Source organism: Buteo buteo, chromosome 2 (genome assembly GCF_964188355.1).
Source record: "Buteo buteo chromosome 2, bButBut1.hap1.1, whole genome shotgun sequence".
Lineage (NCBI taxonomy): Eukaryota > Metazoa > Chordata > Aves > Accipitriformes > Accipitridae > Buteo > Buteo buteo.
This window is the reverse complement of record NC_134172.1, coordinates 61,995,776-62,108,156: the sequence shown is the minus strand read 5'-3', so window position 1 is coordinate 62,108,156 and position 112,381 is coordinate 61,995,776. Positions and strand designations below refer to the sequence as shown.

At 42.6% G+C, this 112,381-nt stretch overlaps 5 protein-coding genes and 1 non-coding gene across 15 annotated transcripts; 5 read left to right on the top strand and 1 right to left on the bottom strand.

Moving 5' to 3' along the window:
* The first annotated feature begins 2,954 nt into the window (after nt 1–2,954).
* Nucleotides 2,955–3,026, top strand: TRNAE-UUC (transfer RNA glutamic acid (anticodon UUC)). Its single transcript has one exon. It is a non-coding gene; the product is annotated as a tRNA-Glu (tRNA).
* Nucleotides 3,027–5,985: 2,959 nt separating this feature from the next.
* RBM39 (RNA binding motif protein 39) lies at nt 5,986–39,426 on the top strand. 8 transcript variants are annotated; one of them, XM_075057546.1, is made up of 17 exons: nt 5,986–6,299; nt 9,713–9,775; nt 11,613–11,662; nt 14,936–15,130; nt 20,531–20,596; nt 20,706–20,756; nt 22,211–22,328; nt 22,959–23,111; nt 23,684–23,821; nt 26,012–26,077; nt 27,798–28,002; nt 28,195–28,272; nt 33,966–33,998; nt 35,157–35,232; nt 35,396–35,501; nt 38,258–38,336; nt 38,425–39,426. In XM_075057546.1, exons 2-17 carry the CDS (start codon nt 9,725–9,727, stop codon nt 38,523–38,525), a joined length of 1,566 nt encoding a protein of 521 aa, XP_074913647.1. In that variant the 5' UTR covers nt 5,986–6,299; nt 9,713–9,724; the 3' UTR covers nt 38,526–39,426. The 8 variants fall into 8 exon arrangements, 7 of the variants coding, with proteins under 7 accessions (XP_074913647.1, XP_074913636.1, XP_074913657.1 ...); XM_075057535.1 differs by having other exon boundaries at nt 5,987–6,299; nt 20,703–20,756; XM_075057576.1 differs by lacking the exon at nt 5,986–6,299 and adding an exon at nt 9,998–10,070 and having other exon boundaries at nt 20,703–20,756.
* A 2,166-nt stretch (nt 39,427–41,592) lies between these two features.
* ROMO1 (reactive oxygen species modulator 1) lies at nt 41,593–44,311 on the bottom strand. The gene is made up of 3 exons (XM_075057620.1): nt 44,202–44,311; nt 43,456–43,586; nt 41,593–41,781 (listed from the first exon to the last, which is right to left on the bottom strand). The coding sequence occupies exons 2-3, from the start codon at nt 43,584–43,586 to the stop codon at nt 41,673–41,675; spliced, it is 240 nt and encodes a 79-aa protein (XP_074913721.1). The 5' UTR covers nt 44,202–44,311; the 3' UTR covers nt 41,593–41,672.
* Nucleotides 44,276–57,381, top strand: NFS1 (NFS1 cysteine desulfurase). Its single transcript, XM_075057607.1, has 13 exons — nt 44,276–44,421; nt 44,603–44,670; nt 45,551–45,667; nt 46,264–46,347; nt 47,022–47,174; nt 48,138–48,231; nt 50,249–50,383; nt 51,729–51,886; nt 53,335–53,440; nt 53,621–53,702; nt 55,702–55,785; nt 55,912–56,001; nt 56,645–57,381. The coding sequence occupies exons 1-13, from the start codon at nt 44,325–44,327 to the stop codon at nt 56,706–56,708; spliced, it is 1,332 nt and encodes a 443-aa protein (XP_074913708.1). The 5' UTR covers nt 44,276–44,324; the 3' UTR covers nt 56,709–57,381.
* A 5,279-nt stretch (nt 57,382–62,660) lies between these two features.
* On the top strand, nt 62,661–74,842 carry RBM12 (RNA binding motif protein 12). 3 transcript variants are annotated; one of them, XM_075057438.1, is made up of 3 exons: nt 62,661–62,796; nt 65,690–65,772; nt 70,258–74,842. In XM_075057438.1, exon 3 carries the CDS (start codon nt 70,280–70,282, stop codon nt 72,920–72,922), a length of 2,643 nt encoding a protein of 880 aa, XP_074913539.1. In that variant the 5' UTR covers nt 62,661–62,796; nt 65,690–65,772; nt 70,258–70,279; the 3' UTR covers nt 72,923–74,842. The 3 variants fall into 3 exon arrangements, with proteins under 3 accessions (XP_074913539.1, XP_074913547.1, XP_074913557.1); XM_075057446.1 differs by having other exon boundaries at nt 62,673–62,796; nt 65,722–65,772; XM_075057456.1 differs by lacking the exon at nt 65,690–65,772 and having other exon boundaries at nt 62,697–62,796.
* CPNE1 (copine 1) lies at nt 62,730–111,070 on the top strand. The gene is given in 18 exon segments (XM_075057470.1): nt 62,730–62,796; nt 65,722–65,772; nt 89,973–90,101; nt 90,670–90,849; nt 91,595–91,669; nt 91,896–91,967; nt 92,636–92,719; nt 99,253–99,342; nt 103,126–103,224; nt 105,010–105,033; nt 105,036–105,098; nt 105,201–105,260; nt 105,707–105,840; nt 106,489–106,543; nt 106,619–106,670; nt 108,018–108,148; nt 109,917–110,153; nt 110,954–111,070. Coding segments are annotated over 16 exon segments (1,602 nt in total). The 5' UTR covers nt 62,730–62,796; nt 65,722–65,772.
* Nucleotides 111,071–112,381: the final 1,311 nt, after the last annotated feature.

The window sequence follows — 112,381 nt, the reverse complement described above, 5'->3', positions numbered from 1 at the left end:
AGGAGGCCACAGTCAGCCCCACCGTGCCGGAGCGCTCCTGCAGGGCAGCCCAGAGATCAGACTGTCAGGCAGCTTGTGGCTATGAGGCAGGTCTGAGGTCAACCTGGGTAGTCAGTCTGCAGGTTGGGGTCAGGATCAGGCCAGTGATGGTGACTGGGGTCAGACACAGCCTAGTGACAGCTGTGTGGGTCCATAGAGACAAGGCAGAGCTGAGGCCAGGCCAGGCAGTCATCCTGCAGGTCAGGGTCAGAGAGACCCAGGCTGGGCATGGCCATGGGCAGGGGCACGGGCACATCAGTGAGAGCACTGGAGACAAGTACATTTCCAACACAGCTCAGATGGGGACCGAGGGCCCAGGGCTGATCTGAACTGCAGCTCCTGGGCTGGGCTGGGGTGCAAGTCCCAGCTGAGGCTGGTCAGAGCTATAAGGGCTTGTTAGCGCTCTTGGGGCCCTGAGAACAACTTCATGGGCAGGTATGATAACAGCATGAGCATGGTCAGTCTACATTAAGCCAAAGGTCTGCCTCCCCCAGTGTCCTGATCTCCAGGAGTGGTCAATGAAGGGACACCTTCCCCCTTCTCTCACACGCAATTCCTGGGCAAACAGAGGTGGGGGGTTGTAGGTGCTGGCACTGCTGCTCCTTCTATTGACACTTCCTCAGAGCTTCTGGAAGGAGAAGGAGCATCATTCAGCACTTGAGACTACAAGAGAAGCTGAGGACAGGCAGGTTGATGCATGGGAGAAGCTCAAATCTTGCCACCAGTGGTGCCAAGACCTTGGGGATCAAATTGCCCCTCATCTCACAGAGACAGACTACGATCATCTCCTGCTAAAAAAGCAGGGACCTCTGACTGGCAGCCAGTCCCTCCACATGTCCTTAGCACAAACCACAGCAACTCTGTGCAGGCCAGTGGGCTGCAGCTGGGATCCATGCAAGGAAACATGATCTGCTCAAGTCTACCTTATGCAGTTACCATCAGACCCATTTGACACCTTGGAACCTACTCAGGATCTTTTCTGCTGGCATACTGACACAGTCTGCACCAGCTTCACATTTTGAAGGTTATTTTATTTTTAATTTAATATTTCAGTAGCTTTCTTTACTATGCTTTGTAGCCATATGTCCTGATTTCAGCTGGGATAGAGTTAACTGTCTCCCTAGTAGCTGGTACAGTGCTATGTTCTGAGTTCAGTATGTGAAGAATGTTGATAACACTGATGTTTTCAGTTGTTGCTCAGTAGTGTTTAGTCTAAAGTCAAGGATTTTTCATCTTGTCATGCCCAGCCAGCAAGAAAGCTGGAGGGGCACAAGAAGTTGGCACAGGACACAGCCAGGGCACCTGACCCAAACTGGCCAACAGGGTATTCCATACCATGGGACGTCCCATTTAGTATAGGAACTGGGAAGTGGGGGCAGGGAATTGCCGCTCGGGGACTGGCTGGGTGTCGGTCGGCGGGTGGTGAGCAATTGCGCTGTGCATCATTTGTACATTCCAATCCTTTTATTACTACTGTTGTCATTTTATTAGTGTTATCATTAACATTATTAGTTTCTTCTTCTCTGTTCTATTAAACTGTTCTTATCTCAACCCAGGAGTTTTACTTCTTTTTCCTGGTTTTCTCCCCCATCCCACTGGATGGGAGGGGAGCGAGTGAGCAGCTGCGTGGTGCTTTGTTGCTGGCTGGGGTTAAACCACAACACCATACCAGTCTATTTTTAGTCTTTTCCTCCTGGTGATATAAACTGTTCTGAGACATTTTAGCAATCTCCATGCTTCTTACAAGCATGTTATCCTTTTGGCTTATTCATTTTTTAATAAGCTCTTTTGGGAGGAATTTCTTTGCTGCTGTTGTTATTTTAATGACACTCGGTTGAATACATTGTGCTCACTCTTATACATAGCTTTTTTAATAGCATGGTTCTGAATGAAGCCCCTCACACATCTCAGCACTAAAGCCAGTTGCTTCTTTTATATTCTCCAACCAGCCGCTCCAAAAATCAAGCCTTTGTGGTGTCTAAAATGTAGCAACTGCTTCATATGCTGATGTGACATTTACTCACTCAATGTGGGGGTAATTGGAGACTTTTCATTCTGATGATGTTTTCTGTCTTGGCAGCCTCTCTGATCTCCTAAATGTATCACTGTCACCACCACTGGTTTTGAAGACTTCACTACAGTAGTCCTAATACTCCCCTTTGCCTGGTGTGAATTTTCTAACTATAGGGGTTCAGTGTTACATGTTGAAAGATTAAAATCGTTTAGGCACATTGACTCTGAGATTTCTTTGGCATCCAGCATCACCCCTCCACAAGCACAATTTAGTCTGTTCTTCCTGTATAATCTGTAGCCTGCTGTTGCCACATCCCACTGATTATCTGCCTTGCACCCATTTCAGATGAAGTTGTTCTCAGTCAAAACTGGGTGGTCCAGTTGTTCCACCTTATTTTTTGATTGCTAGAGTCTGGACAGAAGCACATTTGTGGCCGTTACCCAGTTTCTGTATCTTTTAGGCTAGACTTCATTCATTCATCCTCCCACTTGTCTTTTCCTTCTTCTTCAGTTCTTCATGTCAGCCTCCATCCCCATCTTTTAACTCCGAGAATTTTAACGACTTAGGGAAGTATGACCCTACATTTTGCGGGGTTTTGCACATCAGCCTTCTTCGCTTAGTGCAAAAACTGAAGCGTTGGCAGCCGGACCCCTTCGCTCGCAGCCTCTGTCAGTACTCCCACATCGCGCTCCCGGCCACCTGCCTGAGCTCTTGCCAGGGAGACAGACCCGGTCCCGCGGGTTCACGGCATCAGCCGGGCACGCCTGCACAGGGAAAGGCGTCCACGCACCGGGCGCGGCTGCCCGAGCCTGTGCAGAGGGCGGCGGGCGTCCCCCGCCTCTCCCCTCCCCAGCCGGCGGCGCAGGCAGCAGGCGGCGCGGCAAAACAACTGGCTATGCGGTCCCACATGGTCTAGCGGTTAGGATTCCTGGTTTTCACCCAGGCGGCCCGGGTTCGACTCCCGGTGTGGGAAAGCACAGATTATTTTGCTTGCGGTTTTTTTTTTTTTTTTTTCCGTTTGTTAATTCTGCGAGATCCCTTCCACCATCCGCAGCGCGGGGTAACACAAACGACTCCCACCCCCACTCCAGACCCTCTGCGTCTCCCCAGGAACGTCCGTTAAGCGAATGCCCTTGCGCTCGTAGCAGTCAGGGATGAGGAAGAAACACCAGTTGTGGCTGTCGTTCCCCCCACAGCACCACAGCAACAGCCAGGCTCTCCTACAGATGAAGCTATCCCACAACCGGGAAAACTTTTGTTAGGAAATGTGTTACTGAGAGCTTCCCCCGGCCTTCCCGTCAGCTCCAGAAGTGAATCCAGCCAAGCGTGCAGCGACAGCACCAACAGCCCCGCAGCGCTGAATGTCTGCGGCCAATCGGCCAGGGCAGCCCTATGGCACACCAGGGCTGGACATGGAGCTTGTGCAGCTGCTTGCCAGTTGAGGTCCCTCATTAGCCACCCCCACCCAGTCTTTAAGTACCCAGGCCCTTCGTGGGTGGGGTTCATCCTTCCTCCCACACCACCTGTCATCAGTCGAGGGCAAGGGGGGGTGTTAGTAGAATAGACAAAAAAAGGCAGGTCCGTGGCCTCTTTCCAGAGCCCGGCTCCACAGGCAAACAATGGGAGAGAAAACCCTCAGGGAAATCCACCAACAGGAGCCTAAGCACGCACTTAAGTCGCAAGGAGATGATGACGGAAGAGGAACAGGGAGCCGGGAGCCAGTTAGGCCTGACCTCAGGATGGCTGACTGGGGGCAGCACCAAGGAGCAGCAGGCAATGGCAGCGGCGTGAGGGACAGGCAGCCAGTGAGGTGCTACAAGAACCACCACAATCAACTTTATTTTGTCTGCAACAAAATTATTAATTTTTTTTACAACCAACCTGTACAAAAATGGTTAGGTTGGAATAGACCTATTACGGCTATGCTTTTTTTTTTGTTTTTTTAAACAGTTCATTTTTCCTAAATGTCCCAAACTCAACTAAGTTGACCAGTTATGCTGTGCAAGACCTTTAGGATCTTTTTAGGCTATTAACATTTCAGGAACTTTGTTAGAAATGACATTAAATGACATAGTAGTCTGGGAGTTTTGGGAAAACAGGTTTTCATTTGGAAATCTATGGGCCTGAGTTCTCACACCTTAATTGGTTTAAGTATTTCTATATGCAATAGCAAAATTGTCATTTCAGGAGGCAAAGTTTGTTTAAAACTTTTCTTTACATTCTTTCACATTCATAGGACAAAAAAGAAATAACCTAAACCCCCCAGCCATTATTGCTTATCTTGTGCTGACTTCAGCAGGAAACCCACTCAATGTTATCTGCACTATGTTGAACAATAGGCCAAAATTTACTTCAATTATTAAATTTAAATACAAGTGAGCCTTTCTGTGGGCTCCCGGGGAAATACTGAGTTAAACCATTCAGCTTCAAGGCTCCAGCAGTCTGCAGGGGCTTGGGACAAAAGCCACACCAGAACTCCAGGTCACTGACAATTTAAGTCATACTTGGGACTATTGTGGCTAAAGACCTGCCAGACAGTGCTGGCCCATTAAGGGGGATATAGCAGCTGGCACAAGGGTACAGCCACAACACCTTCAGATGCTGTTACTCTTAAGCTTATTGTATCCTGCCGAGCCCTCAGCCGAAGGAAGGAAGGTCAGACCACAGGCGCTGTTAAATCATCATGTCAGAAGAACCAGTCACGAAGGAACACAAACAATTTCACTCACCCTTGCCCAATCTATGACCTAATCTTCTCTATCCCTCTCTCCTACAATAAATAACAAGCTTGAAACAGCAAATCTTTAATGCTACCCCAGACCATCATCCATTTGGCCCATGACAAGATAAAAGTATTTCAACAAGGTGAGCATGTATGATGCTTCCTCCTGTGCTCTCAGGCTCCAGCATCAGCAGCTCAGTGACTTCCCAAGCTGGACATGACTTACACATGTTGTGTGTTTGTCATGACAGTTTTGTTCTTTCCACCTGTCGAAAAGGCAACAGGCTTCCCTCTGCTGGCATGAGATCCCCAACACGATTCTCACTTGGCTGTACCACCCAAGATGTTGTGCTTACGCTGGAAATGTTAGTGTTAAGGGTCAACTGGGATCTCAAGAGAGGTGTTAGTTTTCTTTTACAGCAAGCACAAAGTTATTTCATGTAACAGATGTGGGTAGAAATTTGGACACAGGTGTTAAATGGCCTGTCTACACAGGATACACTCCTGTGTAACTGTAACTATAGTACAGTAAGCATTTAAAGAACTAACACAGCTTTTGGAGCTAAGAGACTATAAACCCACTTATGGTTACATGGTGCTCAAGGAAGAGGAAAAAAAAACCCAAACGATTTCCCTTGCAAAAACACCTAAACTGGACAAGGCACCCATGTGTGGCCAGGAGAGGGACTTGGGGCGCACGGCAGAGTACAACCACAAGAAAGGAGGAATTGCGGCAAGTTTGCCAGAGGCAAGAGCCAGTGATGACGGGGCCCAGCGCTAGGGCTCCAGCCCCCAGGGAGGCCCCGACGGATCCAGGACACGGCTGTTCCCTAGCCAAAAAAGGAACGGAGGCTCCCAGCCCACAGGCCCGCACTGAGCTCTCGGACACAAGACGCACCAGCTGCAGGAGGGCGCCCGGGGTCCCGCACAGCTCGGCGGAGGCGCCCGGGGTGCAGGCCGCAGCACCCCAACCCTGCCCGGGACGCCGCTCACCTTTGACCCTCCCGCCGTGCCCCATGCGGGCGGGCGCGCGTGCTCTCGCGAGAGCATGAAGACGCGTGACGACCCCGCCCGTCCGCCCAGAGTCTCGCGAGAGCTTGAGCCGCCGCTTCCGGGCGCGTTGTCTCGCGAGAGGCGGCGGGCGCGGGTACGCGGGGCCTTGTCTGGGCCTGTGTCTCGCGAGAGCCCCTGCGCCGGGCGCTGGGCACCCCCGTGCCGTGCGCGGAGCCTGCGAGCAGCGAGACGCGGCGGGCGCCATTTCGGGGAGCAGCCGCCGGTGCTAGAGCCGGGGCCCAGCCCGGGTCCGGGGACTGCCCGCCACGGTTGCGCTGCCCCTCGCCGCCTGCCGCCCTGGGGCCGGCCGAGCGGCGCCGCCCATCTGAGGTTTAGACGCCTGGAGAGGGGCCCCTGAGTCCTCGGGCCCATCCCCCACCGTCAGCGCAGCCAGCGCCGGGACCGGGAGCCGCCGCTGCCGCCGCTGGATCTCGGGCGCCCGAGCGAGGACAGCACCCGCCCGCGGCGCAGGTAAACTGCCGGGCGGGGGGCCGGGCCCCGCTGCCGGGCGAGCCGCGGCCCGGCCCGCGGAGCGCTGCGGCTCTGGCCTGCGGGCGGCCCGCACCCCTCCCGCCGCCATGGTCGCCGCTCCCAGGCGGGGCGGCCTCGTCCTCGACGGCGACCGCCGCCGGCCTCCCCGCTGGCGGCCGCCTAAGTGCTTCTCCGGGGCCGGAGCGCCCGGTGGGCTGCCCCCGCCCCGAGGCCGCGGGCCGGCCGAGCAGGGTTGGGCCGTTCTGTGGCCACGTCGCGGGCGGGTCCGGCTGTCCCCGCCGCGGCGCTGTCCCTCCCGGGCTCCCCCCACGATGGCGCTGTGCGGAGTGACTGGCCCCCGCCGGCGCGGGGGTCCGGCCCTGCAGCCGCCGGCAGGGCCCAGGTGGAGCGGCGGGGACCGGCTCCGGGACTGTGTACGTTGGGAGGCGGGGCGGGGAATGAGGGGAGGGCGCCGGGCCACGGCGGGAGAGCGGCTCTCGGGGCTCGGCGGACGGCGCTTCGGGCGGGGCGCGCAGGGGCTGAAGGCCTCCGGAGGGCGCGGGTGAGGGGCGGTGCTGGGAACGGGTGGGGAGCCCCGGCGGAACGGGGTGGGTGGGTTCTGGCGCAGCGGTGTGTTGGAGAATCCGAGCTCACTACGTTCCGACCGCCTGGGGAGTGTGCGGAGGATTGCGGGTGGGAGGCCGCTGAGCAGAGGTGCTTCTGGCGCTGTGAGCTGAGCTCCCCTGTCGAAGTGTCGACGTTCTCCCTAAACGTTCCTGACGCTTTTCCAGAAGTCTGGTTGCAAAGCGAGAGTGGAGTTGTTTTTTCTTGGATTTTCCAAAGCAAATAATTTCCGGGAGAGGAACTCTTTAAACTCTTTTTATGTGGTATAATACAGCAAAAAGAGATGGAATCTGCCTTCACAATACTGGCTAGATCAGTAGCAGTAAATTTCATGTCCCTTTAGGTTTTCTGTGGACCCACAAAGTTTCAAGTGTAGTTCAGTCCTTGTTTGCCTTGTTTGTTTTGATGTTTTGGGTTTGGTGGTGGTGTGTTTTGTTCTCTACAGAGATGTCAGGCATAGACAGCTTTTTTTGAGCAGGCTGAAAGGCTTTTGGGAAAACTATTTTGAGCTTCTTCAGTGTTTAGTGCAAGATATTTGAGAATCTGTCATGATTTTCTACTCATTTGAAGTTAATAAGGACTTCTATTTGTGATTTTTTTTTTTAAAGAAGAATAACTTTATATGTAGCATTGTCATGCGTTACCTGAATTGCAAAGTCGGTAGTAGGTCTGTGTTATGTGAACAGAAGGTATTCTGATAAAAACATGGTATTATACCAATGAAATTGTTTTGTACAGAGTACAAAGGGCACAGGTTGCATGGGGTGAGACCGAAGGTCCATGTAACTCGGGATGTCACCTGTGATGGCGGCCAACAGTAAATGACTAAGAAACAGAGGGCAATCATACAGTGATTCTACTCTCTGTGTGCTCTTAGTTGTCAGCTAGCTGTGGTTCAGGGTCACAAGGCTCATCTTTGTTTAATGAAAAGCTTTTTCTGTAAACTTTCATGCTTATTTGTTTTGGGTTTTTTGAACGCTGCATGTGTTTTTTTCTTTGTTAGCATCCACAGGGCTCTGTAGTAGTGAATTCTATGGCTAAATGCTGTGTGAATAAGGACCTTTGTTTTGAACCGACTGGATGATAGTTCATTCACTCTTGTTATTTGGGTAAATGCAGTAATAGTCATTCCCTATTCACTTTTCCATGCCACTCATGATTTGGTGGTCTATTATGGTCCCCATTCACTCCCCCTTTGGCTGCCTCTCTTCAGGATGAAGAATTCCACCCCAGGTGTAGCTGGATATGTTAGCTAAATTACACACATGAAAATGTAATTGTGGGTGGGAGTTATCACTGGTGGGAGTTTTCTTGTAGAATCCTGGGTTTGACCTGGTGCTTTTTCATGGTCCTTAATAATACTGATCTACCAAAGGACCCAGGAGAGGCATGTAAAGAACACGCAACATTCAGTTCATAGCAAATACTGGTAGAGCAGTGATGAATTAAATCATATGTGTGTATGTAGATGACTTAAAAAGCTGAATGTAAATACTCTAGTAAAAAGTAAAATTGATCCATTACACATAAACTAAGGCTGATCATATTTGTAAGTGATAGCACTATAGCCCAAGAGTTACCACCTCTTGAAAATGAGGTTAGTGTGCCTTGGTTAAGTAGTTGAATATGCACTTCCAGTGCTTTGATATTGCTAAAGGATTGTATTAATGGGTGATGATCAGATATGGGTGGGGGAGTGACTTGATTCTTACATGTTATGCAGCTCTGGTATAATGTTCTTGGTTATGAATGAACAGCTTAAAGGATCTTGAAATGTTGGAGTGATTTCATTATGCTGGCCAAGTCTCTGGACAGCACAGTTCCTGCAGCAATGCCTGTAACCAAGGTGCAAGAATTAACCTTTATGATTAAAAATCCATTTTATGGCACACGTGCAGGAAAATCTTCACTCTTGGGCTATCTGTCTTGGATCTAGAGGTCTGTCCATTTTTGAGCTTAAGAAAGAAAAAGGAGGGAAACTTTTATGAAGAGACTTGAGCAGGTTGAGTCTCTAGACTTCAGTGCAGAGTGTCTTGAGAGGTTCTTAATAGCATACCTACATAGGGAAAGGAAATCAAATGTCAAAAGGAGTCAGTATAATAAACACAAAATTACATGAGGGGGTTGAAGTTGAAAAATAAGAGGCACAATTTAAAAAAAAAAAGTTTGTGGTGACTAGTGCTATGTGGCATGGTGGATCTTTTTTGTCTGAAACCTGAAGTTCCAGACTGGGTGGATCTTGTGTATGCTTTAGTAGCTCTTAATGCTTGATTGATAACTCTTTCTTCTGTGGCCCCCATTATGCAGGAGGCCACATTTCTGAAAGGACCATGGTGTTCACTTGTAAGTCTTCAGATTAGTAAATGTGATGGTAGCAAATGTAGGAAGCTGTGAACAGGTTTGCCTGAATGTTTGTTCTGTGTTCTTCACATGTCTCTCTGGGGTCCTTTGGTCAAGCTCTAGTACTTCTCAAGATGGCCACTAGACCTGTGTTTCTGTATCATAAATAATCTGTGCTCTTTGTTTTGAAAGAAATAGATGTAATACCTCTGGGGTTTCCACTGGCTAATTGTGTTCAGTAGCGTTTTGTTGTTCGCAGCTGTAGTTGCTTTGTGTCACATTATCATCTCACTCAGCAGAGCTTCATTCCAGTTCTTATTGGAAGTGTCTTCTGAGATGCTGATCTCTGAATTTGAGCAAATGCAGTGATGGCTTCTTGAGCAAAAGCCTTTGGAATATAAAGTCCAAGAATGTTTTCCATCTCAGGTGGATTTTGCTTCTTCTTTCAGGTGTCCTGAAAAATGGCTGATGATATTGATATTGAAGCAATGCTTGAAGCTCCTTACAAGAAGGTGAGAAAAATGTGCCAGTGAGGTCCTGTTTACCTTAATTTAGCATTATTCATGAAACTACTGCTGAACTGTAAACTAACATCCCTGGAGCCCTCATGATTTATCTTATTGGAGATGCATTACATGTAACTTACAAGTAAATATATACTGTTAATGTAATTATATTGTGCAGTAGTTTCACTTCAGCGTGATGAATAAATGCCCATCTATCTCTCTTTGTAGACTTGCCTAACGATATCTCACCTCTACTCCCATGAATTCACCTTTGATTCCAGTGTGAACTGTCAATCATAAGGTAGTAATTGAGTGACGTATCGCTGTACCGTGGTCCCCTAGGTTTAAAAAGAAAACAAACCAAAACCAAAACCCCAAAACCAACCAAACAAAAAAACCCAAAACAAACAAACAAAAAAAAAACAAAACCAAGAAACCAAAAACCTCTCCTAAAATTACCAGGTCCAGTTTGGTATAGCAACAAGGTGAATGCAGTGGTTTGGGAAAACAGCAGGGTTCCAAGAATAACCTTTTCACCAGTCCCATGGCAAGTAAATATTTGAACAGTCTGCTCAGTGCAAGAAGAGAGACTTGCTTTTAATGCAGAAGACTGGTGGTGGTTAATCTTTTAACAGGGCAGATGGAAATCTATTGCTGAGTGAACGAATTTACGGAAATTCTTGGATCCCTGAATAGAATGTTCTTAGCAAGTAAAAGACAGTATCACAGTCTGCACTGCCGTTCTAAAAGAAGCTCTTGTATTCGTCTGTCCTAGTTGTTTAATTAGGAAATGTCAATTTTTATGCAAAATTTTTATCAATTAGTGTAGTGATGTGTTTTACCTAAACTAGCAGCAAATGAATACTGTCTTTTTTTGGTTTTCACCAAATGGTGGTGAAGTGTTAACTTTATGCATGCTTTAGCACTGGTTTCACAAGAAATGTATATTAAGTTAAAGTTGCTTAGGAATTGTACTTTTGATGTAACTGATGTGATTAAACTGTAAAGCAAGTATATAAATTATATAGCAGCTATTGTTAGTCTATTCTGCAGTGTTTATTCCAACCATGTCATGAATTTTGGATGAGCACTTGTAAGTTTTAAGTGGTATATTTAGTTTATGTAATATTTAGCAGTTACATTAAAATCTTGAAGAGACATTTGTAAATTGTTATGTTAAAATTCTTGTGTCCTGGTTTAACATGGATATTTTCCATGTAAACAGGTATGGAAATAGGGAATGTTTAGGCTGGACTGGTGGATTATTGATGACTTTCTTGGGAGTCGACGTTACTAAAGCAGTGTGAATCCCTGTTTGCTTCAGGGCGAGATGTGTGACAGAGGTGACATCAAGCTCTTACAACCCTTCAACGAAAATGAGCGAAGATCTCGGGAATGGCATCGGTCACAGGAAATCGATAGTGGCTGGCTGCTAGCGTAGCCACTGGGGCTTAGGCAGAGATATAGCCTTGGTACTGATCAAAGGGGCACACAAACCTGAAACTTCCTCTTACATTTTATAGAAATAACATTTAACCACTTGAGTGCTGAATTCTGCAGGATAACTTGCTCTCTAAACCATGTAAGGAAGTATCTACAATTTAATATATACTTTTAAATGATCTAAGTCTTGTATTTTATAATTGTATGACTTAAATTTAAACAGCAAAGTGGTTAAACATGCTACCTAAATTTTCTAAAGCTTTCCACATTAAACTGTAAACAAGTAATTTAGTATTAAAATTTTTGTTTTGTATTTTCTTATTCCTATTCCCATTACCCTTTGACCACTTGAAATGTTTCCGCTTCGTCCTCACGATGTTCTTCTATCAACCCTGCTTAGGATGAGAACAAATTGAGCAGTGCCAATGGCCATGAAGAACGCAGCAAGAAGTAAGTATTTTCTCAATTCTCTACATTTGGGGGGAGGCTGCTGATTTTTGTAAAATTGTGAATGCATGTGAGTAGTGTTTAGGGAAATAAAATGGAAAAGCTTGATATTTGCAATTGCTGCAACTACAGCAATTATGAAATTTTCTTTAGTTTACAAATGTAGTTACGCCCTTGTTGCTGATGTCATCAAAGTTGTAGGGACATTTAATATTAGCATCGAATAAAAATACAGACTTGGTAGGTTCAGCATATTTAATTTCTTTTTTGTTGTTTCAGCAATGCAATGGATTTTTGCATTTTAAAAATGCATTTGGTGTAGAATTTTATGTGATTTGGAACAGTTCAAAGCATTTAAAGATACCAGGGCTTTTTTGAAAAGGTTTAGGGTGCTTCTACCCTCTGCGCTGCTTTGAAAATTTCTAAATTTTTTGTTTCTAATCTAAACTTTATACAATTATACTATAACAAAGAACTAAAGTAGGAGCCCGCCTTCTTCAGGAAGCATAATTCCAGGGAATAATAATAATTCCAAGAATAATTATGGATTTGATAGTTGAGTAAACAGTAACCAGTGTGTTTTTGTAATATACAGCTAACTTAAGAAGTCAGCATGTATGCTGTTGTCATCTGAAATCATACAGATGAAATGCTGAAGACATCCAAAGAATGTTTCTTTCCAGGTGTATAAATATTTGGGAAATTAGAAGTTCAGTTCCAGCATCAGACTTATATTGGAATCTAATAATCTAAAATTGATTACACCTTATATCTGCGTTCTAGACAATACTGTGAACATCGTTCTCATGCTTAATACTGAGACTTATAAAACCCCATCAAAAGCAGCTGCTCCCAATATTTTTAAGTTCTGAATTTTTATTGCTTTAAAATATATATACATGGCGTGTAAAACCCTACTTTTGTTTGGATGGCTAGTCTCAAAGTATAAACTGGGATCTGAAAGAGAAGTGGTGCTATTTACATTTTAGAATTGGTTCTGAACTTGGTTCATGGTAGAATGATGAGAATACTAGAATGTATTTCAGTTCATGTCCTTAGTTGCTGTAACGTCTTCAAGACTAAAGCAATAACATTTGTTATATTTCTGTCCATGGTCCCATTTTCAGGTTGGGCCTGTATGCTCTGAGTTTGTATTTCTAATTCAGAAGAACAGTAAACTAAGTTTAGAAGAAAAAAAATTGTATTATTGTAAAATAGAAGAAAGTCAAGGTGTTTGGCTGCTGTTGTTTTTGCAGTGTTGTTTGTTGTGTGGAGTTTCACCTCTTTTTCTGCATTCCTAATTGTACCCTCATGCCTGTTCAGAAATGTTGCTCCTGTGGTGTCTCCCCATTTCAGTTTTCGAGTTAGCAATTGCTAGAAGGTTAGTTATTCTTGTACTGCAGTTCTCTGATAGTATGTAGTTTTTGTCCCAGAATTTTGATTCCATACAGCTGTTGTTCACCTGTTTTGTATGTGATTTGTGACAGTGTACTTTGTTGCTGAAGACTGAGGTGTATATAGGCAAACATCAACAACTAAAAAATACTAGATTCTGTGTGCAGCTGGTTTAGCAATGGGAAGGATTAAGAATCTGCAGTTTTACTAGATGTCTGTACTGTATGTCCAGTTTAATCATGATTGGAAGGTGGAACGCAGATCTTGACTATGAGGAGTCTTTGCATACAAAGAGGGTTCAGCTCACAGTTGGATAGTGAATAGTTGCTATTTTTATTGAAGACTAGCTGCAGTTATTAGTTACTGGTACTGGCCAGTATATTGAGCTACAGGTAGTATTTTTCAGAGCTATTGCGATAGTGAATGTTTGAGGGTTTTAGCTTAAGGAAATATTGGTAAGTGATGGATCCTAGGTGGGAGAGACTATGTGTGCCCAGCTGTCACAGACTGCATTACAGTAGGATGTTAAGTGATGTTGGTGCAGATCATTCTGGATGGTGTCATCTTATCAGGGATTGTGAAGCTTCTGAAAATCAGGTTTTGACACAGCAGCTTCTCTGTCCATACAAAAATATTAGAGAAACTGATGGAGTATTGTAGATAAATAATAAAGTAAAAATGGAATATTCTAGTTTTTAGAACCAAATCACAAAATGTTTCTCTTGAGATAAATACTAAGATAGTTTTAATGCGTTTTCCTAGGTGGAGATTGGGGAGCAAAAGCTGCTAGTGATGATTAGACTCAGATGTGGTAGCTGAGAGATTTTTTACTTTAGTAATTGAAACTAACTAGAAGTCCTTGTTTACACATGGCTGTAGAAAGTAGCAGGGATGAACTTTTTTAAAAAGGGGTAGTGGCATACAAAGGTTTTAAATGTATGAGTGACCATTTTGAAAAAAAGATGGTGTATGTAATCAGAAGACCCAAAAGGAGGAGAGGAAAAATTCAATAGCAAAGGATGTTTTGAATTTTGAAAGTTTAGCAGCAAAGTTGGTTATTCACAAAATTTAGTTTGAGGTAAATTACTGACTGAAGTAATGGCTTGAGCATCTGCTTAACGTGTTATATACATATGTATATATTTAAAAAACTAGGAGACTAAGTTTTTATGGTCAAAGACTGAGATAGAGGGGAAAAAAATTTGCAAATAACCCAAAAGTAGCCTGCCAAGAATGGAACAGTGGCTCATTGGTTTTCAAATATGAGGTATAATTGACTTACAGATTTTAAAAGTTTACATTTTCTAAGTAAATGGTTAAAATTATGAAACTCTGCAGTGTGCCCCAAACCTGTAAGATCTGCAGACTTAAAGCAAGTGACTTATGAGTGGGAGTAGCAAGTAGGAAGCAAAACTCTTAGGCACTGTGTTATGACTGATGGCAGGGAGTAGCAAGAGAAAACCGCCTTCCTTTCCCTCAGACTTGCCTCTTCCTTTCTATTGTTGTTGTGTTTTGTTTTACTTTGCTGTAAAAATAAAATTTATTTTTGGCATCTTGATAGTGTATTTAAAGTATGTTTGAAAGAGACATTAAGTACTGCATTTAGTATATACTAGATCTAATGCAGGAAATATTTTTTCAGTCCTTTTAGTCTTCCTTGAAGCATTCCTTAGTGATTACAAAATTTAAAGTAAAAAAGTGCTTTGGAGCACTTTGTTGCCCATGATAAATTTTGAAAGATTGCTGACATGCTTAACCACCCATTTAACAAAGTAAATATGTATAAATACCAATGTCTTTGACATCAGGTTAGAGGAACTATGGAATGTGAGGTACATAACACTGAATGTGTGTAACAAAAGCTGTATTTTTCTTTCTCAGGAGAAAAAAGAGCAAGAGCCGAAGTCGAAGCCATGACAGGAAGAGGAGCAGAAGTAAGGAACGCAAACGGAGCCGAGATCGGGAAAGGAAAAAGAGCAGAAGCCGGGAAAGGAAACGGAGCAGAAGCAAAGAACGCAGACGCAGCCGTTCTAGAAGTAGAGACCGCAGATTCAGAGGCCGCTATAGAAGTCCCTAGTAGGTTATGTAGAGTTGCATGTGTGCTGCTTCAGTGTATGATGTGGAAGCTTAAAGTTTCACTCTCTGCTTTCTAAATTGGTCATTAATCATCTCAAAAAAAGGTGAGAGGTTAAGGTTGAAGAGTGTCAATAAATACGGAGTGAAAAAGAGGAGGACAGTAACATATCCAGTTCCTCCTAGTTTTCATTCTTACCCGAGCGCAGAAAAATGCAAAAGCAAGTGAAAGAATGTGTACAACTGACTGGAAAACAAAGTTTATCAGAAAGTTAAAATAACGAGCAAGTTTTCTGTGTGTCCCAACTGTCTTCAGTATATGAACCTGATGGTTTAACTGTCAAAAAATGAATAGTGGTCTATGACTTTGGTTACAGGCTCATACGGCCTTTTGCTTCTATTACTAAAGGTTTTTACTTGGTTGCTGCTCTTAAACACTTACAGCATAAACTCTTCCTGTGCTTATGCATCCAAACTGGAAGTGTCTTGTCTTAGTAATGCCCATGCATTGCGTATTTGCCCTGCTTTTTCTCAAACTTGTTTAGAGGCTGTGGAAGAATTCTTCGGTTCCTCTTGGATCTTTGGCTTGTTAAAACTTCTGCTATAGGTAGTTCCTGACATTGGTAAATCATTTCTCAAAAAGTATCTTTTTATAGATATTTATTCTATGTTTCTGCTGTTTTGTATTCCTGCCCTCCCCTTTGCTCGTCATCACCTCTTTTTGCCTTCAAAGAAGTGGAAAGACAGTGAGAACTGGGCTGTATGCTTGGCTTTCATTGATTACCCGAGGCTGCTGTTTGTACTGCTTTTGTCTGGGTCTCATCTCAACTGTTTGTCAAATCTCAGAATGCAAGATCATGTCAGAAGCAGGCATTTGAAAAGGATGTATTTTTTTAGTGTGACATGTAACGTCATCTGCAGTGGAGAAATCTCTCTCAAGATGTTTGGGAAGACAGTGTTTACCTTCTGATAAATTGCAGGCTTGTACAGTTTTCTGCACATGAATGTTTTTCTAGGTGGCTCGGTCCTAATCCAGGGAATGCATTCCTTTTGGTACTCTTGGAATGCAAACAAAAAATGCCTGAGGTCTCAGGGTCTCATTTTGCACTAAGTCACCTGGATGTTGGCATTTTCATAATGAAAACGTACTGCAACTCCTGGCTCTGCTAAGATGCAGTGGCATCCTGTGCTTCCATCAGTCCTGTGTACTTGGGGATCATAGAGCACATCAGCCCTGCTTTTATTTTGTCTCAAGTATCAGGCCTGTCAGAGCCTCTGTAAAGCTGCTCTGGGCTTCAGCTCTGAAGATTTCAGCTGTGCGCAGTTGGCATGTTTTCTACAGCTCTTTGGCACCTGTATCATTACAGTAGCTTGTTGGGTTGTGCCAGTGCCACTGTTGTGGCTGTAGGCTGCCTCATAAACAGAGGACCTTGATCAAGATCTTCAGCCTTCCATATGCAGAGCCTGCCAGTCTTCTCACCTCCAACGTGGTGGTGTGTGGAAAGGGTGTCCTTGATCTCATCACTTGGTTGGGAGTTGCTGCATTTTCCTAGCTGCTTCAGAGGGTTTTGTTTTTTGTTTTTCCTGTCATTGCTGGGTGAGGAGGTTCTTTACCTGGAGAAATTTGGGAGTCAGTGTTCTGGTCTTCCAAAATAATTTTCTCAAGTAGAGGTTGAAAATATGGCTGTTACTACAATAACCCATGCCTGTTTTAATGCATCCACAATATGTTGTGCCGGTAAGGTAAATGATTGCAAGGGGTCTTTTCGATTGTTCTGATACTCTTCCATAGGTGTTCTGGGCAATTTCTCTGGTATTGAGAGACAGGGAACAAAAAAGCGAGATAATCTAGTATCCCCTGAGGATACGAGGTTGTGCTTATTGGTTTGGAAGCATTGTGTTCTCTGCTTCAGTTGCTGAATTGTTGCTTTCATTTAACCAAGTAGAAGTTTAGTGTTTAAAATAGTTTAGTGGAAGACTGGTATAGAACAACTATGTACATCCCAGAGGCATTGGTACTGACTGCTCTGTAGCCAGTAGTTGACTGTCGTTCACTTGCGGCTCATGGATGATGCTGTTGAAGTGATACACATGCTAATGCGATTCCAAAATTCTAGTTTTGGCTCAGAAGTTGTGAAAGAGAAGGACCTCAGAAGATACGAGGGAGAAGAACTCTTCATTTCCTGTTCAGGACTCTTCAATGCAGATACTTGCCTTTAAAAGCTGCATAACAGGTGCTGACTTCCAGAGAAACACAAGTTCTGGAGGTGAAGCCCCCTGCATCACTGGACTCCTTTGGATCAGATACCTTTGGATCTTTCAAAAATGGTGCTTCCATATGAAGAAAGTGTCTGTAGCAGTGCCATCAGCTTAGTATTTCAAAAGTAACTACCTGAATGCTCTTCTTGGCTGGAGAATTTGAATCTGGAATCTCATCTTGTGGGACTGTTCAGACAGTTCTGAGTTGGTGTTACTGCAGGCAGGGTTGTAGCTGACTGCAATATCTAGTTTGAATGCTTTGTGGCTGTTTTTTTCTTTTCTTTTGTTTTTTTAAATTTGTGTCTCTGAAATACTGAGAAGTCAGTCTAGTGTGGGTAATTCTGAAGGAAAAGAAGTGTGCCACAGAGAACCTGAGGACTTTGAATTTGTCATACTTAAGCATAAGATAGTAATTCAATGGTTTGATTTTTTAAAATTGGGTGACTGGCTTGCATTGCTTAGTTTTCTCAGGGTTTTTTAATGTTACTTGTCTGGCATATCTTGCCCCTTAAGTGTTTTACAGTTTTTGGGTCTCTTAGGAGAAAGGACTTGACCAAGTATTCTTGCTTAGACATCTGTCTGACAAATCCCAACTACTGCTAATGCACAGTACAAGTCCCTTAGACTGTCCTGTTGCTATTCTGGAACCAAGAATTTGGGCAAAGCTGCTGGGAAAACAGGGTTATTCTGCGAGAACTGAAAGTTAGTTCATCGTGATTCTCCTGAACTTTGTTTGCTAAAGCTTGCCTTGTCTCAAACTCTTTTAGTGGAGTCTTAGATAGGACTGAGCAGGTGAAAGCTAGTATTTTACTGGCTATCTTCTGACCTGACTATTGTTCTTGGGCCATGTGGCATCATGTAGGTTTAGGACAACATGTACCTAGCTGTGCTCTGGCTATATACAGGACTTAGTGCATTTGGTTTATGAAGAAGGTAACCCCTAGACGTAAATTGCGTGTGACTTGGTGCTTCCATACGTGATAGCGGGAACTGGGCAACAGTTGCAAAGAGTTCTCAGGCAGTAGAAGGAAAGAAGAAAATCCCCCTGAGATCTACAGCTGTACAAGCAAGTCTTAGAAAAAATCCAAAGAAATGCATCACGCAAAATACTGTTGAAAAAGGATCTTAAGAAGGTAACTTTGGCCGTCATCTTGACCAGGCAGCTTTCTCCTCAGTCTGTTCCAGTGGTCTGTTATGGCTTTAGTTTGCTGGGGATTTTTAATGTTGCTCCCATGTAGTCATGTAAATAAGATACTACTAATTTGTCAAGAGTGAAAATGAAAAAGAGGTTTTTGGAGTTGTGTGGGGCGCTTTTTTTTTTCCCCTCTTGGAAGTTGTGCATGTATTTGAAAGCCGTTACTGTGTATTTTCTCAGTTTTTTTTATTAGGTTTAGACAAACACCTAAAACATTTCTTTCACCTTTTCCTTAAAAACTAATGGTCTTGATTTTTGACCATAACTTAGTTGGTCTGCATGTTAATATTTTGGAGTCACTGAAATTGGTTTGTCTTGCTGCATTTGAATTGAAATGGAGAACACAATGTTCTACATCAGGAGGTATGAAGACGCAAGGTAATCCCATCTCTGATAAGAAGCCAGTGTCTGGAATTGGTACCAACATTGCCAAATGCAGCTTTTGGCAGTATGTGTTGTAGACATTGTAGAACCTGAATGGATGCTCTCAGCAGTCATTTGTCTGAACTTGAGTAGGAAGTGGAGTAATTTATCCTAAGCAAAAAAATAAGTCTGTTTTTGATCAATAGTGATCTCATCTCTACATGTGCCTGTTTTTTATGTCTTGTTTTCTCTTAATAAGTAGTTATTTTTTCTTAATAAGTAGTTTCTAAATGATCTTTTTTCTTTATTTTTTTCCAGTGTTATACAGGGCCATATTTCCCTTGCTTTAACCTGGCCAGCACGGTTTTGGATCTTGTCCCACTACTTCCACCTGTGTCATGACATGTTTAAAAGCATCCTCCTCCTTGTTGTGGATGCTGAGTTTAACTATAAGCATTACTGCTCCACTGAGTAGCAAGAAGATGTTTATCAGACAAATTGGTTGGCTAAATGGATTTAGTGAAAGAGTACTTAATGTCTTCAGAATGCTGTGTCTTTCAGGGTGTTTTCACATCAATTTATAGCCACAGCAGAAAGAATCAATTCTGTGCAGATGGAAAGACAAACCCCCTAGCATTCAGTCTGTGCAGCAGTGCCTCTGCCGTTCGGTGGATATACAGGAAGAACGCTAACAGGTGTTGTTCTTTGCCTTGTATCTACAAGGAGATCAAGTTCAGGGAGAACATGATAGGATGAATCTTACTATTCACGTCACAGTCTGTTACCCTGTGCCACAATAAGTAGCAAGAGGACTGTCCTTAACATGGAAGTGATGGGCAGATTGCCATTTCCAGCAGCCTCTGTGAAGCCTGGAGAACTAAAATTAGATTCAGCCAAGAGACTGGATTCCTTCTGTGGTGGCATGTCTATATAAGGTTAACTGCTGGCTTAAATGGTTCTGTGTTTTGATGTCCATTGAGAACTTTACTTAAAGGAAACTGCATTTACATATTCGTAGCACTTTAGAGTGCTGAGACAACATTAGTGAATGTGCCCCTTGCAGATGTCTGCAGGGAGCTGCTTTGGTTTCCACTTGCACCTTTAATTTCATGAAACTTTCAGTTTAAAAATGTTAGACTTGAGCAAATAGTCCTGCCAGCACCACTTTGCTCAAAACTCTGAGGCTGAATTCCAGGCCATTAAGGTACTGCTTTGCAGTCATCAGTAGGTAGAATATGCATGTGGACAAAAAACACATCAAGAAGATTAAAGCAGTAGCTGTAGCTCAGAATATTTTGCCCATACAAATGTGCCGTGTCTGCTGGCTCATGATTCAGTTCTTCCTTGAAGTCCTGCATATTCTGGGATTCTGCAATGCAGATGAAACTGAGCAGGGAGCATATTCTGTGCCTTATGGTTTGGAGTGCTGCACGTAGCTTTTGCATGCTATGGGTGCTGCTAATGGAAAATGTTTACAAGTTCAGGTGCGAGGGTGGGTGACCACTTGCAATGTAATGTGAGTACAGACAGGGGATGTTGAATTCAGGTACTCTAGTGAGTAATGTCTGTCTTTGCTTTTGCCATAGTTCTGGTCCAAAATTCAACAGTGCCATCAGAGGGAAGATTGGTCTGCCTCACAGCATCAAGTTAAGGTTTCTGAGTTTTCTCTACTTCTTATTGCTCACTAATAGGTTTAATCTAAAATCAGACTGGTATATTTGAAGGCTTTCTTACCATCTTGTTGATCTCTCTTTATAGCAGACGACGCTCCAGAAGCAAAAGTCCCTTCAGAAAAGACAAGAGCCCTGTTAGGTAGGAATTTTTACATGTGTTTGTAGGGTTGGTTGTTGTTTGTTTTTTGTTTGGTTTTCTTTTTTCTGTCCAGTTGAAGTTGGAAAAGTAATGATGAAATAATGCATGGCTACTTGCTCTCCAGCTTATACTCACAAGTAATGCTGGAATTCATTTAGAGAGCCCGTGAGAGGAGAGCATTAAAAACATCTTGCTTTCTCCCCATGTCATAAACTATCTCTCCCTGCCCCCTCCAGCAGTGTACAATTGTAAATAATGTCAGTTTACAAAACTTGTATTGCTTTGCTTTTTGTGTTTCTGTATTCCCAATCTTTTTCCTGCTAATTGTGATTTAAATTAGCTAGCTTTTCTGCTAAATCTTACTTAATAATCTTAAGTATGGAATGGAACAGTACTGTACAAATACTTCTTTTTCCTATTCTTTATGTATTGGTGTTATTTGTAGAGAAGCCAGGTACCTTTGAAATCCAGGAGGTGCTTATCCATTCTGAGGCTTCTCATTTAAGGGAATTGGATTTAGATAGCTGCTAATGAGATTGGTTAAATTTAACTGCATTAATTTAGAGAATAATCTTGCTTTGTTTTTTTCATTAACAAACGCTTACTGAGATCATTTAACTTAAATTTTTCTTGTGTATTCCCAGTGATTTTTAAAAATATTTATAAAAATACAAATACATATTACTTGACTGGAAACTCAGTCCAGGATTCAGTGTGCTAATTCTGTCTTGTACTTAAGTACAAGTCAAATTTTTTTAGATTTGAAGCTTTAACACCTTAAAAGTGATGCATCTAATTTCAGCTAGTGATCAGTATTAAAATAAAATAAATCTAGTGCTTCTGGTGTCAAGGATGAGAGTAGTTATTCACTATTCATACTTTTTTATGGGTTAACAAGCTGAAACTATACAATGAGGCCTGGGAATTCTGTTTGTGTAGATGTCAGTATTGTTTATGCAATGGCTGTAGTGACTCTGAAGTGATTGGGTGGATGTAAGATTTTTAGTTTGCAAAGCTACCTAAAAAAGCTCATACTAGTCTGAGAGTTCAGACAGCTAGTTTGTGCTAATTAATCCCATTTTCCTTTGTTTTCCTGTCCTTTCATCTCAACCTTTTGACTGCAAGCTCCCTAGTGGTACTGTTACCTGTTCTGGAGAGTAACAAAATAGCATCTCTGTTTAGTTGGGGCTTCTGTACTTAAAATAAAATTTTCCAGTTATATTTAATGCTTACAGTTGAAATGGGATGTTTAGTAATGTTAAAGAAGTAAATTTATTATTATTATATTAATATTGGGTATTCCCTTCAGTTCTTGACCCTGCCTTTTTTAATATAGCAGGTGTTTTTCTGCCCCATCAGACTTTGAAGTACTGATTGTTTAAAGTTTCGTGCATGATCCAGAGATGAGTTATCTTAATTCAGATTATTTTTTAACTGAACTTTTCTCTTTCCAGAGAACCTATTGATAATCTTACCCCTGAAGAGAGGGATGCTCGAACAGTATTCTGCATGCAGCTTGCTGCAAGAATTCGACCGAGAGACCTGGAAGAGTTTTTCTCAACAGTAGGGAAGGTAATTAGTAGGGAGGTTAAAATGTTTCTGAATACTTCCTCAAGCTGTCCTAGTACAGGATTGATATTCTGCAGAATTGTAAGCAAGTGGCTTTCTGAAGCTTTCTAAACAGGTGAAAGTGGGGGGATGAGTGATGACCAACTAATTCTTAAAGGCTCTGAACATGAAAATGTAATTTATCAGGATTTCATTGTTAGTATGGGATGTGATGGAAAACATGGCAATGCAATTCTGATTTAAACAACTTCATTTTTCAGAAGTTTGTCTTCTGCAGATAGGTCTGCAAGTTACAGTGTGATTTAAAAATTCATTTAACTGAATTTTGAAAAACTTTAATTGTTCCATCAGCTGCAAGGTTCTGGCTTAAAGCATTACAGTGCTGCAAGTACTCTGTTGCCCCTGTTCCTGTAGCATACTACATTTGCCTATGAATGGCAGCTTTTAATGCTAGCTTTCTTCTGGGATACGTTTGTTAAGATAGCTTTATGCTACTCTAGATTTGCAGAATAATTGCAAAGCCATTGGCTTGGCAAATGATTGTCTGGTTATTTATACCTTTCTGAGAAATGGACTCCATTGAGTTTTTTTTTTTCCTTTATCTCTAACAGCATTTCTATACTTGCCTTTCAGGTTCGTGATGTGCGGATGATTTCGGATAGAAATTCCAGGCGTTCAAAAGGAATTGCTTACGTAGAATTTGTTGATGTTAGTTCAGTACCTCTGGCAATAGGACTAACTGGACAGAGAGTCTTGGGTGTACCAATTATAGTACAAGCATCACAGGTGAGGAGTTGAAAACCTCATTTTTGTTCATGTTGAGCAGTACCTCTTTTATCTTGCTGGAAAACTTGCTGTTTGAAAATTTGGTTGCCATTGAATGTTGGGAAAACCTTAACAAGAATGATTATTTAAGCTAATTATGCATGGACCTTTTGTTTCCCATAGTTGACAAGCAAATCAAAGCAATTCAAAGAGATATAAATGCATTTTGAAAATACAGTTGTTAGGAAAGTAGTAATAATGAAACTGCAATAGTGTCACAGAATTGTGGCATATATTAGGTATGCTTTCCAGCATATGTAAAATCTAAAGTGTTATTTTACTAGATACATGCCAGAATTCTGCATGAAGTTGTTCAATTTGAGGGCTTTGGAAAGTTGTGTCCCTATACTTGGTCATGGTCTTGGATTTTGTAGATTTTAAGTTAAAGTCCGATGGGTAGTGTGCAGATTATAAAACAGCTTGTATCTTTTGGTGAATCTGTTAGTTTTAATCTGGTAGATGTATACTGCTTATGTTAGGGTTTTTTATTACATTCTTGGAGAAGGTGAATTTTTCTTCTTTCCTTTTCTTAGGCAGAGAAAAATAGAGCAGCAGCAATGGCAAATAATCTGCAGAAGGGCAGTGCTGGTCCTATGAGGCTCTATGTGGGATCATTACACTTCAATATAACTGAAGATATGCTTCGAGGAATTTTTGAGCCATTTGGCAGGGTAAATTTTAATTTGACATGTGTTACTGTAGTTTATCTGAAAAACCTAGTTTAGTTGTAGAGCACTCACAGTTCTGGAGGTAATTCAACTTCACACCTGCAAAACATTTGTTTCTTTTTCTTGCTCTTCTGTGCCTGCACATCCACAAGGCTTTAGATACACAGTTAGTATTGGAGAAAAAATGGGAACCTTGATTTGTGATGTGATCCAGTGATTTTGAATGGCAGGTCTTATGAAGGAAAGCTGAGATTCAGTGAGTACCTAAAATTACAAAGCAAACAAACAAAAAACCAAACAAGAAATACCTACCTTATATCCTGCTCCTGCAGCTTGTAAATATCTTCCCCACCATGTGATTGTGAATGGGAGCCCCTTTCACAGGTTAAATCACAAAGTACAGAATCAGGTCTGAGTTCTGTTCACTGTGAATGTAGTACTTTCATCTGTTTCTGAGGATTTTTGCTTAAGTTTTAGCTCATGTTGCTACCATGAACTAGTGGTGTGTCCTGTACAGCTCTAACGCAGTCACCTTTTCACTCCTGATATTAGGCCCCACTTTCTGGCATGGTAATATGTTTTTGTGGGGTGTTGGGGAAGCAAGCAGATCGAATCTGAAATTTTTTCCAGTGTGTCGTGGTTTAACCCCAGCCAGCAACTAAGCACCATGCAGCTGCTCGCTCACTTCCCTCCCACCCAGTGGGATGGGGGAGAGAATTAGGGGGGGAAGTAAAACTTACGGGTTGAGGTAAGAATGGTTTAATAGGACGGAAGGGAAGAAAATAATATTGATATTGGTAACAATAATAAAATGACAATAATAAAAATTAGAACATACAAAACAAGTGATACACAATGCAATTGCTCACCACTTGCTGACTGATGCCCAGTTTCTGAGCAGCCATCCACCCCCCCGACAGGCCAACTCCCCCCAGTTTATATACTTGGCATGATGTCACATGGTATGGAATACCCCTTCGGCCACTTTGGGTCAGCTGTCCTAGCTGTGTCCCTTCCCAACTCCTTGTGCCCTTCCAGGCTTCTTGCTGGCTGTGCATGAGAAGCTGAAAAATGCTTGACTTCAGTCAAGACACTACTCACTACTCAGCAACACCTTAAAACACCAGTGTGTTATCAACATTCTTCTCATACTAAATCCAAAACATAACACTATACCAGCTACTAGAAAGAAAATTAACTCTATCCCAGCTGAAACCAGGACACAGTGGAGTCACAATAAATGTTAGCCCTACTGTGCTAACTAAGATATGGGTATATCATTATTAGGTAGGGAAAAAATTATATACTTAATATGCTGCTTAATGGAAAAAAAATAACCCCCAAATTATCAAGTGCATTGATATTTTTTTTTATACTGTCTTTGGAAATTAACCCTGCTCGTACATACTGTAAACAGTGCTTTTCAGATGCTTTATTCAGATTCAGTATGTGTATCCCTTTAATTCTGTTGTGCAAAAGCCTGGAAAATTGCAGCAATTTTTAAAATTTTAATCCGTGTGGCTGTTCTTGTTTTGTTTTCTCTTAAGGTCTGGCAGTAGGATTAATGTAGTTTAGAAGGCTTACATATAGAGCTGTGAAGGTTTTTTCCTTCTCCTCATTCCATATAGTCCAGTCTTAAACTCAGTTCTTCCTTCTGTGTTACTGTTTCTTCCCAACACTATTTTAAGGCTCATGGATGACTTACTAATACGTTTTAAATTCAGTAACTGTAAACTTCTAGGAGTTCCCATATGCCAATAATTATTTAAGATATGCACCTTTTTCTTAAAGCCCCTGGTCAAAGTCATGCAAACTGCTTTTCTTGCCTTGTAAAATGGAGTTTCTCAGCGTATGAGATGCCTTGACTATAATGTTCCAGTTAGTATTTGATGATGTCTGCACACTCATTGTCTGCTAGAATGTTGCATCAGGACCAAGCCTCTGCCTGTAGCTGGACTTAAAGCACATCACCCATATGTTTACCTGCTTCTGTTTTAGTATCAAAGTATCTATCTAGCTGCCTGTACACTAATTTTGACTTGAGGAAGGAATGAGGAACTGATTAAAAAAAATACATAGTGGTTTCACATTCATATATATATATATTTGGCAGGGTTGCATTCAGGTTTTGTTACGATATCTTGTGGTTTATTGCAAAATGTCTGATAATAAATAGCTTTGTTCTATTTTTAGATTGAAAGCATTCAGCTGATGATGGATAGTGAAACTGGACGCTCAAAAGGATATGGATTTATTACGGTATGACTAGAACTGCCAGACTTCTTGGACAATTTCTGGGTGTAACCGTCCCATGCAGTAGTATAGCTTACTCAGCAATCTGTTAAGTCTCATCTTAGAAATGTCGTGTTGCAGGACATGCAACAATGGCCTTTTTCTTTGTTTCTACCAGTTCTCTGTGGGTATTGTGGTTGAACAATGCACATGTTTAGAATGGAATAGTATACTCACTGGTCACTGCCTGGTAAAGCAATGCTGTTTTCTGCAGGCAAAGATAGTAGTAAAGACTGACATTTTCACAATGCTGTGCAAATGATTGGATTTGAGCTTTTTTGGGGAAATAAGGTTTTAGAGGCTAAAACTTTCAGTTGAAAACATATTTCCTCTTTACCCTTAGACACCTAATTTTGTGAACTTGGGTTTCTTGGCTGACCTGGCAATTTGTCATGGGGGAAAAAAAAGTCTTGACTGGGACCTCTGGCACTTGGAGACAAATGAAACCAAACTAACTATGTAGCTAGTATTTGATAGTTTTAACCCTGACAAAATATTGGTATATTTAATTTGATGTTACGCAGCATGAAGCAGAACATATGTTAGTAAGAGCCAGTAAATGCATGACAGAAGATTACAAAGGAAGTGATTGTCATTCTTGGAAAGTGCTGAAAGAGGACGGCAGCCATGACTTCTATTGATTGCAATATGTAGATGCTCTAGCTTCAACAATACATATTTAAATACATTCTTACTTAAATATGAGAAAGTAAATATCCGAACTTGTGTGTGTTTGGTTTAAATGGAGAATATGTAGCACATTTAAGTTTAGCTGGTAGCCAAGGCTAACTGTATGAGGTTCAACAAGACCAAGTGCTGGGTCCTGCACTTTGGTCACAACAACCCCATGCAGTGCTATAGGCTTGGGGAACAGTGGTTGGAAAGCTGCCTGGCAGAAAAAGACCTGGGCGTGCTGGTTGACAGCCGGCTGAATATGAGCCAGCAGTGTGCCCAGGTGGCCAAGAAGGCCAATGGCATCCTGGCCTGTATCAGAAATGGTGTGGCCAGCAGGAGCAGGGATGTGATCGTCCCCCTGTACTTGGCACTGGTGGGGCCGCCCCTCGAGTACTGTGCAGTTTTGGGCCCCTCACTACAAGAAAGACATTGAGGTGTTGGAGTGCAGAGAAGAGCAACCAAGTTGGTGAGTGGCCTGGAGCACAAGTCTTATGAGGAGCAGCTGAGGGAGCTGTGGTTGTTTAGCCTGGAGAAAAGGATGCTGATGGGAGACCTTATAGCTCTCTACAGCTACTTGAAAGGAGGTTGTAGCAAGGTGGGTACTGGTCTCTTCTATCAAGTAACTAGTGATAGGATGAGAGGAAATGGCCTCAAGTTGCACCAGGGGAGGTTTAGATTGGATATTAGAAAAAATTTTTTACTGAGAGGGTTGTCAGGCATTGGAACAGGCTGCCCAGGGAAGTGGTGGAGTCACCATCCCTGGAGGCGTTCAAAAAACACGTAGACTTGGCACTTCAGGACATGGTTTAGTGGCTGTGGTGGTGTTGGGTTGGTGGCTGGACTTAATGATCTTAGAGGTCTTTTCCAAACTTAATGATTCTAAATGTTCTAAAAATATTGTTATCTTAAATTTACTGCTTCTAATGTTTATGTAACTGGATATTACATACAGTAGAAGTGTTGCTGGATCCTGTAGGCAGCATTACTGAATTTATATTTTTCCAATCTACAGTTCTCAGACTCTGAGTGTGCCAAAAAGGCATTGGAACAACTGAATGGATTTGAGCTGGCTGGTAGGCCAATGAAAGTTGGACATGTAACTGAGCGCACTGATGCTTCCAGTGCTAGTTCTTTTTTGGACAGTGATGAGTTGGAACGGACTGGAATTGACTTGGGAACAACTGGTCGCCTTCAGTTGATGGCAAGACTTGCAGAAGGTATGTGTGATGATTAATAGGAATTGTGTGAAAATACAGAAGTTTGCAGAATTTTAATTAATACACCCCACAGAATATTATGCTAAATGCATGGAATGGTACTAAGCTTTCGAGAACAGTAAGATTTCCGATACTTCTATTACTGCTGAGTGAAAAATGCTTGCTACAACGTATGTTCGTATGCTGTTCTAGGTACTGGTTTGCAGATTCCCCCGGCTGCACAGCAGGCTCTGCAGATGAGTGGATCTTTGGCATTTGGAGCTGTGGCAGGTAAGAAACTGACCTATTTATTTTTAAAAAATACTTCATAAGTTTGAGACGAGGTACTTAACTACATTTTGTGATCTTTTAAAATTAAAACATAGGTATCATAGCATGTTTTACAAACTGTAAAACATTGCAAATCCATGAGCAAATAAACAGTGACAGTATATGACAGCTTTGGGCCTGATTCACTTTACATTATTTTTGGCAAATCTGTTATAGTTCACTTAATTCATCCCAAGCCTTCATCTCTGTATCTTTACTATTCCCTGTACTAATGGGGACTCCTGTGTTCTACTGCAGTGTAAATGTTGACTGTTAAAAATGGCAGGCTCATAACTGGAAGGGGATTGACCTTTCTGAAAAAAGAGCTGTACCAGGTCAAGGTTATTAGGACTTCATGGGGGACTCGGCAACTAACACTACAGCAGTGTTAGGTTTATACAGTGTATGTCCTGGTGAGGAAGGACACTGTATGTCAGGGAATTTGTGTGTTGCTTGGAATTGGCTATAGTTTGTGTGTTCTGCAAGTGGGTTTGTTGTAAGTGTTACTGAGACTTTATTTTGTTGTGAGAGGGAATGAGGCTGAGAACATGATTGCTGCTGCTAGTTCATAGCTGGTCTAAACAAGAAACTGCTCAAGGTGGCTTCATAACTAGAGCAGCGAGTAACCTGCAGGAGATTAGGAATTTACAGAGTGGAATTTCTTCTTCTTGTTATTTTTTATTAATAGAAGAACAAAGGGCATGAAGCTGTCATAGCAGTAGAAAAGACTTGAATGTCACAAATAATGAGATGCTGGAAATCAACAAAGAATAAGTGGCATTTTGTTTGTTTTCCAGCAGAGTTTGAGACAGAAGTGATTCAGAGTTAAGATACACCTGAAATCATGTTACTGAAGTTCAGGTGCAGTTTTGAGAAGAGCATACACATGAAACTGTAGACAGTTGCTGAAAGAACGTAATAGGGTCTTTTTGTAGATACATCCTTGGAAGGAAAAGGAACTGGCTAGTGAAAATGAAATGTGGGTTGAGGAATAAGGTTTTTTCCTATTTGAGAAGAAAAAGATGAATGGGACAGAGGGGCAAGGAAAACGCATATCTAGTCCAGAAAGAGAAGGAAAGGTAACAACTTTAAAATTAAATCACCTTTAATATAGGTGATAAAGTTGTGTGACAGTCTTGCTTGGAAACAAGTGTAGTTAATGAGAAATGAGAGAGATATCTTTAAAAAGCACTAATCCTTTCCCCACCCCCATATTTGAAACAAACAAGCCAAAGGAATCCAAACTCCCCAAATCAGGAACATGGCCAAGAATGTCTGATGCAGCTGAACTGTTACGATAGTGTGAAATCAGTATGAGACAACATGGCTGTGGAGGAATAAATAAGGCTGAATATAGGTTTTTGAAGAATGTGCATGTTTAGTAACTGTAGAAATAAAAGTGGTACAAGTTGCATTGTTTATTCCACTTGTATTGTACAAAAGGAATAATGCAGACATGTGCAACTTAAGTAACTTTGGAGAAAGATAAAGCATTTTACTACCAGAGTCATGAGCTATCCCCAAAGGAAGATTTGGTTATGGATTAAAGATCTCTTTACTCTTGTTAGAGAAAATTATTACCAGGAATTATGTCATTATGGGAGACTTTAACTTCCCTGATACAGATTGGAGAAGAATTGCTAGTAATAATGGTGGGGCCCAGATATTCCTGGATGTGATATCCGACAAATTTCTTCATCAAACACTCACTGACTCATGAAGAGGGGATGCTATTTTAAACTCAATTTGGTAAGTAATGAAGATGTTACGGATGAGAATAGAAATGACCATTGACTTGAGGGATCATGAGTTGCTCAAATTTAAATGGAAGGATAAACAAAACAGGTCTGTAACTAAGGCTTCTGATTTCAAAAGTGGTGATTGAAGAAACAAGGCAATAAATTCATGTGGTCTAAGCAGCTTGGGTGTTGGAACAGGCAGGATGTAAAAAGTTTCTTCAGTTCCAAATTGCTAATGCTATATTGGATCTGTATTCCACAGAAAGAAGAAACAGTCCTGTTAGAACCAGGCTCTACACCGAACTGGGTGATTAACTACCTCAAAAGAAATAAGGAATAAGCACACAACCTATGAAGAATAGGAAAAAGGATTGATAATAAAATAATATTCTTAATTTGGGAAATAGATAAAATGAGAATACCTGCCAACAGTCAGATTGAGTTAGACCTTGTAAGTGCCATGAAAGCATAGATGAAGATTTACCAACTCTTGAAGAGAAAAGTAAGCAGGGCTGAGGTTGAAGGAAAAAAATACTCCCAAGATGTTTCAAAAGAATCTCATTGCCTTAGTTTTTAGTGGGGACACTGGTCATAAAGGTTGGAATTTGAGGAAGGTAAGCTAGGAGTATGAGTTAAAAAAAAAAAAAAGCTAAAAGAGCTGAATGTATTCAGTTCAGAGTAGTAAGAAAACTCCCATCAAATTAGTGAGGGAATAGGTACATGAAATATGAGGTCTGATATCTGTTATGGTCAATAAATATTTTAAATCTGTGATACAATATATAGCTGGAACATGTAACTCTAAATTACCTACACTTGAAGGAAGAACAACATGATCTAGCTGGCTTCCAGTCCTGTTACTCTGACTTCACTTCTTCAAAAGTCATACTAAAGATGGGTAAACTGGAGAATATTGTTAAAGTATAGCATACTTTCAGAGAAGTTGCATTTAAAGACGTAACAATTCATGATAAAACTGACTTTCCTAGGCAGAGGAGCAGTAGTAGAACTCTTCTCTCTGAACTTTTGACTTGTGTCATTTGGAAGTTACTGAACTAGAAAAGTGAGTAGTACAGGAAGTACAAGATGTATAAAGAAGCTGGCCCAAAGAAAGAGGGATTTTTTTTTCAGGTGAAAGCTGGGAAGGTTAGAGGCTGTTGTTGAAGCCAAAATTCAGGTGTTGGGCTGATCTTGTTTAATATTTACATGAATAAAAATGGTCAACAAGAGTAGGAATGAAGTGAGTAAATAAAGAGTTGCTGTCAATAAGGAATTCTTGGGCTGTTTTACATTGTTCACCCGTTCAGGATTGAAACAAGTTCTAGTTATATATCCTGGGACCTTAGCAGTGGAAGGTGGCCAAGGAGAAGGAAAATATCTAAATACTCCAGTTTATCAGTGAGTGAATATGAACTGTCAGCATGATGCATTTTTGAAAGGGCAGCTGCGTTCCTAGAGGTAGCATACTTGAGCACCTGAGATATAATACACATTTGTGAACAGTTCTAGGCACCCATGTTCAAGATGGGTTGAATCAAACTAAAGTAGGGAAGCTAAAGAATTAGTTTTACAGGAGACCTGAGAACTTGGGTGTTATTCCTATGGAGAAAATTCCAGCAGGAAAAATAATTGAAACTAAACAGTTGTAGCTGTGTACTTTCTGTTCTCTAGTAAATTCTGTCTGAAAATCTGAAACTTAAAATAATCTATAGAATAGGCTATAGAACATTCTTCTAATGATCTGTGGGACCAAACCTTCCTTACTTTTCGGAAGGAACTATCTGTTTATGAAAAAGATTGAGATAGTGTGCTGCAATAGAGGGACGAATAGGTGGTGTCATCCAGGACCTCTATTTGATCTGCTGTTCTACTGTAAGTAATTACACAGAAAACTGGGGAATATTTGGCAGGCTTTTGTTTATTTAAAGCTAGCTATGTTTCAAAATAAATATGCAACTTCATTTTGTTTCAAGACACAAAATGCTTTGGTAGATATTTCTGTATTTCTGCTTTCTCTGTACTAAGTGTGTACTTCTTAGTCATGCTAAACTCGCTACTCTTATACATTATATATGCAGAATATACTGAAACTTGACAGATGTATTAATTTTAGTTTCCACATACTATTTAAAACTGCATGTAGGGAAGAGTAAGAGTTGACAGTGAAGAGTGACAATGTATTTCTTAAATTCTGAGTGAATTTAGAAGTGAGAGGAGAGAACCATTCTTCAATCATGAGCAACAAGAAAATTCAGTTAATGAAAGATTTGGTGGACAGGGGGTTATGTTTCAGAGGTTGTAGATAACCTATGAGACCTGTTGCCACAAGATAGTGTTAGCTCATCTTCCTGTGTTTAGAACAGATTTGACTCTTGGCCCTAGATAGAATTTGAACTGGTGATCTGTATAGGTTTGCCACATTTGGTGCAGGTGGCCTGGAGAATTTCGTTTGTAGAGCCCCAGGCTGACCGACATTTGGCGAGTTCAGCTGCACATGATGTATATGTGCAATTGTGTCAGAATTGCAGAGGGAGAAGTCTCTGTCCTCACTGAACTAGAGTAATTTAGGAGATTTAGGGGTTTATTTTTTTCCAAAACACATTTGTTTACAAAAAGGTTTGGGTAGTAATTAACTAGGTAATTAGTTACAGATTTGGCCAAATCCATGCAGTTTCTGCAGAGAATACTGACTAAAGACAGTCTTCCCCGTTATGATATTTCTCAGTCTATGGAGGGGAGGATTTCTTTGTGTTCAGATCCACGTGGAACACATGCTAAAAATAGCCAATTCTTGTTACAGCTTACCCTTCACACCTTGCTCTTTTCATCTCTTAGTTTTCAATATGGTTCCCAGTCTGTGGTGTTCCATGGAAGTCACTTGGGAAGGCACTTGAGGAAGACTTGTCTTTGGGGCTCTCACTGCCTAATACTTAGAGCAAAAAAAAATAAAAAATTACTCCTGTTGGTCCCCTGGTGTTGTGGAGGAGGGTTTATTAGAAAGGGAAGATGTATGTTGATACCTCATATTTTCAGGTATTTCCAAGTAAGTGTGGAAGCTTACTTGGAGTCCATCTCTTCACTGCTTTCTAAACAAGTGAATTAAGGTGATGATGGTTAGCTTGAGTCTTCTAACTCCTTGTATTTGTGTGAATTAAATTGGAATATAAGAGGCTTATGCTTACATTTCTTGCATTCTTAAGTTTTCTGTTGGCTTAAAGATGTCAAGTATTGGAGTCATATACCTGGAAATGGTTAGAAAGTCTGTATTTATCTGTTCCCATTACTTCAAATTGGGATAGCTCTATGTTATTAAACAAGTAATTAGTGTTTTCTTGGCACATTAAATGTTCTGAACACTTGAAAATGTTTTGAATTTGAAAAACACTGAAGTAATTTGTGTCGTTATGACATTTATATGAAAAGATAACAGGTGAAACATCACCTTATTCTACTTGAAATTAAATTTGATAACTGCTTTCAGAATGTCATATTTGGATAACTGTGTGCTTAAATGCTTTCTGTTAGAAAAGATGTCAAACTTCTAATGCCTGTAAGAATTGCTATAATTATTTTCTCATGGAATAAATAAAATGTTCTCATGGAACAAAGGGTTCAAGCACAGCAAAGGCAAGGTGGAAACAATGCATTGAATTAAAGACATGGTTATGTCTTTCCTTTTAAGGTATTGTTTCTCTTTGAAATATGTTTACCTTTGTGGTCATGGAATCTCTATCAAGTACAGAATATTCTAGCTGAGAAGCTGAAATTAGTGAAATTACTCACAACTAGAGAGTGGGTTAAAGAACTTGAACAAGCTCTTAACCACAAAAATGCAAGTTAAACAACCTGGCTGGCAAGTAAGGATACAATAATGCTAGCAAGCCTACTAATTAACTTCTGTGTATTTTTCTTTAGATTTGCAAACAAGACTATCTCAGCAGAATGAAGGTAAACTAGCATTTGATATAACTTGTCACCAGTAGGTTCTGTTGCAGATGTCTAAATGAAATGCTTCTGGTGTAGAGTTTGCCAACAGCCTGAGAAAGTGTATTGTATTAGTGTCTGTAGGAATCATACTATGTATTGATTATTGACTGAAAATAACAGAACATAGGTTGAACACTTCACCTTTTCTTTGTAGCATTTCCTCAGTGTTGGTAACATTCCCCCAGCCATATGTTAGTCCTAGAAAATGTGTGGGTTTCTGTCTTTGTGGGTTTAGGTGTGGTTGGGCGTGGGCTTTTTTCCTGCCTTACAGGTGGGGACTAGAGGGGTCATATGAGAATCAGGAGTTTGGGGTTATTGTCCTTAGATCACTTGTCATCTTCCTCCGACTATGCAGCTCTTAATGTCTGCATATGTAGAGAGAAGGTGCCTGTTATTTCAGCTAAATTAACAGAAGCTTGCAGCCTATGGAAACGGCAGGCTATAGGACAGTGCTTATCTTTAATAAGGTGTACTGTGATGATGGGCGCAACAAATGACAAGTAATAATTTCATAGTTACTGAGAAAGAGTATAGATGTTTTCTACAGTTAAAATGTTTTTAATTTTAATTGTCAAATATTTCCTACGTTATGCATTTCCAAGGGACAAAAGTACATATATACTTTTTTGAAGGATAATTCAATGTGCTTAAAATACATTTTGAGAAATCTCAAAGATGTCTGTCACTTCCTCTGAAGTCAGATGAGGTGGTGCCACTCCATCCTGAGCTGCTGCTTGGCTTCTTTAAGGAGAAAAAAATTAAAAGGTGCTGCTGGCATACAACTCGGGCAGAATTTTTGATGCATGTGAAGATGCATGTATCTACATTTAAATATTTAAATTGAAAATCTGCCAAAATCAATGTGCAGGGTTATCTTTTCACTTTTCAGCTTCAGCTGTAGTTCATCTGTGCTATTTTCTGTATTGATCAATTTAAAATTTCTCTATCATAGATAGTGTCTAGTTATGAGTTTTGCTTTCCTGCCTTCAATTTTTCTGTTTAGTTAGAACTGTTGCTATTATTGCTGAATGTTGGGATTTTAATGAATAGATAGAATTTAAATTGGAGCCATACGCAGTGGGTTCTTAGATTTGTTACTGTTTTTTTCCATTACAACAGTTCTGGCTGCAGCTGCTTCTGTACAACCACTTGCAACACAGTGTTTCCAGCTTTCCAACATGTTTAATCCTCAGACGTAAGTGATTTATCGTTGTCTGTTTGTTTGGCATTTGTTGATGACTTTAACATCTGAGAAAGGAAACAGAATGCTGCAGAGGGTTTTTTTGATGGGTGTTGGGGTGGATTTTGTCCAAGTGATAACAATTCCATCTGTCCTGTTGTTCTTCCACCCCCTACAGTGAAGAAGAAGCTGGCTGGGATACAGAAATTAAAGATGATGTGATTGAGGAATGTAACAAACATGGAGGAGTTATCCACATCTATGTAGACAAAAACTCAGCTCAGGTATGCCTGGTTCCAAGGAGACACTGAGCAGGTTTTAGGAGTTTTGTTGCTTTGTATTGTGTAGAGGGAGTATTACAAATACTATTTTCTTTTTCCTAAACTGAATCTAAATTTCTTGAAGTTACTTTGCATTTTTTGCAGAATGTAGGTGGTTCCCTCCTGTTTTGAGTCATTGGGTGTAACTTGAATGCAGGTGTGAGAGCAGTTTTGTGGTGCTCCTACAGATTTACATAGCTGAAGTTACTGTGGAAATACAGGCTGGAGAGTAGTGACCTCTTTAATTCTGGCATTTGGCTTTTCCTTTTAGCTGTGCATTTGCCAAAAGCCAGGGACTTCAGTTTTCTCTGTTTTGAGAGAATACAGGCTTTAGCACAAAGGACAACCTGCTCCAGCAGACTTGATGTGCAGTTAAATGTGTGCCTGATCCCATGCTTGGAAACGGTTGTGTTCACTAGTAATGTTAAAGCCTTGCAGTGGGCAGCAGGAGTGCCTAGAGCTGTAACAGGGAGAAGAAAAAGAGCTACTGATGCAGATGTAATTACAGGTTGATGCCTATTTGAAGGACTTGGCCTGCATCTTAAAGAGGCTAATACATTTTTCTTCTGTGTTCACTTTGTTTACACAATTCCCAGTCTGGTCATCTCTTCCCCTGTATTTCAGCTCTTAGAATGTAAACTGTGGAAGGCCTTTAGAGATTTGGCCTTCTTGAACCCCTTTTATATAGAATTCATAGCCCAAACTGAAGTACAGTTTTTAAATGGTGTCATAGTCAGATGAATTTCTAACAATCAGAACCCTGGAAGTGTCCTGTTGTGTTCCATTCCATTGTGTGAGGCCGAAATCTACACTACTGTCCCTGTCAGTATTGCTAAGATGGGATTGTTCTGCCCTGATTATGCACTTGACACTCACAAACCTTTGTTATCGTTGTGCTGCTTCTATAGAAGACTGTTGTCACCTGAAACACTTTCACAGGGATTACGTAGATGTTACATTAGAGATGAGCTGCAGTCTAGTACATAAACCAACATACAGTCTTTCCTAGCATTTTCTAATCTTCAAGATGACTGCTGTGTTGGACTACTGGTCTGATGGGAGGTAGAAACTTTTCCCACAGTATATTAGTTTATTACTATCTTAGAGAAAACAAATCCTTCAACAGATGGAGAAAAAAACCCAAACACAACCCAAAACCAAAAAAACCCAACACACAACCCCCCAAACCCCCCAAAATCCAACAGCCCTCAACATAACTCACGTAGGTTCTGAGCACATAGAACTGAAAATCTGGTTCACATTAGCAACTGGATTTAAAACAAAAAACTACAGCTACTATATAATGAGTTAGCTGTTTGCTACATGAAATCCATTTTGTCACAGTAGCACAGTGATGACCCAGATATAAAATACACACTGATATTTAAAAATACAGGCTTAGATTCTGGTCGCATTATTTTCTCAGTGTTTTCATCTCCCATCTTCTTAGGGCTTTTTCCCAGTCAGCCAGACTTCCCAGGCTAAGGGCTGTCAGTAATCAGCCATGGAGATGTGATTTGATGTGGGTGAAAAGTTGCAGTACCTACTGAACACGTGGTCTCATGTACTGTGCCAGTCTATGCTGTGGTGTGTTAAGAAATACTAAACCTTTATGTTGCTGTATCTCATTTCAAGGTTTAAGGAGCTTGGATGCCTGTGCAGGTGGAGGCTGAGAACAGAACTCTGTGTGTTAATTGCTTAGTGCCTTAACCAGATCCTGATCTCAAGTTTCCCCCCTGAGGAGGAATGAGTGAGATCACAGTGGGAAGAGTTAGCAGCCTTTGCCAGCCTGTACTAAAGGGAAGGCTGGATTCTGTTCCTTTATATATTCTTTTCCTGTAAAATCTGTTTCAGCTAGAATCTGATCTGGTTCAAGAATTACTGGTAGTATTCTATTTTTAAGCAGGCAGCCAGAAAAATGCTTATGCATTACTGTAGACATATGTATGTCTTGAAGTTGTTGAATGTGAATATTGCAGTACTCTGGATTAGGCTGGTGTAGTGCTTAATTTGCAGATAGAACGCTTCAGGTGTCTGGCAAAGGTAAAAGATCAGTCTGTCATTCATGTTAGATATCATCTTAGGCTCTTCTTGCCCTGCTGTGACAGGTTTTTTCCCTTTGTCCCAGTCCTTGATCGGGTAAAGACAGACAGATGCTGAAGTTTATGTAGGAGAATTTTTATGGTACCAGTCTGTCTTAAAGTGCTGGACAACATTCCTGCCCTGGGGAATGGGGAGTGCTTAATCCCTTTGAAAACCAGGCTGTGAACTTGCGTATCTAGTTAAGCATTTGTGATTAGAGTTGGTGATGACAGAACTTTATGGCTAGCCTGCAGTAGAGGTAGCCAAACTCCTTGTGCTTTTCTGTTTTGCAAGAGATTTGTAATTGGGAGCCATTAGATGCTCTCTTTGAAGGGTTATCATGAGCAAGTCAGCAGTCCACTACTTACTATTTCAGAAACATTTGGTCTGTTTTGTAAAATCCTCTTTTGAAAAGTTTCATGCTAAGATAACTGTTAACAGTATGGTAATGCATGTCAGTAAAAAACTGGCCACTGCTCTGTTTTCTCATGCTGATTCTGTATTATTGGTTGATACTAGGAGGAAGGTAGTGAGGCAGGTTTGCCTCCCTCCCAGCCATGCCAAGGCAGTTTCTTGTGAATAGGCAATGGGGGATGTTTCTCAAGCTTCTAATGGACTGTAACACTTCTGTATTACAGGGCAATGTGTATGTCAAATGTCCTTCAATTGCTGCTGCCATTGCAGCTGTAAATGCATTGCATGGGAGGTGGTTTGCAGGTGAGTGGATTTCATGTAATGACCTACATTTGATCATTGATTACAGAAATGACCAAATACTGATGTTTTTTTTTAATCTTCTGATTAGGTAAAATGATTACAGCAGCGTATGTACCTCTTCCAACGTACCATAGCCTTTTCCCAGATTCTATGACTGCAACCCAACTACTGGTTCCTGTTCGACGATGAAGATGGATGTAGTCAGTTTTGTACATAGTTATTTTTTGGAGGAAGATTGAGTTATCTTTTATTTAGATAAAACTAAAGGAAAGGATTTAATGTCATTTTGTGTACACTTCCTGCTACCTTTAAAAATAAAATGAAGTAAGCAGAAATGCAGTGTGTTCATTCTCCCTAACTAGCATTTCCACTGTATACAAAGCTGTTGACTTCTTGTTCTGCCTTGTAATTCTTGTACATTTACTAAGGTGATCTGTAGGAACTGAGAAGTAGCTCATAGAAAACAAATTCTCTGTAAAAGGCAGATGGGACATAATGACATTTTTAATGTTTCACAAGCCTTTCTTTTAATGCAGCAATTACATTTTACATTTCACTAAATGTAGGTGATCTGCTAAAGGTTAATATCAGAGATAGACTTTATGAAGGGACATATTTAGTGTTTTGTATAAATGGAAAATTCAAAAGGCTACTGAAAGCTGACTCTAGACAGCCACTCAGCTTGCTTTGTGCTGAATAATTGGTAAGAATAGGAGGATTGAAGGGTTTTATTTCTTGATGGTAACTTTTGATTAATGTATCTGTAAAAGTTTCTTTGTAAATACTGTGTGAGGTGTGTCTAAGTTTCCAAACAAAACGATCTCTGCATTTCCAGATAAGTTTCTATGTATGCAGTGTGGCACAGTTGAAGGATTTCAGCCAAGTCTGAAAATTGGTAGGAAATACAGAAACGTGTTTTGTTCTGGTTGCATATAATCTTTGCTCTTTTTAAGCTCTGTGAGCTCTGAAATATATTTTTGGGTTACTTCAGTGTGTTTGACAAGACAGCTTGATATTTCTATCAAACAAAGACTTTCATATTGCAACAATCTTTGTAAGAACCACTCAAATAAAATTCTCTTAAAAAGGCCTTCATGAAGCTTTATTTCTCTGTGTGCTCTCCTAATGTGACTTAAGCAGTGTGTGCTGAAGACCAGAGGTGTGTAAGAGATGCTTTGAAGTGGTAGATGTTTGTAATACCATTCCTCCAGGAGAAAATGCAGGGGCTGGTTCCTGCTGTTTTGAACCCTCTGTGTACTGCAGCTGTGGTTAAGGGCCTGTGGGTTTTCTTGCTCCCTGGGCAGTGGAGGGCTCTTGGCTCTTTCTCAGGCCTGTGGCAGATTCATTACAGAGAGAATTTCCCCCTGCCCATCTCCACCTTTCACAAATGGTTGTGAATTATGGGGATGTAGGAGTAATTGATGCTGGTTTTTGTAGGGAAGCCTGCCCAAGTGGGTTGCCCTCTTGATACCCCTTTCCCACCTCCCTGTCATTTGTCACCACTGGCTAATAAAACCAGTGTGCAACAAAGGTGTGGAGAGTACGTTCCAGCCTGGTGGGTGAAGACAGGCTGGCCAGGTATGCTGCTAGTGCTCTGAGACAGAATGTGGTGGTAACCTGGTCTCCAGCCTCTCGAGTGCTGCCATTCAGGGTGTGTGCAGCTGTGGCTGAGCTGCAGGGTGGCAGGAGACTGTTGTTGGCAATTCAGGAGGGAGCCACAGGAGGAAAAATGGGACTGGGCAAGTGGAGGCAGTAAAAAGGCAGATGCAGGGAGGAGCTGGGAATATACTGCAGCAGGGTGTCTTAGGACTATGTGACACAGCTGAAGAAAGCCAAGCAAAGCTGCTCTCTAATTTTGCCTGACTTGATTTTTTTAGTTGCTGGTATTAATCTGCCAGTGCAAGTTGGAGTAAAACTTGAGCTGTTCCAGAGCAGCTGTGTTGCTCAACTGGGCTGTTGGTGCAGTTTCAGGGGTTAATGAGCTGCATGACAGCAGAGAGCAGGCTTTTAGTGACAGATTTGTGTTTCTCCCTCAAAGTGGGGGAAATAGGACTTGTGCTAGGTAAAGGTTGTATAGGTGCTGGTTCAGGTTTTGCTGCCACTATTATCCTTAAACAGAAGTAGAGGAACAAAGATAAGCCTTGTTTCAAAAGACAAGTAACAGGAGATCGCAATGCTAAACTAAACTTACCATAGTTAGCTGCTGGCAGTGCCACAGAGCCTTGTGAAGGGCAGGAGTAATCCCTGGTCCTCCCTGGGAAGTGTTGAGCACCTTGTAGACCCATAAAGGCAGACTACAGGAAAAGACCCTGTTTGTGGTAGTATAGTTCCTACAAGTGAAGCCCCCTTCCCTTGCTGAGGGAATGAAAAAAGCCACTTCAAGTTCCTGTTGCTGGAGGCAGCTGCAGCCAGGGCTCTGTCCTTCCCTTCTCTGAGGGGCTGTACAGCAGAGTACCCCTCACCTCACCAACGGTGTAAGGCTGCACCCTTCCATGCTGTGAAAGAGGCAAGTACTGTTCTGTGCTGGCCATGCAGTAACTTGCAGCACAGCTAGTCCTGAGGGGAGAGCTTTAGGAAAGGCATTGCTAGAGGCCTGACATGGAGGTTCAACATCTGGTGTTGAAGTCATCCTTGTGACTGATCACAAAATACCTCTAGCTGTCATGTGGCAGGAGTGGTTTTCCATTTTCCAGCAATTTTAATGATTTCTGGCTCTAGCAGCATAGCTGTACCTGTAACTGTGCTGTCCCCTGCCAGCTTCCCATACCCCTATGCTGCCAGGCCAGCTGGAAGAAGGTGCCTGAGCTGCTGTAGTTTGCCCTCAGTTTGCAGAAGGACTTGCCTGAGTCCTTCCAGGGTCCCTTGCTCTCTGTGAGGGCATTTCCCCCTATTGCATGGAACTCATAAATGGGGCCAGCTTCAATCCACCTGTTTTTGCAAGAGGAAAGAAATTTGATAGTTGATCTGAATTAGCCACAGAGTAACTCTCCTAGGCTCAGGAATGCATGAATGCAATGGAGCGGCTCCACAGCAACACATCAGGCATGTGCGCTGCCCAAATACCAAAGTGAGAAATGTCTGCACTGTACTTGCGCCTGTGAAATAGGAACTTTAATGTAGTACAAACGATTATTAATTCTTGTTGTCATGGGAGTTAGAATCGGGAGGAGAGTAGAAATTTGGTAAAAAGCATGTTGACACCCAGCAGAGCAAGGAGGATGGTGCTTCACTGTTTCATGAAGAGCTCTCACTTCCAGGTATCTATAAAGATTTTATTATGGTACAGAGGAGGAACGGCTGGACAGGGGCACTCCGGGATAAAACCCAAGCTCCAGGTTAGCAGCGGATTCCCATACCAATAGCCATGAATGTCCCAAACGTCCCACCACTTTGCATCATCGTTTTGCCAACTCCACCCATCAGCTCTCGTCCTCTCATGCCAATCCTGAGATAAAGAACAACACAGGAATTATGTAAAAGCTGAAGCCTGACAGATAACAGACATGCAGCAGAAAATATCTGATACAGCCAGCTAGTGGTTGCCTGAGCACCCAAATCAAACACCTCCTCTTCAGTATAAATTTAAAATGATGCCTCCTGCCTCTACAAGGAGACTGGCTGCAGTGCTCCATGCCTGAGCTACTGCAAAGGAGAAAAAAAAACAAGGAGCTGTTCTCTTTGGGGCATTTGAGTAACCCTCAGCAATGGCCCATGTGTATTTTTTCCTGCAGTGGTACCAGCTGACACTGTACTCTCCTGCCATGCCACTAGCAAAACTAGCTTCACCTGCTAATGCCCCAAATACCCTTAATTTGGGGGGGGGGGGGGGAAATGTGCTGTCCAAGTATTTGCCTTACCAGAGAATAAGAAGGGTCTGAGCTGTTCTATTACCATCCCATCTGGCTGCAGTGGCAGTATTTTTAATACCACCAACTTAAAACCTTGTTGTAAACTTACTTCCTATTTACCACTGACACCGCGGTGGTCTATGTCTAGTGTCAGTGGTAAATGTCTGACTTCATTTATCACTGACACTACCACTTGAAAGGCCTAGAAGTGTCCAGAGGCATTTCTGTTCTCCAGTTCCCATTCACCTGAGGTCAGACCAGAATAAAAATAATTGTTCCTTCTCAGGAAGTTCTCATAATATTTGGCTTTTAAGCACTGCAGTGACTGTAGGGTCTAAGGAATTTCATGCACTTGACTTCTAAAACATGGAGATTTTCCCTCAAAAATGGTACAGCAGGAGTAATGTAGTTGTGTCATTCAAGTATGACAGAACCACTGTCACTGCTCCTTGTAAATACCCTAAATCTGCTAGCATTGTACCACTTACCCTCCAGGATCTGAGAGAGATCAGAAAGCTTTTTAACTATCAGGTTAGACTTTGTGCCTTTTCTTCCTTTTCAGCTCGCTACCAAATCATTGTCCACGTTTAATCATAGATTAAAAAAACCTCAAGCAGAAAGAGCTTATTTCAGTAATTCCTTTTCATGGATGATGTGCAGCAAAACCAGTCAGTGAGCAGCACAAGAGCTAACTTAGAGTACTATTTGTTTCCATGCTGGCATGCTGGGGGAAGGTGGAATATTGTCCCTCTCCAATTCACAACGGGATGGTGCCAGTGCCAGCCACAGCTCTGCCTACACACTTGCAATTAAAACTCGGGGTCAGTATGGTAATTGCCTCCGTGCAGGGGGATGGGACACCCAAAGCGACCATGATGCAGATAGCCGAGGGCTTGCAGAGTACCTCAGAAAGCTTTAGAGCAAGGACAGGGCTGCACGTGTATCCGCCTAGGCTGCTGTCCCTGGAGCTTATCTTCCACAGCCTCAGCTTCCCAACACAACCTCCCTTAGGAGCAGCAGGAAAAGGTCTGCGAAAAGTACCTCCTCGTACGCAGCTGACCCAGAGGTGATACCCTGCCATCACCAAACTTTCCCATTTGAGGCCAGGGCTGACAGCAGGCTCTCGAACCACGGCTAATTTGGAGCCACTGGCAAAGTTCACCTACACAGGACCAGACCCACACCTCCCTTCCCAATCCCAGAGCAGGGGCATTTCTCTCTGGCTATCGCTCTATCACAACCTGTCCACGAAAGCCATTTCCTTGGCATACCTGAGGCAGGAAAACGTGCCGAACAGCGCTCCTGCTGCCATGCCGACTGCAAAGCCCATCATGAAACCCATCTTTACTCTGTCAAAGCAGCTGGGCTGCGATTGCCCATATGGGCCCACGGTCACAGGCATCTAGAAAAGAAAGCACAAAACCGCACACAGATTTACTGCTTTGTCTATCATGCTTCTATAACCAAACTAGGCTGGAGAGCAGGCCCACGTGTTTCAGAGCCTCTCATAAGTGTAGTGTTGAAGGCTTTGCAGGCTTTCAATCTTGTTTCCTCGCCTGTCAAGTAGGACGGCCCTGTTTCGCCCTCAGCAAGCCCCTGTGAGCGCCGCTACGTTTCCGAGAGCTGTTTCAGGACCTCACTCTGTGCTCTTCAGCTCCCAGTGAGCAGCGCACGGCGTCGCCTGGCAAAGCCGCCGCTGCCGGGCCCATCCTCCCGAGCTGCTGCCGGCCTCGGAGGCAGGGAGGGGGACAGCAGATCTGCCCTTTAGGAGCCCAAGGGCAAGGCGGGGGCTCACGCCGCAGACCGCCCTAGCGGCTCACCGGGTAGGGGCGGCCTCCGCCTCCCGCCCGGCGCGAGGCCTCGCACCCGGCGTACCAGGGCCCTCAGCGCCCGCTCCACCTCACGGGTGCTCCGGCCGCGACCCGCCCCTCCCCCGGCAGGCTCGGCCGTCCGCCGCAGAGCCCCGGGCCCACTCGGGGGGGATGCGGGGGGAGCAGGGCCGGCGCCCCGCCCGTACCTCGCTCCCCCAGGGCCGCACCGCTCCGCGCCCTCCGCCGCTGCCCGCTCCGGCCTCCGCTTCCGGCGCGCGCCATGACGTCGCCGGAAGGGGCGGGCAGCCGCCCAGCCCAGCACCGCGGCCATGCTGGTGTGGCGGCGTCTGGCCGCCCTGCGGGTGCTCCCCGCCCCTCGGCGGCTCTCGGCGGCCGTACCGGCACCGGCACCGGGAGAGGGACCGGGTAGGGCCGTGGTGGGGGCAGGCCCGCTGCCCGGGCGGGGGGCGGCGGCGGCGGAGCCCGAGGCGCGGGCGGGCCCGGCCGGTGGAGCGCGGTCTCGCCGCTCCCGCTGGCGCCTGACGGCGGCTCGTCCTCTCCTCTCCTTTCCTTCCCTCCCTCCATCCTTCTCCTCTCCCTCCCTCAGGGCGAAGCGGCGATGGAGGCGGCGCCCTGCGGCCGCTCTACATGGACGTCCAGGCCACCACCCCGCTGGTAAGGGCTGGGCCTCGTAGGGCTGTGGTCTGTCCCCGCCTTCCCGGCGCCTCCTGGCTGCCCGCGCCCCCGAACCCGCGGCTTCTCCCCGCCCGGAACAGGACGTGCAGGGGGAAGGCGAGAAGCGATCTGTGTTCCTGTTGCCTGGAGCGCTCCCCCCTTTCCCGAGGTTAAGGCTCTCCCTGCTCGCCCGGGCACGGCCGCGGATGAAGCGGCGGCGTGGAAGGTTCGCTGTAGCGACAGACGCCTTGGGCACGGGCGGGCCACCCTCCGAATGGCCTTCGGGCTGGGCCGCCACGCTCTTGCCGCCGCCCCCGGCGCCGTGCCAGGCTCGGTGCCCTCGTCCGCGTTCTGCGGGTGGGAGCAGCCGCAGCGCCGCGTTAGCGCTTACGCTGACCTCTGCAGGGATGGGTCTCGCTATCAGGGCCAGCAAGGAATTCATTTAACCAAAATACTTACTGTGTAATTTTAACTGAGTTTTTAAGACCTCGTGTTGCTTCTGCTCAGAAGAAAGGCCAGGTTGGCCAGGGCTTTGAGCAACGTGGGGGGGTGGAACTAGATGATCTTTGAGGTTCCGTCCAACCCAAACCGTTCTGTGATTCTGTATGCTCTGAAAATACCATTCTTCTGTGATCGTCTTGACGCAGGTCGAGATTACGTGTGAGGGCATGGAACATAACTGCAGGATACTCGTATTTGCCAGAGGCTGTGTTGTATATAACGTGCAATAACCTCAAGTTTTTGAGATCTGGCCTGAGCTAAACCTAGCCACTGCAGTAGAAGAAGTGCTGCTAATCCTGGGGCAGAAGGAGGGGGTGTAGGGGGGACAGAGATGCTTTTCCTTCTCTGTTTCTAAGGCTGGGTGGTTTGTGTCCCACAGGATCCCAGAGTCCTGGACAGCATGCTTCCGTACCTGACGGCCTACTATGGCAACCCCCACTCCAGGACCCATGCCTATGGCTGGGAGAGCGAGGCTGCTGTGGAGAAGGCGAGGCGGGTGAGTCCTCAGCACTCTGCAGTTGTGGTTTTCCTGTTGGTGAGGAAGTTCAGTGTCAAAAGAAAATCAAAAGCAATGATAAAACCGTTGTAGTTAGTGTTCTGTGGGCTGGATTTAGCAGCTTCCTCTTTGCTTAGCTACACTTTAGCAGATTTATTGCAAGAAAAAATAGATTAGAGCAATTGAAATGGCAGAAGCCAATACTTTAGGCAAATGTGCCTCAGGATTTTTGGTTTCCTGAGGTCACAAGCGTGCTGCTGCAGTAATTGGGCTAACTTCATGTTTTATCTTTCTCCTAATCTTAGCTATGGGTCTTCATCATTTTTTGTGGAAGTAATATCTACTGGGTTTTTGTCTACTTAACTTTTATGGTTTTTTTATGACAGGTTAATGCTTAATACCACTACTGCTAATGACTATGAATTCCTTAAGTATTTTGTATTAGTGCAGATATTTAGACTATTGTACCTGTAGCATAACTTTGTTAGATACTAGGCTCAAGGGGGTATTCTTGAAAACATTTTGCATGTGTTTTGCTATGGTCAATTCACTGTATTTTATTGTAACAAATCAAATTTGTATTTCTCTTTAAACAGCAAGTTGCAGATTTAATAGGAGCTGATTCAAGGGAAATTATATTTACCAGTGGTGCAACAGAATCAAATAATATGGCAATTAAGGTAAAAGGTTTATACTGATAGTTATTTATTATGTTAAAATTATGCTCTTAAGAGCTGTATGCAGCTTTCAACAGTTTAAATGTTAATATGTTGGCCTAGTTAGCAAATATGTACATTCCTGGATTTACTCCGTGTGGTATTCTGCTACATACATAGAGAAAATATGTTGATATTTTGGTGCCCAGGATGTGGTTTTGAGGACAGAGTATAATACTCAATGTTTATCTTGCATGCACCAAATACAATCCTTCTGCTTACATAATTAAAGCCTTTATCATGAAATGTAGTGGAGATGCTGATTACAAACTTTTTTCTGACTGGCTAGGTAGTGTTTTAACCTTTAGTATGTGGTTGTTCAGACTTCTCATTGTATATGACTCCATTGCAAGTGTTTTTAAAGAAGTGTTTCTGTTAATAGTGTCTAGGACTTATATCAGTTAACAGTTTCACAGGCTTTTTGAAAAGTGAGATGCTTTGAAAAATGAGTGCTGATCGAAATATGTAGTGTGACTTACATGTCAATACCTTTTAGATCCATGACTTTGGGACAAACAGGGAAGATCCAAATGAATTGTATCTAAATAGTAATTTCTTGTTTCTAAGTGTTTTGTGTGAAGCTTGCTTTCTTCAGTGTTCTAATGGCAAATTTCTTGTTCATGGGTTGTGCCTGACAGGGTGTTGCAAGGTTCTATAAATCCAGAAAAAAGCATATCATTACTACGCAAACAGAGCACAAGTGCGTGTTGGATTCTTGCCGTTCCTTGGAGACAGAAGGTTTTCGGGTCACGTATCTACCTGTTAAAAAAAATGGGCTCATAGATTTGAAGGTAGGTTGTTTACTGACAGAAAGAAAGTGAAAATAGAAGAGGCTTTTGCTTCAAGTTGACCTTGTGTCGTCTTCATGATAAAGAGGAAGTGATGATAGATATTACAAGGTAGAATGAGAGTCACAGTCAAATCTCCATCACAGTTGGAGAATGATTTTCTGTTCTGTCTGGTGCTCTAGACCTTTTCTCAACCAAAACATCCATCTCTTATCCCGCCATTCACCTGCTGTCATTCATATCCATGCAGGTGGAGCTGTTGCATCATTACAGGGAGCTCAGTGTGTGACTAGGATGGAGCTGGCTTTCGTATAGGAGTTAGTGGTGAAATTTCATGACCTGAGCTACTCAAGCCATCAGACACAGCAATTACAATCCTCCCTTCCAATTGCTGTCCATGAACTGACCCTTCTGGGTGTACTGGCCACAGTCCTGGGATTTAGAAGTTGTAAATGCTTATTTCATCATTTGTCTCCTGTAATACAGGACAGCAACAGTTTTATTTCTAGCCCCATCATCTGGCTTGGAGAGGTGTTGTGTCTATGTGGTGGGGTAGAGGGATCAGGCCTGCAGGTGCAGAAGCATTAGTCATGTTCTCCGAGAACTTTGCTGGCAGACTCCTTCTTTGTGTGATGCTTTCTTGTATATAGTGCAGTTCCTTTATAGCTAACCTTACTTTGTCTAGATGTGGCTTAAGCTGTTTTGTGGGTGGTTAATTCATTAAAGAAAATAGTTCAGAGGAATGTATGAGGCGTAGCAAAAGCCTGTTCTGACTTGATCTAATCAAGTTTAGTGTTCACATGGATTAGTGCTCTCACCAGGACTGTTTGTCAGAACCCAAGGGGTTGTTGGCAATGCGCTCGTTAGGGGGCTGGTGGTTAAGATTTGCTAGCAAATTGAAGGTGTGCACAGGAATCTTGCTTCTGCTGTTAGTCACAACATCTGTCTGTTTTAATATTTCACCAGGAGTTGGAGTCTGCATTCCAGCCAGATACAAGTTTGGTTTCTGTGATGACTGTGAATAATGAAATAGGAGTAAAGCAGCCAATTCGTGACATTGGTAAGTACGCCATGGCTTCCAGAGGCCAGCTGATGTCGCTCCTGCTTCATCTTACTTAATATTTTCATAGCCAAGTGCTACTGATGCAAAAGATTAGGTGTAGTATAGTTAAGGAATAAATAGTAATGCTGTCCCAAATAAAAACTCACCTTAAAAGGGAAATGAGGATGAAATTCAGTACTTTTACAGTGAGTATTGCAGCAATTATAGCCTTGTAGTACAGATCAGCTACAGTGTTTCTAGTTTCATGCTGAATTGTATGATGGATGAAAAAATTGCACAGAATAACTGGCCAAATTTTGTTTACATACTCTAATGGTTTATTGAGCGCTTGTAGTGTTTAAGAGGAGAAATGTACAGAAATTGGGGGGGCAGGGGATGGTGAGCACCACACTTAGACTCCCCTCCCCCCCCCCCCCCCCCCCCCCCCGGTATGGCCATATACAGTCATGAACAATTGTTTGGAGGTCAAAAGGCTGCTGAAGAGCCAGGTTTCTGGAATAGGAGTCAGGGAGATGGTGAGCCAGGCTCTGAGCAGGCAGATGGAGAGACAGGGACCTCAAAGCATTCTGGCAAAGCAGGTAAAGGGAGAGCTGGTGAACCAGGGTCGTTGGAGCAGGCAGGGTGAGCACGTGGCCCACATGCAGCTCCTTGGATCCCACAGTGATTCCTTGATAATGTTTCCCATGACAATGACAAAACACCCCACCCCCTTCATATTCAAGATGTCCTTCCATAAGGTGTTTGAGTTTTTACACAGTTTTTAGGCCTTGGCCTCTGTCCTGGAGCTTATACTGCATGATTCTGGAGGGTATTTTCTTCCTGCGCTGTGGCTTCTTACCCTTTTGTGCAGCTGATTTTCCTCTTGCTTAGCTGCTGCATTTTTTTTTCTTTATTATGCTCAAAGCAGCATTTTCCCCAAGGCTCTTCAAGGTTATATTTCTTCATTGACAAGTAATTGACCATCAGTGACTTGCTTATAGGCCTGAGGACTCGTATTTTCCTCCTGTGCTTGTATTGTCAAGGCCATTACTGTCTTCCGACGCTTAAATGCCAGAGATAGCTGGTACCAAGCTCTGGTTCCAACAGCAATTTCTCATAACACGTTGATAACCGGTCTAATAGGCCAGGACTGGGGCCTTGCAGAGTTAACCTAAGGCCCCGTTAGCGTGAGGCGTATGGCCTGATATTAGCAGTAGCAATGCTGTTCTTGCTGGACCACAGGAGGACAGCCTTTCCTGTGAAAGATAACGCTGAACTTTTGTGCAGAGGAGAGGTCTGGGTTGCAGCCATGCTAGGTATGGATTCTGTGGAAGATGAGTTGAGTTTTTTTGATGACAAGAATAAAAAATATTTTAAGTTCACTGCCCATGAGTATTACATTATTTTGTTCTGTAGTATATTTTAACTCTGGATGCAGAAACATTGATTACAGGCTTGAGTGACTTTAGGTGGGAGTAATCAGCATGTGTGAGGACTAGTGGCAATTCTGAGAACGTCTTTGAAGCTGAGTTTTGTAATACTTGGAAAATAGAGGAAATGGCATTAAAATACTTGGCAAGTATAAACTTGAAAGTAAAGGTGGCTCGTACTGGACTGGTGTTGAGGAGAAAAAGAATCAAGAAAAAAAACTTTAATTTTGTCCAGCTGTGGAGTTGTCCCTGTAGGGAAACTTGGATGTCCCATGCAGCCATTTGTACTTAAACTTGGTAGGTGTTGGTTTGGAAACAATCTAACTTCTTAACAGCAGAAGACTTTTCAACTTCTCAACTGGAGAAATTCACCATAGTCTTACCTGCTGACCTGCCTAAACCTGTGCCCAGCTAGGCATCAGCTAGAACAGCTCCTACACAGGTTTACTGTAAAAGAAACATGACCGCACCCATTTCTTCCTTTGTCGCCTCAGAACTGGTCCTTGCTATAAACTGTTGCTTTAGATTCATTGTTGGCATCACTGGAATTGTAATGATTAGATGAGATAATGCAGGGTTTTTTTGCTTTTGTGGTTTTATTACAGGTGAGATATGCCGTGAGCATAAGGTTTTCTTCCACACAGATGCTGCACAAGCAATTGGTAAAATTCCTATGGATGTCAACGACATGAAAATTGATATAATGAGCATCAGTGGCCATAAAATTTATGGGCCCAAAGGTATGTACTGAAGTGCTTTTCTAGAGAATCGTTGTTTCCATGCCTACCTTAAGGTAACTACACAAGCTATGAAGTTAAACCTGTCTGTCATAGTGACTGTTATTTAAACTGTAGAAAACTATTCTAAGACTGGAATTGGACTGACTTTGGAGTAGTTCAGGCACTGCTACCAGACCTAGAGCTGCCATAAGTGGATCTTCAGTGCTCTGCTTGGTGTGAAGCAGCACTGATGCTGATATGGTTGAAATAAAATCACTGCATTATAGGGCAAAGTTTAGACCCAAGTGTAACTTGCAATGAGGAGACCAAAAGGTAACTGGGAAGTTTAAATTCTTAGTGATTTTGGTTGTCTTCTACTTCCAATGGCTTCTTCCCTCCAACCCCATTTGTGCATTTTTGCAGAATGGGCTTTAAAATCTGGCTATGGATTTTCTAGTTGACACCCAAACAGTAAAAGTTCAGCTATTATCACTGTCACAGTCCATTTAGTTTGTAACACTGCATGTAGAAAGACAGAAATCACGTTTGCTGTATTCTGTGTGCTATTCAGAAACAAAAGGCAAAATTATTATTTTTTCAATATGTCTTCTTTTTCTGTACAAGCTCTCCTGAGAGCTGTAGACATATCTCTGGACAAGGACTAAGTTTTCAACCAATAACTTTGGGTAGGTGACAGACATAAATTTTCACAACTTAATATGACCAGAAGTTGCAACCATTCTTCCTGTGGTGACAGTCACTCATTGGGTATGCCAAGGCACACGAAGACATGGAAATCAGGTTTCGAGGTGAGGAGACTAGAGTGTGAAATCGGCTGGCTGTCAAAACTGGCTCATCTAATCTGCCCATTGGAAATTGGTGCCACTGATGAGTCTCCCTAATGAGAAGAAAGGGAGAGGTCTCCTGGGACTGGTGCTGGCCTGGTAATCCAGGGAAAGGAGTTCTTTCAGAGCTTTCTGTTGGAGGTCGGTAAGGGAACATCAATGAATGAAATATCTGCACATAAAAACTTCAGTGCAAAGGGGTGAACTTCAGCTGTGCACAGGAATTGTGAGAAGTAAGGGAAGTACTGAGTCCTTGGGTGGCTGAAGCACACTGGGAGAAACTCAGCTTCTCCCATGGCTGAAGCTGTGGGAGCCTGAATGAAGAGGAACATGAACGGTGGGAACAAACACCATTTCCTAGAAAATATCGTGCTTCTGTATGTGTTCACTACATTTTTCTACAGTGAGGTGTCCAAATATGTGTTTGCTGTGGAAATAAGGAGCGTTTCCAAAGCTTGGAGTCCCTTTTCGTAATTCCAGAACTGTGGGTGTGTACTTAAACAGCTTTCCTTGTTTTCAAGGGGTTGGTGCTGTCTATGTTCGCCGACGACCACGCGTCAGGCTAGAACCCCTGCAAAGCGGGGGAGGCCAGGAGCGAGGACTGCGGTCTGGGACTGTGCCCACTCCTTTAGCAGTGGGCCTGGGTGCAGCGTGTGAAGTGGCACAGCAAGAGATGGAGGTATGTGGGAGAAGATACTTGTCCTGGATTCCAGAAAAATAATATAACAGGGTCAGTTAGGTCTTAGATTCCTTGGGTCTTTTTGTGTCCATGTGCCTGAATTAAATTTGGTTCTCACGTTGTAACGTTAAGTAAATGTTTTGAGATCTTCAAGGACATTTTTGGGTAATTGGAAGTTGGTTTTCAGCTTTAAGTTGTGGTTTTTGGTTTGTGTTTTTTTTTTTTCTCTTGAAGTGGTTTGAATCTTGGCTTTCTACAACACGTTTACATTTGACAGTTTTAGTGAAATACGGCTTTAAGTGCTTGTACTCATCTCTCCATTCTGCACATGTATTAGCAGCATCTCTGAAATGGAATAAATCATGTTTATGTAATGTATGTTGGAAAAAAAAAAAAAGACTTTCTAGTCCATTATCATACCTATTAAATGCATATAAGTTCAAGTTTACTGCAGCTTTGCAACTAAGAATTTTTTTTTTTCCTAGCTTGGACAGTAGAGGTTTATTTGCTTAGGTCTGGTGTCTAAGCCTCTGTGTGCTGCTATATCTGTTTCTGGGCACCAATGCATTCCTTAGAGCTGGAATGTAAAAATCCTTTAATATAGTGCCAGTGGGATGCATAAGCCAGATACCTGTACACATAGGATCAAGCTTCTTCCTCAGAGAGAGGCAGAGATCTGCCGTCTGAGCTGGGTGGTTATGGAAGCCTTGTCAGAGGCTGGAGAGCCTTCAGAGCCCGAATTCTGCACAAGCCTCGGATCTGGATTCTCTTCCTTGCCTGGCAGAGTTTTGGTGTTTCTAAACTAAGTAATATTTGAGATAGCCTTGTTTTCTTGTAAAGCTTTTTCAAGCATGTAAACAAGCATGAATTGCATGTGTGTGTCTGGCTGTTTCTGTGCACCGGAGCTGATACCATACCTTGCTGCTTTTTTAGTGTAAGTGACCTCATTTTTTAGTCTAGAATGAGACACTGCGTGTGGGCAGTTCTCATTGCATGGGTTACATGTTGTAAAAGCTGAGTTCACAGTAATTTGTGAGTCTATGTCTTTATGTAGTACAGTTTGAGAGCTCCTAGGGAAATAAGGGACACTTACCATAATGAGTGCCCTTTCTTGTGTTGCAAAATGCATCATCCTATGCATTGCCTAACTTGTCTTTAAACACAAAGAACTCTGTGCTTTTATGAAAGCCAATTTGGCTGATTGTATATATAGATATTTCTGTATGGTTTGGAATATTTTTTGAAGGGTGAGCTAGCTAGGACCAAATTGGTAATTCTCTTTTAAAACAGTCTCGGGAATAGGCAAAGTTTGACAGTTTCTGATGTGTTCTTTCCCTAGTAAACCCAGCTACTTAAGTCTGCTCAGGTCTGGTGACACAAAGCAGTTTGAGTGAGGTCAAACTGTACACTGTTTATTATTTTGATCTCTGTTCTGGTTTCTTTGCTAGTATGACCATAAGCGAATCTCACAACTGGCAGAACGACTGGTTACAAAAATAATGAGTGAAGTTCCTGATGTGGTTATGAATGGAGATAGAGAGCATCGCTATCCAGGTAACATTAGCAAAATCCTGAGCCCATTAGAACTGTCTAGCTCCTTGATGTTAGTGGCCATGACTGAATAATCCACTTTAGCTACACATAGTGCAAGTACTGCCATGTGGGGTAGGATTTGCCCTAGATTTCCGTTGATGGAAGTTTTTTTTTTTTCCTATTTCATTTATTTCTACATAGGATGCATCAATTTATCTTTTGCATATGTGGAAGGGGAGAGTCTTCTGATGGCTCTGAAAGACGTGGCTCTGTCTTCAGGAAGGTAGGTGGAACGTGTGGGAAGGCTAGCAGTATATTTTGGAGAGAAAATAATATCTGCTAATGGAGGTACAAACTCAAGAGTGGTCTCCTCTGTGCCCTGTATTTGCATATTCTGTTAATGAGTCAGCCTGGCACTGATTGCATTCTAAGATCTTGGTTCTCTGGAGTGGCACATTTCAAATACAGGTCAAATTTACTCATCCTGAAAGCAAAAAAAAAAAAAAAAAACCAACCTAAAATCCCAAACAAAACCAGAAAATCCAACCTAGAAATTCCTACCTGCCAGCCTCGTAGACTGGTTACCTGCTATCTGAGTAGCCTTGACTTGTAACTGGCAGTGACGCTTTCATTCTAAAGGCTATCAGCATTTGAGCAGCTTCCGTCCTTCAGCAGGATTTCACAGAAGCGGCAGATCATAAATAGAATCTAGGGAGGCTGGACAAATATCTGAATTAAATCAGATCATAGTGCCTGTGTTTAATGCAAAAGCAGAAAGAAAATTGAATACACTTTAATGGAGCTCTGTCGACTCTATGGGAGTGATGAGTAACATTTCTGTTACTGAGACAAACTTGATGCTTACGGTGATGTTAATGGAGGGTAAAGTTGTCCTCCGTTCCTCACCTTTGAGAACAAAGTGGTCAGCATATCTTAATTAGAAATATGTTGGCACTATGAACAGGAGGAATAAGTCTCCACATGACTGTCTCTGAAGCCACTGAAGATCTCTTCTGAGGCTCTGCCTTGTGCACCAGAGAGCTGTAAACAGCTCTCAGGTTTGTGCTGCATGTTGCTACCTGTAAAATTGAGTAACAACGTGTAACCAGTTTTGCCTACTGCTTCAAGATGGAAGTTCTCTCTACTGACAACTATAACTAGATCATCTTGCTCTGGATTCCTCTGTGCGCTGTTTTTCATTTATTTGTTCTACTGCCAAACAGCAGGTTGTGAAGTCTTTTTTTTCTTTTTTTAATGTTCCTGTTGGTATGTTACCTTCTGTGGCTAGTTCTGTCTTGGCTCCTTTGTCCTTTTTTCATGGCCTTCACTTCAGCTACCTCTTAGTCTGCATTCCTGCTGCTTCTCTTTGGCATTGTGTTTATTCTTACCGCATTATCTGTGTTCCCTCTTCTTACCTCTTTGTGCCGGTTCGGGCTGGGATTGAGTTAATTTTCTTCATAGAAGCTAGCATGGGGCTGTGTTTTGGATTTGTGCTGAAAACAGTGTTGATAATACAGGGATGTTTTCATTATTGCTGAGCAGTGCTTACACAGAGTTAAGGCCTTTTCTGCCTCTCACCCCACCCCCCACCAGCGAGGAGGCTGGGGGTGCACAAGAAGTTGGGAGGGGACACAGCCAGTACAGCTGACCGCAGCTGACCCAAGGTGTATTCCAGACCATATGATGTTATGCTCAGCATATAAAGCTGGGGGAAGAAGGAAGGGTGGGGGATGTTTGGAGTGATGGCGTTTGTTTTCCCAAGTCACTGTTATGTGTGATGGAGCCCTGCTTTCCTGGAGATGGCTGGACACCTGCCTGCTGGTGGAAGGTGGCAAATGAATTCCTTGTTTTGCTTTGGTTATGTGTGCGGCTTTTGCTTTACCTACTAAACCATCTTTATCTCAACCTACGAGTTTTCTTACTTTTACCCTTCTGATTCTCTCCCCCGTCCCACTGGGAAGGAGTGAGTGAGCGGCTGTGTGGGGCTTAGTTGCCAGCTGGGGTTAAACCATGATGCTCATGCTCCTAATTTATTACCCTCATTCCCCTCTAATGCCTGCCCCTTCCATTCTTTGTTTTCAGCAGCAGACAAGCAAGAAGACTGGTATTCACTGGTGGTTTCTAAGAGGTTGGGGAAGCTGTATAGGTTGTTGTACAGAGTCATAGTAATATTAAATGTCTGTAAGCGACTCTTTGTTGGAGGAGATTAGTGAAGTTTTACTTCAGTGTAGCATCTGCACATGAACAAAAGTTTGAAATTTGCCTGCCTTCCCTTTCCCCAGTGCTTGCACGTCAGCTTCTCTGGAGCCTTCCTATGTTTTGCGGGCAATTGGAACAGATGAAGACTTGGCCCACTCATCTATAAGGTGTGTGGAGTGGTTTTCCCTAATGCTTCCAAATATTTTTCTTTTCTGCTGAAAGCAGGTAGTGGATTTGTTCCACCCCTCCATATGCACGTTATTCTAGTCCTTAATGGTTTTCTTTTGGTTTAGATTTGGCATTGGTCGTTTCACTACAGAAGAAGAAGTAGATTATACAGTGCAGAAGTGCGTGCAGCATGTTAAGAGGCTGAGGGAAATGAGGTGAGCCATCTTCTTATTGAACGTAAAGACTTCTTAGGTATGATAATCATTTGAAGAGTTGGGTTTAGTTGAAAGTAATTGTTTGCTTCAAAAATCTATAGTGTCTTTGTATGTAAGCAAGCAGTGTTGCCAGAGTGGGTAGTGGGCCTGGGCCTGGGCCTGGTCTTAACAGCAGTGACAAATTTTTAAGGAAACAAACCTTCTCCCAGATCCTGCCTGTGTCAGGGAAACAATACAAGTAGGGCAAGCATGTAGGGCAATACCTAGAAGTTTCTAAGCCAGAGATAGTATTACTGAATTCATGTATCAGTAAGTTGTTTTATTTTGGTGAAACTGAAAGACTCCTGACTCATCTGGACAGTGTCAAATGTGAGGGCTTAGTCTCCAGGAGACACGAGTACTTCATGCCCAAAGTGGGAGCAGGAAATCAGGTGGAGCATCTGCCCTCTCACCTATTCTATTTTGGGCTGAGGACAGAGTTGAGGACTAATTGTCTGAAGCTCACTGACTTCTAGAAGGGGAAGATAGGCAGATAGGTATCTCCTAATTTCTTGTGTAGTTGATGAGGTTGTCTGTTTGGTTATTGTTGTTGATGTTGTCCTGTGCATTTTAGATAGCCCTCATTTTTCTCCTTTCTTTACAGCCCCCTCTGGGAAATGGTGCAGGATGGAATTGACCTCAAAAGTATTAAATGGACTCAGCACTGAGAAAATATCACTATCCATGGACTAGATGTGGATTAAAATGCATTTCCTGTACATTCCTGAACAAATTATGCAGCACTTCTGTTTTTTGACTCTTTCTCATCACAAAGTCCAAGAAGCCAGAAATGAAACTTGTCTTTATCCTGGAGAAAGGCAGGATGATGTAACACCCATTGCATTTATACTGACACACAGAAATTTATGCTAAAACATAATTTATTTGGAAATTTATTTTTGAATAAGAAAATTAAATCAGTGTGTTACTCCTGGGCCAGTGAAATCCTGGCAAGATGTTGTTGCTTCTCAATGTAAAACATCCCATGTAGCTGTTCTATTTGCAGCACAGGCCTGTTGCCAGGCCTTCTTTCTTCTTTGAGGCAGGCATCCTGCAACAGCAGCTGTTTTTGTGCCACTCAAATGCGTTGTACTGTGAGAAGTTCTTAGATAGGAAGAAGCTTGGCATTTCTAGAGGAAAAGGATGCCTCAGTGTGGCTATGTGCCTTCACAATTAAGTTGTACTTGCAATTAAGAACAATTTTTCTGAAACTGAGTATTTTTGGCTCTTTTTCCTTGGTCTTATCTTTTTTGGGTAATGCTTGTACAAACTGGTGTGCATTAATCCAAAACATCCTTCTGCATTACAGAGTTTAATACAATGATGATCCACTTCGCTGTCCCCTCCATTGTGTTTTTTCCATGCAATGTTTTCTAAGTAAGGAAAGAAAACTTGAGTGACTGGGGGAGGAGGATAGGGAAAATATGTCAGCTTCAGTTGCAGTACCAGTTTAGTTGGAACATGAGTGGTGGAGGTGGTGGGGAGAGCAGAAAAAGTGCAATGTCTTAATGGAGTCTGAGTTTTTTTTGTTATGGGCTTTTTTCTTCCCTTGTGATGGGTCCTTTGCTGTTACTCGGAGTTTGCCTATGGGCCATTGGCTTCTGTCACTTCAGGGAGTCTTGCCCAGCTGAGCCTGAATGTTTTGTCTGGAGATAAGAACATGCAGCTCTGGAGTTTTCTCTGAGTGATGGACAGTACTTCTGTCTGACTAGAGACTTACATGGGAATTCATTCCCTGCAAATGCTGGCGAGAAGTGTGTGTTAAAGAGAGTTTGATGAGACTAATTCATATCAGTGTTTCTCCTTTCTTACCTTTGTTGATCTTTCCAGTAGGAAATGTAACCCTGTATTGCAAAGTGCCTTTGTTTCAGTTGCAGACAGCTCTCAAGTTAGTTTTGTTGACTGATGGATGTTGTATTAGCTGCTGAATTTAATATACCCTGTAAACAGTATGTCTTCAGTTCTGGATGGTATCTACCTCAAGGATGAACCATGTAAAGTAAAAGCTGAGGCTAAGTCTCACAAGGTGGATTGCATTACAGAAGCTTGTGCTTTTTTTGTTACCAAGGTCAGATTTGGTTGGTTGTAATGCAAAGCTAATCCTCAGTTGTTCTATTTGAAATTACTAGCTTTAGCAATTTTAATAATGTGGGGCTGGCACCTTATATTTCATCACAACATTTTTAAAACTACCATATGCATAAATAGGTTTTAGAGGTGTTGTATGTACTATGTTTTATCCTTGGGCCATATATGTTTTCTGGATTAAGCATGAGATAACACTTTCCCAGCATGTTTTAGACCTATATGTTTATGAAATTGTTCTTTGTGTTTCACAGATGATAAAAAATTATAGATGAGACTTCAACTTGGCTACTTACAGTCTTTTCAGATCCACCATTCTGGCTGAACTATGCAGCACTACCAATAAGTTGCTAAATTGCAGCCTTTAATTAGAGAACAGAGATAAACTGTGTTTTCTGTGAACACTGTTAGAGTAAAATGTTTTGTATGGGGAAGTAAACTTTGGGAGGAGAATATTTACAGATGGAACTGTAACTGTAACTCAGAAGCAAGGGAGCTGTGGGGTTTTGTGGGCCTTTTTTTTTGGTGATTAATTGGAGCCATCTGGAGGGCATTAATTTAATAATACAAGGTGAGGATTTAGTGCCACCATTTTGCAAGTGTCATAAAAATTGAACCAGTGTGACAAATAGGAATAAAATAAACTTCCAGTAGTGCAAGATAGTTAGGTAATACACAAGGGGAGAAAAAAATTCTACTTGGTGGATTTTAGTGTTTCTAAACGCTGATAGAGCATATTACCTAACTATAAAAAATATTGAATATTTCTTTGGGAAGGATAATGCAGAATTAGACAGTTTCCTGTTCTGGACTTGAGGAGACAGAGAGGAAGAGGGTTAGTTAACAGATTTGTTGACAGTGTTATACAGCCAGCCATAAACTTATTGGGGACTTTTTGAAATGATAAATTAACATAAAGTGCTATTGCTCCCAACAAAATACCGTCTCTTATCTTTGATTAGCTTGCTGTTCTTTGTTTGTCCAGTGTGATGTCAGTCATGGTCCAACTGTTTTCAGTCAAATTGTTTTCTGCTAACAACATGTATGCCCCATGCTTTGAAATTATAAATGATACAGTTTCCCATAGCTGAGTCCCAAAAAGTTGGCCTAAGAGATCTCTTCTCCACTAAAGACAGTTTTGATTAAATTTTAGGATGGTGAATAAGGTCCTGCACTGGAAGAAGGCAAATGCCAGTTTTTAAAATGGACAGGCTGGGTGCTTGGGAGAACTGAGCACTCTTGACAGCTGATGTTCCTCCTATCTATCCAAAACTGTAATAAAAAAAGGCTGGTACAAGATGCTCTTACAAGAAGAAAAGCTTATACTAATGAGCAAAGTGGTTTTGTGCTGAGTAGGCATAGTAAAACCAACAAGGTGTTTAATTTAATTTTTAAAAGTAACTATACAGGATCAGTAAGGCACATCATAGCTGACTGACAGATTTTAAGTAAAGATAGGAATGAGGAGAGTATTTCTGGGAGGCGTTCTGTGAGGATTATTTCTGTTGAACATTTTTCTAAATGATCTGGAAACAAGACTTGCAGTTGACACGTAGTAATCAAAGGAAAATACAAAGTAGTATGAATCATTTAGTAAACTGGGTTCATTCTTGCAAACCACATCCTTGTACAGATGAAGGAATGGGATCAGAGGTTGCGTTTACAGAATGGTATCTCTGGGGTGCTGGAGAAGCAAGGAGCCTGGGATTTGGGGTAGTGCTTCCAGACCAGTGATGTATAATGCAAGCAGGAAGACATTTTTATTTCAGATGTGGCATCAGCACAATGGGTGCTGATTCCCTCAAGCTTTAGTTTAAAAAGTCCTGTGTATATTTTTTTCCCTATTTGCGTACCTAACACCCTACTTCAGTTTTGGTTTGGGTGGAGGAGGCAGATAAATTAGTTCGCTCTCAATAGTTTCCTAGTACCTAATAAAGGCAAATCCCATTCTTTTCTAACACCATTTTTCTTCGCCTGCCTTCCACCACATGCATGTTACAGAGGAGCGTACTGGACATGGTTACCAATGATCCCTGTCCTTTAACCTTCTGCCTACCAGTGTTTTGCTTTCCAGAGACACTTTTCCCCCTGCTACTGGTACCTAACTGCATCATGCTGCCAACTCCTCTTTGGTACCCTTGGTCACTTGGCACGTTCCTAATACTAGTCCAGGATTTTGTTCCTTCTCATCTACCCTACAGACAAATCTGTTTCTGTTAGTCTTGAGCGAATTAAATATTCTTTCCCCATGAAAATTTGGGTATGGCTGAGAAGACAGTTGGAGAACTGTGGAGGTAATCTGTGTCATGGGCATCTGTTCCAGGCTTCGCTCCAGCTGAGCTGCAGCACAGACTAGAACGCTTGAGGTGCCAGGACACGTGCTGGTCTGCAGCAGCTGTGTAGGGCATCAGGACTTCCTCTCCAGTGCGTCTTCATGGAGTCAGTACAGACACAGTCTAGAGGCCTACTGAGGATTATGTAGTTTGGTCCTGTTTTTTTGCTGGTCCACACAGTCAATGTCACAAGTCTCTCCACCAGACTTTATTTCAGCAACAAAAAGCAACGTGGCGACTCATTGCATTGCACAAAAGCTGTAAAGTCTTAGTCTTCTTCTGACCTGGGATACTCCAGCACTGCCCTTTTGTTATCCTACATCTTTTCCCTGCTGCAGGGTGGCCAGTGCAGCCTGGGAAGTGCTGCAGTGTGGCAGAGTGAGGCCCTGAGCTGCAGGTGCTCCTTCTGCTCCTCATGTACTTTGGGCAAGCAGCTCTCCAGGGGGTCTGGCAAGCCTGGCTGTGGATACTTCTGGTGACTTCAACTGCCTGCTTCTCTTGGCTGTGTCGAGGGGTGTATGCTGACAGCTAACCCAGCCTAGTGTTACTAATGCTGTTGTCCCACAAATGGGGTTTCTTTACCTGGTGTGCAAGCCAGTAACACAGAGTCAAGGTATTTTCAAATTAATTTCATTGATGCACATGAATGGGTGCCTGTCTCAAGACAGCACACCTTTGTCTCAAAAATTCCCACAATTGGTTCTTTCTTCTTTGCCTCTCATGTAAATTAGTGTGCAAACTCTGTCTTCTTCCTTCATTGTTGTCTTTTGAGTAGGTGGTCAATGAGTTAGTGGTTGTGATCTCCCCCTGTAGGAATTACCTTTTACCTACTTAGCTCTTCAAGGTTTATTGACCAGACCACAATCCATTACCTTTTCTGACAAACATAAAGACCCATTGTCTAATAGTTGGTTCCTAAACCCTAAATCATGTCTAGTTATTGTTTCCCTATTTTAAATATTAACTGATGGGGGCTGTACACAGGACTTTAGTAGTTCCCTGGTTATTTCAATTGTATTGTACATATTAATTGATAACAATGCTATAAAAAGACAAATTACTGGATACTACCTATGGCAATCAAGGAGTGATGTGTAAGCAGATGGCACACCTAGCAGGACAGAAAGGAGGTGTTAGCTTGACAGAACTGATAAATTTTCAGGGCAGCCATTATCATAAATACCAAATAGAGTACAAAATCTGTAAAACGAGGGCTAATAGGGAGAAGATAAAAAAGTGTTGGCTGTTTATTGGGAGGGGGTGAGAGTTGTAAAGGAGAATTTGGAAATAGAAAGAGGGGATATACAGGGAAACAAATAGTGGAGTAGGGGTTACTGTGGTGCTGAGCAGCCCCAGGCCTGTTCCTGTTGCCTCAGGACAACACACCCATTGCACAGTTTGGCCCCGGTTTCTGTTAAGTGGTGAAAACCAACTAAGTTAACTGAACCATTGAACTCCCAAATTAGCTGGAAAAGTGTTTGCAACGTGAGGCAATGATTTATTCATTTCTTGCAGCAGACTATGCAGGGTTTTTTTCATTGAAAATGGATGTTGCTGCAGTACCTGTGTCTGCTGAAGCGCAGTGACAGCATCTCCTGTGGGGTGTCTAGCTGTTTTTCAGCTCCGGACACTGTCTAGTTATTTGTATTGCACCTGTATTTAAGTGAAGCAAAGGACAAACATAGCATAGGGCAGTTACACTCAAAAGCGCATCGACCCAGGGTAATCTGACTGCCATGTTAATTCTGCAACCTGGTCCTAAGCGAAGAAGTCAGAAACAACTACTCTCCTCAGGGTTCTTTTGTTCGCTGGAAGTTCAATGCCTCCTTTCGAGTTCCCGTTTCCCAAGCAATAAACCTCAGTTACACCATCATTAATTTCCAGAAAATGTGTCACGCTACCACCGTATTACCGTCGTACCAGAGGCAACTGTACGAATGTTATCCTGCGGGTCCGACGTTGCTCTTTCCAGCCTTCTAGCTCTAGTGTTAAGAAAGGAGTGTGCTGAGGGGAGGCAAAGCACGCTTTCCCACCACAAAGCCCACCGCCCCCGGCGCCCCCCCAACCACTCTTGGGGTCAGGCGCATGCGCCGTCTGCCCCTGCGCGCGGCCCCGCCCCGGGCGGGGCGGGCTGCAGGAGGCCCTGCGCGCGCCGGCGGGCCACGCCCTCCTTGGGCCGCCTGGCCCAGGCCCCGCCCCTCCCTGGCGGCGGGTGGTGGAGCCGCATCGAGGCGGCCATTTTGTGGCGCTGCGCGGTCCGTGGCGCTGGGCTCGGCGCGGAGCGGGGCCCGGGGCAGTTCGGCTCCGTTCTAACCCTTTTTCCCGTACAGATCCCTCGGTAAGAGCGCGGCGGCGCCCGGGCGGGCTGGGCTGGGCCGGCTGCCTTGCCCCGCGCTGCGGGCCTGCGGCGCGGCGCGGCGTGGCGAGGCGAGGAGGGGAAGCGAGGCGAGGGGAGGGAGGCCGGGCGCGTCGCGGCTGGCACGCGTCCCCGCGCACAAAGGGCCGGGCCGGGCCGAGCGACGCCTCCCGCGCTGCGGGCAGCGGGGCGCCGAGCGGGGGCCGCTTCCGCCTCGCCGCGGCTTAGCGTGCTGCGGCCGGGGGTCCCGGGCCGCGGGCCGGCCCTCGCCCGCCCGCTTGTTCGCTCCCTTCCTCCCGCCCGCCCGCCGCGCCTCCGCCCGGCGGCCCGCGGAGCCGCGCGGCCGGCGCGGGCAGGTGAGTATGTGCGGGCCGAGCGCAGGCGCCGAGGGCCCGGCCGGCGGGGGCGGCCGAGTGACCTTGCGGTGGTGCCGGAGCCCGAGCCGGGGCCGGGGCGCGGGGGCTCTGCCGCCGGCGGCCGGGGCGGTCTGGGGGTCGCGCGGGCCGGGAGCGGCGCCTCGCGGGCCTCGCGCTGCGGGGGAGCAGCGGGGCCGCGGGAGTTGCGCGCCCGGCGCGCGCGGCGGCGCGGTCCCGTCGTCGGCGCCTCGCCCCTGCGGCGCGGGGCCGCTCCCGGTGGGGCTCGTCCCGGGGGGGGCTCGGCGGGGCGCCGGCCGCTGCTCCTTGCCCGGCCCCGCGGAACGAAGCGAGGCAGGCGCTCCGGACTTCGAGGGGAAGGTCTCTGGTGCCTGCGGCGCTGCCGCCGCTTTCTGGGGTTACCCTCTAAACACCACTTAAGTTGCCGTGCAGTAACGTAATGCTCTTCTCCACTAATTAAAACGAGCTCTGTAAAAAAAACAAACCAACAAACAAAAACACTCCCCCCCCCCCCCAAAAAAAAACACCCCCCCAAAAAACCCCGAAGCAACAACAACAACAAAAAAAACCCAAAACAAACTAATGTTGAAGTGGGTCCTGGAAGCACTCTGGGAGTCGGTGTGAGCTTTCTTTCGAAAAAACTCTTGGCTCTTGTTGTACTCACTCTTAAACTTGTCCATTTTTCTTAGTGATTTTTCTTACCCACCTCGATCTGCTGGGTTAGGCAGAAAAAATCAGCAGGTTGTTTCCTTGGTGGACTTCTCTTAAGGTTGTTTCATCGGCTGTTTTGTGTCCAGTGGATAGTGGTTCTGTCTGTATAGCTGATAGGGTGTTGTGGAGAGTCTCTCCCATGAAGTCCCAGAGGTGTGGTCTCAGCGTTGTGTGGGAGCACCTGTGCTCTAGCCATTGTTTGCCTAGTTCATGTGCTGTTGTGCATCGGGTTGATTGGAAAGGATGCCTTTACGTACAAGAGTGATGGGTGGTTTTCTTAAAAGTTGAGAGAATTTGTTGGCAAACAAAAGTAGATGGTGTTTGGTGGAAAGGTGAAACATAGGAGAGTGGAGTTTTGCACCTTTTCTGAAGAATGCTGCTTGGTTTTGTTTATGTTGTTTCACATTGTAGCATCTTGTCTTAGTCCACTGCAAATCTTCAGCTTGTTTTCAGTATTGTGAAGAGGAGCATATGCAACGCTGTGGTTGCTATACTGGAAATACATCAAATGATTTGGGTTTTTCTTCCAAATGGGAAGTTCCTTGCGCACAAAAGATTTATCTGCTTCTTGAAGCAGGTGTGTTTCTACATGAAACTGTTTTTCAGGCAGTTACATTCTTTTCTGCGTTGTAAACTACTGTTTTGATACTGCTAGATATGAAAGTATATAGTTGAATCCTGCTAATATAGGATCGCTTGTTTCTCTTAAAGGTCTAATAAAATAAAAGGTGGTCTTCTAAATGCATTTGCCATTTTAATATAAGTCTGAAGAGCGTAGTTGTATCTTTCTCACTTCTAAGTCTGTTGTTAATGTCCTGGAAAATCTGTGAATTATCTGTGTTTGATTTAATTCCCCATTAGGGAGTTTGTGGATGGTTTGATAGTACTTCTTTAAGTTCACTTTGGTAATCAGGCTTATAACCAAAAATGGCTTGTTTGGGTTGTGTGAGGAGGCGGCAGTTATCTGTTCTTAGTCTGATTCATTCCTGGATAGTTTTCCAAAGAATCGCAATTTCAGTATGAGATGGTCTACTAAGCAATGAAGGAGCAAGGGTCTTCCGTCCCTTCTTTAAATACAAAATACATATGTTGCCACTTAAAATGTTTGGCTCTTTTGTTGAGTTGTAATCCTAGGGAGACAATTTTTATACAGGGATGAAAAAAATGGGTATTGATCAGGATTTGGATAATGAAATGACAGAGTACAACTGAAAATACAGTGTCTCGGTGGGGAGTTCTTGCTGTGTGCTCTGTAGAGGCGATTGCCTAGAGGTGGCTGCGAAATGTCACTTAGTTTCACCAGTTTGTGTGACTCATGAAGAATTCTTCACATGCAGCAATACAGAGGTTTTCAGAGGTGCAGCTTATGTTGTTCTGTTCAAGTAAGATGTGCAGTTGGAGGAAGAAATATCATTATTGATGGAGTAAGGGTTTGTTAAAATTCAGGGGTTTCGAGTATTTAATTCTCTTTCTTTGCTTTTGAAAGAGTGATTTGTTCATCTATTGGTGATGGGAAAATTTGAAAATTTCTTTGAACGTTTTCTGGTTCTTTTTATATTCTTTGTGGAAGGCATATTCATGTCTTGAAACCATACAAAACCTGCAGTGCAATTGCCAACAGGTCATACAGGGATAAGGTATTAGAAAATGCACTCTTGTGGTTGTTGTAATGTCGCAGTGCCTTGTGGTGGTCGCAGGTTTGAACTTTCTATATATACAGTTCTTTGTGGACTGTTACTGCTGTTGTGTTGCCTGCATTGATTTTTGCCTCCATTTATTCTTTATTGCAGTCTAAAAGTTGGTTTTAATTGGTTGCCCACAGGATTGGCTTGGCTTCTGCTACTTGTTAAGAAAAAAACATCTGTCTTTGCAGGTAAGAGCATTTGAATTGAAGACTTCTTTATATGCATATTGAGTCTATCTTAAGAAATATTTGAAGCTTTTGGAATCTGTGAATTGGTGTCAAAACACTTGGGTCAAATAATGTATCGCTAGTGTCTTTACTTTGACTCCCACTGGTGATGGTGGTTCTGACAATGTTGTTCTTGTAAACAGAATTTTCTGCCAAACTAATGTTTTGTTGTTTCATCAGCATGTGGTAGTCTGGAACACTCTCCCAGTTATTTTGCACTGTTGGAAAATGCAGCTACTTTGCTGCAGGCCACAGGTCTGCATGTTTCTAACTATCGGAGTTTAGAAGTGTACAGCAATTGGTTCTAATTAGTTTTTGCAGCATTTAAAGGGGTCAGATAGTTTCAAATTAGCTCAGAGATGACTATCTTAATCTAACAGGTTGATTTTAGCCTTTTAAGAAGGAAAAGCAAAATTGTAGTCTGCAGTTTTAGCTTTTGCTAGATAGCCTGGATACTTAAAATTCCTCCTACAATATCAGTGTTATTCCAGTTCTTAGTCTTCATCCAATAATTGCCAAATACATTGTATTTGTGTTTGTACCGCGTGGGTATTGTACTTTCATATTCCCCGGGGACTAGGTTGAATCTTCTGAGCTTCTCTTAATTTGAAAAATGTGTACATCTTAAAAGGCTACTTTGGCGTTTCTATCAATTTATGCATATGACCCAAATTCTTATTTTACTGACTAGTACATAGATGGAAGTACTAATATTGTCATCTTGTATACCTTTTTCCAGTGTAACATCAACATTTTTAAAGACCTTACTGTCAAGACATAAACATGCTGTTAAGGCTCATCAAATGAGTTGAATCAGATTGATTGTTGGCAGCCGTTTACTCTCCATTTTTGATCTCAGCTTGTTAATGGGGATGGATTGTCCATAGTACAACTCTAGGATTTTGTGCTTCTGGTCTCTCAAAAAATATACCAAACATACAACATGACAACAAAAACCACTTTTGCCTTGAAGTACCTTTTTGTACAGGTGGAAAAGCAGGCAGCCTGAGAACACCTCTAACAGCCCAACAGAAAGCCTTCAGTGCACGCTTAACAGGCATGTAGCCGGTTCTGTCTGAAGTTAATGTTGCCTCTGCATGTATGTTGATCTTTACAAGTGAACAGTGAAATACTTGAGCAGGCTTTGCTTTTTCATTAGTTGGAAAATTTGAGTGAGTGGGTTATTGTCTCATAAGTGCATTTTGGAAAAAATCAGGCTTCTGGTTGTTTAGAAATGTGAAATTTGGCCCTTTTGGTCCTTGTGATTTTTCTTTAAATCACAGCAGCAAAACTAATACTTTGTTAAAACACTGAAATCCTGAAAAAAACTGAAGCAGTTCTGTTCTGAGTTGACAAAATATTCTTTTGCCAAAAATATTTGATGGAGTAAAGTCCTTAAAATTCTTTTTATTCATGCTGTGCTACTGTTAGGTCTTGCTTAATAGCATGCATGGAATTAACTACAGTGAAGTCATTGCAGCTAGTTTTTCTAGCAACTATATGCCTAAGCAGCTGTTTGGGTTCGTCAATAGTGATTTAGTGGATCTAAATAGAATACTTAGTAACAAAACTTCAAGATATCTCTTAGCATTTAAAATGAAGTTCTGAATTTAGTGCAAGATTGAAACACTTGCATTATCCCAAAAGTTATGTAAATGTTAAATACTTGAACTCTTAAGAATTCTTTTGCAACCTTATCTGTTAATTTGTCTTCTGGGCTAGATTCATGGAATCATTAGTAAGTGTAGTTATCTAGCAGGTGTCAGTTCTGATAGAGAATATATGATGTTCTAAACTAGCAGATCTGAGCAGAAAAACCTTCCCAATTTGTCTTTGTTCAACTAATGGCCAAGTCAGGTCGTCATCCCTTTTGTATTAGTAAGGAAATAAAAGTAATCTCCCATTTAACACAAGGAACTTCAAATGTCTTCGCTCCTGATGCATAAAAATTTTTGAAACTAATTTCTTCGTATAACAGTTAATAGAGAAAATATAAACCTCCTAGCAAGATTTGCTATTAGTAGTGTTTTAGTTTTCAAAGCATAGGTGTGAAATCAGGCATGCTTTTAACCTACTTGCTTGCCTCAGGATCATCTTATTCAAAAGCAATCCTGTAGCATAATGTAGTAAACTTCGGTTTTACAATACCCTTTAGTATGGCTTCCTTAAAGTAGGCAGAATTTTCATTTTAACTTTAGCTTCAGAGATAGCTATCAATGTTAGGCAAACTTAAAACTATAGAATCATTGAAAAATACTGCTGTTTTAAAACAGTGCAAAAAGTCTTACATGCTTTCTTAGATATGTACATAGCATAGATAGTTCTTACTTTGACCTGTTGTTTTTTTTTTTCTACATGGGCCAGTTATTTTGCTGTTGGAAAATGATTGGGCAATGAGCTTTATTCTCAAGTTAAATGTAAGTGTCACCCTAAGTGATAAATGCAAGGATGTTGCTTTTGTTACCTCGCCGTGGAGATGGGAAAGTTGCTTTTAAAAAAAACATAGTCCCTGAGGCGCTTAGTGTATATTCCCCTTTCTGTTGCTGCCATCCCTTGGTGGAGGAGTGGTTTTCTTAGTGGTATGTACAACTAAGATTTTTTTAGACGTTCTCATGTTTGTCTTGCAAGTTCCAGTCTCTCTTTCAAGATGGTGTAGTAAGGAATTGGACACTCATTCACAGTGGCTAGAGCAGCAGAGCTAATTTTGTGCCAATGGGATTGTTTGCTGTTTCCTTGAGGAAGAAAGGTCCTCTGCACTTCTCTGGTCTCAACTGCATGTGGACCAGTGCCCTGTAGTACCCCAGTATGTTGTGTGAGTTCATTAGTGTATGGAAGGGGTTAGCTGTGGTTTATTGGGCAACAGAACAAAGTACATAAGTACCCATTTGAGTAATGTGAAGTTCCATCATGCAAACAAAATAATTGCTTCTTTTTTTCCCTGTAGAAGAATTGTTACTTTTGTTTTCATTAAGTACTCAATTCAGCCTTACCTGGCGTGGTTAAATTGTTGGATGGTGGCTTTATCTGGTAGCTAAGGAGGTATTCAATGTGTGTCTACTCTAAAGTGATTGGAAGACCTCGACAGGCAAATGCAGCTGACTTAAAGATTTGACTGTATGCTGGGATACAATATTTAGCTGAATGTGAAATGGGAGATAGATACTGATTATAGTTGGTCATAGCTTTGGTATACGGCCAGAAGTCTTTGGTGCGCTGCCTCTTGGTGTTGCATTGTATCATCTGGTTCATCCTTGATTTCAAATGCTTAGTTAACACCATTTGTATGTGACTAATGGGAGCCTTGGAGGTCTTCCATACAGATACTGAAATGCCTTGTACTTAGGAAGTTTCAGAGATGAAGTTGCTCAGGTGAAACAAGGTGCTACTGCTGATGGTTTAGGATGAGAGGCTGTCTTCTGAACTGGTGAATTTTGCTAGCATTAGTATGATGCTTTCAGTCTTTACTGAAGGTTTGTCAAGAATAAGTGAGAATTACCTAGTTTCCTGTTCATCTTGAACTTCTGGTATGACCTCAGGCTCCTCTGTAGTATGCGTACAAGGTAACTGTCAAGATCTAGCTGTTCAAAATTTATCTTAAGCTTCCACTAACCTCAGCTGCAGAGGTAAAAGTCACTTACTTGTGCCTGAGATGGAAGGTGTAATATTAGACAGAACACCTGCAACTATTAAAAAATTATACCTTGTTTTTGAAAGTTGTGAAGGCCAAATATCTAGCTAGGATATGCAAAATGTCTTTGGCTAGTTTATAACAGTTGGTTAACTTCATGGTTGGCTTGATCTCTTGCCTTTGCTAGGAGAAAAACATGAGTATAATCTAGATGGTCTCTGTTAGGATGTCGTGTGAGTCTCACTGTTGCTAGTTGTCCATAATGGGTTTTTGTTCATAACCAACCGTTACGTTCCTAGTTGTTTTCACCTGGCAGGAGATGAAATTCCCACCCACCCCCACCTCCCACCCCCCCAAATGAAAGAGAACTGTTTATTTCCCTAGGTGTGCAGAATTTTTCACAGTCACTTTGCCAGGTACAGTGGATACCATATCAGTGTATGGTAAATTAATTTTGTTTGCTTGGCTAAAATACTCATTTTGCTTATGTTCCATTAAATATTCAACTACTGATAAAATAGTTCTGATTTTTGCTGTTTTAGTTTTTGGGTGTTTTTTTACTGACACATGTGGGTCTTAGTTTAACAGTTATTTTGGAATTTCTAGTGCAAAATGTATACTGATTGTGTTGGTAAATGTTTTAATACTTCACTCTGTATGAAGTAAACATGAATAAGGAACTTGGAATATAAACATGCTTAATCTTTGCAAGATGTTGTTAGGTGTATGTAAACAAATATAGTAGATGGTGTCTGTAGGTAATTGCATGGTGTCATAAACAGTAGTCTGACATAGCCGTTGCCTTTTCTCATCTGCAGGTGTGTGTTGTTTCAGCGCAGCATGGCTGTGGTCATCCGCTTGCAAGGTCTCCCGATTGTGGCGGGGACCATGGACATTCGCCACTTCTTCTCTGGATTGACCATTCCTGATGGGGGCGTGCATATTGTAGGGGGTGAACTGGGTGAGGCTTTCATCGTTTTTGCCACTGATGAAGATGCAAGGCTTGGTATGATGCGCACAGGTGGTACAATTAAAGGGTCAAAAGTAACGTTATTGCTGAGCAGTAAAACTGAAATGCAGAACATGATAGAACTGAGTCGTAGGCGTTTTGAAACTGCCAATCTAGATATGCCACCAGCAAATGCTAGCAGGTCGGGACCACCACCTAGTTCTGGAATGAGTGGAAGGGTTAACTTACCTACTACTGTACCTAACTTTAATAATCCTTCTCCTAGTGTAGTAACTGCTTCTACTACTGTGCATGAAAGCAATAAAAACATATCCACATTTTCTACTGCCAGTATGGGGACTGCACCTCCAAATCTTGGGAGTACCTTTGGTAGCCCAACATTTAGCTCAACTATACCTAGCACAGCATCCCCAATGAACACAGTACCTCCTCCACCAATCCCTCCTATCCCAGCTATGCCATCTTTGCCACCAATGCCTTCTATTCCCCCGATACCTGTTCCACCTCCTGTACCCACACTGCCTCCTGTTCCTCCGGTTCCTCCGATACCCCCTGTGCCCCCTGTACCTCCAATGACACCTATGCCTCCCATATCAGGAATGCCTCCTATGAATCCTCCACCCGTAGCACCTTTACCCACTGGAATGAATGGGTCTGGAGCAGCAGTGAATATGAACAGCGGCTTGAATCCATTGTTTATTGGTCCTATGAATCCTGTAAATCCTATCCAGATGAATTCTCAAAGTAGTGTCAAGCCAATTCCAATCAATCCAGATGATTTGTATGTCAGCGTTCATGGAATGCCCTTTTCTGCAACAGAATCTGATGTGAAAGACTTTTTCCTTGGGCTCCGTGTGGATGCAGTCCATATGCTGAAGGATCATGTAGGTCGAAATAATGGAAATGGACTAGTTAAGTTTTTTTCTCCTCAAGATACATTTGAAGCACTGAAGCGAAACAGAATGCTGATGATTCAGCGCTATGTTGAAGTTAGTCCTGCAACAGAGAGACAGTGGGTGGCTGCTGGAGGCCACATAACTTTCAAGCAAACCATGGGTCCCTCTGGGCAGTCACACCCTCCTCCTCCCCAGGCTCATTCTAGGTCCAAATCTCCTAGCGGACAGAAAAGGTCACGGTCGAGATCTCCCCATGAGCAGGGTTTCTGTGTTTATTTGAAAGGTCTTCCCTTTGAATCGGAGAACAAGCATGTGATAGATTTTTTTAAAAAGCTGGATATAGTTGAAGACAGCATTTATATAGCTTATGGACCTAATGGGAAGGCAATTGGAGAGGGTTTTGTTGAGTTCAGGAATGAAGCTGATTATAAAGCAGCTTTGTGTCATCATAAGCAGTATATAGGGAATCGCTTTATACAAGTTCATCCAATTACTAAAAAAGCAATGTTAGAAAAGATAGATATGATTCGTAAAAGATTGCAGAACTTCAGCTATGACCAGAGAGAAATCCTCATGAATGCTGAGGGAGAACCAGGCTCACCAAAATTGTGTGCACATATATCTAATATTCCATACAATATAACAAAAATGGAAATCCTTCAGTTTTTAGAGGGACTGGCAGTAGAAGAAAACTCTGTACAAATTCTTGTTGATAATAATGGGCAAGGTTTAGGACAAGCACTGGTTCAGTTTAAAGCTGAAGATGATGCTCGTAAGGCAGAGCGTTTGCACCGTAAAAAACTGAATGGAAGAGATGTTGTTTTGCGTTTGATAACTGTAGAAGAAATGAGAGATATTGAGAGAAGCCCACCATCTCAAGGGAAAAAGATACTGAAAATACCGATACAAGGAAATGCAACTGTGCCAGGAGCACAGGGTGCTGGTGGGGATGATCATGCCTTCTTGGGGGGAAATTCTAAAGATGCAAACAGTGGTCCTCCGTTTAATTTCCCTGGTAACTTTAGCGGGTCTGGCACATTCGGTCCCCCTCTACCACCACCTGGAATAGGTGGTTTTCCTGATTCTAGACCAGGAATACCTACAGTTGCAACTAGCGGTTTACCTGGTGCAGGTATTGAGGTCCCAGGTTTTGCAGGTGGTCCTGGTAATTTGAGTGGGCCGGCAGGTTTTGCAGGGGGTCCTCAGACTTTTGGTAATGGTCCTGGTAATTTAAGTGGACCCCCTGCCTTTGCTGCTGGTCCTCCAGGAATTGCTAGTGGTCTTGGACATTTAAGTGGACCTCCAGGGTTTGGACCTGGACCAGGAAATATACATATTAGTGGACCTCCAGGTTTTGGAACAGGGTCTGGGAAGCCAGGACCAACTGTCATTAAAGTACAAAATATGCCCTTTACTGTTTCGGTGGATGAAATTTTGGATTTCTTTTATGGTTACCAAGTGATCCCTGGTTCAGTGTGCTTAAAATACAATGAAAAAGGCATGCCCACTGGAGAAGCAATGGTTGCATTCGAGTCTCGTGATGAAGCTATGGCAGCTGTTGTTGATTTAAATGACAGGCCTATAGGCTCCAGAAAAGTAAAACTTGTTTTAGGGTAGCTGTTAATATGAAGTAGTTGTAGAATAGATACTCATAGTGCTGTGATAAGTGCATCCGGATTGGTTTTTATAGTATTTCCAGGATAGAACCTGTGGATTGTTTAAATTGTAAAACAGATTGGTTTTGATAATTGAGCACTGGGTTAGCCATTACATGAGAAACACTGCGAAGATAGATGTGCAGTGGATTTTCCCGTACAAATATGTGGAAAAGCTAGACAGATTCTTATTCATCATAGAAGTTCGGTAAACTATACTGGATGCAGTGCTTATCAAGGAATCTAGATTGGTTTTACGTAGTTTTGGATAAGGGAAATAGATGAATTCAGTGAAGCTCTTCAGTGGGTGCTCTTGCAAGCCATTGTAAAATAGATAGCTATTTCTAGATTTGGTTAAAAGCTGGCTGAATTTGCTTTGTTTACAGGTCAAAGCTTTGTTTAAAGTCCTGATTTTACTCTGCAACTGAACGAATTCTCAGTGTACACAGATTAATTGTTTTGTGTATGTATCTTTATTTTTTCCAAGATTCTCACTGTATGAACAGTTGAATTATGCCCATTGCTGATGTGTCTACCAAACTAATTCCTATAAGTATGAGCAGAATCGTTCTGTAAAATTCAAGCTGTTCTTTGTGGAATAACCTTTAGTTATTTATATATTGCAATTATTACTGTGCAGAATAAGACTTTTGCCACAAGTATAGCTAACCTCAAACATTATCATACGAGTTTTACAGTACACTTACGAAACATTTGCAGCGAAGTAACAACTTGAAAATGCGCTTTATTGTTTAAGTAGCTTGATTTGTTAGGATTACATGAATCAGTTGGGATAGGATCTTTGACACTCGTTGGATATTGATGTTGTATTTCTCATGTGTCTCTTGAACTCCTTGCATAGAGTCTCTGCTGAGAGAACCAAAGTGGTGATTATTAGTAGAAGATTGGAGTCCAGCTAAAGTTTTACATTAGTTTATATATGAAAGAAACTTTTCTCTTCAGCAACTCTGTCATGAATTACTGCTATGGGTGAATTCAGAGATAAAATTTATTTTTCTCCAAAACTTGAAAATACTGAGTTTACTATATATTTTTGCAATAAAGTTGTGCTGTTGTATTCAAAGTCTGTAAAGAGTTGCCATTTTCTTTGCTGTGCAGTAAAACTTTCCATGGAAAAACAGATAATTGGAAAGGAAGTAGTTACACAAGTGAAAAGTAGAAATTTTTTGGTTCATCCTTGCTTGGTTTATGATAAATTTTAAGACTTGGGCATTGCCTGAAAAATTCTGCTATTCCCTGCAAATCATTGTACTTAAACATAGTAAACTTTAAAACCATTTTGTTTTTTGGTCAAAGAAAAACAGTGCCTTTTGGTGTTGCATATCATGGAACACTGAAGTGTATAGTCAGGCAAAATTGAGAGGTGCAAGTGGCAACAGTTTTATTCATGTGGTGTGTAGGAGAGATTTGAAAACCTGTGCAGTGCTGCATCCTGAGAGGATTTCACAGTACAGGAATATGTGGAAGGATTGTATAAAGGTGTACTTCAATAAAGAGGCGGTCGCATTACACAGATGCTTCTGTAATTCATTAGCATAATTTTGTTTTGACAGATTACTAGGTGGTCCCAACTTTGGAAAAGTCATGTGATTTGTATATACTGTTTAAAATTAAGCCTCCTGTTAATAAAACTGTCTGTCTCTGAAGCTTCATGTTATGCGTTTCAACAGTCTTTGGGAGTAATGTTTCAACAGCAGATCTTTTGTTTCTTTCTTTTTTTTTTTTTTCCTTTGAAAGTCTGAAAGTACTTTTGCTGATGTCAGAAAGATGTGTGATTAGGAGTCAAGCCTTTCAGTTTATTTTAAAAATTTTGCTCTTTGTTTTTTAAACAACTTTTATTAAAGTTTCATACTATATTGGAGTTATTTGGGTGCTCGTTTCTTCATGTTTCATATTAGAATAAAATTACTGAAAAGGAAAACTTGGCTTCATTGTTCACAGAATTGATTTAAGATATTAGTATGTGTTGACTTGTGGAAACCCTTGATAACTTTTTTCAAGTTCAAATGAATCACAACAATGCTTGCCTTGTTGTGAAATGTAATTAAACTACAGGTGTCTGGAATTAGCTACACAGTTCTGTGTTACTGTCTTTTGATTTCACGTCTCGATCCTCTTAGTAATGGATACAGGGTTATTAGTGTTTGTGTTAGACACAGCATATGCTGCAAAACATGCTTGTGTGCCTGTTCCTTTGGACTTTCTAAAAGTGCAGGTTTGTTTTGGAAATCTTTTGTTTTCTGATTCTTAATTTTCTGTATGGTCTAAAGATGTTTAAATGCTTCTCTAAAAAAAAGTGCAAACCAATACAAAAAGCCGTTGGTGTTGGGAACATTGACATGGATGGAATGCTTAAGTGGAGGATTTGGGGTGGGGAAGGGGCTCTTGCCAAGCAGTTGATGCTCTATATCTTTTAGCATAAATTAGTAGTAAATGAGTAAATATCCCCTCTTCCTTGAGAGTAGGCCCTTGGTAAAAATAGGAAGTCATAGCATATTTAGAATTTCTGTATGTGCTATAAACAATACAGCTGCTGTCCCAAATAGTTACGGTTGATCTTTTAAAGCATATATAGAGAAAAGTTCATTATCACGTGTCACTCATGAATGTAAGACGTTTTCTATAACAACTTGCTTTCATGTTAGAAGCAGCCTTAAACTGCATGTCATGCTAAATTATGAGGGATACCCTTATATTAACAGACTACATGGCTAGATTTGATAAAATTGCTTACTTTGCATGTGTTTATATTCATGAATAGCCTTGAAAATAAGGGGTAGGACCTCTGAGGTCCCGTCTCCACTGTGGAAGGTATGTAACTGCCCTTGCATATACACTTCAAGGCTGGCTGCTAACGAGGTAGCAACAGAAAGAATCAGCTAATGGACACTGCTCAAATTTTCAGTTGTTTTGGCCTTGAAGCTTGGAGTGTCAGGAACCGATATCCTGCTTAGCCTCGTTGGAACAATGCAGTCAGTGACACTGATGTCCCAATTTCTTCTTCAAGTTATGGAAAGAAGGTATTTGTGTTTATATAACTAGCTAAGATGGTGTTTTTAGCAGTTCCTTCAGTGTTAGTGTCTAAGTACTACTTCTAAAACAAGTAAGTGGTAAAGTGTTAACATTCACAATGTGATTTCTGTTAAACATACATACTTTTGTTGTCCCATTCACAAGAGAAAGTATGAATATAATAAATTATTCAATGATGAACTTGTGACCTATATGGAAGAACTGTAATGGTTAGACGAAAGTGTGGCTTTAAGTTACCAGATTTTCAAGCAGTTGCAGTTGGATTTTGTTTTTAACACAAGTCAATTTTGTAATATCACAGACAACATTAAAGCCATTTCTTTAATGATGAATTGTTGCCACATTCTAAATGTAGATATATGAGAGGTTTGAGGCCTTGTAGGTTTAAAGAAAACTGAAGGATACTTTTTTTATTCTAAGTAGTGTTCCTTTCATAGCATTTTAATGTTTTCCTTGAATGTCTGTGCTCTGAATTTGTTGTGAGTGGATAGGAAGATCAATGCAAAACTGAAGACTGTAGTTGTGTGCCAATTGACATTGGAAGGTCTGCCTTCTAAAGAATGTATGTGCTGGTCAGTTCTGCTAAATTGCTCAGGCTGTTGTTGCCTATACTGTGTGAAATTAGCAGCTTGTTTTGCTGAGAGTATTTGGGTGCACTAAAGACTGCAGACTCTAGAAAAAAAAATTTTTTTTCCACTTATGTGGGCACACCAGTGGTGCATCAACTGCAAATAACAATTTCAGTTTCTCTACTTTGTTCCTCCTCAGTCTTCTGCTGTGGTGGTTCCAAAGCTGCTGCTTCCCGCAGTGAATGCTATCAGTCCTCAGTGTGTTGTTCAGCAGTGTGTGCCTCTGAACCATCTTGGCCTTCTGATCTGCAAAATTGAAACTACATGTTATGGACCACTTAAAGCCTCTGGCTGGACAACAGATTACTCTTTGAGAGCGGTTGTTTTAGGATGATCATCCAGATATATGGATTAGACCCTGAATCAAAGGATTGCAATTCCTGTTTAATACAGGCTCTAGTGCAAGCAAAAGACTAGTTTTTGTGTTTGGCAAGATAATTGGTTGGAAGGAAGCAGTTTTGAAACTGGACTGGTATATTAGGAAACATTTAGTTTGAGTCTAGACACATACACAAATTAGTTCTATGTCAGTTTGCTTCTTTAGATATTGTAAGGGTCTTGAAAAAAAAAATAATGCTAAATTCTGTTGCTTTAAGAGGTTTTTCAGAAACAGTGCCTTGGGCCTGGAAGCAGTGTTGCCAAATACATTTGCTCGTCTTTGCCCTTTTGCAGGTTTGCTGGTGCTCCTTTCTGTTCTGTGGCTGTATGTTCTTTCATGGTTTTGGGAAAACTGAGCTAGAGTTTGTATATGGAGCGAATTACTTCCTCCTGGTAGAAGAGGAAGTGAAACTGTCTGTTAAGTGCTTCTTCAGGAAGAGTAACCTCAAGAGGTTATCCTCTTATCTGTTTTTGGTGGTGAAAACGTGATTGTAGTTGAAAGATTTGGCTTTCCCACGGAACGAAAATCTTGGTTGGTAGTATGCATTTGACTTAAGGTTTTGTGGTTGTGTACTGAACTCCGCTACTCTTTCCCTGTCTTACGATCAGGTACGTATACTGTAGCTTATTTTCTATACAGATGACTTTGTCAGTAATTTTCATGGAGCTTTGTGACTACGTGGAATGTTTGGGTGTTGTTTATGCAGGGAGTGCTTCCTGCCTTCCGGACTTGGGTGCTTTTCACTCATGGGTATAAATAAATACCGTATGTGAGAAAAGCAGCCCTAAAAGTGTTCCTTTTCCATAGTTCCATACTGAATGCGGGTGTCAGATGGTGTAGCTGTGATTCTTTTCACTCACTAGTGCTCACGTCTGTGCAGCTTCCTGTGTTATCATTCTTCTGTTTTTATATATGTATTCACAGCATGGCAGCTTAGGAGAGAAGCAACCAGGAATTCTGACCTGAGTTCCTTTACTGCTTCTGCAGAGTCAAAGCTTACTCCTTTATGTCTGTTTTTCTCTTGTATGCTCTCATGTCTGCAGCCTTAAGTTCAAATGGTCTTACCAGTTGCTTCCCAAATACATTAAAGTAAGCTTTCACAGGCAGTGAATATATTTCCTCCTAATGTGAGTCCACTTTCCACAAAATCACTTTTGTAACTCTGTATTTACTACTCTCACACCAGCTTCACTGTTTTTCCCCAACTTTTTGGAGGTCTTTTGTTATGACTTACCAGTGAACTAGACTGTAGTTCCTCATTCAGTTGATAGTAGGTCACAGCTATGATAACTTCAAGGGGTGGAGTGGGGATTGCCTTAACATTATATGGTTGGGGAAGTACAATTTCCCTGTAAAGTTTAAAACGGAAACTTTAGGACTTGGAAAGCTTGCACAGGGAAAACAGGAATTAATCCTGCCTAAAACTCTTGCTTGGCATAGTCTGGCTTTTTGGACTGGTTACTGCTTCTGGGAGGCTGGTGACTTTTTGAAATCTTCATATTGTAGTTACAGTATTGCTAACCAAAGAATCAGTAGGATGGTATTGCTGGCTTCTGACCATCTGAAGGTAGGTGGAACTTCTAGCTAGCTGTTTCATAGTTTCGAACAATTAGTTTCATTTCAACCATTTCCCATTAAATGTGACTATGTGGATGTAGTGTTGCTCTGTGTGACAGTAGGAAGCTTAGAGATGCTTTCTAGTCACTTGGAAATGAAGGCAGATTTGGGGAAGAAAATATCAATATAGTCAGAATGTAAACTACTTCAAGAATTGAAGCCTCTGTGTAGCACCTGTTTGTTTAGTGACCTTCTTGCTGTGGTGGCATTTGCCAGAATGTGCTCCATAATACGAGCTTTTTATGAAACTTTTGTTTTCAGCAGTATAACCAAGGCATTGCTGCTTATTTTGACAGGAGGATGGGTATGGAATGTAAAAAGTCCTTGCTTGTTTGAACCGGAAGCTCAACTTGAAAGTGAAAATTATGGTTGCTGATACCATTTCATTATTAGCCGAATGTTTCTACTAAAAGGGCAATATTTATAAATCCCATGTTCTTGAGGAACGCTAATGCAACCAGCTATGAAAGCAAAGAGGCTAATTAAAGTAAGATCGGGCACTGGCAGTTCATTGACTGAATGCAGGGAAACCCCCCTCTTTAAGGAGGAGAGGCAGAGTTGTTAAATATTACTAATTCACTTGCCTCAGATTCCCGCATTGCTGCAGAGCCAGTCTGCTGTGTTACAGGTCCAGTCTCATGAATAAATTGATGGGTTTTTTATAGCACTTAGAGCTCTTTTCATCTATGGACCTGAATGCTTGTAGGAGGTGAGGTAAGTGTGTATGCAGGGTGGTGGTGTATATTTGTCTAATTTGTCTCTGAGTAACCAGTAAGCCAGTGGCAGAATGTTTTCATCCTCATGTTAAAGGCACATCAGCATTAACATCTGTGAAGTGGCATTAGGGCTGAAGTTGAAAGGTTGAGGCCAGAGTTTCACTCTTTAGCTTTAGTAAAACCAGCCAAGTGATGTCCTAATCTAGTGAATGTGGCTCAGAAACTTCAGCACTGAGCTCGTGTGAAAAAGAGCAGAATAAACCAGTGAGTAGATAGTTAAATTCTTAAACTAATATGAAATTTAAATTTGGTTGTTAATGATACAATGTATGAGATATGTAATTGATATAAATTGTTTGCTGTTAAACAGTTAAACCTGAGCCCTGCACAGTCTTACGTGTTCTTAGATTGTAAATCAGAATTAGTTTTGATGATCAAGTCTGTCTTAATCTTTTTAAAGACAACTGTAGTTGTTGTCACTAAAGTCAGTGATAACCCCTGTGTGTATATAAAAGCATTTTGAGTAAACTGGATGCATCTCTTAAAAGAGAAAAGCCTTTCAAGTATATCTGAAAAATTGCATACACAACACTATGACGTACTGCACAAATGTCCTGGATTTTTTGAAGGCCTTTTTTGTCATCCACACACTCATCCCTCCCTTTGGGTGACTGACACCACATTTTTATTAAGACGATAATCCAAATGGCATTTCTTCCCTGCAACACAGGCAATATGTCATGCTATTTCTTTGAATGAGAAGGTAGTACTTGGCTACCCTAATTACTCCAGGAGCAGAAAGGAGAATGTGCAGTGTTTTCCTTCTGCTGGATGGCATGTGCTACTATTCGTGTTAAAATTTGTCCTTAGTTGTGCCTGTAAAAATAACATGAAGCAGAAATGAGTAAGTTTTCTGAAACCAAAAATGCTTTGGTTTAAACAAAACCAATAATCAATGTAATATAAATCCTAATATGAGCCTGCAGATAATGTCATATCTCTATGAAATACCAGCTATTTTAAGTGCAGTGACTTGACTAAACACCACTGTAGTATCATCATTTAATTCTGTTATTGTGAAAGGTGAGAGGAATCCCTGTAATCAAGTTCTGCACTAGCTGCACCGTGGTAGCATGTAACCTTCCTCTCAGTCTTATTTAGTCTTGAAAAGGTTGTAAGAACGATGTTTTGAATGTTTTTGAGCAGCCCACACTCCAAGGTCACTTACATGTATAACGTGAAAACAGATTCTGGTTTTTTCTTTTGTGGTCTTCAAATCCCTCTGCTACTGCATTAGGTACACATAAAAGCCTTGTTGCTGAAGAATCTGTGATGAACAAACTGCTAATGTTCTGAGCCTGTCTGATGTTTTGTCCCATCTGCTGCCTGTTGCAGTTATTCAGCCAACGTGGGATTTGTAACTTCAGTTTCGGAGTTCCACCTAATGGTGGTAACTCCAAGTCTTTTTACTTAGAGTAAATGTAGTTCAATTCATACTTTTACAGCTGTTAAATTTACTCTAGGTTTTTCATCAAAGAAGTTTTTGCTTAGAGAACTTCTCTCTGCTTTAATTTCATTGTATTTGTTAAAAATTTGTTGGAACTATTCATTTGACTTTGAGAAAATAAAGATGCTCTCCTGTGGGAGAATCTAAGGCTTACCAGTATTGGGTTATAGGGGTTTTCAGGTTCTTAATTTGCAGAGGCATGTCTTCTAAAGGGTGTGGAATACCTTTATAGCAAATGCAAACTTAATGACAACAGACTTTTTTAGGGTATAGGTTGAAAGGTATTGCAGTACATATACTATGGATAGCAGACATGGTAGAAGCACCTGTCTGTTTGCAGTTGTGGAATCTCTTCTCCCTTAATGCAAGGAGGTTGTGTATGGTCATTTTGGCCCACTTGGTGCCGAGACAAGCATTGTAGCTTGAATCTGTCATCATAGTGCATTTGTGCTTTTGGGAAGATACCCACAGGAGAAGGCAGGAGAAGCTGGATCTAGAGGAGAACGAAAAAGAGATGTGAGGCCAATGTGGTGTTTTGTGGCCTTTAAATACTTCTGTTAGTCTGGATGGGGGAGAGAAAAAACGACTTTTAACATCACTTGCCATATCCTTTCCTTTGTGCTACTTCCGTGATGTCAGGTTTTTGTGGTGGTGACTTTTTTGTAGGTTTTTGTGTTTTGAGGCATCATTATTCTGCAACAGATTAGGATGGAGAAGTGAAGATGTTCATACTACAGATTGTAATAATGAAGTGGCAGAAAAGTATTATGGGGGTGTGAATCTCTTTCTTAAGAAGCAGCATATACTCAAAAGGAGAAAGAAGAACTGAAAGACAATGTTGGCATAAGAAAGGCTGAACTTGCAATGAATAGATTTAAAGCAATTTCTTAGGAGTACTGCAGAAGCAATGTTACGGGATTTTTGTTTTTCCAGATCGTATTTCATGAGGAGGTAGATTGAAGATTAAAATCCATAAAGAAGAAAGCCTGAATTATATAATGTGAGAGAGAGCATGATTCTGTAATGTGTGAGAACTGGAAAGGTTGCTTCTGCTTTATGTCCTTACTCATTTTTTAGGCAAGAGTTGCCACTGTGCAGTAATAACTCCAGGGCAACTGAGAATAGTCTGAAGAATTAATCTGGGGTATCTCAATCTTTTTGGTGATCATTCAGCAGTGCAATACAAACAAGAAATATGGCAAACTTTTCATTAACTAAGTGGCTACTGGTACTATGTGGTCACCAAAATTCTTCAGTAATGTGAGTTTGATAAAACAGTGAAGATTGGTAAAATGTATTGCTGGCATTTCTTTTTAAAGTCTTATTTTGACCTCATGCTGTTCATATTGTATGTACTAGTCTAGACAGATGGACCTTAATGAGTTTGTGCCTTGAAGTCACCTGCATAATGTCATGGCTATGTTTGGGGGAGTGGGTAAAATCATGTGGGCTCTAGAGTAAAGACAGGATGGTTTAGGTTTCCAGCCTTTGGGAAGGGTAGAGGTTGCTAAAGGGATTGCTAAAGGGCAGAATGAACACCAAGACGTCACCTCAGAAATTTTGGGTGTGTGTAAGAAGTGGTATGTTGAGGTACTTGCAGGTGAAGCTGCAGTGTAGTTAAAGAACCAAAGAGGAGGAATATTGTGCAGTCTTCAGTCTCAGTTTAAGGAGTTCAGACTGAGAAGTGGAGGATTGAGCCATAGCCAGCTTGTTTTAATCTGAGGCATGGGACAGAATGTTTAGCTATTTGTGCCTGAGATGGGAATAACTGGAGTTTCAAGGGAAAGAATGAGGCCTTACTTGAGAAAAGCAAACATGCTTTGCAATGTGAAATGGCATGTTTGGGGTTGTTACAAAGGTCAGCGTGGTTGAGCTTTTAAGTCTGTTTTTCAGTTAAGTTCTTTACATTTCAGTAAATAAATACTGGAGAATCATGGAGTGGCGGGGAAGCAGCTGAATAAAAAAATATGAAAGGAATTAAAAAAAAAAATCTAATTTGGTGGGAGAAGTCAGTGAGCACTTCTAGGACTGTAGCTACTGTTCTACCTTGAGCCAAATGAATGATTGACTCCAAAGCCCCAACCTGAATTAAGTTAGTTTTTCAAGGAAATGGGTTTTGATATTCTGATACTAAATGCTCTGAAGCACTTCGAAACACATTTTCTTTTGCATGAAGACCTTGCAGAAGTAACTTAGGTTTTGCTTAAGTTTGGGTGTTAATTTGAACTCCACTGTAAATTTTAATATACTACAAACTAATATTTGAAGTAGAATTGATGTTGATCTGTTTACTTATTTCTCAGAAAAGTGGAGAATATATATACAGTAAAGGCACACACAGGCCTTTCTTTGAGCTTGGTTGTGATTAAGGGGGATATTGGTGGTGCATAAATTAAAGGTGAACATTGAACAGTATAAAGGTGAACTTGTAGAAGAAGGTGTTGTTTCCCTAGAGTTGGGACTTGGCTCTTGTTTGTTGGGGGAGGGAAACTGCAGTAAAGAAGATGAAATGACTGAAATTCTTATTTGCATTTTCTGCTGGAAATTACAATCCTATTTATCTTTTTTGTGCTTTATTTCAGCTTTTTTTTTTTAACTGTCCTAAACTTGTTATTTTTATTATCACAAATGGGAGCTTTGCCTTCTCAGTCAGTTTCTGTGAATGTCTCAGAGGTAGGGTAGCCGCAGTGCATGCTCAGCGCTTGCACCCATGGAATGCCTTTAGTTAAAAAAGTTCTTGTGATACTGGAGCTTCAGGGTTCATGTGGAGATGACTCAGTAAGTAGAACTGGGTCATAATTTCCATGTGTATTCAGTAGTGCCTTGGGAAGAAGAAGAGAGAAAGTAGGGTTTTGAAGAAAGTAGGGTGATAGTAGGGTGATAACTGCAAGATGTGGGATTAAATGAAGCAATGGACGAGGAGGGGACTATGTTAGGTTGTTGGGAACTGCAGGATTTATTAACTGAGATGGTCTGTTACATGTGTTGGTTGTATTTCTTGAGTTGCTGGGTAGCATAAGGCAGTTGGTACGTACTGCTGGCAGGATTGCTAGCATTTCTGTTGTGTTTGTAAGCAGAATGTAAGGCAGAAGCTATGGTCCCAGTACAAAATAAGCTCACTGGAAATCAGCTGTCCTTAAGCACACATATTAAAGCCTCAAGCTTGAGTTAACCAAGGTCTTAATGTGTAGTACTTGTTGTACACTGAAATAGAGTGTGTTGGGTATCCTGTATGGAGTGATGTAGTTGATGAGAATTTATTAGTGTGATTAACTAGGAACAAACTGCAGGTTTTCTTGTGCTAAATCCTTGCTTGTATTCCATCTTAAGTGGAGCCGTGAAACCAAGCTGACCCACAAGACTGGATTCTGCAATAACACTAACATTTTATCTCCAGAAGACGTCAGTCCTGACACTACTAAAAATACTGCTGGTGGTGTTTGATGCCATGGTGTTACTAGATTTTTCTTGTCCTCTGGGTGACTCTGTGCGTTCTGTGAGCTGCCATACTGGGGTGATCTGAGTCACAACCCCCCCTCTCGCCCTGTGCTCCCCTTCTTCACCCCATCCTCCCCAGCGTAAAAGGAAATGGGAGCCTCTGGCTTTTGGGCTTAGTGTGGTATGGAAGCGTACAAAAACAAATGTAAATTGGTAATTCTCACCTTATGCGGTCCAACACTTGATCCTTAGCCGACTAAATGGTGGACCTCCTACTGCAGAGGGATAAGTACAGAGGAGTTTGTTAATGCTTCAGACACCCATATGTGGCATTTTGGGGAAATGCAAGACCATCCAAAGCTCTGAATTGGGACAGTTAAAATCTTTCAGCACTATTGTTCTGGAGCTTGCTTCAAGCATAGGTGGACAGTGCTTTCTTCTCTTATATTTGATTTGCTTTTAAGCTTTGGATAAGCAGAATCACTAAAAGAATAATTATAAATTAATATTAGACTTGTCTATGGATTTTGTTTACAGTGGGGAATGTTCTTTTCTGTATGAAAGTAAGTTGATTTTTCTGGAGAGACACATGAAAAGGGTTGGAAATTCTGAAATGCTTGTATAGAACTTCAGAAAGTATCAGGTAATTCCTTACCCTTCTGAACGTGTAACAGGAATTGCCAACGTGATTTTCCTAGAATGTAGCATTTTTTGGTCTCTGATTATTTAGGACTAACTTCTTTACTGGTGTGCTTCAATTCAGTGTACAACAGCTTTGTTGGAAATACGGGATTTATCTTTCCATGTGTATTACACAGCTTTTGGAGTTCATGATCTTCTTTACAGGGAAGAGGTGGTATACATAGTAAAAATAATTTTGACTTTTTAAACTGGACCTCAGTTTGGTTGTCTGAGCACTGCTTAAAGTGTACTTAGTCTGGAGCCATTCTGTGTTTTACTTGAATAACTAACTGGGAATGACGTCTGGTTGAGCGGTGAAAGACTTCTTTGGAGTATGTGCTCAGGATCTTACAGACTTCTGTGGATAGTATTTTGCTCTAGAGTTTGCAGGGATAACATGGGTGATGTATTATTTTTCCTGAAAATGTGGTGGCATGTCATGTGCAATTCTAACTAAAGGCAAAAAGTACAGGTGCCTGATGGATCTGAAACTGAGTGTTGGAAACTCTTCCCTTGAGAAAGGAATGTACAGAATTCAGCTCAAGATGAAACTTCACAGGCAATGCCTCTCAACAGTGAGATCTCCGATTTGTGAGAGCATTGGATCAAATGTGTGTGGATCAAATGTGCGTGGCTATTGTCAATATGAATTGTTGATCAGGGGGTATAACGTAACATCGGTTGTGATTTTACAAGCTATTTCTAACAACAGCAGCACTTACCCAGTGGCTAGCTTATGTTGCCTTTTCTTCTGAACCCGCTATGCTGGGATGCACCCAGTAGCTCTGTTTTACATATTTTAAATAGAGTTTGAATTTATTATCACGTTTGGAGTTCGTTTTTACTTGGCAAACTGAATTTCTGGTGCTAGAATAGTTTTGTGACTTCCAGACCATGCTGTACCTTAATAGGACAGTGGCAAGTAAGTTAGAGATTGTTTGTTGAATTGTCGTCGTTGCAAGCTGTTAAGGATCAGTCTGTAATAAATCCTTTATAAATTGAATGTGTTTTAATACCTTTATGGAAAGCAGTTTGCTTTAGCTGCTGCTTTTGCTTTGGAAATACACATTATCTTCTGTAAACCAGAAGTGTCAAATAATGGACATCAATATTAGTTATCAAGAGTGGTTGTGAGGGGGGGAAATAAGAAATCAATGAATTTTAGAATTTCTGGAACTGTTGGAAAATAGAAGAATATGAGTGTTGCAACAAATGTAAATAATATTCTGTCATAGTAAAGATTAATTGTTGCAAATCTAAAAGCTAAATTGATTTTGTGTGTATGAATGGATATAAATATAAGTATGCTCTACGAAAACTCAGTGAAACAACGTGAAATTTGTTTTTGAAATGTTGAATCTGCAAGCTAAATGAGATTGGTGTTCTTTGAGTGCATGCCAAGGAAAAGAGGAAGGCTATTAATAAAACTAATAAAACCAAGTTCTTTCGGTTCAGTTACACCAAACTGTATACTTAGCCTGGGATTAGAGCCTTTGTGCACTGTTTGAGCACAGTAACCACTAGAACGTTTTTCTCTCATCACGTGTATGTTATATAGCACTGGTAAGTGATGAAGCATTACTGCTCAGTTGGTGTTGTTCAGAACCGCACTGACACTGCAGTGCTTGCTCCTTGGGAGTAAGCTGGCACGTGCCAGCTGGGCAGCTTTCAAAGTGATGAAATATCGAGAAGATGTTGCAGGGTTCTGTGGAAGTTTGGAACACAGAAGCGTAAGAGAAAAGAGAAAGCATCACAGGCTTCTGCTTAAAGAGAAACAGGATGGGAGGTTGTATTAGGCATGGGGTTGTTCTAAGTACAAGTGCTGATTGCTGGCATTTTCACATCTTTCAGGATGGTCACTCTTCTTGGAGGAAGTGAACAGAGCCTTTGTGGAGAGAGGTGGAGATGACAGTCAACTGATAACATTTCACATAAACAATTCAGTTTTTTATAGGAAAAGAGATGCAATTCCTATAGTAAAATACAGTTTACTATAAAGAATGAAAGTAAATTCCAGAGTTCTTGCTTTAGGGAGGAAAAGAGAATATTTGAGCCAATGCTTATCATCATTAAATCCTGTTTAAAAGTTGCTGGTAACTGGAGTTGAGGCTAGTTTTCCCAATTGCTGAGGAACTCCACTATTTTTTTGTTTTCCCATTCATTTTTTTTTTGTATGGATTTATTTGGGAGTGAAAATATATTAAGCTTTTGATCTTTTTAAGCTTTTCAGATGCATACAGGTTTCAAGAGATTTGTGCTTCTCGCACTAACTGTGCAAGCAGGATAACTGCGTGAAGGTGCTTACCTATAGGCTAAGCAGATCTTCAGGCCTGACTGAAATGGATGTTGTGTCTTAACAGACCACCTACTCCCTGCTCTTGCTGCTGAGATACCTAGGCTAGTCTACGATCAGGATTTTCTGCTGCTATTATTCAAGGAATGGATTGAAACTGGAGAACACCATACAGTGTATTTGGAAAGCTGTGAAGTGAAAAAGCTTTCTGTGGGCTCTTCAAGGATGTCCGTAGGCAGCAACATATATAAACAATTGCTGGCTGAGGTTCAAACTGATGTTTTCAGATTAAACATGAATTTTTCATCTGAATCTGTTAAGGAACTATCCTTCTTCTTTCCATACGGGTTCTGTCTATAGTTGTTAAACCCGCTTTCTCGTTATCCCCTGAGTTGGTGAGGAGGGAGTACAGCCTGTTTGAAGAACAATTCTTCCTCAGCCACTCCAAACAATCGGCCTGGCTGGACTGCGTTTGCATCCTGGTTGTCACGTGCATCAGCTGGTGCCCTGCGGTCTCCAGACGGATCAGCAAGATGTAGCGGGAAAGGATCCCTTGTGGTTTGTAACTTCCCAGAGGTTCAGCCGAACACCTGGGCTGTGTTTCAAGGGAAATCCTATGCCATTACTAAATCCAAAACAGTAGGATGAGACAGCCTTCTGGGTATTAGTGTACTGAAAGAGAAGTCCTTCAAACAGTGGACTATTTTCATAATTTCATTGCTGCTGATCTGGAGAAGAGATTCAGATAGCAGATGGGAGGTGGTTGGGTTTGAGGACTTGCATCATTTTACCTCCTGGCCTCATTGTGTGGTTTAACAGTTCCACTCTCAAACTTTTAACTTTTCCTTATTGGTGTCTTTGTACTGCAGAAGATGTTCAGACTTGTTCCGTATGTGGCTTGAGAACCTGTAGTTGTGGTTTCCTCCCAGAAAGGGAGTGCTGCTGTTTGGGGATGCTGTTTCTTTGACGTTAACTTTACTCCTGATCCTTGGTGCTCTAGTGGGGAGGAAAGGTGGCTCCTGGTTTTGTCTCTTGTTGGTACAGAAATCTCTGTTGCAGTAGAGGAAAATAGAGGAGAAATGTGGCACAGGAGCCAAGGCTGTCTGTCCTGATCTTCCTTGTAGTCAAACAACTGGTGTCATGTAAATGTGTACAGTTGTCTGTAGAACTGCAGACTGTGCAGATGTGAGACTGTGTGCATTGTAAGCTAGGCTGGTGGAATGGTACTTCTAGGTAAAGAAAAAATCTGATACCTGTGACTTGTGATTTTAGGAGAAACATTATTAAAGGCAATGGTTTCTTTGTGAATCTTATTTGGGGTTGAAGGCAACTGAAGTGGAAGATGGATGGCTTTAACTAGTAGTTTGAACAGTTGACCAGACTACTTCAAACTAGCCTCTTTGAAAATGCTGGTGTTGAAGCAGATGATGATAACCTTAGTAGAAAGCTGAACTATGATCCTCTTTGCCTAAAGCTTTGCTAATTCTTACTGAGGGCTGGTTTTGTCCTGGCACCAGTGGAGCATCCGAGTGCCATGCAGTAGCGTATTGAGTGACATCGTTAACATCATCTCTTTGCTGAGATAAATATTTACAGCCTGCAACTATGAGAAAGCCCCGTGGACACTCAGATACTGGCAAGACCAACAATTATTTCCTTATTTTCCAAACTCTGAAGGAGCTTCTCTGTGAAATATGTTTACAGTACTTGTTAGAGCTCTCAAGCTGTCCAGTCTCTTGAATGTTTTGATGCTTGAAGGCTTATCTTCTAAATTCAGTTTTGAGAATTACAGCTGTTCCTTGAACAGAGGTGTCCGCAGTTTGATATGTAATAAAATTTAGTTACCACCTTGTGACAAGGTGTTATGTTACAGTTTTTTTCTGAAGCCACCTCTGCACAGACGTGGGGCTCTGTAGCTCCCGTGGCTGAGCATGTACGGATCGAAGTCTTGGAGGCTGGGGGGCTTTTGCAACTCTTCCAACGTGTTGAGCAAATTTCAGCCTCTTCGGTTTCGCTTGGCAGCTGCTGCGCTGCCTGCAGGCGCTGTCTAGGCCAGGTTTCCTTTCCCTGTGAACCGAAAGGCTGTAAGAGCATCTGCGCAGGCAGACCTTGAGCTTCAGGGATTGTTTAGCCAACAGCTGCCCCGATGAAGTGACAATGCGTGAGAGAGTTTGTAAAGATGCGTTTCCCCTGGGCCGAGCAGGGCGTAGGGAGAAGCCCGCGCCCAGGTGGAGGGCAGGGCGCATGCCTCCCTGCAGCCCCTGCACAGGGGGCCGGAGCCGCCGCGGGCAGAGCCCGATAGGAATACACGAACAAAAGAGGCAGAGGGAAAGGCGGCGGGGCGTGGGGGCAGACCGGGCCGCCCTCGGTGCCCGGCCGTGCGGAGGCCGCGCTCCTCCCTGCTGCAGGGGCTGGTGAGCGGGCTGCGGGCCCGGTGGCGCTGCGCGGCCGCGGGGGAGGAAGGAGCCGGGCCTCGCGCCGCGGGGCCGCGCTCCCGCCGCCTCTTCCTCGCAGTGGCGGCGGCGGGCGCGCTCCGACGGGCCCCGGCCGCGCCGCGGCGGCACCTGGCGCGGCCCGGCCCCGCCCCCCGGCCGCGCGTGCCGCCCGCCAGCCACGGGGGTTCGGTGGGGAGCGCGGGAGCGCAGCGGGGCCGGGCGGTCGGGCGGGCGGTCGGTCTGACCCTCTGCTCTGCCCGCAGATGGCCGGGTGCGTGTCCGGGGTGGAGTCGTCGGTGTCCTGCCGGAGCCTCCTCGACGGGGACCTGGGCTCCAGGTCGGATCCCCTCTGCGCCTTGCTCCAGGAGGTGGGCGGCGGCCGGTGGGCTGAGGTAAGGACAGGGCTGAGGTGAGGGCGGCTGCCGGCCCCCGCTTTGCTTTGCCGCCGGGCGCAAGCGTACCGGGTTTTCCCTCTTGCCATAGCGGATGCGCGATGCGTTCAATCTGGATTTGCGTTCAAGGAGCAGTCCCCCGTGCCCATGCTCAAACTCTGTTTGGAGTTTTATGTTCATTGGTTTTGTTAATTGCTCATACGTTTGCTTGGAGTTGCATCAGGTCGCTTGTTTGCCCGTTAGAATGCAGCCTGTCCTCTTTGCTTTACACCGGAGCATGCAGTCCAGAATACAGTGTTTCACCAGCCTTTTTCCCCCTAATTTTCAGGATTTTCCTTTATGGTAACATTTGTTATCAGATGCAATTTCCTTTCTTGGCAGAGCCGTTGGTCAGCCCGGTGGCAGCGGCCTGATTCATCATCAAGCACAAAGCACGGTCTGGGATGCATAGGCTGGCTGGTGCCTGTGTTCAACCAGTGCAGAGGGCCGGGGCTGTGGATGAAAAGCTGTGTGGGAGAAAGCGTGTTTCTTGCTCATCATCAATGGCTTTGCTTCCATGTTTGTGCAGCTAGATCGCACAGAGAGGATCAAGAACTCCCAAAACCCTGAATTCTGCAAGAAACTGGTTGTGGGCTACTGCTTTGAGAAAGTGCAGAAGCTGAAATTCGCCGCGTATGATATTGATAACAAGTCCTTTGATTTAAATGACGATGATTATCTGGGAGGGATCGAGCGTACGCTGGGGCAGGTATGCGTAGAGGCGTGTTAAGTGATCTATGAAGTAGCAGCGAGTGTTGGGTTTATTATGAAAAATGGGGTGAAAGACTGCTTTATCAAAGGCTTCGACACGTTCAAGTTTGAAAACAGCTTGTTGAACAGGTTAGTTTATGTTACTGTTGAACATAGAAAAATTGTGTCAATCACAAAGTGAAGGTTAGAAATGTACATGGTTTGCAATTGATTGCTTAACTTGGGAGGCGCTTGTAGTGCTAAAGGCAGTCTGGGAGTAAGGAAGGCATGGTGCTTGGAGAGCTCTAATGGAGTTTCCTTTGCACAAAGACATCATCGGGCAGTAAATTTGGGAAATAAGGCTATTTGAGATTCTGTATTCCTTTCCTGAGGAGGAGTTTGTATAGCTAGGGAGGAGAAGAAAAGTGGGGTTCATGTTACTAAAGAAGGACTTGATAAATTAAATAGTCTTTTCTGATTTTTGATAGCTGCTTGGCTACTTGTGATGAAAATGCCTCTTGTGTCACACAGGTAGCAAAAATAGGCTAAAGTTAAGTTTGGAGACATGTTAGTGGGTACTCTTTTGTAGAGAGAGAAGATAATTTTCAGATTGTTCAACCATTCAGGAGCATAAACTCTGATGGCTGTCGCTGTTGGAAATGCATTTAAATACTTTTAGAAGAGTTTGAAAATTTTGCTCCTGAAGAGTAATTCTTTGTTCTTTGTCTAACTTGATATTTATATTATCTGTCTTTTAACCTTAGATTGTGTCCAGCTCAGTGTTCACCCAACCACTGGAATTGAAGCAGGGAAAGCCAGCAGGAAGGGGCACCATTACGGTAAATAAGGTTTTTGTGTGGGGAAAAAAAGGTTTCTCATTCTTTCATACGTTGTCTGGGACAAAGTAACATTTCTGGTTTTCTGTCAGTATATCTTCAAATGCTATGTGTGTACAGGAAAGATAGATATTTGTAACTATAGTTTCTTTCATGGGCAAAATACAAGTAAAATTCTGTGGTGTTTCTGGTTTAATTTTTTTTTTTTTTCTAAATTTCTGTGGCACAGATTTCAGCAGAGGAGATTAAAGATACCAGGGTTGTGTACTTGGAAATTGAAGCCCAAAAATTGGATAAAAAGGTATTGATTTTTTAAAATTACATTGCGTACTTCTGCGATATTTACAGTTAGTGCCTTTTGGCCAGGAATATCTGTCTTTGCAGACATTCAACTAAGCTAGGTAATCCATGTATGAAAAAAAGGCTCACTGTGTTTCGTTACTTAAAATGAAGTAAACTGGAGACATTTCATGTTCAAAACCACAATATCAAATGAGAAACTCAACTGTCACGTTTAGAATTTGGGGGTTTATTTTGGCTTTGGAATATTCTGTATATTAATACAGTTCAGTTACATAATTGTCTCCGATGACTATTGTAGCTGTGAACTGAGCTTTCTGTAATGTTATTAAGGAAGAAAAGGTGGAAATTTAGGTATGCTGCCTCGATGTTATTTTAAGCCAAAGACCAACCTAGGGATTTAGTGACCTCGCTGTTCAGTCAGCAAAATGACCTGAATTATAGTGATAAAAATGGTCTGAAGAGGTGGTCTTTGAATCAGAGCTGATAAATTCTGATGACTTAGAAAGTGCAGCAGTTTAAAAAAGAAAAGAAAAATAAGAGAAAACAAATGTATAGTTTGTTTGACTTTGTGCTTTGTTTGAAGTACTGTGTACTGATTAGCCAGCTCTTCTCTCATCTGAGTAAAATATAGGAGGCTGATTACTTCTGTTGGGTTTTTGTTTGCAGGATTTCTTAGGTAAATCAGATCCGTTTTTGGAGTTTTACAAGCAGAATGATGCTGGAATGTGGCAGCTGGTGTACAGATCAGAGGTAGTATTTCTATGCTGATGTTTTTCTTCGAGTTGATGTGGTGGGTTGACCCTGGTTGGATGGTGCAGTGCTCCCATTTAGGTGGCTAGATTAGGCCATAATTCACCTGGCTTTTTGTACAGGTTTCCCACTGATCCCAGTGGAAGATCCGCAGTGGATCTTACCAACACTTACAACTGAAACTACATACTTAAACCACTTTTATACCCAACGTACAGATTTATACATTCTTATTAATTACTATCCCCTGTCCTTTAAGAGATAGATATTCCATGGGCTTCTTCCACTCTTCCAGATGTTCACACACAGCTTATGACTTGGGCCCCATCCATCAAGATGAGTGGTCAGGACAGGAGAAGCAGTATGTTCGATCGTTGGGCACCAACACCCGCTTGGTTTGGGTCACCGATGCACTTGTCTGGTTCCTTGTGAAGTTCACTCCTCTGCAGTTCAGGTCATTCCTGCTACATTACTTCCTACAACATACAACTCACATCACAGATTATTTTTCCCCCAAGGTTAAATGTCCTTGAGGCACACACTGGGTCTCCCCATCCTTCTGCATTACCCACCAAGTACACCCAGGTCCCTGAGCAAAGACAATCCCACGAATGGGTTTGCCTTTTCCCATGGGAGGTGCAATCCACACTGCCTTCCCCAGCCACTTCCCCATGTGCACTGCGGGGACCTTATCTCCTCCCACAGTATGTAGGGGTTTTGTTTGGGCAGGACCAGGACGGTTAGCAGATCCTCTGGTGTTAACTAGCCAAGTGGCTTCTGCTAAATTTGTATCCCAATGCTTCCATGTCCCATTGCCTAGCGCTCTCAACATAGTCTTCAACAGTCCATTATATCTCTCAATTTTTCCAGATGCTTGTGGGTGATAGGGTATGTGGTACACCCACTCAATGCCATGTTTCTTTGCCCAGGAGCTTATGAGGTTATTTCGGAAATGAGTCCCATTGTCTGATTCAGTTCTTTCTGGGGTACCGTGTTGCCATGGTGTTTCGGGCAGTGGCATGGTTTACAGGATATGTTTCTAGCCAACCAGTAGTTGCTTCCACCATGGTGAGTGTGTACCGCTTGCCTTGGCGTGTTCGTGGCAGTGGTCCAATGTAGTCAATTTGCCAGGCCTCGCCATATCAAAAGCCCAGCCACCGCCCTCTGTTCCAGGGAGACTTTACTCTGGTGGCTTGTTTGATTGCAGCACATGTTTCACATTCATGAGTGACCTGTGTGATGGCCTCCATGGTCAGGTCCACCCCTTGATCACGAGCCCACCTATATGTTGCATCTCTCCCTAGATGTCCCGATGTCTCATGGGCCCGTTGAGCTACAAATAGCTCACCTTTACGCTCCCAGTCCAGGTCCACCTGAGCTATTTCTATTTTGGCAGCCTTGTCTACCTGTTCATTATTTCGATGTTCTTCAGTGGCACGGCTTTTGGGCACGTGAGCATCTACATGACTTACTTTAGAGTCATGTGTTCTACACGGGCAGCAATGTCCTGCCACAATGCTGCTGCCCAGATGGGTTTACCCCTATGTTGCCAATTGGTCTTCTTCCACTGCTGTAGCCACCCCCATAGGGCATTAGCCACCATCCAGGAGTCAGTATAGAGGTAAAGTACCGGCCACTTTTCTCGTTCAGCCATGTCTAGGGCTAGTTGGATGGCTTTCACTGACTTGACTTGCCTTCTCCTTCAGTGGCCTCAACAACTTGGCATGTGGGACTCCACACAGCAGCTTTCCACTTCCGATGGTTCCCTACCACACGACAGGATCCATCAGTAAACAAAGCATAACACCTTTCGTCTTCTGATAACTCATTATATGGTGGTGCCTCTTGGGCACGAGCCACCTCCTCAGGTGATGCTCCAAAATCTCTGCTTTCTGGCCAGTCCATGATCTCTTCTAGAATTCCTGGGCGGTTAGATTTCCCCAGTCGAGCCCGTTGTGTGATCAATGCTATCCACTTACTCCATGTAGCGCTGGTTGCATGATGTGTAGAGGGGATGTTTCCTTTGAACATCCAGTGTAGCACGGGCAATCGCGGTGCCAAGAGGAGATATGCTTCTGTACCAACAACTTCTGAAGCAGCTTGAACCCCCTCATATGCTGCTAGTATCTCTTTTTCAGTCGGGGTGTAGTGGGCTTCTGATCCTCAGTACCCCCAGCTCCAAAACCCTAATGGTCGACCTCGGGTTTCTCCTGGTGTTTTCTGCCACAGGCTCCATGTGAGACCATGCTCCCCAGCTGCAGTGTAGAGTACATTTTGTACATCTGGTCCTGTCTGGACAGGCCCAAAAGCAACTGCATGAGCTGTTTCCTGTCTGATATGCTCAAAGGCTTGTTGTTGTTCAGGGCCCCATTCAAAATAATTCTTTTTCCGTGTTACTCGATAGAGAGGGCTCACAAGCTGACTATAACCTGGAATATGCATTCTCCAGAACCCCACAAGGCCTAGGAAAGCTTGTGTTTCTTTCTTATTAGCTGGTGGAGACATAGTTGCTATCTTGTTAACCACATCCATAGGGACATGACGGCGTCCATCCTGCCATTTTATTCCCAAGAACTGAATCTCCTGTGCAGGTCCCTTGACCTTACTTTTCTTTATGGCGAAACCAGCTTTCAGAAGAATCTGAATTACTATTTTTCCCTTCTCAAACACTTCTTCTGCCTCGTTGCCCCACACGATGATGTCATCTATGTATTGTAAATGTTCGGGGGCATCGCCTTGTTCCAGTGCTGTTTGGATTAATCCGTGACAAATGGTAGGACTGTGCTTCCACCCCTGGGGCAGTCGATTCCAGGTGTAATGGACCCCTCTCCATGTGAAAGCAAACTGTGGCCTGCACTCTGCTGCCAAAGGAATGGAGAAAAATGCATTGGTAATATCAATTGTAGCATACCACGTGGCTGCCTTTGATGCCAGTTCATATTGGAGCTCTAACATGTCTGGTACAGCAGCACTCAGTGGCGGTGTCACTTCATTCAGGCCGCAATAATCTACTGTTAACCTCCATCCTCCATCAGATTTTTGCACTGGCCATATAGGACTATTAAAAGGTGAATGAGTCTTGCTGATGACTCCTTGGGTCTCTAGGTGATGAATCAGCTCATGGATGGGAGCCAGGGAGTCTCGGTTTGTCCGATATTGCCAACGGTGCACTGTCCTGGTAGCGATTGGCACCTGCTGTTCTTCAACTTGCAGCAATCCCACAGTGAAGGGATCTTCCGAGAGGCCAGGCAGGGTAGATAGCTGTTTGATCTTCTCTGCATTTACAGTGGCTACACCAAAAGCCCATCGGTACCCCTTTGGGTCCTTGAAGTACCCTCTCTTGAGGTAGTCTATGCCAAGGATACAAGGGGCCTCTGGGCCGGTCACAATGGGGTGTTTTTCCCACTTGTCCCCTGTCAAGCTCACTTCAGCCTCCAGTATAGTCAATTCTTGGCATCCCCCTGTCACTCCAGAGATCCAGATGGGTTCCATGCCCCTGTATCCTGATGGCATCAGTGTACGCTGTGCACCAGTGTCTACTAAAGCCTTATACTTCTGTGGGTCTGATGTGCCAGGCCATTGAATCCACACAGTCCAGTATATCCGGTCATCCCTTTCCTCCTCCTGGCCGAAGGCAGGGACCCTCTATTGCTGTTCCTCATCAGAATATTCACTGTCTGATCCTTGTGGTACCAGACCAGAAGTCCCCTCACCAGAATCAAGGGAGGTAGTTTCAGTTCTTCTATGCCTGGAGGATCGCTGAGTACTTTCTTGGGCCTCTACAGCAGCTACGCTGACAGCCTTCGTCTTGGGTGACCCCTTCTTAACAGCTGTCTTCCCTCTCAGTTCATGTACGCGGGCTTCCAGCTTAAAGGTGGGTTCACCATCCTGCTTCCTCATGTCCTCCCCTTGGTCACGCAGGAAGAACCAGAGTGTGCCACGTGGCATACGCCTTGGGCTCCCTTTCCCTCTGACTGGGGCAGGAGAGGACTGATTTCTTGGGGCATCCCTAACAGCCAAGGCATTGTCCTATAGGTATGAGGAGACACAGAGATTTTCCTCAAAGTTTTGGAGCCAAGACGACACTTTCTCCACAGTTGGTGTTTCCATATCTGGACAATACATTGCTGCCAAGCTGTTAGAATACGATGCTGGGGCACCTTGAATCACCTTTCGCCACATGGCCCGTGTGCATAGGACATCCTCTGGATCTTTGGAAACTTCCTCATCATCTAGATCACTGTAGATGACTTCCACCACTGCTAACTCTCTCAGGTACTGGATGCCTTCATCTGCGGTAGTCCACTTTTCTGAGGAATTGACAAGATCTTCCTTGAATGGATATCTTGCCCTCACACTTGAGAGGAGCCGGCTCCAGAGACTGCAAACTGCTGCCTCTTTTCCAATTCCTCTTTCAATTCCCCGGTTTCTAGCGAGGGATCCCAGCTGTTGGGCTTCCTTGCCTTCCAGTTGCTGACTATCAGCCCCGTTATCCCAGCATAGGAGCAGCCAGGCAGCAATCCGCTCACCTGCCTGGTGGCTGTAATCTTTCCTCAAGTCCCGAAGCTCTGAGGATGTCAGGAACTGGGTAGTTTCCGCTTCCTGTTTTAAGTTCCCTCACTCCTTCCTCCAATTTCTTTATCGAAGGACCAGCTTCTAGATCAAGCCTTTCATCTTCTTCTTCTTCCCTCACTAATCGATGGTGTGGACCCATTGATCTCCTTGTCCACTGTTTCCTTTTCACTATTGGGGCAATTACTGTAGTTGTTGTTGTTGTTTGGGTCCCTATCTCGAGCATGGCGTCCTCAGATGCAGTCTGGGTCCCTGCCTCAACCATGGTCCTCTGAGAGTGTTGAACTATGGCCCGGTAGGCATAGGCCAGGCCCCAGTACAGTGCGAGAAGCTGCTGGTTTTCATTGGGATAGGCAAGGCACCCTTCTATCAGGTGGCATGTCAGTTTGCCAGGGTTACTTGCCTGTTTGGATGTAAAATCCCAGATTATGGGAGGTGATAACTGTCCTAGGAATCTGCCCAAATCCTTCCGTATACCCTGCCACCCAGGGACCGGTCACTTGAGGGCACATTTCAGTATTGCCTCACCTAAAACCTGCCTTCTCTTATACCAGGATGAGACCAGATTCCACAATACCCATAATATGCCACCAGTATTAATTATTAGTATTGAACAGCTTACATAAGGGTGAACAAGGACCTCGGGAGCCTGCATAATAAAACCATTCACATCAGTGCCTGGTAGGGAGAGGGAGTTGTGTTCCCTCATCTCCTCCACAAGATAGCTCCCACAGCACAACAAAGCCATCAGTGCCAGGACAAAGCACACAGCCATTATTTGCATTAATATGTTCCCAAACTCAGCAAGCTAGAGATAAGCAAGCAGCTAACAAGCTCCGTGACCTGCACAGGAGCTTGCCACTTAATAACTAGCTATAGAACGCTTAATGCAAAACTGCCCTTGTCCTGCCCCACGTTGAGCGCCAAAAAAGGCCTGTGGTGGTTGACCCTGGTTGGATGCCAGGTGCCCACCAAAGCCGGTCTATCACTCCCCCTCCTCAGCTGGACGGGGGGAAGAAAATATAACAAGAGGCTCGTGGGTCAAGATAAGGGCAGTTTAATAAAGTGATAGCAAAGGTTGCGCACGCGAAAGCAAAGAAAAAACAAATGATGTTATTCTCTACTTCCCATCAGCAGGCGATGTCTAGCCGCTTCTTGGGAAGCAGGGCTTCAGTACGCGTAGTGGTTGCTCTGGAACGCAAAATGCCCCCCTTCTGTCTCCCTTTACTTAGCTTTTATATCTGAGCTGACGTCATATGGTATGGAATATCTGTTTGGTTAGTTTAGGTCAGCTGTCCTGGTTATGTCCCCTCCCAAGATCTTGCCCTGCTCCAGTCTGCCATTGAGGGGGCGGGGGGGGAAATGTTGGAGAGACAGCCTTGATGTTGTGCCAGCACTGCTCAGCAGTAGCCAAAACACTGGTGTGCTATCAACACCTTTCTAGCTACTGATGCAGAGCACAGTGCTATGAGGGCTGCTATGGGGAGTATTAACTCCATCTCAGCCAGACCCAATACAGTTGATCAGACAGTGTACTTCTTCCAAAAGTGGGAGTCCCACTCCTGGTCATGCTTTGTACCAGTTCTGCAATGAGAGATGTCTTGTATCCTAAAAAAGGGATTCTGCTGACTGACCTGGCAGAAAATTGTTTATTAGCTGCCTGGTGACTGGATTAAGCTGGCTCAGTGAAGAGTCCAACCATGTACCAAGTGAGAAGAGTGGCAGGACTCTCCTCCCTTTCAGTGGTGATAAGCTGTTAGGTTGGCTTGGCTCTAAAATTTTACTTTACCCTGAACTTCAAGTTTTTATTTCTTACAGAGCTTTTGCCTGGCTGTCCATGCGTGTCAGAATTGAACTGACTGAGGGTGTTCTTAGATAGCTGTGCAGAACCCTCATGTTATGTTTCTTAGTGACTTGCATGCCACATCGCTCACATGCTGTTATGCTGTAATTTTTTTAAGGTGATTAAGAACAACTTAAATCCATGCTGGAGGAAGTTCAGTGTTCCTTTGCAGACGTTCTGTGGTGGAGATTTTAATAAACCTATTAAGGTACAACCTTCAGAAATTCTCTTTGTTGTTTTAAGTAATCCAATCTCTGTTGATGTTAATTATGAATTATCAGGTTGTCTAGTCATATTTAAATTTTTAGATTGCCTTTCTTGAACAGTAGTGTGGCAGATAAGTGATAATATGTCTATTGAGTATGAAGTCTGTATTAAAACATTATGAGTTGCCAGACTGAGAAGTCAGGAAATGCAGAAGTGACACACTTTCTAATGATTAGTCATAAGAAGAATTATAACTGATTTTTTTACTATTCTGGCCAGGGTTTCATGTTGGGTTTTGGTGTTTGTTGGGGTTTTTTTGGTTTTTTGTTTTTTAATCGTGGCTTTCTAGCATTGTTTCTAAGTTCACTGAGAAGCTCAAGTATGTTGGACAAGCTTGAGTGCCTTAGGATACTGACATAGACAGGACCTCAATGCATCTGTCAGATTCATCCATTCATGAGACTGGCAGGCTTGTCCCAACTCTTTCAATCTGTTCCAACTAGAAATTGGTTTTGAGTCAGAACTACAATTCCTTGTGGTCTTGTATATGATGACTAATTCTCTCTGGTCCTGGCTTTTGGAGGTGGTAGCAGAACAATTACATCTTTAATAAGTTTCTACAAAGGAAAATCTGATAGCAAGTTAATTTGTTCATTTCTGTTCTAAGCAATGCATTGATAACGTAAAGGCATTTAAATCCATAGATAGTTCTATGTGAGTATAGTGTTTCTCTGCTTATCCAGCTGCTAAACACTTTGCATTTGCAGAATTTTCCTGCCTCATCCCGTCCGTGAAGAAATCTCATGCTGGAAGCTTGATCTGAAAGGTTTAGCAAAAAGCATGGTGCTAATGTTTTTATTTGTGCAGCATGGCAGGTCCAAAGAATTACTGAGATTGTTAACCTGGAAATAGATGTTCAGCTGTGCTAGGCTTGTTGATATGCAGCAATGTTCTAAGTGGTGTTCATGAGCTTTTTTTGTTGGGGAATCAACAGTCTTAGGTCAGAAAGAAGTCCTCTTGGTCCAAAAGTGAGCAGCAAGTGTGGAAAGGAGATGGCAGAGATGCATATTATCATTTGTCAAAACTGGCATGAGTTGGCATGGTTTACACATTCTATTACAGAATACAGGCTGTATTTGCTACAGTCCAAAAAGATTTGTGTGGTTGGGGTTTGTTTGTTGTGGGGTTTTATTTGTTCGCTTGCTTGCTTTAGTTTGTTTTTTTTGTTTTGTTTGTGGGGGGTTGTTTGTTTGTTTTCCAGAAGCTTTCTGTGCTTTGGAATTCACTTTGGAATGACCTGCTTCTTAAAAAGATTTTTGCTGTTAGGTTTGTTTCAGCCAAAATTCTTGATGCATGTGCAAATAATCTATTAAGTTTCACAGTGCAGCTGTGAAAAAGGATTATACTGTTCTTGTACTTAACAGGTTAGGGAAGCCAGTCAGAAAGGGGAATCCAGGCTGACAGGCAGGACTTTCACTAGCAGCACTAAAGAATATAATATTGCACTGGTGTTTCATTTTTCATCTGGTATTTGCTGCTCCGTACCTCTTGTTTGAGGCTTCCAAAATTTACGTAGGAGCAATTATACGTGAATTAATAGTAGTCAGGGAAGGGAGAACTCCTTGTACTTCAGCACAGTGGAAACAGCCATTTTGATGTGTCCCCTTAAATATCGGCTTTGCCAGCTACTTATGAGGATTACGTACTGAATATGTGCATGAACATAAATATTTTGATAAATTAACAATGCTATCTAAGGTATTGGTAATTCTTTCTTCATTGTGATGCAGAGTGGTGTTCTCCTTGTTCTGTGTTAAGAACATCTCAGATTTGTGACACAGCCTAATCTTCTTGACAGTTTCGTTAAAAATTGGGGCAAATGAAAGTACTCTCTCTCCCCAATAGTTATTTAAATGGAAATAGCAAATCTGAAATTTGTGGATGTTGGTATTGGGACTAAAGCCGCCAGTCCACATGTTTGATGGTGTATATATAAAGGCAGATCTGTTTTCTGTGAATTTTGAAAGCTCCTCCTGTAGATGAAAGGGGCCTTTTACCTGCTGACTGTATTCCAAGGCTTGTAATAGATATTGGATAGTTGATTTGCGAAGAAATAATTCATCAGTAAATAATTACATACGGTGTCCTGCAGTATTGCTAGCAGGATTTTGTTTGCAGCAGCACCATGCTTTGGGCTGCATACAGTGAATCTTGGCCAGTTTTAGAAAACACTTGCAAAAAGAGATTTGTTTTAAGCCATATCATGCTGTGAACTAATAACAAAACTGGTCCTAAATACAGTTTTATCGGCATGGCTGAGAGGGGGAGCAGGAGCAAGCAGGAGGGGAGAGTAGGTGGGCGGAGGCAGCAGCTGCTGAATGCTTTGCAGTTCTCCAGGTATATTGGTGCGAAGGAGACCCTGTACCAGGAGTCTGCACCCTAGCTTCTGCATGAAAGCCTCCTCCGTTGGCCCTCCCTGGCATAATCCAGTTGCTTTTTGGTGATGTTTAAATATCAGAATTGTTGAGAAAGGCGGAGTGGAGTTCAGGCAGGAGGGTGGGAATTTCTTCATGGTAGAGCGTGCAGAAGAGAGGAGTGGGAAGGTGGTGTGTTGGGAAGGATAAAGGGGGAGAAGGGGGGCACAGTCTCTAAGGTGATCTTGTTTTCCCATTAAGACACTGAAGGATGGTGCGGTGCTTCCCATTTAGGTGGCTAGATTAGGCCATAATTCACCTGGCTTTTTGTACAGGTTTCCCACTGATCCCAGTGGAAGATCCGCAGTGGATCACAGTAGTCCTAAAAGAACCTCACCTCAAATTCAGATATATAGCCATTGAATTTGACATCCTTATTGGGGTGTTACCTATGGGTTCATCTTGTCCCTTGGTCCTGAGGAGAAAGCCGTCATTGTGGTTTATAGTGGAGTAACATCAGTTTCTTGATTGCTAAAGGAAGATCTCAGAAACAGAGAGCTTTTGAATCTGTAGCATGTGAACTTCAGTGGGGAAGAAGCAGCTGTTAAACTGTTTCTTGATTGACTGCTTCTGGAATTACTTGTGTTGTGCATGTTGTAAACGTTCCTCATAGTTGATTTTGTGAGGAGCTATTGACAATATACATCTTACTGCCTTTGCTTTAAGCCATAGTTATTAGCATATTTTTATTTTTAAATGCATTGCTCTTTTACATTATCTAGTTCAGAAGTTTTCATGCTGATTTAAATGTGACTGGTTATTAATTAAAGTATTTATAATTTGATTGGTATAAGATGCAGAAAAAGACAGACTTGGTGCTCTGGGGAAATTGCAGTTTCTTTGTAAATTGATGCTATTGCTGGGCAGAAGAAAAGATATTCAGAAAATGCTTAGATAACAAACTTTTAATTGCTTCTTCCCATTACCCCAGTTGCATATCTTGTCCTGAATGATCTTGCATTTATACATCTGGGCTGTGAAATCTTGGGGGATTTTTGGGGGTTGGGTTTTTTTGGTTTTATTTTTTTAATCTCTCATGTTTAAACTGTGGGAAGCTTTCAAAACTTTCACCATGTGTACTTAAATGGGTGAGCAATTGAACATCATTTGTTTTCTGAGATTCACTCTGGGTATCTCTCTTACTCTCAGGTTTCAGTTAGTGATGTGGATGACACCACCAGTTCAGATGTGATAGGGGAGTTCACTAGCATCACTGCAAAGCTGTTCAGAAACAGGAGATTTTGTGGTGAGCAGCTACTGTTCTCCCTAGTGCAGTACGCCTGCCCATTGCTTGCTCTCTTCCCTTTCAGGTTCAGTGTGCAGATCACGACAGTGATGGGTCACATGACTTGATAGGCTCTTTTGAAACTAACCTGACTCAGCTGCAGAAAGCAGGTGGCAGCTCTCTGGTGAGCTTTTTTGATTCCCCGCTAACTTAGTCCATAATTCAGTTTTTCACAAAACCTTTTTAATATTGACCTCAGAGATGCATTTTTAGTTGTTGCCTCCAAAAGTAAATTTTTCTGTCTATATCTTTGTATTACTAAGCCAACATCTGGGAAAAATAAAAGCTGGTGTGGGAATTTTATTGCTCTGTTTTTCTTGGGTACTGTTACCATTCCTATTCCTAAAGACATTCTTGAGCCCATTGTCTGCTGGCCACTAGCCACTTTTCCCAGCAATTCAGCTTGCTTTTGCCTCTCCTGAGTCAAGTGGAAATAAAAGGGCTTGCTCGTGCTTTAACACACGAGTCCAGAAGTAGGGCTTGTCTCAGATACCGTTTGTGCTTGAGCTGGTCACCCTCACGAACACTCTGGTTGCCTTTCTAGCTAACAGAGAGAAGCAGTGCTTCCAAGGGGCACTCTTCTTACCTTGTCTTGGGCAACCAGTTTAGAGTAAGTTGAATCATTTGCTGGTGGTGCTGGTTGCTCTCTGTTGTCTGCAGTGAAAATCTGAACTCTTGTTCTCATGGAGATGTCTCATCTGAATTCAGACACATGAATCTGCATGCAGGAGGTAGCCTAGGACTCCTTTCAGTTGCCAGCCAGCTTGATTTCTGTGGTTGTAATCCTAAAGCTGGTGGAAGATTCTTGCCTTTTTCCCTAGCCTATGTGGAATCAGAACTAATGCGAGTAAAGCAAAACAGTGAAACACTGCCACTGGGAACCTGCAACCTAGGCTTTTTTGACCTCCCCCACCCCGAGATTTTGCCTCCTCATCTTCTGTTGGAGTGCATTCCTTTCCCTTAACCAAAAAAGAACCTGATGGTGTGTCCTGGTTTCAGCTGGGATAGAGTTAGTTGTCCTCCTAGTAGCTGGTATAGTGCTGTTTTTGAGTTAGGTATGAGAAGGATGTTGATAACACACTGATGTTTTCAGTTGGTGCTAAGTAATGTTTAGTCTAAAGTCAAGGATTTTTCAGCTTCTCATGCCCAGCCAGCAAGAAGGCTGGAGATGCACAAGAAGTTGAGAGGGGACAGAGCCAGGGCAGCTGACACAAACTGGCCAAAGGGGTATTCCATACCATATGATGTCAGGTCTAGTATATAAACTGGGGGAGTGGGGGCAGAGGGGTTGCCACTCAGGAACTAACTGGGCATCAGTCGGTGGGTGGTGAGCAATTCCATTGTGCATCACTTGTATATTCTAATCCTTTTATTATTACTATTGACATTTTATTAGTATTATCATTATTAGTTTGTTCTTTTCTGTTCTACTAAACTGTTCTTATCTCAACCCACGAGTTTTACTTCTTTTCCTGATTTTCTCCCCCATCCCACTGGGTGGCAGGGGAAGCGAGTGAGTGGCTGCATGGTGCTTAGTTGCTGACTGGGGTTAAACCACAACATGATGTTAAGAGGAATGCTGGTATTTGTGATCAACTTTTTTTCCCTCTGATACAATGACACTGTTTCATGATTGCATACAGAAAAACAGTTACGTTGTTGAGGAGAGAAACTTTTCTGAGGTCTTTCCTCATGTTTTGCCCAATGCTGGTAGCAAAAGCATCCCATTTAACTCATCAGATAGCAGCCAAAGTAGTTGCAGACCTTTTTAAAATTAAATTTCAGAATTCTGCCAGGTATTTGGGTAACTGAAATTGTGTGATGTCTGACACCATTCTGTTTCAATAATTTGCCGTGCTGTAAATGCAGATATTTTGGAACTTGCTTCTTGCATGCTTGCTTTCTGTAGGTGGAATTTGAATGCATTCATCCTGAGAAAAAAAACAAAAGAAAAAGAGCTACAAAAACTCTGGCATTATTAGGATAAAATCCTGCAAGGTAGGAAGATTTTTGTTGTTGTTTTGGCTTTTTTATTTTCTGATCATAATGAAATCTGTTCTTGTGGGGAGGAGGTGTAACACTGTCTGTCTGTTCCTCTAGCTTGAGGCAGAATATTCATTCCTGGACTACGTTATGGGAGGCTGCCAGATTAACTTTACAGTGAGTTGTTTCCTCACTGCACATCTTGGTAGATGACAGGACAAGAGCAATGAAATTGTGATTAGTACTTTTATTTGCAGTGCGCATTACTGCAAATGCAGTGTGAATTTGCAGTGATGGAAGACTGCAAAAAACAAATTATACTATATTTTTACTTTTTGTGATCAAGTAGCAACTTTAATGGAACTAGGGTTTCTTAAACTTCTTTTGAGAAATTGGTTCGGTCTATCAGTGGAAAGGATTACTACTTCTTAAACATGCATGTTCCGCAATGGGAAAAGGTACGCAGATGGGTTTGCCTGTTCCTGTATATGGCTGCCTGTGTGCCTGGAAGGAAGGGAGCTATGTGGGCCTGGTCTAACCCTCTGTTTCTGGGTATGGTTAGTTCTTCTCATTTGCTTATGGTGATGCATCAGTGATTTGCTGTTATCATCTTGACTGATTAGGTGGGTGTAGACTTCACTGGCTCCAACAGAGATCCCAAGTCACCAGATTCTCTTCACTACATCAGCCCGGATGGGATAAATGAGTACCTAATTGCCATCTGGAGTGTGGGAAGTGTAGTCCAGGATTATGACACGTAGGTAATGATCTCAACTGATCTAGCAACTGCATCAAAAATGTGTCACAGTGGGTGTCAGTAATCAAGGCTGATAGCTTGTTCCAGGGCTGTCACGTTTGAATGACTGAGATGCTACCTTTCCTTGGGGGATCCCTTCAGGAGTTGCTACGGCTTCCTCCTGCTTCTATCACTGCCAAGGAGGGCAGTGGCAACCCTTCATAATTTGGCATATTTGCTTGGTTTGTCCCTCCAGGTCTGCCCTTTTATGGCCCTGGGTTACTCTGCAATGCCGCTTTAGCTGGTCACTAATCCCTTGTTGCTGATGGTGTGTTTCAAACATGAATGCCCTGTTTGATTCAATGGGAACATGTTTGCCTGCTCTGTCCTTTAGCCAGGCTGTGGTTTGGTTGGCTTTTCTCTTGGTGCTTTGAAATCTCCTGAGAGTCCTGTGGGGTGCTGCACTGAAAGAAATTCTGAAACTGTCAAGTCCAAGCCTGAAACCCTTTGGTAACTGGTGACTGGCCATGGGGAGAGCTAGATGTTGTAACCATTCCTTATGGCAGGAATTGAACCTTGGTCTCCAGCTGCTTTCTGGGAATAAACCTGAATAGTGAGTTATTCGTTAATAACTCTTTCTCATTTCTTGTTGTTGCCCTTTCGCTCCAGGGACAAGCTGTTTCCTGTGTTTGGATTTGGAGCTCAGGTTCCTCCTAGCTGGCAGGTAGGGCCTTCACAATGCTGGGCAGTTGCTCTGTCCATGTCTTCATTCCCTAACTGCATTCCCTACCTTTCCTAGTTATTTCATGAGTTTGCTTTGAATTTCAACCCCAGCAACCCTTATTGTCAAGGTGAGGACACCTCTTTATTAATACTTCACTGGGAGGGACAGATGTTTGAAGTGTTTTATTTCTTTCATAATTGGTGAAAACCAGATGCAGCACCAAGACATGCAGCAAACTAGATTCATTCTCACCTGGATGCTGACAAGAGTGGATGTGTGTTGATGCAGACTTCCGTGTGGTCTGCATGAGCTGTGCTGGAATCTTTGTTGCTGCAACTTGGTTACTTCTGGTATGTTATAGGTGACAGTGGATTCAGATCAGCAACCTGCCTGTGCTAGTCACGGTTCCAGAGCAACCATCTGCTAAGGCTGTTGGAGAATATGGTTACTTCATCAGCAATGTGTATATGTTTGAATGTTATGTTATCTTTCAAAGGGATGTCTTAAAAGCTTATTTTCTTTATAGCCTTCTACTTTAGTGGAGGTTGTTTCCGCTGTTTTTTAATGGCTGCTCTCTAAGCTGCATTATGACCTTTTAGAACTAAGAACTCTCTCAGCATGCAGTGACACAGAATTGTTCTTGAACAAGCATTTTTAACTCAGCTCAGTTTTTCTCTCTGGTCTGAGGCCAACAAAAAATGGAATCTGAAATTCAGTGTTAAAATGCAGGCATTTCCTTGATCAGCTCAGCATTGTCTGCCTCATTGGGATCTGCGTCCCTGTGCAGTAGTTTTGAGAGGTACCACACTAAAACCTGCATGGTGGACAATGCAAACAGCAGTGGCAAATGAAGCTACATTGATACAAGCCAGGAACAGGCCAATTTAGATGGATCAACAGAAGAATATGCACCACTTAAAATCAGACTTTTAAAAAGATTTTATTTAGTTAACGTGAGAAAAGCTTCTTGCATAGGAAAAAGGCTGGGGATTGATATTCCTGTTACAGAAATATTTGAATCCTGAATCAGGGATCATTGTCTAACTTTCACACAAGGAAAATGAAAAATTACTGTTCCAGAGAGCTTCTGACCTTGTTTTGTAATTAGACTATAAGCAATTAAACAAGACAAACTGGATGACAAGGTAGAAAGGACAAGGTAAACATAGTCACGAGCATGCCTTCACTGGATTATTTTTCCCGCAACTTCCATGAACTTTGTGATGTTAGAGACACAAAGAGTGATGTGAAGAATGTAGAATGGGGGGAAAATCTGCAAGTCCTATCTCTACAGATGTCCATTGGTTTCAGCCCTGTGCGTTGTATATTTGCTGTTATCCTGCTGCTTATTTGCCCCTTAGGAGTTCACAGCTGTGTGAGAGTTATCCTTTTGCTGTACTATTAGTAATGCTTATGAAATAATTACTGGAGAAGTTGTGAGGCTCTTGTGGCAGCTTGCCTTCCTGTGTTACAGGCATCCAAGGAATAGTGGATGCCTACCACCAGATCCTGCCTCAGATCTGACTCTATGGGCCAACCAATTTCTCTCCTATTGTAAACCACGTGGCAAGGTTTGCAGCACACTCAGCACAAGGAACTGCTTCAGTGAGTGCATGTCCTTTCCTGTGGATCTGTGTTAGGTTAATGTTTCTATTTTCCATGTTCACGATGTGGTAGAATGGAATGCTAAAGTGATGTTGTTTTCCTTCCTTAGGATCCCAAGTTTGGTCCTCACTTACCAACCTACAGAGAGGCTGTTGGTACTCTCTTGGTACATATTGATGTGAACCTGTACTTGGTAGACACTGACATTAGTTTCCATTGCTCAAGTGATATTTAGTTCTCTTTTTCACAGTTTGCTGTCATTGTACTTAGTATTGAAGTATACAGGGGTGGTGTTGGCTTTTAGACCAGTTGGACTCTGTCAGCAGTTGCCTCACTCTCACCTCTCTTGCCAAGCTCCATCACCTGTAGGGAATGCAGACAGTAAAAAGGGGCCCTATATATTTTATTCCAAACAATTTTGCTCTCAAGAATGTACACAAAAAACTGTCTCCAAGAAAAATATCAGAGGGCTTGACTATCCATCCCACCATGGTGGCATGCAGAATCAGGATATCTAGAGGGCCAGATTAACAAGGGAGTCTGAGAACTGTTAAATCAGTATGCTAATTGCATTGCAGAGCGTCCATGCTACCCTACAGTTGTGTTGCATGTCTCATTTGTGTGCTTGCATGGCCATGGCTGCTGTTAAAGTTCAGCTCTATTTCCTTAAACTTCACTCCTTTTGCTTAAGGATGAAGGACTCCTATTTCCTGGTAGATTTAACTGATTCCAATTTGAGAGACCAGTCAGAAGGAATTTTGATGTACACTCTGATACTTGCTTTACAGTCTAGCTCTGTCAGTATTTTTGGTTCTGCATATGTTTGTGTGTATGTAGAATACATTTCCCAGACTGTGTGGTGCTTGGTCTAGAGAGATCCATTTCTTACATTTCTGAGGGTATTTTTTAGCTTTCCCAACACTTGGGGGAATCTACTTGTTTCTCTTTATAAGTTAAATATCTTTACTTTTTCTTACAGATGAAAAAGTATTTAAATAAAGAATCTCTTAGTAATGGGATACAGCAATAGTAACACTTGTGTTAACTGGGTTTTGGAATTGGAAATTCAATTTTCTTTGATTTTCATTGTGTGTGTCTTATTTCTTATTTTCATTTTAAGTCTGTAGATAGCTGCTATAAAGCAGTGGTTGCTCATTTCAGAACCAGGTACTAAACCTTATCCTCTGGAGAAGGAAGGACATTTTAAACACTACCATGTTAATGTGTTGGTTTGAGGTATTTTTTTCTTTCTAGAAAAGCTCCTGTATTCTTACCATTTTGTTATCTCTGTGTCATGACATTTGTCACTGCTATGTTTTGAGATTTCTAATACTTATAATTAAAGTTATTGGTAACTAAAAAAGAAGGCTTTTTTGAGTTACATTCCAGGATATTAAATATTAAACTTAAGCCTTTTTGAGATGTAAGTAAAGCAGCATCAATCAGTGAATTTTGTATGCAGCTTTGTTGATTTAGTAGTACTTTGTTCATCTCTAGTACTTTCTGCCAATTGATATAGTTGTTCTTTATAAATTGAATTTAAGCCTCTGTCTTTTTTCTAGTACAGAGGAAATCTGAAGTGCACAATGAATGGTGTTATGCATATGAAAAAATGGGGATAAACATAAGTTTCTTTAATGCTCTGGTTTTGTCTTATCCACAGCACCATCTAATTTCTTTCTTAGAATAAGAAATGGCTCCATTTGCCTTCAGTTATGTGAGCTTTGGTGTTGAACTCCCTAACTGGGTGCTTTCTAATGTTTTTCAGCAATATTTTATCTTGCTGATCATCACAGATGGAGAGATCACTGATCTGGACCAAACTAGGCAAGCGATTGTTAATGCGTCTAAGCTGCCGATGACCATCATTATTGTTGGAGTTGGTGAAGCTGATTTCAAAGCAATGGAGTTCCTTGATAGAGATGACGGTGTCCTGAAGTCCCTGACAGGAGAGCCAGCTGCACAAGACATTGTCCAGTTTGTGCCTTTTTGACAGTTCAAAAATGTAAGTTGTCTTTAACTTCAGAAGAGTCCTGGTGCCAGTATATATGGAGTTATCACATCTAAAAAAGGAGCATGGGTCTAGACCAGGCAGCAAGCTGCATACTCAAAGTGCTGTCCTAGCTGCTTGTTCCCAGTGAGAGCTGAGATGTTTGCGTCTGTGTTTGAAACTGTACCTTTTCACAGCTCTCTTGCAGCTTTTCTTGAAGAGCTCTTGTTGATCATTGGTTTAGTATACTATCTCTTGGCTATTGCAGAGCTAAAGGAGTAAAGGAGATGTTTTCTGTTCTGGGATGCAAACATTTAGGCAGGGAACTGAGATCATACTGTCAGTCTCTGATGTTGACTCCCATGAGTGATTTAAGCTGAGATAAGTCTTCCCTGCTGTTGAAAGTAGTCCTGTTATTCCCCAGCTCCTCCATACTTCCACTGTTGGCACTAGCATTCATGCACATTGCACAGTGAATTGGGTTGAAGAGTGGAGTTGAATGAAAACCCAAAATAAGAGAAATTGCTAGTGGCTGGGGCAGTTTCCCACCCAGATCAGGGCCATATAAAGGCTGTGTGAGCCTGGGCTTGAGGTGGGAGCCAGTGCAGGGGGTGGGAACAAGTGATTTTCATCAGTAGTGCTCACTGATAGTGACTGGAAGTGCTCCTAAAACTGCAGCAAGCAACTCTTGAAACAGTGAGTGAGACATGGCAGGTGGGGGGCTGTGCTCTGAATTCTGAAAGAGAATTTGTCACTGGGCTGATAAATCCTTTCTCTGCAGTATTTCTGATTTATTCTCCCTGTTCTCCTTGCAGGCTCCCCAGGAAGTGCTTTCGCACATGGCTCTGGCTGAAGTGCCTAAGCAGCTGGTGTTGTACTACAAATGGCAGGGATGGCCACCTGTGAAACCATCAGAAATAAAGACGATATAGATTGCAGCCTGACCCTGGCCACCTGTATCACTGGGTTGAAGAGAGCTGTCTCCACCCACACTCTACCTTGCACACTGTGGGTGCTCAGTGCCTCGAGGTTGTACATTCACACTAATTCTTTTACTTGCCTGTGCTCTGTATCTTTGATCTTTCCTGTTCGTAATTGGAAGAAATGTAAATACGGAAAAAACCACAACTGCTGGCAGTTTTTGTCACAGAAAAATAGACCTTGTTGGTTTTCCACCTTGCAACAGTGACACATTGTACCACACATAATTGCTTGACACAGCCCTTCTGCTGCTTGGTATCGGAGTGGGCATGTGCACTGAGCTTCTCTCACAGCACTGCTTCAATGCTCAGTTTTGTAGAAGTATTGCAATTGTGTTTGCTGTGATGATACTTATGATGTTGTCCTGGTTTCAGCTGGGATAGAGTTAATTGTCTTCCTAGTAGCTGGTACAGTGCTGTGTTTTGAGTTCAGTATGCCAAGAATGTTGATAACGCTGATGTTTTCAGTTGTTGCTAAGTAATGTTTAGTCTAAAGTCAAGGATTTTTCAGCTTCTCATGCCCAGCCAGTGAGAAAGCTGGAGGGGCACAAGAAGTTGGCACAGGACACAGCCAGGGCACCTGACCCAAACTGGCCAACAGGGTATTCCATACCATGGGACGTCCCATCTAGTGTATAAACTGGGGGGAGTGGGCGCGGGGTATCGCTGCTTGGGGACTAGCCGGGTGTCGATCGGTGGGTGGTGAGCTATTGCACTGCGCATCATTTGTACAGTCCCATCCTTTTATTGTTGCTGTTGTCATTTTATTAGTGTTATCATTATCATTATTAGTTTCTTCTTTTCTGTTCTATTAAACCGTTCTTATCTCAACCCGCGAGTTTTACTTCTTTTCCCTATTTTCTCCCCCATCCCACTAGGTGGCAGGGGGAGTGACTGAGTGGCTGCATGGTGCTTAGTTGCTGGCTGGGGTTAAACCGCCACATGTGTTCCATGATAGGCTTTTTTTCTTCTATCAAGCTGCCTTGGGAATGAGGACCCTTCTGTCCTGGTTGGTACCAAAGTCTGTTGGTTGGATGCCTGAGGTAGTTCCTGTTGTACCTTCAATTAAAGTGCCAGTATAATTTTGTATGTAGAAGTTTATTATTAAATTTCAGTGGCCATACTTTGCAATCTTCTTTTTAATCACATTTTTCCATTAGAAAAAATTGCTTCTGTGATGGCCTCTTGCTTGGAGCCATTGTTGCAATTTAAGAACACCTGTGTTCTATTTGTGGGGAGATTAATAAGGATTAATCACTAATT

What these genes read in the sequence shown, in the direction of transcription:
- RBM39 (XM_075057535.1), top strand. Translation starts at nt 9,725, where the DNA reads ATGGCTGATGATATTGATATTGAAGCAATGCTTGAAGCTCCTTACAAG. An exon ending in CATGAAGAACGCAGCAAGAA is followed by an intron (nt 11,663 to 14,935) that starts GTAAGTATTTTC and finishes TTTCTTTCTCAG; the next exon opens with GAGAAAAAAGAGCAAGAGCC. An exon ending in GGCCGCTATAGAAGTCCCTA is followed by an intron (nt 15,131 to 20,530) that starts GTAGGTTATGTA and finishes CTTTTGCCATAG; the next exon opens with TTCTGGTCCAAAATTCAACA.
- NFS1 (XM_075057607.1), top strand. Translation starts at nt 44,325, where the DNA reads ATGCTGGTGTGGCGGCGTCTGGCCGCCCTGCGGGTGCTCCCCGCCCCT. An exon ending in GGCACCGGGAGAGGGACCGG is followed by an intron (nt 44,422 to 44,602) that starts GTAGGGCCGTGG and finishes TCCCTCCCTCAG; the next exon opens with GGCGAAGCGGCGATGGAGGC. An exon ending in TCCAGGCCACCACCCCGCTG is followed by an intron (nt 44,671 to 45,550) that starts GTAAGGGCTGGG and finishes TGTGTCCCACAG; the next exon opens with GATCCCAGAGTCCTGGACAG.
- ROMO1 (XM_075057620.1), bottom strand. Translation starts at nt 43,586, where the DNA reads ATGCCTGTGACCGTGGGCCCATATGGGCAATCGCAGCCCAGCTGCTTT. An exon ending in GGCACGTTTTCCTGCCTCAG is followed by an intron (nt 41,782 to 43,455) that starts GTATGCCAAGGA and finishes TCTTTATCTCAG; the next exon opens with GATTGGCATGAGAGGACGAG.
- RBM12 (XM_075057438.1), top strand. Translation starts at nt 70,280, where the DNA reads ATGGCTGTGGTCATCCGCTTGCAAGGTCTCCCGATTGTGGCGGGGACC.